At 53.6% G+C, this 139850-nt stretch overlaps 2 protein-coding genes and 1 long non-coding RNA gene across 7 annotated transcripts; 2 read left to right on the plus strand and 1 right to left on the minus strand.

Moving 5' to 3' along the window:
• The first annotated feature begins 14992 nt into the window (after window positions 1-14992).
• PALD1 (phosphatase domain containing paladin 1) lies at window positions 14993-90943 on the plus strand. Of its 4 annotated transcripts, none has more exons than XM_040485272.1 (20): window positions 14993-15060; window positions 52037-52250; window positions 54835-54937; window positions 56180-56359; window positions 57750-57914; window positions 58728-58888; window positions 59118-59193; window positions 59932-60083; window positions 60436-60535; window positions 60737-60841; window positions 63342-63437; window positions 63875-64003; window positions 64504-64620; window positions 64698-64853; window positions 65164-65346; window positions 66461-66601; window positions 66839-66910; window positions 68957-69097; window positions 87273-87428; window positions 89366-90943. In XM_040485272.1, the coding sequence occupies exons 2-20, from the start codon at window positions 52066-52068 to the stop codon at window positions 89516-89518; spliced, it is 2571 nt and encodes an 856-aa protein (XP_040341206.1). In that variant the 5' UTR covers window positions 14993-15060; window positions 52037-52065; the 3' UTR covers window positions 89519-90943. The 4 variants fall into 4 exon arrangements, with proteins under 4 accessions (XP_040341206.1, XP_040341205.1, XP_040341204.1 ...); XM_040485271.1 differs by lacking the exon at window positions 14993-15060 and adding an exon at window positions 15410-15470; XM_040485270.1 differs by lacking the exon at window positions 14993-15060 and adding an exon at window positions 15621-15880.
• Window positions 90944-94355: 3412 nt separating this feature from the next.
• LOC121037511 (uncharacterized) lies at window positions 94356-97480 on the plus strand. Its single transcript, XR_005793797.1, has 2 exons — window positions 94356-94956; window positions 97073-97480. It is a non-coding gene; the product is annotated as an uncharacterized LOC121037511 (long non-coding RNA).
• A 10929-nt stretch (window positions 97481-108409) lies between these two features.
• Window positions 108410-113480, minus strand: PRF1 (perforin 1). Of its 2 annotated transcripts, none has more exons than XM_040485275.1 (3): window positions 113349-113480; window positions 111459-112034; window positions 108410-110556 (listed from the first exon to the last, which is right to left on the minus strand). In XM_040485275.1, exons 2-3 carry the CDS (start codon window positions 111995-111997, stop codon window positions 109428-109430), a joined length of 1668 nt encoding a protein of 555 aa, XP_040341209.1. In that variant the 5' UTR covers window positions 111998-112034; window positions 113349-113480; the 3' UTR covers window positions 108410-109427. The 2 variants fall into 2 exon arrangements, with proteins under 2 accessions (XP_040341209.1, XP_040341208.1); XM_040485274.1 differs by lacking the exon at window positions 113349-113480 and adding an exon at window positions 113020-113121.
• Between the last annotated feature and the right edge of the window lie 26370 nt (window positions 113481-139850).

The raw sequence follows: 139850 nt of genomic DNA on the forward strand, positions 1-139850 counted from the left end.
AGAGCCCTTGTGTTTTCCTCATCAGAGGGAGGGGCGGGCATGACAGGGGTGGCTGTGAAACCAGGGTGAAACGGGGTGGAGCTGAAGAAAGAGGTTCTGGAAAGCCGCTGGGTCCCACAGCCCTGCCTACGTCGGCCCCTAATCCCATCAGCGCCCTGACACCCCATCTTCACAGCTGCCCCCCACCCCCTTCCAGATGCTTCATCTTCTCCTCACAGCCAACTTGTTGATGGGTGCTGCCTCCCCACAATCCCTGCCTCCCGGTCACTCCCTCACCCCCAAGAGTGCCTCCCCCCATCACCCCCACCCACCCACCGAGGAACCTGCCAAGCCTGGGCCGTGGGGCACGACAGTGTAGCCAAATTGGTTCTAGGTCATGATCTCACGGTTCGTGAGTTCGAGCCCCGCGTCAGTAGGACTCTGCTGTCAGTGCAGAGCCTGCTTGGGATCCTCTCTCTCTCTTTCTCTCTGCCCCTCCCCGGCGCATGTGCTCTCTCTCTCTCTCAAAATAAACTTAAAGAAATGACCTCCATAGAGAGGCCTCTCCCCACCACCCTGTCCAAAGATGACTCCCCCTGACACTCCCTCAGACCCTCCCGTATTTTTCCCTCAGAGCCGCTGAGGCTACATCTTGCCTCGGGGGGCTATTGGTTTATTTCTGCCTCCTCCCCCAGACTGTAAGTCCACCAGGGCTGGTGGGTTTACTGTCTGTGTTGTTCTGCATCTGTACACTTAGCACGATGTTGAGTTCACAGTGGGCGCCCAGGAAACACCCGTTGTGAGGGAGGGGAGGAGAGGCTGGCTGCTGAGGCTGTACCTCCACCGTCTGTCCAGCAGGTGGCGTCCCAGGACAGAACATCATCAGCCCTCGCATTCCAGGATGCTCCCTCAGGGCCCAGGGCCCCCCAGGGGGAGATGTAAAAGGCAGGTGTGGGAGCCAGCCTGCCCTCTGTCCTTCTTGGACACTTGTGGCTCTGCATCGTGGTTATTTTTACCCACATCTCCTGCAGGGGGCTGGTGGCAACTTAAGCCAGAGACCAGATCTAACCCATTTTTTTTGCCTTGATGACCATGCAGAGTTCGGTAAACCAATGACAAGTGGGAAAAGGAGGTGACTCGGTCTTGTGGAGAGGCTCTCCTCCCTATGGTTAACGTTAAGGCATTGGAGCCCAATTGCCTGGGTTCTAATCCTGGCTCTGTTGCTTACTAGCTGTGAGATTTGGGGCAAGCTCATTAACCAATCTGTGCCTCCTTTTCTGCAAAAGTGAGACTTGCACTTGCCACAGAGGGTCATTTTGAGACCAGAACGAGGAAATGCGTAGAAAGTATTTAGAATGGTACCCGGCGTGGAATCAATGCTCGGTGAATGACAGCTTTTATTATTTTTTTTTTGTTTAATTTTTTTTTTTTACATTTATTTATTTTTTGAGAGACAGAGAGAGAGAGACAGAGCGTGAGCAGGGGAGGGGCAGAGAGAGAGGGAGACACAGAATGTGAAGCAGGCTCCAGGCTCCGAGCTGTCAGCACAGAGCCCGATGCTTGGGTACGACATTGGGGTGGCCGCCCCCCGCCCACACACACATACACACACACAGGAAAAAATGCAGGAACAGCACTCAGCTCTTCCGGCCACAGTTCAGACAGGCCAAGGTGCCTCCCTTGCCAGGACAGGGGAGCCCAGCAGATGCCCTGTCACCTTCCCGGCACTGTGCCCCTTGCTCTCAGTGCCACCGGCTTGACAGGACAGGTTGCCGTGGCAGCGGGTGGTGGGCCTGCAGGGGCACACTGGCTGGCCTTGGTTGAGCTCTCTGGCTTTTTAGAAGGGGCTGGCTTCTTGCCAGAGCACAGGCCCTCCTGCCGCCCAGACATTCATTTAGCTGGCTTGGGCAGCCATGGCCACACCCAGAGCCCATCACGTTTCCCTGCCCTGGAAACTGGGAGGCTGAGCCAGCCGCTCACTCTGGGTGTTTCCCCGGCCCTGGGCGCGGGCCCCTTTTGCCCATCCCTCACACTCTATTAGAAATGTCTGGCACGGGCCTCCTTTCTCTTGTGCTCCATGGTGAGCCCCTCGAGAGTTCAGGTTGTGCCCGGCACATAAAGGCCTGTCTTACAGGTTTGCAGGATGACTGAAAAAACAAAAAATGAATTCCCTCTCAGCACCTTGAAGAGAGTAAAGTTGCAGGACGTAATCTGACCTGCTCTAGAGATGGCCTGTTCGTGCCACAAATATTTATTAAGTGACGACTGCTGTCTGCCAGCCATTGCTGTGGGTGGAGTTAAGATATGAATCCAGATGGGCATGTTTCTGCTCTCAGGGAGCCGACATCCTAGTAGGGTGGGGGAAACATACACAAACAAGCAAACCGAGAAAGGGAAGCATCCGATGGTGATGGGTGCCGTGCTGGGGACGATCCCAGGGTGCACGGCAGCAGGGAGGGAATGAGTGGCGGCTCCAGGTGGAGGCCTCAAGGAGGCCATGTTTGACCCAAGGCCTAAACAGAAGGAAGGAAGTTCTGGGGGAAGAGCATTCTAGAAAGAGGGACCAGCAAGTGCAAAGACCCTGAGGGGGATCTGCGTTGGCCCGTTTGAAGAACTAAAACAAGTTAGGCTGGAACTCAAGGGGGTGAACAAAAGAACACAATACAACAGATCTTACAGTCCCAAGCTGACGGGTTTTCACGGATGTGTACGTCCCTGTAACAGCGACCTAGATCAACACATAGAACATGCCCAGTGCCCCCAGAAAGCTCCCTCAGGTCCCGTCCCGGTCACCCCTCACCCAAAGGTGACTACTCCCTGACCTTGACCATCACAGGCTAGTTTTGCCTGTCCTAGGACTTCAGTTCAGTGGAGGAAATCTGCTATGTTCTCATCTCTACCTGGCTTCTCTCCCTCATGGGGCGTCCGGGATTCATCCAGGGTATTGCATGTATGGCTAGTTCATTCATTTTAGTTGCTGGGGAGCTTTCCATTCCGAGATGACACCACGATGTGTTTATCCACTCTCCTCTTGATGGATATTTGAGTTGTTCCCAGGACCTTCTTGGTAGAGGCTGGGTCTCCTAGCTTTCATTGGCCTGACAGGTGCCCCGTGCTCCGGGACTGCTACCAGGGAGGAGGAAGGGGAGAAGTGGCTTTGGGATTTTAGGGTCTTTGCCTCCCACACACTGGTCTTCCTGCTCAGAGCTTGGGGAGGCTTTTTGTGTGTGTGGGAGTGGGGTGTGTGTGATTTGTGATTATTTTCTTCATTCTGTGGGTTGTCTTTTTTTATTTTTATTTATTTTATTTTATTATTTTGTTTTTTGAGAGAGAGAAAGAGACAGAACATGAGTGGGGCAGGGGCAGGGAGACAGGGAGACACAGAATCTGAAGCAGGCTGCAGGCTGCAGGCTCCAGGTTCCAGGCTCCGAGCTGTCAGTACAGAGAGCCTGATGCGGGGCTCGAACCCACGAACTGTGAGATCATGACCTGAGCCGAAGTCAGACGCTTAGCCGTCTGAGCCACCCAGCCTCCTGGGTTGTCTTTTTTTTTAAGTTGTGGTAAAATATACATAATGTAAAATTGATCATTTTAACTAACCACTTTTAAGTATACAATATAGAGGCAGTAAGGTTATTCGCATCGCACAACCGTCACCGCCATCCATCTCCAGAACTTTCTCATTATCCTCAGGTGGAATTCTCTACCCATTAGACACTAACTTGCAGAGGCTTTCGGGATAGTGGTTTTCAGAGGGGCGGTGGGGGGTGGTCGTCCCCGAGTAACTTGGGGGAAGCCGAGAGGAAATGACAGAGCACAGGAGGAGGGGTTTCTGGGGAAACCAGGGCCCCCGAGTGGGACACTCAACATGCCCACCTCCAAGACCCTGCTGGGGCTTTCCTGACCCCCTGCGCTGGGCTCTTTATTTCCTTCCTGCCTCATCCTGGCTGCTCCCTCTCTGCCCCTACAGAACGGAGGACATTTTAACAGTTGCATTGTCTTCTGCCAATCGCAGGTCAGCAGTGCACCCCCACAGGCCAGGAGGTGGCTGGTGGGCCCAGAAGGAGACTTGTCTACAGGTCTCTAAATGTCAAATGTCAGCCAGGTGTGAAGTCAGAGCCAGGAGACCCGCTTCCTGGGAGGTAGGAAGCCTGCTGAGTCTTCTTGCCCCCCCCCCCCCCCCCCGGCTTAGAAAGGAGCCTCCCGGGGCCTCTGGAGGTACAATAACACTTAAGGTCTCTCCTGGTTCTGGAGGTTCCCACCGGCTTTTGAAGGCCCCAGGGGTGCTAAGCCGAAGACATCTGGGGCTGGGGGGCATGAGATGGGTATTTCTCAAATATTTGAAAGAAAGAGGTACTTAATGAAATGTGATCCCATTTGTGAATCTGGTGGTCCCAAGGTGGGGGGGGGGAGCAGGACCAGTGAGGACCGAGGGGAGTGGCTGGGAAGTGAGAGTCAGCTTCACGTTAGGAGAAAGAAGAAGGATGTCCTGCACCTGTCACAGTTCTGCAGGGAAGGCTCCCTAGGGAGCCAGCCCCCTGTCCCGGGGAGGATTGCAGCCAGGGAGCAGTTTGCTGGCTGGGCACAGAACTCTGGAGTCAGAGGGGGCTGGCGGCCATTGCGTGAGTTCTTCAGTGTCTCTGTGCCTCTGTTTCTTCCGAAAATAAGGATAGTAATGGGATATCCTTTTCAAGAGTAAAGGGGTTGTGGGTACGAAGTCTAACACAGTGCTGAGCGTGTAGAATGCACCCAATGAAGGGCCCGGATGTCCTGGGGAGCATTCCGAGGTGAGGTGAGGCGTTTGGTTACATCCTCACCAGCGGTCCTCCAGCCCTGATGTTCCATGGAAGGGGAACCAGGGGGCTCATTCTGACAGCGTTCAGAGTTACCTGGAGTTTGTCCCCTGCCACCAAATGCACAGTCTGTCCACCTACCCACCACAGACCCGCTGTGAGCAAAGGGCTTTGTGTTTACGTATAAGACAAGAATTATTTACTCCACTTTACAGATGAGGCCAGAGAGGTCCCTGGACTTGCCCAGTGTGGACGTGGTGAGGCAGGAGCTAGGTTAGGGGCTCGGGTCTCCGCAAGCCTGGTCAGGAGCCTGAACACCCAACCTGTCTGGTCATGGCCCCCATCAAGCCCGCCCCTTGGTTTTCTGCTTGGTTAGAGGCGCTTGCCAGGGTGAGGGGCACCCGGCAAGGTTTTTAAGGAAGCTTCCTTTCTTTAGGTCTCAAGCATGGATTTCCCTGTCTTTGTCCCAGGAGGAGCCCCTGCCCGGGAGCATGGCAGAGTCTGGCGTCAGGAGAGCCACCTCGGATGAGAGTCATCACCACCTGAGCCTCAATGCTTCGGGAGGTGGGAGTGGCACCTACCCTTCAGGTGGGTTGAGCGCAACCAACATGAGAAATTCGAGCAAGCCCTTTGTAACCCCAAAGGCATTTTACAGGCCTTGGCTCCAAACTTGGCCTATAGTAAGTACATCCAGACTTGATTTTCTTCCTTGTTTCCTCGGCCAGGATCACAGTGGAAGCACCGCTCTGCTGATCGCAGGCTTATACGCCGATTATGAAGTTCCTAGTCTATGCCATGCCTCGGGCTGGGACGCAGAGATGAACAGAGCTCACGCCCCTGCCCTCGGGGAGGTCCCTGCCCCGGGGTGGAGGGGGCAGGCAGGCCGTGGCCGGTGGGTCAGGCCACAGGTGCCAGCCTTGAGGTGTGCTGCTCGGAGCTCCCTTCCAGAGAACTCGCTGCAGGACGCAGTAAGCTGACTGCCCCCGGCCGCCACACCTTCAGGATCCACAGCCACATTCACACGGAGGCCACCGTCTCCCTGGGCCGCTCCCGGCCGGTGGCTGAGCCCAGCTGAGGCACCAGCGTGGGCCACGTTTGCCAGATGCAGGACCGCTTTCCTGGGCAGTCTTTGCTCTGGCCGTCCCTCGGCCTGGCCGCGATGCGCGGTGCGCTCGGGGCTTGTGCCGGGTCTTGGGCTCTTCCTCCCCGCCCTCCTTCCTGCGCCTCCTTTCATAGATGGCAGGCCTGCCCTGCGCTCTGAACACGCTCCCTCTTACTCCTGCCCCAGTCTTTCCCACGCTTTCCCCCCGGTGAGCTCTTGCATGGCTGACCTGGCCTTGCTGTCTGCTTTCCGGTGGGTCGTTTCTGACGCACAGTATAAAATGGCACATTCTCTTCTGGTAGCAGGCCACGGGGGACATCAGATGTCTCACTCCGTTGCTGGGTCGCGGGGGCCGCCAAGTGTTGTGGTGGGGAAAGGCGAGCTTTGAAGCCAGGCTGCCCGGTGAGAAGCCCACTCCGCCCCTTTCCCAGCAGTGTGCCCTGGCCAGCGTAGTTCACCTCCCCAAGCCTCAGTTTCCTCATCTGCTAAAGGAGGCTACTCCTGCCTCCTGGGACGGAGGCAAGCTTGCAGTGAGTTAATATACGTGCTGCCGAGGCGAAGCGAGTTAATGCACACGAACAGTGGCACAGGGTGAACGGTTAGTGTCTATCCTTCCTGGTGGGAGGGAAGACTGTGCGGAGGAGGGGGCAAGATGTCGTCTCTGAATCTGCTGCCTCTAGTTCCAGAAAGCACCGTGGATTTGGGGGGCCGTATGTGCTCCTCTGAGCCTCGGCCGGCACACTCGTAAGGGGAGTTGCCATCACCTGCTGCCCTGTCAGCTGCAGGTGGGAATGTTGCATCCGTGCTAATGGGTGGGGGAAGGCCAAAATCTTCATGCAAGGGCAGGCGACTAAGAGTTGGAAGGGACTATTGGAGCTGGAAGAGCGCCTCGGAGTTTATTGGCCCAGTGGTTCCCAAACACCAGACTCGACTGCGGCCTCAAAACCAGCCAGGGGGCTTTCCCAGTTGCCAGCCCTGGAAATCCTGGCTTAGGAGGACTGGAGGGGAGCCTAGGGGTCTGAGGTTGAATCTTTGTTGCTGGCGATTCCAACGCGCACACAGGCAGGCTGGGGAACAACTGTCCAGTCCTGGCCCAAGATTTACCCCTGACTGCCAGGGCAGTGAATGCCTGTGTCACATGGCCTGGGCCCCGGGGGGCGGTGGTGGTGATGGTGGAGGGGTGGCCTTCCAAGCCAGCTGAGCTACAGTGGCCTCCAGTTTCTGTGAATATGCACGGTGTGCTTTTATGCTTCTGGGTTTGTTTTGGAGAGGAACAGCCTCTAAGGAGCTGGCCTGTTTCCCTGTGGCTTTGAGCTGCCCATGCCCACTGCCGGGTGCCTCCAAGACAGCAAGGGGACAGTGGGGTGGTGTCTGTCCCTTCTGAGAGGCCAAGTTGTAGGCCATTATGGACACAGAAGGAGACTGGGGCAGGTAGTGAGTTCTTGGTCTCTGGGAGCAGTCAAGCAGAGGCAGGGACCACTGCCTTTGGGGATTTCATACAGGGAGTCTTTCCGCATCTGGCAGGGTGCACTGCTTCACCTCTCAGCCTTTGTTTCTTTAAACTGCATTTATTACATCCATTGTATTCTGACGCGGGTAGGGAGGAAACCGTGTGATATGGAGGGGTTGCTTTAAGATACGCCAACAAGAACACCAAAAGAAAAAAAGAGACAACAGTAGAGGAAGCAAAATCTTGATAGTTGTCTATCTGAATGATGGGTACATAAAATCGAGTATACTAGTCTCCATCTTTGTTCGTATAGAAAATGTTCAAAATAAAAATTAAAAATGACTTAACTATTAGACTATGTCATAGACGGGGCGCCGAGGTGGCTCAGTCTGTGAAGCGTGTGACTTCATTCAGCTCAGGTCACGATCTCATGGTTCGTGGGTTCGGACCCCACGTCAGGCTCTGCTCTGATAGCTCGGAGCCTGGAGCCTGCTTCAGATTCTGTGTCTCCCTGTCTCTCTGACCTCCCCGGCTCACACAGTGTCTCTCTCTCAAAAATAAATAAACATTTTAAAAATAAAAAAAAAAAAGAACACGTCATAGGTGCATGGGCTGAAAACGTCCGCTGTACCAAAGGCTAATGAGTGGAAGGTGAGTGGGTTTCCCATTCTGAGGCCCCAGTTCCCCTGCGAGGGCTAAGCTCTCTCCCTGGAATCTACCATAGCCTGTCAGAGACTGAGCATGCGTATACAAATCTATGAGGTCATTTAAAAAATTATTTTAAAATAGCGCACACACACACACACACATTCATACCCTTTTTGCAGCTCCTAAGTGCTAGAATATTAGACATTCTGTCCTACAGTTTCTTCTCCTGGCTCCCTCCCTCTCGCCTCCTCTCCTTCCTCCTTAACTCAGCCGCAGAGTTGAGGAAATAATTTTCCTGAACCCTCAGCACCTCATCATGATCGATGACGTAGGCAAAGCTTTTCTCTTGTGTGGTTCTCTTTGTTTTATTTTCCCTTTGTGTCATCCTTTTCCTCATAGGCACCCGTGGTAGAGTGTTGGATAGATGTTTTCGTGTAATGTACATATCCTCGCTTAGAGAGGCTACGGTATTTTTCTGTGCATAAGCGTTGTTACTTTCCATCGAGGGCGTTTTGCGGCCCGTTGAGCTCTGCTGATGAGTTTGCCCCGGAACGCTGCATTTTCCACGCTCGCTCCGCATTTCTGCGTGTCCCCCTGGATTGTTGGGTGGAACTGTTGTGCAGGATTCCGTGGTTGGAATCCCCGTGGCTTATCCATTCCTCTCGAGACAGGCCCTGGACCGTCACAGACAACACTGCCCTGACCGTCCGTGTCCACGTCCACGTCTGGACTTGGCTCCCAGCTCTCGAGATCCTTTCCCATCGGCCCACATACCTCTGCCTTGTGTTTTAAAACAGCTGCATGGTATTTTCCGCTTCCGGATGCTCCGTAGTTTATCTAGCCGATCCTCTCTCTGTCCACAGGCTTTTTGGTTGCTCCCAATCTTTCACCACTGCCAAGTGTGAATACCCTTGCACAGTTGTCAGTTGGCGCGTGTGTACAAATGTGGGTGAATTTCCCGGGAATGGAGTTGCTGTGGCAGAGTTTGTACATATTGTCCGACAGTGTGACAGTGCCCCTCTCCTGCCCCGCCACGGAAGCTGTCTTCTAGCCTGACGGTTCTTTGGGGCTCGGAGAGGGTGAGTGACGGGGCTGGGATGACACAGCTGGTGAGTGTTGACACTGAGACTGGAACCCCGGAGGCTGAGTCTCGGCTAGTGATCTTTCCAAGGCATTTATCTGGCTGGCTCCTGGGTGTCCCAAGCTGTCCCTGTGTGTCCCAAGGACCTTCCCTGTAAGTCTGGGGGCTTCAGCCCCTCCGGGAACATGTCTGGTAAGCAAGTGCTGCCCACTGGTCTGGTGAGGGGTCTGCCCAGGCGCTTGCCACATGAAGGCTTCGGGAAGATGCCGTGTCGGGCCTCTCAACCCCGCCCTGCCCCCACCTCTCAACCCCGCCCTGCCCCCACCTCCCCTGCAGCATCTTCATAAATGGTTCTGTCAGACTGAGGCATCCTTGGGAGCCTGAGTGGTGTTGCTTGGAGACAACTGGGCAACAGATCTGGGTTATTTAAAGGAGAGAGAGGGAGGGAGGGAAGGGGTGACAGCCTGTTTATTCAGGAATGCATGATCTCCCTGCTGCAGGGTTTGGCAGACCCCCTCTCAGCCTCCCCCTACCTCCTGCCTCATTATTCCCAGTGTGCAGGGCCTGGGATTCTTCAGTGAGACCCAGCAGAAGGCCACTTGGAGCTCCTTTCTGATAGCAGTGGGGGCAGGCGATTCTCTGTGTGTTCTAGGGAGGCACTATGCAGGTGCCGACTAGGGAAGGCGGAGGAGGGAGGAAGTGAAGGCAGACAGATGAGGTCTCAGAGGGAAACTTCTGATGATAACAGTAGCCACAAGGACTGTTATGTATTGGGCTTCCTCTCAGCTAAGTTTTGAGAGCTCTAAAAACCCCGTCAAGGGAGATGTGACTGTTCCCATTTTATACATGTAGAAACAGAGGCTCAGAGGTGCTCAGAGACTTGCCTGAGGTCGCACAGCTAACAAGTGGCAGAAATTGAATTCAAATTTGGGTTTGTCTGATGCCGAGGCCGGGGCAAATCACCTCACGCTGCCAGAGTTGGCAGGGCCCTTGCGGGGCCCCCGCTTTCATCCTGAGCTGAGCTGGGAGGTCATGCTGAGTCCCCCCATCCCCGCTCCCCCAGCATCCTGGTCCCACCTCCCCGTTGCAGGAAACACCTCACTCTGAAACGATCAAAGTACCTGTCTGCCTCTCCCTCGGTCTCTGAGCACCTAGGGTGGGGTAGGATCTTGCTTATCTCTGTGCCCTGAACCCAGGGTCAGGCATATCGTAGGTACTTAGAGAACATTGTCACATGGAGCTTGGATGCCGGAGCTCTGAGACAGGGGACAGCTCTCCTTGAGACAGGATCCTCACCTTCACCCTGACACCTCTGCAGGGACCAGAGCACAGGGACCTCCCCCCACCCAGCTTTCTCTGCCCCGGTTGGACAGATCTGGGTTCTTCAGCATCTGCCTGGGGCTGGATTTCAGATCTGCAGCCCCTCGCTGTCTTGCTGGGATCCAGCCCCTATGTTCTTGAGCCGGCGTGGTCTCATCAGCTGGGAGCCCTGTGAAGCACAGGGTCGGGTGGTGAAGGCTGCTGGGCGTGGGAGCATGGGGTATCTGGCCCTATGTGGTCTGGGCCACCCCCCTAGAAAGAAGTTAACTCTTCAGTGCCCTAGGTTTTAGAGAAAGCACAGCTCCAACTGGGCTGTGGTGAGTAGGGAGGTGGGGGCAGAATGGAGCGGGACAAGGCAGGCAGGCTGTGCAGAGGGACGAGTCAATACGCGCGTGAGTCCTGGGCTTGTGCCGTAGCTGGCGTTGACCCCTCAACCTCCTCTGAACCCCAGCGCGATGCTTTGGGGGACTTCTCGCGGCCCGCCTTCAAATTGGGCCATAGTTTTCCATCTCACAACGATGGTGAGAAAGGCCACTCTGTGCCAAGGTGGTGCTGTATACTTTGACTTCATCACCCTGCTTACGTCCAATAACCACCTGCTCAGGTAAGTGTCATCGTCACCCTTTTACAGATAAGGTACTAGAGGCTTTCAGAGGCCCCCATCATTTCTAAAATAGCCCTACCCGTACAGTCTTCGATACCGTTCTCTTGTATTATTTTCTCCATAGCATGAATCCCTCTGAAATGATCTTGCTTCTGGTTTTGTTTACTTGTTTATTGCACCCTTCACCCCCACCTTACTAAAATGTCAGCCCCACGAAGACAAGATCTCATCTGTCTCATTCCCTGCTCGTGGCCTAGAACGGGGCTTGGCATACAGAAGGGGCTCTGTAAATGTTTGTTGACTGACTGACTGACTGAATGAATGAATGAATGAATGGAATATTTGTTGAATGAATGAGCCAGGATTTCTTCTCCCTTTTCTCTTTTCTTCTGATGGAGAACCCTCTCTGTCGTCCTTGAGGAATGTTCTGGAAACAGAACCACCCTCCTCTCATATGTCCTAGGCAGCATTCAGTTAGGCACTGAGTGGCACCGGGGGAGGGAGGGGAGGTCCCCCTGCCCTCAGGGGCAGAATTTTCAAACTGTAGGTCACAGGTAAAATCAGTTTTGTGTACTGCAATCAGCAAGAACAGAAACAGGACAGAATGCACGAGAAAGTGTCATAATGCACCACACACAGGAGGCTATGCATTTTTTTGGTGAAACGCACACATTTTCAAGTCTCGGTAGAGCTGGTGGTCCCAGCGCAAAACACATTTCTTTCTTTGAGTATCGGTCAAAAAAGTCAGAACCCAGCGTATGAATTTCAGTCAGGAGAGATGTCATCGTTGAACCTAGACCCAAAAGAGGGTACAAGCAATAAAATGAATGACCTTGCTGATAACTACGATGCCAATTATTGAACATATATTCTGTGCCAGGTAGGGGTGCTCAGGTCCAGGGCCCTGCACAGAGGTGAGGGGCAAAGAGTCCTGAGCAGACAGAGATCCTGTCAGCAGGGAACGCTGCCTGGAGGAGGCAGGACTCAGTCTTGAAGAAGCCCTCTGCCCTGGCAGGTTCAGGGCTGGGTCAGAGCACGAGTACAGGTGACAATAATGGTAACGCCAATAGTTGACATCAGTGAGCTCTCGCTGAATGCCAGACACCCCTTCAATCCTCCAGACGTTCCTGGGAAGCAGGAGCCACTCCTAACATTTTACAAATGAGGAAAATGCGACTCCCAAAACGTGGGAACTTTTAGGTGGTAAAGCCGCTGAGGCTAGACCCAGGGCAAGCGTGCTCTGCCCCAAGCCCATGTCTGTAAGCCCTGGGTCGTGCTCAGAAGGGGCTTGAACGGATGAGGGGTGGGTGCTGGGTCCTGGAGAGGGGGCAGTGGGCCTGGAAGGCCAGGCAGCCACAGCAGGACCCCAGGCAGCCAGGCAGCGGGAAGGGGTCTGTGCTGGGTCTCAGCAGCAGATGCGTGATGCTGGAGGCTCAGAGATCGCCTGGCTCAGGGGGAGGGACCGCAGGCTCCAAGACGCCCAGCGATGCTGGTGGGCCCGTGTGAATCCCAGATCACGACCGTAACAGTGCCACGGGGAGCAAGGCGAGGTCGGCTCCCTGCCCTGACTCTGTCTATTCCCCGGGCCCGGCGTCCCGTGGCCTGCAGTGGGCTTGGCAGGGAGTGAGGAGCAGAGGAGAGCAGGAGGGTCTGTTTCTTGTCTTTCGTCAAGTCTCATCTCTGCTGGTTTGAACTCAGCTCCCCTACCTTCCGGCGAGTCATCTGTGCCTGTCAGGAAATAACTCTTGGCCTGAGTGTTCCCATGGGGGACCTGGGGCGTCCACAGCTTATGTTTCTGCGCAGGGACTGAACGTGGGAGTTCTCTTCCAAGAGCAGCGGCACCTCGCTCGCTTGGGCAGAGGGGGAGGCCACGGGCGGTTCTGGAAGTGTGAGTAGTGGCGTTCTTGGCTGTTCTTTGTAGCTTTGGGCTGTGGTAGGTTGGTTTGTGTGTGTGCTACACATATTGGCATGTGGACCCATGCTCACTTGTGTTGGACACTTGTGCAAATGCTTCTTCACATCTCTGCAAACGTGAGCTCACACGTGAGCAACACAAGCGTGTACGTATGCACGCACGAGTGCATACATTTGTACAGGGCCACCTACTGGGTCCTGCCATTCTCTAGTCGATGAAGTGATGTCTTGGGTGCTTGTGTGTGTGTGTGTGTGTGTGTGTGTGTGTGTGACGTGGGGTGGTGGCAGCGCTGGTGGGGGTGCTGGCAGAGTGGGCATAAGTCCAGAGCCCTCTAGTTTCTGAGGTCCTGTTCTGGGACCATCAATCCTTTCTCTGGGACTTTTGGGCTTTTGCTCTGAGCTTCCAGACCTCTCAGGAAGCTTCTGGAGAAGTTTGGGCCAAAAGAGTTGGCACAAGGGATTTTTCCCTTCTGCCTGGGGCTGGGGAGAGAACAGAACGCCTTCTCTTGGGCATACCTAGGGCTGCTCTGTGTCCTTTCCTCCTCCTTCAGTATTAAGCCCTTTCTCCCTCCCAGGCTTAGGATGGGGCAAATCTGGTCCTGAAGGCTTTCTTGTGGTTGGGGCCCCCCCCCCCCCCCCGCACCAGCCCCATGATCATCAGGGACTTGGCAGAGCCCCAGGAGCTGGGAGTGAGCTGGCGAGTCTGGGCGCTGTGGTCTGGATACAGTCTGTGGCCTGTCCCTGAAACACCTTCGAGCCCCCGACCCTTTACTTCTGGGGTCTACCAGCTGAGGCTCGAGGCTGTCTATTGCGGCTAGAAGGGCTTTGATTGCTGGCTCTCCTGGGGACACTTCTGCCCTGGGCTTTTCTGATTGATTCAACTAGAACACCTACTGTGTGCATGGTGAATACAAACGAATGAGTCCGGCACTGCGCTGGGGACCAAAGGACGGGTCAGAGCCAGAATTTTGTCGTCCAAGAGCTCAGTCTAGACCACTACAGCCCCCAGCACCTGTTGGACAGCCAGGGAGGAAGAGCAGTGTGTATGCACGTGTGCGTATTTGTGCGCCTGTGTGTATGTGTGCATGTTTCTGTGTGCGCTCACGCTAGTGCTGGACCCTTACTTAGTCCTGGCCTCAAGGGGGCGTTATCCAGGAAGGCAGCATCCTCAGGATGGCAGCAGGGGCATCAGTGGGGAATCTGGCAAGGAGTGGGTGAGTTAGGCGCCCCAGCACCCTGGCTTCTCAGCACCTCCTTGAAGGAGAGCAGGCCAGCTTATGGATGAAGAAGTTGGGGATCAGAGAGTTTATGTCATGTTTCCCAGACCACACGGCCAGTAGACTGTGAGCCAGTTTGAGCCTAGCTTTGCTGGACTGTGACGGCTGTCAGATGTGCATCTCTGGCCATGCCTGGACTTTCTCCGCCCTTCTCACACATCTCTGTTGGGGAAAAGGCAGGCCTGGAGCCGAGGGCAAATCTTCCCTGGGCCTCAGTTTCCTCATCCACTAAAATAGGGATAATAACAGTACTTAGCTCATAAAAATCATCCAGGTGAATGAAGCATTTGAAAGGTGCTGGAGACCTGGTAATAGAACCACAAACGACAACCATTTCTTTCGTTTTCATTTATTCCCAGGGCGAACTGGGGTGCTCTCTGTTCAGCCCAGCGCCCTCTTGCCTGATTTTGGAAAGAGGTGAAGACAGCGCTGCCTTCCTCCGGGGGAGACCTGGCTCCACCGACTCCGGCTCCAGCCCTGAGTGGGGGCGAGGCAGGTAGTGACAGGTGAGGAAGAAGGATTTCCCGTGGAGAGAGGGAGGAAGTGACTCACTAACCACAACAAAGCTAGTCTCCCGGAGAGGAAGCAGCGGCGGCGGGAGACTGAACGCACGTGGGGACCAGCGGGGGGCGTGCGAGCCACCGGCCCACGTGGGATGCTGGGGCGTCGGGATGGGAGCGGGGGCACCTAAGGGGCGGGGCTTGTGCGTGTCACTGCCGACAGTCCTGGAATAGGGGCAGAGGGACCCCTTCCCTTCCAACGTTTCTGCCCCACTCTTCCCTTTAAGCCTCTGGGAACTGAGGGGCGTCCAGGGCTTGGGAAAAAACCCACGACTGAGAGGACAGTCTGCTCTTTACGCCCGTTGACACTGCGGTGGCTGAGGCCCAGAGAGGTCAATCGTCTAGCTCAGGTTGCACAGCACTGTGGGGCATTTATTCAGGCTCCCTGATACTCATCTGGGTCTCACCGAGGCACAGCCTGGCTTTAAAAAGCAGAGAGGGGCGAGGGAAGCCCCGGCCTGCAGATCTCCCGGGGAGCTGGAGTTTGGGAGGGGGTGTGGCCCCGAAAGCCTTTGCTTCTTTCAGCCAGGGAGGCTGGATGGAGGCTTTGGGGATCTTCCAGAAGGAGCCGAACTAATGACAAGGGAAGAGGAACTGGCTTCACAGGCATTCTCCCCCGCCCCAAACTTTTCCTCCTAGCAGAGGGTGGGCGGGCAGAGGGAGGAAGCGGGGCCGGAGAAGGTGGGGCCAGCCGTTCCCTCTCCGCCCGGGAGCTGCGGATGCCAATCCGGACGCGGCTTGGGTGAGTGTGTCTTTAAATCCGAGCCCCCCGCCTCCTCGGCGGCTGGGGCGGGGGCTCAGGCTGGCTGGTGGTGGGGGGGCGGCAGGCACGTTGATTGGCGGCCTGGCCGGGTCCGCCCCTCGGTGTGGGGGGCGCGGGGCGCGCGGGGAACCGAGCTGCGCGCTGGCTCTGGGGCGCGCATCTCCCACCGCAGGCTAGCGCGGGCTGCAGTTCTCCTGGCCTCGCCTCTTGCGCCCGGCCTGCCCGCCTCCGGAGCCGCCTCTGCCCACGGATGGGCTGGGGAAGTTGGGAGGAGCGAGCCGGAGCCCGCGCCGGGCGCGCCCCGCCGCTGCCTGACTCGGCGCCCGCAGTCCGGGCGCAGCGCGCCAGCCGCAGGAGCGCGGATGCCCCCCGGAGCCGCGTGTTGGCAGGTACCGACGCGTCCGCACCCGGGGCTGGCGAGGGGAGGGCAGATCTGGAGTCCCTTGGGCAACCCCGGCCCGGGGGCTGCTCAGACCACCCACTCCCCATCCCCCGGGGAGCATGCCTCCTGGGCTCCCCGGAGGGGAGAGGTTCTGGGCTCCCATCCAAACCCGCACGGAATTAATGCCTGGGAGAGAAGCGGGACCTCAGTAAAGAGTGGGAGGTTACTGAGTCGTTTGCCGGGCGCTGGGCTATCTCCTCCCCCACGGTTTCCCTCGCACCAGGCTAAACGTGGGCTGGCAGCGCCTCCAGTCTTTGGGGCTAGGCCTGGGACACGGCGTCTGAGCCAGGCTCACTGTGCAGTCGGGAGGAGGGAAGCCGCCTCATGAGCTACTCATGGGGTCCCTGGGCTCATCTTTAAGGGGCTTGGGGCCCATGGAACTGGTTAGAATTAAGAGGTCACAGTGGGCTTTGCTTCTGAGCCCCTTTGGCCCTCTCCCTCTCTAGGCCTGGGTCTCCCAGGAGATAGATCACTTTTCATCTTCAGAGATTTTTCCTGAAGAGTCCGTGACTTGTAGGAAAGCAAAGTGGGGTGTGGGAGACCTGCTGCACCTGACTCTAAAGTAGCCAGGATGGCTGGAATGTGTTCTTACCTCTTGGGGAGTCAGAGACGGAAACAAGCTTCCTGGCTTCAAGAAGCTTCTGGGATTCTTTCCTCTCGCAACCGAAGGTCTAGGGACCAACTCTTTTCAGAGCAGCTAGACCCAGTGTCTGAGCACCTCTTAAATGCCACGCCCCGGGCTCTGCTGGGGAGGATGGGAGGGTGCTGTCCTCAGGTGGCTCAGCCGTATGGGGAATACAAGACAAACATACAGAAAAGTTTGCTGTTAAAGGCTTTCAATACCAGTCGCGGACTAATAATAATAGTTGAAAGCCAAGAGGCTACCCATGATTAATGGCTAAATGAGTGACACAGGCTGCGATCCTTGGGGGAGGAGCTGGAATCCAGTTCTCATGCAGTCATACGCATGTGTTCAAATCTGTTTAAAATGTTCCAGCACCATTCCCATCCCTCCTTGTTACTCTGCTCATAGTGAGGACCTCTCACCACCTCTGTGAACAGGGAGCAGCGGGGGGGGGGGGGGGGGTTCAGGAGATTCTCTTGCTTGTATGCACCCCCAGCCCCACTCTCGGACGGTCTTTCCCTGCTGGTAGCTTTCTGAAGAAACCCATTTGGTTTTTGGGGTCAGGCCGAGCATGGGACTCCCCCAGGTTCTTTGGGGCTTGTGAGGTTTGAGGTCTAGGTCCAACCTTGTAGGAGGTTCTGAGGCCAGCAGGGGGAAGTCCTCACTTCATTTCCAAAGAGCCTCTATTGCTGGGGGCTGGGGATGTTGTTGGAAGGCTAGAGGCCCTGAGCCCGAGTTTCCTGTGAGTCCCCTTGCTGGCCATCAAGTATTGAAGTTGGGGTGATGGAGGTGGGTGGGTAGGGCAGGACTGGCTTGATGTGGGTGGTACCGGGGCAGCCCTGACCTCACTCTGAGGTTCTGCTGTGTCTGGGGCTTTGCCCCCCTCCCCCATCATCTCTGGTAGCTTTCTGCTCTCTGGAACAATTGGTGGAGGTGGCATTGTGCTTGTGCCCATGGCCTTGGGCACCGTTGTGGGAGAGGGCGTTGCTGAGCTCCCCCCCACAGCCGTGGCTGGCATTGTGAGCACTTGTGCGAATACACCCACCCGCCTGCAAACAGTTGGCACACACAGAGTCACCCGGGCACAGGTGGGGGATACTGGCGTGGGCAGAGATGTGAGCGTGCTTGGGTTTACAGCTGCGTGGGCAGAGACAGAGAGCAACTGGATGCGGACATGCGTGAAGACCCGGGAAGGCAACGGAAGTGGGCAGGCAACCCAGGGGTATAGACGGGTGCAGGGCAGCAATGTGGACACGTGAACGTGGACCACACACAGGCCACCGACACCGTATGGGCGGATTACACCTTCACGGGGACTCGAACCTGCCCATACAAAAGGCAGATGTATAATGGGCAGGCCCATGGATGGTGGGCGTGGATGTGAGCTCACATGCGTGGACACGAGACATGGAGTCACGTGGAAGTGACTCGAGTACCTGGGCAGACGTGGAGCTGGCTGTGGGCTCCCGGGGGATATGGACACAGATACCTGCTAAGTCACCTGACGGCAAGGCCAGGACATGGACCCAGGTGGGTCTCAAGGTGCAGTCGAGGTGGGCACTGCTCAGTTATCCCTGTGACTCTGTGCGGCAGCGGGAAGTTGTCCTGTTTAGGGTGGTGGGCGTGCAGGTGATCTGTGGTGTGGTTTTGTCTCTAGACCCCCACTGGGGTTTGGAGCCCCCAAAGAGCTTGGTATTCTGTTTTACTCCGAGAGTCCTTTGACCTCCCCTCTCCCTAAGTTACAGGGCTGGGTACGTGCTGTAAGCACCAGCAGGGCCTCCTCGAACCTTTGAGTTTCATCTTCCTGTGGTTTCCAGAAGTTTCCTCAAGTGAGGCTGTGTCACCTGGGTAGAGGAGGAACCTGACTGGGGACTCTCCTTCTGAGCCCAAGCCTGAGGGTCTCTGGCAGGGAAGGGACCATTCTTTTTTTTTTTTTTTTTTTTTAATTAATTTATTTTCTTTTTTTAGTAACCTCTACACCCAACATGGGTTCGAACTCATGACCCAGAGATCAAGAGTCTCAGGTTCGTGGTGCCTGGGTGGCTTATTTGGCTAAGTGTCTGACTCTTGATTTCAGCTCAGGTCATGATTTCACAGTTCATGAGACCTGCTTAGAATTCTTTCCCTCTCTCTCTCTGCCCCTTTCCCGCTAGGGCTCTCCCTCTCTCTCAAAACACATAAATAAACTTAAAAGAAAAGTCTCAGACTACCGACTGAGCCAGCCAGGGAAGGATCATTCTTAGGGGAGAGAAAGAGTAGACACGCAGTGGGGTCCTTGGTGAGACCATTGCCCTCAGGTGTGGACTGCCCCTCCTCTAAACCCTGGGCCTGGACAGACAGGGAGGGGGGCCCCCACCTCTGGCTGTGGTCGCTTCCGCTCTGCCCAACCTGGAGATTGGGAGCCTGCTCAGAGTCTAGACGTAGCTTGACACTTAAGTTACGTTAAGTGACACGTAACTTACTGCGTGACCCTGCGCGAGTTACTTAATGTCTGAATTAACTTGCCTTTAGCATGAAACTCCTCATCTTTAAAATGGGGCCAGTAACCCCTAGCCCTTGAGAGCGTTTTAAAGGTTAAATGGGAGAAAATCAGTAGAAGGCGTGTAGCCCAGGGTATGGCACAGAGCGAGTGCCCGTCAGCGGAGCTTTGATCGCGAGCCTTCCCCTGCGGCCCGGGCCCCCCCCCCCCCCACCCCATAGAGCTGCTTCAGCAGGCCACGTGCCTGGGAAGGCTGGGCAGGCAGACACCTCTCATCTGAAAGCTGGAGGGCTTTGTCCTCACCCCTTGCCCACCAGCCACTCCTTAGCCCTGTGGGATCTCCACATGCAGGGTCAGGAAATAGCAGGCAGGGCGTATGGAAGCTTGGGTCTGCCGCCTGCCAGGCCTCTGGGAGGGGAGCCAGTGGTTTGCTAAGAATAGCCCCAAATCACGGCTCTGCCTCCCAGCAGGCAGCCGTGTGCCTCCCCAGTACGGGCCGAGCTGCAGGGCCTTGGATGTTTCTTACAACTGGCGCTCGGCACCCGGATGGGGCCGGGAGCAGCAGGCTCAGACTGGGAAGAGGTTCTGCTGCTGTCCCTGGGTCTTTGGCTGGGACCTGGGGAAAGAGAAGGCCTGGGAAGCACTGGCCATTAGAGTCTCTGAGTTCCTCTTCCACTCAGAGCCTGTCCTAGCAACTGCTCCCGGAGCATCTTCCTGCCCGCCAGTGGATCTGTAGTGATGGAGAACACCGGTTTGGAATTTCGGGTCCTGTTCTCACTAGCTGTGTGCCCCTGGGCAGCTCACTTACCTTCTCTGTGCTTGATTCCTTGTGTGGCAGGGTTAATGATAGTAACTCCCTTATAGGGATGTCGCAAAGATGAGAGGAAGATCTTTCATGGAGAGCCCTTGGGGTGGCATGTGGCTCATAGTAAGTGCTCAGTAAACATCAGGTGCCGCTGTTATTACCCTGATTACTACTTTCTCAGCAGAAGGAGAGATGTGTGAGGCCAGGGTGTTTGAGCAGTGCCTGATGGTCGGAAGGCAACAGGGTGCCTCTACATTGGGGTTCCTGGCCCTGGGTTCAGTGCGAGGTGCAGGGGACCAAAGGTGAGTGAGACCCTGTCCCTTCTGGGTGAGAGAGGCACATTCATATGTTGTATCATACCCGACTGGCACCTTCCCAGGTCTGTGCCATCTGTGGTGGGAGCTGGAGGCAGCCGGAGGGAGTGGCCTGCTAGGGGGTGGGGCAGTGCTTCAGGTGGGCTTTGAAGGATGGCCAAGAGTTTGCAAGGGTGAGGGAAGGCTTCAAGCAGAAAGAGCAGCCCGTGCAGAGGTGTGACCGCTTGGTGTGTTTAGGAACGTGGACAGATCCGTGCACATGGGGAGGGGACCCGCACTTCGCATCCTGGCCCGTCCAGAGAGTCCTTGCATGCTGGGACCTTCTGTCCTTCCCACTCTGGGCTCCGAGGCAGCCCTGGTTTCCCTGTTGGGACACAAGCCGGAGGCCTCTCACTTTCCTTTTACGAATCACGTCTGCTCTCCCCTCAGTCTCCAGAGACCCTGCTGCCTCTTATAAATGCCTGCCAGCCCTCCCTGGGGGCGCTCGGTTTTGAGCTGGGGCTCCAGACGGTTCCTGCTTCAGGCACATGCTTATTTTTGCTCTTAGTTAAGATACCCATAGGTTAATAGGTCTCCCTTCTTGGGAATGAACTGAGAGCCTTTGAAAACTCCTTAGCTTTTCCTACGGAGCGAATGTCTGTCTAATAGTGGAATTCTGGGACCTTGGGAGGTGTTTTGTATATTTCCTATAACCGACGTGTGAACTGGTGTTAGCTCCGAGGGGTGCCCCTTCTTGGCTGGGGTTCTCTGATGAGAAAGACACAGGGCATCTGGGGCTACCTACATGCCCAAGGCAGGGAGTAGGGAGCATCTGGGAACTGGGTGTCTCATGCTGACCCCAAGGACTCCCAGGGAACTAGGGCTTTTGGAAATTCCAGGAGGGAGGGTGTGGTGTTGGGAGGGCCGTGGGTCCATTGCGGTGCCTCCCGCCCTCGCCCATGAGGAACGGCCCCACTGCCAAGGGATGGTGTTGGCCCCATGCAGGAGAGAGGTGGGTGCCCTCAGATGACCTTGGCCTTGCCAGCCTCTGCAGCCTGCCAAGCCCCAGGGCCTGCCTGCCTGCAGGCTGCGTGGCTTCTGTCCAGCACTTCCCCAGAGTGTAAGACAGGGACGCTTGGATGTTTTGAAGATTGTTGGATGTTTAGAAAGCACAGAGGGGAGTTTCCCCTCCTCTTCTCTTTTCCTTTTCCTTTTCCTTTTCCTTTTCCTTTTCCGGGAACTGTAGACCCCATGAATAAGTTAACCCTCTTCTGCTGGTCCCAGGTGGCCGTTGGACATGTCCTCTTTGACTGCCACCCTGGAGTTACACTCCTTCCTCCTGGGGTCCCTGAAGCTGGTGCTGACCTCTTAATTCTCTGGGGCAGCCCTCCATCAGAGCCCCAGGGCCCAGCCAGGATGACCTCATCCAGCCTGGAACTAATGGGGGGACCTCTTCCCACCCACATCCTGGCCCAGCAGCTTTTCAGCCTTAGTATGATCATCTTCTCCGTGGGTGCTCACTCCCTGCCCCATTGGCAGCCCAGCTCACGGACTTTGGGGGTCTCAGGAGTTCCCAGGGGCTGCTCTGTTGGCTCACTCCAGGGCCTGTTGGGAAGTTCTGGTTTTCAGATGCCCCAGAGAGAAGGGCCCTCCCTGGAGATCGGGCCCCTTGAGGGAGGTGAGCAGATCTCTCCTCTACTGGGCCCCGAGCCATGCCTGAGGCATGGGTGGATAAACCCTAGACTGGCATTTCACCGCTGCATTTAAGCCCAGTTTCTCATCTGCAAAATGGGTGTAGTAATTTTTTCCCTCCCTACCTTTAAAAAAGTTTTTTTTAAAAATTGAGGTGACATTCACTAGACATAAAATTAGCCATTTTTTCTAATTTTTAAATGTTTATTTATTTTTGAGAGATAGAGAGCGATCGAACGAGCACAGGGAAGGGGCAGAGAGAGAGAGGGAGACACAGAATCTGAAGCAGGCTCCAGGCTCCGAGCTGTCAGCACAGAACCCGACACGGGGCTCGAACTCACGGACCGTGAGATCATGACCCGAGCCGAAGTCAGACACTCAACCGACTGAGCCACCCAGGCACCCCTAAAATTAATCATTTTCTTTTTTTTTTTTAATTTTTTTTTAATGTTTATTCATTTTAGAGACAGAGAGAGACAGAGCATGAATGGGGGAGGGTCAGAGAGAGGGAGATACAGAATCTGAAACAGGCTCCAGGCTCTGAGCTGTCAGCACAGAGCCGGACGTGGGGCTCGAACTCACGGACCGCAAGATCATGACCTGAGCCGAAGTTGGTCGCCCAACCGACTGAGCCACCCAGGCGCCCCAAAATTAATCATTTTCAAGTGTCCAGTTCAGTGGCCCGTACATTCACAATGTTGTTCAGCCATTGCCTCTGTCAAGTTCCAGAACGTACCCATCACCACAAAGGGAAACCCGGACCCACTGAGCAGCTGCTCTCCTTTGTTTTACGAGTGTGATGCGGTATGTGTACCATGAGATTCGTGCACTCTATAAACGCACAGCTGCATGAGTGTTGGTAACTGCCAGGAACGTACAGCTACCCCCTCGGTCAAGTCTGGCATCATTTTGCCACCGGGAAGGCCCCCATGCCCCACCTCCTCTCTTCACCAGGAAGAGGTAATGCCATCAGCGGTTTGCTGAATATCCCGGGTGTTTCTTCTGTGCCTCTGGGTGAATTTGTGTAGTTTTGATTTGGGCATGTAATTTGCCCTGGGGCCGTGACCCTGGGGCCTGCTTTTTCACTCAGCTATTGGCCTTGGGAGGGTCCCAGCACTGCCGTGGGAGCTCCTTGCACACCCCCTGGGAGCCCAGGGCCCAGAGACGGGAGCCTGGGCCATGCAAGTTGGTGTCCCTCTGCCCCTGGCTCCGAGCTGGGGCTCAGCCGGGCTTTGGGGAGACAGAGTGAGGGCTTCCTGAAGGTGGTCCATTCAGAGCGGGTTTCTGGAGGAGGGAGGCGTTGGAACACAAGAGATCAGACTGTCCTGGGGGTGGGTGAGTTGGTAGCTGGGCATCTGGGTGGACGTGCATTCCTGCTTCCGTCACCACCGCCTCCCAGCCGCGGGGGCTTCCTCTTCCTGCCTCCTGACACGTCGCTGGAAGGATTAGGCCCAAGGAGAGAATGATTTTTTGGGCGATCAAAGATGGACTCTGGAGGCCTCCCTTCTTGTCGCAGTGAAGATGCACCTTATTGAGGCAACAGGAACCCTGCCTTGGGTGTGGGGGTGGAAGGTGGGTGGAAGGTGGGGAGTCTGTGGCCTCCTGAGGAAGAGGGGCCTCCTGTGCTCAGATTTGCATGCTCCTGGCTCTACCTGATCCCAGCCAATTGGGTCACGGAGGCTCTGCATCTGTATTGTCATGCTTCTTTCCTTGACCATTGCCATCCTCGTATAAATGGGCCACACTCTGTGCATACTTACAAACATCGGTTGTTTTCATTGTTTTCAAGTTTTTCCTAGTTTAATAATTCAACATAGTGTCTCAGTACTGTTGTATGAAGTGAGTCCCGTGACATAGGAATCTTGAGTTGTGTTCCGATATGGGCTTGTCTTATGGTTTAGGATTTCATCTCAGCCTCCTTCTCTGAGCCCTTGGGGATGGTCTAGGGGGAGGGAGAGGGGAGTGAGCCTTGAAACTAACAACAGGTGGGTTTGCTGATTTCCCCTGTGATTTCTTCAGCTTCATGCTGCTGAAACCTGGGTAACATGTGGACCCTTCCCCCTTTTTAAAATCGCTTTTTGGGATATAATTCAGATGCCATACAATTTCACCAATTTAAAACATACGATGCAACTAACATGCCTGGGTGGCTCAGTCGGTTGAGTGTCCAACTTCGGCCCAGGTCATGATCTCAGGGTTCATGGGTTCAAGCCCCACGTCAGGCTCTGTGCTGACAGCTCAGAGCCTGGAGCCTGCTTCGGATTCTGTGTCTCCCTCTCTCTCTGCCTCTCCCCCACATGGGTGTGCACGATCTCTCTCTCAAAAATAAACAAACGTTTAAAAAATAAATAAAACATATGATTCAGTAGCTTTTAGTGGATTCACAGAGTCCTGCCTCTGTCACGACCGTCTAATTATAACATTTCATCAACCCTAAAAAGATACTCTGTACTTATTAGTCGTCACTGCCTATCCCCAGCCCACTAGTCTACTTTCTGTGTCTATAGAGTTGCTTACTCTGGACATTTCATATGGAATCATACAGTGTGTGTGTTTTTGTGGACTCCCTGTTAAAGGAAAAGAAAAGCCTCACTTGTTGATTTAAATGTTCTTATTAGAACATAACTAAAATGTGTCCAGATATAAAACTAGATAGGAATGACTCAGGCTTACTTAGTTTCTGTGTGACCGTGAAACAAATATGAAACACCAATAAAACCAGAAAGCCAACCCATTGCGAAGGAACAGTGTTAATTTATTGGAAGGACGTAAGCTGCACCTGCATTGCCAGTGTTGTGTTGACAGTAGAGAGCCGGGACTCTTCTGTTTTCCCTTGCTTCTGTCGCCTGAACTTGCTGTACAAAGTGGCATTAATGAGGTTGGCTGCTTAATTCTGATCACTCACTTTAGAGCCCAGACTGCCAGTGAGTAATCCCCAAATGTCTGTTTCAGTAGTGTATCGTTTTGTATCTGTTGGTCTTGGGAGGTCATGGAAGCTCTGCATCTGTGGAGCTTGTTTGAAGGGAAGGGTAGAATAGTGGTGTTCCTGGAATCTGCATATAGTAGCTCCTAAACCCACTTCTTGTGGGGATCAGGCGTTTGGCACTAACAGGTGGGTTTTGCTCAGTTCGCACAGATGCTGTTGACATGAACATGGTCCCGACTCCTAAGAGGCTGGGCCTCTGGGCACATCCAGGCTGCCATGGGCTATGTATGGGGTGGCTCAGTTCTCCACCCCACCCCCTCCTCTGTTTGAACCACCACCTTTGTTTGTCCCATGTGCAATGATGTCATTTGGCCTTCACAGAAAAGGAACTCGGTTGTAAACAAACTTCAGCAGACTTCAGCTCCAAATGGCATGGCAGTGCTTGCTTACGAGGTCGCTCAGATGACCCAGGGCATGCTCTCATTACTTTTTAAAAAAAAAATTGAGGTGAAATTCACATTACACAAAATTAAACATTGCAAACATTTTTTCTTTGTGTTTATTTATTTTTTTTATTTTAAAACAAATTTTTTTTTTAACGTTTATTTATTTTTGAGACAGAGAGAGACAGAGCATGAACGGGGGAGGGTCAGAGAGAGAGGGAGACACAGAATCAGAAGCAGGCTCCAGGCTCTGAGCCATCAGCCCAGAGCCCGACGCGGGCCTCGAACTCACGGACCGCGAGATCGTGACCTGAGCTGAAGTCGGCCGCCCAACCGACTGAGCCACCCAGGCGCCCCTCTTTGTGTTTATTTTTGAGAGAGAGAGAGAGAGAGACAGAGCAAGCGAGCATGTGCACAAGTTGGGGAGGGGCAGAGAGGGAGACACAGAATTGGAAGCAGGCTTCAGGCTCTGAGCCATCAGCACAGAGCTCCATGCGGGGCTCAAACTCACAAACTGCTAGATCCTGACCTGAGCCGATGTCGGACGCTTCTCCGATCGAGCCACCCAGGCGCCCCTTTTTGCTGAATAATAAAACCATTGTATGGACATACCACAGTTCCACATGTTTTAATCCGTGTATCAGTTCATGGACATTTGGGGTGTTTCCACCTTTTGCCTGCTGTGAATGGTGCTGCTGTGAACATGGGTCTACAAGTATTTGTTTGGATGCCTGTTTTTAGTTCTCTTGGGTATATTCCTAGGAATGGCATTTCTGGGTCATACGGTAATTAATTCTATGTTTAACTTTTTGGGTTTGATATTCGGCAATTAGATAGTGGTGATGGTTGCACAACATTGTGAAGGTACCAAATGCCACCGAATTTGTACTTTAAAAGGGTGACTTTTATGGCGTGTGAATTAAATCCCAACAAAAAAAGAGACCGAGCTCACAGATCCCAGAGCAGACATCTGTGGAGTCTGGATTGAGTCACGTTGTCAGCGCTGGAAAGCCCATGGTCCTGCGTTGCCTCCTGGGGTCCTGCAGACTTCCTGCGTGGTGGGGACGTCGGGTCCCAGCTCCATGGTCCCTGTTTGGGGTGGTAGGTAAGAGCGGTAGGAACCCAGTGGGCCAGCTGGCCGCCTGCCCTCCACCTTAGCTCATTCCGTGTCTTTTTGGCTTCTCACCGACAGGTATTCACAGCAGAACTCTGTTGCCTCGGTTTCCCCATCTGTGAAGTGGGCCTGTGAGCAGCCGGCCTTGGCCGTGGCCCAGGCTCTGTGGGCAGGGGAAGCCTGGAGACGTGCCGTGCTGACTTCCCCTCTGGATCCACTTTTTCCCTCTCTGTCTCTCGTATCGCTTTCCCCATGGGCCTCAGGACCAGCTCGTCTTTCTTGGCAGGTCTCCAGGGCCTGCTGGTTTCTTCTGAGGCTGCTGCGGGGGGCGCGAGACCGTGGCTCTCTTGTCTGCTGGGTCCTCACTGCACGCTTGCCTCCCCCCGTCTGTCTCATCTCGTTCTTCAGGCCAAACACCTGAGTCATCCATTCCTCTGTTTCTCCCACGCCTCCGCAGGCCCTGTCGGCCTCCCTCTCACAGCGGATCCAGGGTGAACCTTTCCCCTCACCTTCCCCACGCCGCTGGCCGAGCCTCCAGGGGCCCTGGCGGACTCCACACAGGTCCCTTTTCTTCCACCTTTGTTCCCCCCTCATTCCCCGACAGATTCTTCTAACGCAGCAGCCAGGGTGACCTTGTTAGGATGTGAAAGTCAGAGCAAGGCATTTCTCTGCCCAGGGGCTCTGGTGGTTCCCCATTTGCTCCCAGGGAGAGCCAGCGTCCTTAGTGTGGCCTCCAGGACATCCCCATCTAATACCCACCCCCTCACTCACTCTACACCACCCAAACTGCCTCATGGCTCCTCCAACCCACTGGGAACACCCCCACCTCAGGGCCTTTGCACAGGCTGTCACCTCCACCTGGGATGCTTTTCCTCCAGAGAGCCACATAGCTTCCCATCCTACTTCCTTCAGATCTTTACTCAAATGCGAAGCCTCCCTTAGATACCCCGTCCAAAATCTCATGTCTCACCCCCATAACCCTTTTCTTTCTTATCACTGTCACCTCTCTATACACTATATATTTTACTAATTTATATACCATGTTTCTGTGCCTCCAGCTAGCATGTGTAAGGCAGGTTTTTTGTTCTGTATTGTCAGCTCCTAGAACAAATTCTCCCTCCTAGGAGATGCCCCAGAAACATTTGGAGGATGTCTGCCTGAAGAGGGCACGAATTAGCCCATTTTATAGATGGGGGAACTGAGTCTCAGGTTGACCTGAATCTAGTCTCTTGACTCCCATCCAGTTCAGTGTTCTTTTGCCGAGCCATGGTTTCTACCTCCTTCTCCCTGTATCCCTGTTTCCAGGGAAAGCCATGCTAAACCGTGTGGGTTTGAGCCTTTAAAGCTGCTCTTAGGAAGTTCACCTTGTTAGTATGGTAATTATGGAACTGACAGGTGTATCTCCTGGCATTTGTGCAGAAATGATGGCAACCTCAGCCCCCATTTATGGAGGCTCACTCAGTGCTAGGCGCTGAGCTTCGCAGATTAGATGACTTTATTTCGATTTGAATCTCACAGTGTCTTGAGAGGAAGGAACTGTCATTGACCCCACTGTACAGACAAGGAGGCGGAACCATTTCATATGGGCAGAAGGGACAAAGATCGATAACTTCTTAAACCAGTGAAGATGTGGGGACACTGACCCCCTTTTTTAAAAAATTTTTTTAATGTTTATTTATTTTTAAGACAGAGAGAGACAGAGCATGAACAGGGGCGGAGCAGAGAGAGAGGGAGACACAGAATCTGAAGCAGGCTCCAGGCTCCAAGCCATCAGCCCAGAGCCCGACGCGGGGCTCGAACTCACGGACCGTGAGATCATGACCTGAGCCGAAGTTGGACGCTTAACCGACCGAGCCACCCAGGCGCCCCAACACTGGCCCTTTTAAGCAATGCTGGTTGCTGGGCAAAAGGCTGCCGCCTTTTGGAAGATGGTGGAATCGACTACAGCTTTTACACGCACATTTTTATCTAAGCAGCGTGAATTCGGGTAGCCTGTTCTTTTTTTTTTTTTTTTTTTTTAATTTTTTTTTCCAACGTTTATTTATTTTTGGGACAGAGAGAGACAGAGCATGAACGGGGGAGGGGCAGAGAGAGAGGGAGACACAGAATCGGAAACAGGCTCCAGGCTCTGAGCCATCAGCCCAGAGCCCGACGCGGGGCTCGAACTCACGGACTGTGAGATCGTGACCTGGCTGAAGTCGGCCGCTTAACCGACTGCGCCACCCAGGCGCCCCAAGGTAGCCTGTTCTAAAGACGCAAACTGTCAGAGTGTGAGTCTGCACACCGGGATTTTGTGGCCAGTGAGCTGGAGACCACATGGTCTCCTTTCAGTTCTGGGTTCTTCCCTCCCTCGGGGCATTTGCCCCTGCTGTGCCCTTTGCCTGGCATGCTTTCTCACGTGGCCCCAACCTTCCCCGTCCTCAGGTATCAGCGCAGACCTTCTGTGACTATGGCACCTAAAATACATCTTTTTCCCACCTCGCTCGTTGCCTGTCTGAGCTTCCCAGTCCCGCATCACAATGTACACGGTGTGTCGTGATTGTATTTCTTTGTTGTCTCCCTCCGTCTCTGTCTCCCTCTCTTTTCTCTCTCTTGTTGGAATGGATGTCTGTTCCATGAAGGGGCAGGACCGTGCTGGTTGGTTGACACGGGGGATACTTAGTGGCCATTAGCTGAAGGAGTGGTGCTACAATGAAATGGCGTGCCAGCATTAGACAGACAGGGTTGGGGTTCTGTGTATGAACTGGAGGGGCGTTTGTGTTGTCTACTTAAGGGGGAAGAAACCTTGTAGCTTACGAGGTGGGCTTAGAGGAGTATGGAAGGACGTAAACTTTTTCTTTATAAATCCATCTGTCTTGGACAGCAAGTACACATACTTATGGAATAAAAAAAGCCTGGCCAACAACAGGAGAAGAAATCAGAGAAGGAAAAAAAAAATGTACCCAATCAGAGGGAGCATCAGGATTGGAACCCCGGCCCTTCTGCCTCCCAGGACACATTCTTCCGCACCACCCAACCCTTTCCACACACAGACTCTCTGTATAGCCTCAGTACACTCTTCAGAGGAAGGCAGAGTGTGAGTTACTAGCTGTTTGTATTTCATTCTGTAAATCAAGATCTAATTTGCAGACAGGAAGTCAGAGCATAGTTTGATGGATTGTTACAGGTGTATCACCTGGGTGACCCCCTATCCAGACCAAGATGTGGAACATTTTCAGCACCCTGTAAGGTTCCCCGGGGCCTCTTCCTGGTCAGCGGCCCATCCCCACGCTCTCAAGTGTCCGTGCTTTGGAGTGCCCTCCCGAGGGTTAGTCTTGCTCGCTCTTGCACTTTGTGTAATGGAACCTGTGAATATGAACTGTCGTTATCTGGATTCTTCTGGCTTCTGTCTACGTGAACTCTGTGAGCTTCATCTGCAATGCCGCAGGCCTCGGCACGTTGTCCCTTTTCCTTGCTGTGTAGTATTCCCCCCGTATAGGCGTACCGCCACGTGCCGATTTTTCCCCAAGAGTGGGCTTCAGGCTTGTGTCCGGCTTTCTGTGACTGTGAAAAAGGCTGCTGAGCACCCCTGCCTGTCTCTTGGTGGACACACACACACACACACACACACACAACATTTACTTCTCTAGAATGTATGTATTCCCAGGGGTGCTTGCTGGGTGCTGGGATAGAAGGCTCATTTTACCAAGAAGGAAGCGAAGGAGACTTCAGAAGATCTGGAAGGGGGAAGGGACTTGCCCAAGGCGACACAGTGACCCAGGCCCTCTCACCCCTGTTCTTACCCACCTCCCGCCCCCAGGGTGCACCTGCTTCTCAACTCAGCCCTGTGGGTAGGGTTGTCCGGCAGGCGCCCGTGTGGGGGATGGGCCTCTGGAGGGTCATATTTCCAGGTCTCCTTACACTGGGCAAGCCCACGGAGTTCTTGCTCATGCTCCTCCCCCACATCCCTGGCCCTAGAGATGGTGGGCGGGCCACAGTTTGCCTTCCTTGGTGGCTGGGACCGATGCAGAACTATTCTTGTTTATTGGATGCTGGTGCCTGAGGCTGGCCAGCTGGCCGGGCACAGGCTGGGATTGGCATGTTTGGGCTACTCTGGCATTTTTGGCCTGGGAGTGTGTGCACGTGTGAGTGCATGTGCACACATGCACACGCGAGGTGTGAGTGTGGCCCTGCATCTCACACTCACCGTGCTCCTGCCTCGTGCAGACCCCATCTCGTACTGGGAGGAGCCTGGCGGAGCGGTTTGGGCTGATCGGTGCACCCCTGACTCGGGCCCAGGAGGAATGCGTGTGCCTCTTTCCTCAGCACCCACCACCTACGTCTCTGATGGCATGAGTTCCCTGGGAGGTGGTGCCTTTAGCTCTTTCCGTGCCTATCCCACCTCTTGACCCTGAACTATCCAAGGGCAGGCACGACAATTAACATGGGCATCCACAAAAGCAGTTTTTTGAATGAGCCCTTTTTAAAATTAAGATAAAAAAAAAATATATATATATATATATATACATCATAAAGTGTGCCCTTTTAACCTTTTTTTTTTTTTCTTTTTGAGAGAGAGTGTGCACAGGAGAAAGGCAGGGAGACAGAGAGAATTTCAAGCAGGTTCATGCTCAGCGGAGAGCCTGATGCAGGGCTTGATCCCACGACCCTGGGATCATGACCTGAGCCGAAATCAAGAGTCAGACGCTCAGCCTCCTGAACCTCCCAGGCGCCCCCACTTTTAACCATTTTTGATTGTACGGGTCGGTCGTGTTACGTACGTTCATGCTGTCGTGCACCCATCTCCACCGTGTCCAGAACTGTTTCCTTTTCTGAAACCAGACTTGGTGCCTGTGAAACGCTGACTCTCCACCACCTCCCCTCCCCTGACCTCTGGCAGCCATCCTACTACTTCATGCGGTATTTGCCCTTTTTTTCTGGCTTATTGGAACATTTAGCATAGTATTTTCAAGGTTCATCCATGTTGTAGCACGTGTCAGAATTTCATTCTTTTTTTTTCAGGCTATAATTGTTCTTTTGAGCTTTTTTTTTTTTTTTAATTTTTTTTTAACGTTTATTTATTTTGGAGACAGAGAGAGACACAGCATGAACGGGGGAGGGTCAAAGAGAGGGAGACACAGAATCCGAAACAGGCTCCAGGCTCTGAGCCATCAGCACAGAGTCCGACGCGGGGCTTGAACTCACGAACTGCGAGATCGTGACCTGAGCTGAAGTCGGACGCCTAACCGACTGAGCCACCCAGGCGCCCCTCTTTTGAGCTTATTTTAAAGTTACCTTAGATCCTCTGGGTTGAGGGAAGGTGTCAGCTTGATGGTGGGAGTGGGAACAAATAATATTTATTCGGGGCACCTGGGTGGCTCAGTTGATCGAGCGTCCGACTCTTGGTTTCGGCTCAGGTCATGCTCTCACGGTTCATGGGATCAAGCCCCACATCGGGGTCTGTGCTGATAGCGTTGAGCCTGCTTGAGATTCTGTCTCTCCCCCTCTCTCTGTCCCTCCCTGCTCCCTGTCTCTCAGGATAAATGAATAAATTAAAAAAAATAATATTTATTCACACTTACTAGGGGCTGGTCCTTCCCCCATGTTATCTCATGTAATCCCCACCACAGTATTATCCTCGGTTTACAGATGAGGGGATTAGGCTCAGAGAAGTTGAGTAAGTTGGCCAAGGTCACACAGCAGGTCTTAGGCCAGCCAGGATTGGAGGCCGGGTTGGCCTGCCGGCACAGCCCATGCTCCGCATTCCCGCCCCCAGGGCAGTGCCCAGGTCAGGCTCAGAGTCATTTCCTTGAATGCTTCTTGTCACCTCTCCACAGCGGAGTGTGGAGCTGATCGGTGCCAGCTGGTGCTCAGGAAGCAGTGGCAGCGGCCCCTCCTCCCTGGCCGGGTCCTCATGCCTGGGCCCCAGCTTCTGTTAAAACCGCCTCTGTGAAGCAGCCACCCTGGGCGAGGCAGGGGTCTGCGGGGATGTGGTCCTCAGTGCCCCCCCGGCAGAAGGCTGGCAGGGGCCGCCGGGTCCAGGGCGGCTGACGGCAGGATGTCGCTGTTGGCAGGACTTTCCCTGTACGAACAGCCAGCCACCAGGAGCTTCTGGATCCAGAGGATAGATAAACAGGAAGAGGGAGAAACTTAAAAATATTTTTCTTCCCCTGCTGTGCCCTGGTGTTTTCTCCCTGCCCTGCCCTCGGTCGCCAGAGGCTTAAAGTGGCCGAGTTCTTCCCCCGACCAGGAGCCGCCCAGAGGCCTGGAGAGCCAAGCAGGCGGGTTTCAGGTCTTAGGGTTTCAAGTTTTGTTTTGCCTGGTGGGCTGGGATGAGCCTGGGCGTTAGGGCCAGGCGGGCCCGAGTTTGAATCCTGACTCCGCTGTTCCTTTGCCGTGTGATCTAGGCCAGGCCACTGGCCCGGCCATGAGGCGGAATGGCGGTGATACGTGGCCAGCGGGAGAGTCTGGAGGGATAGCACAGCGGTGGGTATTTGTTTGGGCGCTGGCTGGCTGTGTGTGTGCAGGTGGGCGTGTACCACGAGCACTCTCTCTGTTAATCCTCACGGCCCTCAGAGCAGGCCTGGTTCTTGTCTTCATCTGACGGATGTTGGAGCACAGAGAGGTTGAGCATTTCTGTCGAGATCACACCGCTGGCGGTGGCGGAGCTGAGGCCGAAACACGGTCTGTGACCTCCGCGCCCTGCCGTGCTATGGTCTGGCGTCACGTACACAGCGAGGCACACGGTACCATGGGTATCGCGAATTTCTTTCCCTTCTCCTGTACAGAGAAACCCGGTGTAGTTGGGGATGCGGGGCGGTGGGGTGAGGCTTGCGGAGCTTTGGGCCCCAGTGGTCCCGGAGTCATATCTAGCCCTTGCTGAGGTGGCTCCCCGTGTGTTGCCTCTTCCAGGCAGCCCTCTTAGGTTGACGCAGGGCATCATCATGCAGCTCTACTGTTGCCCCGGTCTGGGCAGCACATCTCACCCCACAGAGCAACATCCTGACTCTCTGGCACAGTCCCCGGGTCCATTGAGGCTCACCCCAACCCCACCCCATCCTGTATTCTGGCCTCACAAGTACCTTGATACTTCTAGGAGACTGCACAGTGCCAGGCATTTCTTCCCCCATGCTGTTTCCTCCGTGCAGAATGCCCTTCTTGTCTGTCAAATGTTGCTCATCCTTTAAGGTCCAGCTCGGTGGTCTCCTCTTCCAGGAAGGCTCCCGTGAGTTCCTGACCCTGAATTAACATCTCCCTCCCCTGTGCAGCTCAGTGTAGTGGGAGAGGTCCTAGAGTCCCTGTCCTGTTGTCAATCTCTGTGAGCCTCAGTTTCCGTACCTGTGGACTGGGGATAAAAGGAGTGGGGGAGAGGAGAAAGCCAGGATTTTCTCATTCCGGCCTGTGTGGACTTGGCTAGAGCCCAGTGAGGAATGGCCCTCTTAGGGTTAAGTCCTTGCCATGTCAGGGACGGAAGCAAGGGCAACAGAGGGTGAAATGAAGTCACTTCCCTGCCTGGGGGTCTGCCATGTGCCTGGCCTTCTGCATAAATCCTGTTTCCTCCTTGGCCTCCATGTGCCCACCCACTCCTGGCTCCCATGACCCCGAAGGTCACCAGCAGGTGGGGCTCCCGATGGAATGTTGGCCTGTCATTCATCCGGCGAGGTCACTTCCTGTCTGGATCAGCCGTCCACCTTTCCTGCCATAGCCTTCCACGTAGAGGTTTCATGGGAGTGATGGGTGTGGGTTTCAAAGGAGGCTACCTGAGGTCAAGTCCAATGTCCAGCCTGCACTGTACTCTGGGGGGCATTTCCTTGGGGGGCTCTGTGGGCATCCCCCAGGGCTGTCCCTCAGGCTCCTGGGCCTCCAATTCTTCCTCTGTGGAACCTGGGGGGAGGGGCTGTGTGTCAGAGGAGCTCAGAGCCCTCACTGGGTCAGGCCAGGACATCCATGACCTTATTTAACCCTTTCTCCGCCACAGGGAAACAGACTCAGGAGGCGGCCCAGGCTTCTGGTGGGGGACAGTGCTAGGGTCCTCGCAGGTCTTTCTGACTCCGACATCCAAATGATTTCCACGGGAAGGTGTTGAGCTTCCCAGCAGTAGCAACTCAGGAGAACCCTCACTCCTGTGACCTTTTTCTGTGGGGTCCGGGGCTCTTCTTTTTTCTATCAATAGTATATGTTCATTCTAGAAAAATCAGAGAAAATAAACATAGGCAGGGAGATTAGGGGACCCATCCATGACTCCAGTGTCCAGGGATAACTCTGGTTCACCATTCATGTTTGGAGATTTATCCTTGCAGACGTTTTTCGTGTGTGTGTATGTGTGTGTATGTGTGTGTACCCTTTACACTGTATCTTTTTTTCCCTAACTAAACATACAGTAGATACTTTCCTATGTGAGTGAGTAAACTGTTACTTCTTGCATTTGAAACGTTTAAATTGGAGTTGACCATGCACAGAAAAGTACACACATCCCAAGTATACAGCTTGATGATTCTACAAAATGAGGGGCGCCTGGGTGGCGCAGTCGGTTAAGCGTCCGACTTCAGCCAGGTCACGATCTCGCGCTCCGTGAGTTCGAGCCCCGCATCAGGCTCTGGGCTGATGGCTCAGAGCCTGGAGCCTGTTTCCGATTCTGTGTCTCCCTCTCTCTCTGACCCTCCCCTGTTCATGCTCTGTCTCTCTCTGTCGCAAAAATAAAATAAACATTAAAAAAAATTAAAAAAAAAAACAACAAAATGAGGAGAGCCTCCCCCAGGTCAAGGAACGGAATTTTTCCAGCACCCGGACCCCTGCATCTCATCACCATCCCCTCCTTCCTGCCGCAGATGGGACACCTTGTCTGAGTTTTAGGGGAACGGAATCATATAGTATGTGTTTATGTTGGCTTTTTTTCACTCCACATTCTTTTAAGTGACATTCCTCAGACACTCTTTCCATTTTAATGACTGCATGATGACGTCCACGATACATTGGACTTTGACCACTGTTGATGTGAAAGATGTTTTGTCTTTGAGTAAGCAAAGCTATGTCGGACAGTTCTGTGGCCATATCTCTGATTGTTTCCTTTGAATCAGTTGATAGGAGATTTGCTGGATGTTCTGAAGGTATTTTAGAATTGTTGCCAGATTGGCCGCTAGGGGGCAATGCTAGTTTGCATCCCGCCAGGTGCTTGGGAGAGAGCGGACCCCAGGCCCCCATGCTGGCATTGGGTGTTTTCCTGCTGTTGTGCCTGTGTATACCATGATAGGCAATATGTGGCATTTCATGGCTTCCAGAGTTAAAATTACAAGTTAGGTTGAACATTTTTACCCTCACATTTACCGTCCATTTGTATCTCTCTTCTGTTGGGTTGTTGGGGTTTTCTGGGTTTTGGGTTTTTTTTCTGTTATGCCCTCGAGATGTACTTGTTTTCCTGTTTGAAAAAAGGTACATTGAATATGACAAATAATAGAAATATGTCAAAACTATCTTTATCTGGTTTGCCTTTTGCCTTTTCAGCTTTGTGGTTTTCCTGTGTTGGTTAAAAGCTGACCATTTTTAAAAGATTTTTATAAGTAATCTGTAGACCCATCGTGGGGCTCAAACTCATGACCCTGAGATCAAGAGTTGCAGGCTCAACCAGGTGCTCCTGCAAATCACTTTAATGTGCGGTTTAACAGCAGACACTTGGGTTCTCATATCTGCTCCCGCGTTTAACTGTTGTGATACGTTGCTTCGATTGAAGTATGTGAAGAAAATCCAGCTTCACACAGATAGGTGGTTGGAAAAGGAAGGAGCATTTTATTAGCCTCTGGGTATTTTCTTTTGACACTGCGTAACAATTCAGCATGTGATAGTTTCTTACAGGTCGGTTGAAATGCAGGATCTGCAAACATATTAAGGAATTTTTCGTATTTCATTGCATTAAAAGCCATGGGACTATCTTGCACTCTGAGTGGATCTTTTTCATTTTTTACTTTTTATGTTAATTTATTTTTGATAGAGAGAGACAGAGCATGAGCGGGAGAGGGGCAGAGGGAGGGGGAGACACAGAATCCGAAGCAGGCTCCAGGCTCTGAGCTGTCAGCACAGAGCTCGACGCGGGGCTCGAACTCACGAACCGTGAGATCATGACCTGAGCCGAAGTCGGACACTCAACTGACTGAGCCACCCAGGCACCCCTCTGAGTGGATCTTTGACACAGGTGTGGTTTTGTAACGTCACATAGGGGTCATTGGGAAAATATTGGTTCCCTGGGTTATACCTATCTTCCAAATTTAGACGTTTCGGCAATTTTCAGAAATTACATACGTTAACATCGTCCCCCATATCATCGCAAACTCTTTGTGTTTTGAGAGGCTGTCAGACTCACGGTGGCTGATGCAAGTTTTCCGAAACTCTGATGTTTCCCTTTAAGCTCAAACTTGATCATTGGCAACAAATGCCATCGGTTGCCTTCCTCGAAAGGACAGGCTTGCCTGGTTCATTTTTGAGAAAATGTCCGCCAGATGCCCAATTCAGAATAACCCAATTCTGGCGTCTGTCTGTCTGTCGGCTGGTTTTCTGTGCACAGAGAGGCTAGTTTGGCAGACAGCTCTGGTGGGCTCACAAGTGCCATCCCCCCAGACACCTGTCGTACCCCCACACAGCCCAGGTACGCACCGTCATCACACAGAATAGTAGCGAGAAGACGCGCACACAAGGCTGAACTTCAGTGAAATGAGCTCTTCTGCTTCATCCAGGACCTCCTTAGGTGACACTGGCATGTTCTGTCACCGTGAGTGACTCGGGCAGCCTAGTTCACGGCCAGTGTACTGCCTCTTGCTGAGTTTTACCTGCTGCCGTGGCTTTGCCTCCGTCACTACAGTGAGACAGCAGTGATACCTCGGAGCTGTCCTGAGAACAGCGTTGACCTTGTGGACTCCTGGAAGGTGTTAGGGCCCCCGGTCCTGCAGGGCGTGCCGTCGGAGCTGTGGACCAGATGGTAGGTGAACGGCCTCAGCGCAGTGCTTGGGCCCGTCTGGGGCTCCACGACATCGTGCCCGCTGCCACCATCATCCTCTCCCCGCTAACAGACCTGAGGCCGCACCTCAGGGGGTGGTGGTGGAGATGTTAAGCCATTTGGGGTTAGAATTTCGTCGTTTGTGATTTCAGATCCTGGTCAAGCTGCTAGTGTGTTTGGTCCTCAGGAGTGAGTCAAGAGCCCAGGGGACTTCTTAGGGACCCCGCTCTTCTTGTCCCTCGGGGAGGCAGGGGGAGTGTGAGTCAACGGGAGAGACCCGGGGGTCTCAGCCAGGCGATTCTCCTGCAAGGGTGGGGTCTGTTTCTCAGACAGGGGGCCCTCAGAGTCGTCCTCCCTGCTTCCTGGCCTGAAGGGGCCTCCACAGCCTCTCGCCTTCATGGCCCTTCCTCACGAACCTCCTCCCAGCCCCCACTTTCTTGGGGCAGTCGAAACGTGGCTGCATTTACAGAGTGCCTGTTGCGTTCTGGGCCCGGGGCTAAACCCACCTGTACCGTCTCATTTATGCGCACAGCGTGGGCACCCACAGAACCGACCTTTTGGTTGGGTGGTGTTGTTCCTGAAAAATCTGTCCGGTTTTGTTCATTTGGGTGGCTACGTTGTGCCAAGCCCTGAGATGCCATCAGAGGCCAGCCCCCGCCCTGGCCTGGGGGGCTTCCGGGTGGCAACAGCCATGCTGGGATGTGGTCTGGGGAAGGTGAAGGAGGCCTCCTGGTTCAGGGATGGGAGTCCGCGAGGCAGAGAGAGCCAGTGGGGCAGGAAGACGTGGAGTGCATGAACGCGAGGCCGGTGTGTGACCGGCAAACTTCATTTGCGGCTCAGCAAGGAAACTGACATCTGTGCCGTCACTGGAGGAAAGCTGACCGGGTTGGACCAATTGAGAGATGGGGCAGCCTTGTCCTGGATGGGTCATTTTAAGAATTTTCAAAGGCCACAGTTTCTGCCCTGCATAGACTCTAGAACACCCCACCCCATCCCCCTGGGCTGTAAGAGGCACCTCTGCGTTGTTCTTCTTTTTGTCATTATTGCTAATTATTTGCAAAGGCCCGTTGAGATGTCTGCTCCAGGGATTGAAAGAATTTCACTTTGGCTCGAGGTTAGAGAACAAGGGTGGGAGTTGGGGAGCCGTAGGCCGAAGGGGAGGCTGGGTGTGCTTGGGAGGAGTCATGAATTGCTACGTGGTTCCTCCTTGGGTCTAAACTGACGTCTTTCATGCTGACCTGTCTCCTCTGCTTGGCGTGTTCCCTTCTGGGGAGCCGGAGAGCTCTTCCTCAGCAGGGTCTTTCCTGGCCCTGGGTGGACGTGCTCCGTGAAGCAGATGGGCAGGGAGGTGCAGAAGAGAGGCGTAAGGAGACGCCTGGACCCGGCCCTGCTGTCGACTGTCCCTGTGACTGTGGGCAGTTGTCTGGTCTACTCTGGACCTCAGTTTTCTCTTCTATAAAATGAGAGGAACAGACTGGGACCTCAAAGGTACATCTGACTCTGAGATGCATGTTCGTGAACAAGGTGGATTTAAACTGTGTATCGTGTGTGTGTGTGTGTGTGTGTGTGTGTGTGTGTGTGTGTGTGTTGGGCAGGACAAGGTCCAGGGCAGGTAGGTGCTGGTAGGAGCCCCTGCCCTGGGTACAGACCTGAAAGTTTTATCCTCCCCTCCCCCGCCCCCAGCCCTCCCCTTGCCCCACCCTAGGGGACCCCTGTAGCAGGGTGACTTCCTTCATGTTTGTTCTCCAGCAAAGGCAGATGTTTCCTACAGCTGGCCACTCAGCCTCCTGCCCTATTTTTAGCTCCATTGTTACCCATCCAGGGCATCTGGCGGCCTGGGGGTGTATGACAGGCTGTGGCCCTGGAAGCGGTTCTCTTTTCTGGGTCCAGCATGTTCTCTGCCTTCTACTAGGTCCGTGGCTTAAGTTTCCTTCATCTAGTGGGAAAGCGAGGGTAGCGTCGGGAGAAATGGGAGAGGGTGGCTGGGTGGTGCATGAGAAAGAGCCCGGGCTATGGAACCAGAGGCCTGGTTCTGTTTTTATGTCATGCAGTAAACTCTCTGAGCCTCAGTTTTCCCGTCTGCTAAATGGCACAATTGCCTGTGCTTCTGCTTTTCTCGTAGGATTATTCTGAAGCTGAAATGGGACTGTGAATGTGGAATTTATTTAGGGGAATGATATTTGGGACCCACAACTATTGTGGGTTTAGCCCTGTGGCAGCCCTGGAGGAGCACTGGTCCAGAGTGGGGAGGTGAAGCGTGTCCTTACCAAACCCCAGGCCAGGGAGCTCGAGGCTAAGGTTGCTGGGGTGCAGGCTTGGAGAAAGAGGGGGCATTTCCACTGGACATTGACGGAGGGAGTGAGGGGGTGAGGGTGGGGGGGTGATGTCTCTGGTTGTGGGACCAGGGAGGACAGATGTAAGGGGGCAGGGAAGGGCTGGATGTGCCCTGGGAGGTCCGAGCAGGAAAGGGCTTTGAGCGTCTCCGGCCAGCCGCTCTGGAGCGGTCGCTGACGAGGAGAGGCCCCGTGCTGGCTCTGGAGGCAGGAGGGTGTCCATCTCTCTTCCTGAGCTGGCAGCCTGCCCAGGGGCTCAGCTCCTGGCTGTACTGCACACTGGGCTATATTGCACGTCGGACTTTCACAAAGGATCGGTTTTATACAAAGGGTTCAGCTGCTAACACTGAACTTGAGTTCAGTACTGGGTTGTACTGAACTTGAGACCTCTCGGAAAGCCCAAGCTGGAGAGGAACATCTACCAGTGCCTTTGCTGCTCTGTACTGTAGGCCATCTGGGACCGGGGGTTGCCTGGAACTCTGGGGATGTGCAGGGTAATAGGGGCGGTGAGGGTGGGAAGAGGGGTCTTGAATGCCAAGCAAGGGAGTATAGACCGGAAGCTGCAGAGGTAGAAGGATGGGGACAGACCCCAGAACTGGGTCCCGGATCTTCATGGCTCCTTGAAGAGATGCTTCAGGCCCCTGTGGCATTCCTGGAGGTCAGAAGTGGGGTTCCAGCCTCAGTTCCCACTGGCCCTTTGGGGCCCAGTCCCTGGAAGCAGCAAGGAGAGCGTCAGCAAGGCCCTGTGTGGGGTCTCAGGAATCTCTAGGTTTCTGCTGACCCTGATATGCTCAAATGCCCAACTTCTTGGAGCTGAGCAGGAGAGAATGTCCGGGCACTCTTTTTTTTTTTTTTTTTTTCAACGTTTATTTATTTTTGGGACAGAGAGAGACAGAGCATGAACGGGGGAGGGGCAGAGAGAGAGGGAGACACAGAATCGGAAACAGGCTCCAGGCTCCGAGCCATCAGCCCAGAGCCCGACGCGGGGCTCGAACTCACGGAGCGCGAGATCGTGACCTGGCTGAAGTCGGACGCTTAACCGACTGCGCCACCCAGGCGCCCCATGTCCGGGCACTCTTAACCCTGTTCTCCCCAGGGTCCTCCCCCCTAACAGTCCCAGGTGCATGGAACCTGGACGTGGATGGAGCTTCAGACTCTCAGGAACAGAATGACTGCCCTCCCAGAGCTGACTGGGCCTTCCCTGGAAATTTTTACATTCCCCTCCTCTTGCTCCCCATGAAAAATCCAATAGGCAGGGGCCCTCCCATCCAGATAATACCTTCTTATTTTCCGGGAGATCTGCTCCTCAGTAAGGCCCCGAGAGGGACACAGAGAGACTCCACGTGGGAGACACTTGCATTCTCTCTCTGCCTTTTTGGAGCAGTGGAGGCCAAGCGTCAGTGTAGAGCGTGGAACAAACAGTTAGTTGCTTAGAACTTTCTAAATCTCTGCAGCTGACTCGGGGAAGGTTGCTGCACCACACCGTGTAGCCATCAGCGGTGCCCTAATTGTCTCCTCAGCTGCCCCGCGGGCCTCGGTGGCCAGAGCTGGTATCTTCTATATCCCTTGAACCCCCATACCCCAGCATGGGTTGGGCTCACAGGCTCCCGGCGTCGCTCTGCCTGACTCTTACCAGCAGGGAAACTTGAGGTTCTCCTGCAAAAGGGGAAAGAAGTAAGTTCTGTCTTGTTGCCATGTGGCACGTGGTCATTGAGGGTCAAACCTAAAAATAATGGAGTGCATTAGTTAGGATTAGATTTGGCTGCGAGTAATAGGAAAAGCCAAATGACCGTAGTTTACACAAGATGGAAGTTTATTTCTAAGTCCTGTCCAAACCCAGAGCTTTGCGGCCCACGCCTGGGGTGGTGGTTCCACTCCATGGATTCCTTGGGGGACCTTGACCTCCGCCATTCCGAGGCGGTGGCTTCATGTGCTCGTGGTTCCAAGATGGCTGCGAAACATCAGTCATCACATCTGTGTTCCAGACAGCGGGATGGAGGAAGGGGGGGAAGGGGGCTCAGAGGCAAGGTTTTGGAACTTGCCATGGGACACTGCCCCTTATGTTCCATTAGCTAGGACTAGTCACGGGTAGCTGCAGGGGAGGCAGGGAGTGTCCCCCTGCCCCTCATCTGGTTTGTTTCATACACACGGTGGGGAGGGAGGGAGTGGAGGCATTGTGAGCATTTTGGTCAAACTTGAGGACGTTCACAGGCTGAGAAGCTGGTCCGGCACTTCAGGGACTGATGGTCTCTCCCAGGGAGATTTTCCCAGGGGGGAGTCCGTCCTGTCTTGGGACCAGAAAGCCACATGCCCCAGGGCCAGCAAGAGGGAGCAGAGAAGCCCTCTAGAGGTTAGGAGGCAGCCTGGTGGCAGTGGTCAGAGCAAGGGAGGTGGGCCAGGCTCTCCTGAGGGGGTCAGGGTCTGCCCAGGAAGTGTGGCCTGTGTCTGGGCTGCTGGGGCCTGAGCCAGAGGACAGACTCCCTCACTGGAGGTGGCCCGGAGGCCAGAGGACTCACAGACCTGGGGAAAATACAGAAGGGCTTCAGGTGCTGTGACACAGGGGGACAGGATGTTGCCCCAGGGAGCCCTCTTCCACCCCCTTGAGGACAGGAGGGCCCCAGGACTGCCTTCCTGACATGACACCCTGTGCTGGCACATTGCTGACATTTGCTACATTTGCTCGTGTGTATTCTCGTTCTCTCTCTCTCTCTCTCTCTGTCTCTCTCAACCATCCAAGAGTGACAGACATCAAGGTGCTTCCCCTCTAGACGCTTCTGCCTGGGTCTCCTAGGAACACAGTATCCACAGTATGATTAACTTCTTTATTCAACATACTATCCATATTCAGATTTTCCCCATTCTGGCCCCCAGAATGTTCCTTATAGCCTTTCCTCCCCTCCCCAGTCTGAGCCCCCACAGAGGCAGAGCTTTCTGTCAGGCAGAGCTGACCCGCATGGGGAGCTTCAGAAGTGGGGGGGGGGCTCCCCAGGCCTGGAGGCAGGCAAGTAGGGGTGCCGGAAAGAACCCTTTTCCTTCCTGAGGGTCCCACATTTCAGAAGCCTCAGGGGCCATGCTGGAGCATGTGGTGACAAGTGTGAAGGTCTTTGCTGGCTGCAGGGCAGGCAGGAGCCCCTCCTCTGCCTTCCACCTGTCAGGCGCCGACAGCTTCTCCCCCTCACAGAGGGCAGGGCTTCCCCCCCCCACCCCACCTGCGGCCTCTCCCAGCTTTGGCACCCCATCTGCAGTGGGACCTGTGCCCCTTGCTGGCCCCCACTTGCCACAGCTTCTCAGCTGGCTGCCCAGTCCCTCTGCCCACGCTGTCCACTCCCGGCTCCAAGCCCACCCCAGCGTGCTGTCTCTGGGTGTGACAGAGGTGACCTCTCCCTTCCAGAACTTGGGCCCTCAGAGGCTCCCTGCTGTTTGCAGGCGGAAGCCCAGAGCTCAAGGCCCACCCCACGGGGGCAGTCCACCCTCTGAACATTCCTCCACTCTCTGCTTTTAACTTTTAGATCTTGTTTTCCGTCTAGAAAAAAATAAAAGCAGTTTAAAAGTATACAGTTTAGCAGATAAAGGTCTCCTGTGATCCCCGACCACTGGTGGCTTTATTTTATGTTTTGCTCTCCTAGTTTTCAAGAGGAGGCTGAGGGAAGGAGGCTGTGGAGGGATAGGTTTGGGCGGCCCTCGGAGACGTGAATTGAGGGGCTGGGCCTTGCAGCAGAAGCCAGGCGACTCTGCCTCTACTAAGCAGTGGAGCCTCGGGAAATTCCTGTTGGTGGCCCTGCTTAGCTGCCTTTTCTGTAAAGTGGGGACACCTGGGTGGCTCAGCCAGTTAAGCGTCCGACTTTTGATTTGAGCTCAGGTCACGATCTCAACGGTTCATGAGCTCAAGCCCCGCATCGGGCTCCGTGCTGACAGCATGGAGCCTGCCTGGAATTCTCTCTCTCCCTCTCTCTTTGTCCCTCCCCTGCTCTCTCTCTCTCTCTCTCTCTCTCTCTCTCAAAATAAATAAATAGACTTAAAAAAATAAAGCGGGGGTCATAAACCCTATGTTGCTTCTTTTGAGGTTGTTGACAATAGCGAAGATAGAAAAACCACAGAGACACGAAAAATCCCACCAGGCTGTGCGAGGTGGAGTAATTTTCACGGGAACATAGGTGGTAATAGGCAGAGGGCAGTGGGGTGGGGTGGGGGACAAAGACACAGCCGAGGAGCATGGTGGGGGGAAAGGGGACGCCCTAGGTGAGGAGCTGTGACCTTTGTCCAACTTTGAAACTATTACAAATAACTATACTTAAAAAAAAAATTCCCGAAGTAATCATGCTCATTGTAGGAAATTGAGAAGCGAGGGATAAACCAGAGGAAAATGAATACCTCCCTGAGTGCCCCCACTCAGGAATATGCACCATGATGTCTAAGTAAACACCCTTCCTGTCATCTGTGCCCTCTTGTTGCTGAGTGCCACCCTTGTCCCCATCAACGACGGGCCAGGCAGGGCGGGGAATAAAATAGAGCTGACATGTTCTGTGATCCTGTGTGCAGCTCCTCCCTTGGGCCAGGCAGTTGACGGAGCCAGGAAGGACATGGGATGGCCCCTGCCGGGAACAGCATGCAGTGGAGGGGAATGGAGTGTTCCGTCTCGTGATGCTCATAGTGGGCTCTGGGTGTTGAGAGGTGGAGGTGGGTGTGTAGTCAGGGGGGGCTTCCTGGAGGAGCTGGGCTTTAACATCTAGGGTTGTGTGGAATGTGGGAGGGTGGGGGGGGGGAGAGGAGGGCCGTTCAGGTGAGAGGAGGATTGGGTGGGAGCGGCTTCTCTCTACACCCTCTTGTGGAGGACTGTGACCTGCTTCTTGGTGCCGGGTGCCCACTGCCCTGTGAGGCCCGGAAGCTGCAGGTGCCTTAGGCTGGTCATATGTTCATCTCATAAATACTTCCCGAGCATCTGTCGGGCGCCAGGCGCCGTCCTGGTGCTGGGGCCATGATGTGGATGAGTCAGGCACTGACCCTGCTCATCGAGGGAGGCTGAGGTGACACCCGTAACCCCGTCAATGAGGCAGTTAGGAAATAAAAGCGCTTGTGGATGGACAGAGGTTGTGCGGGCTGGTGTGGGCAGACAGCGTCACCAGGGGCTCGGAGAGGCCTCCCTGAAGAGGGACATCTGAGCCAAGACCTCAGGAAGAATGTTCCAAACAGAGGGGTGGTAGGTGTGCAGCATTCATGAGGAGGAGTGGGCCTGGGGCGGTGGAAGAAGGAGGGGGCTGTGGCCAGTGGCTGGAGCACGGAGGTGAGGACACAGGGTGAGTGAGGTCAGAGGGTGGGGCCTCCTCACCAGGGGATGGGTCCGGATGTTGCAGTGTGCCTGGAGGAGATAACATGACCCGATTTAGGTTTTTTTTTTTTTTTTTAATGTTTATTTTTGAGAGAGAGAGAGAGAGAGAGAGAGAGCGCGCGCGCATGCGAGTGCGCATGAGCCAGGGAGGGGCGGGGAGAGAATCCCAAGCAGGCTTCATGCTGTCAGCACAGAGCCTGATGCAGGGCTCGCTCTCACAAACCATGAGATCATGACCTGAGCCGAAATCAAGAGTTGGGCGCTGAACCAACTGAGCCCCCCAGGTGCCCTGATCCTTCTGGCTGCCACATGGAGAATGGATTGTGGGGGCACAGGGAAGGGGACACTGGCTGGGGGCTGCTCTGCTTGGCCCGCTGAGCAGCTGGCGTCCTGGACCTGGTGACGGCAGAGGTTGGAGGAAGCTGGAGGAGGGCCAAACCATTCTTCTATGGGGACAGTTCCAGAGTGGGCAGAGGACTTGCCCGAGGCCACAGAGCAGGGCTGTCCTGATTCTTGATTACAGCTGGAGGACGCCTCCATAAGCGGCCCACCAGACAGAGGGAAATGGGGAGTTATGTCTGTGCTAACTGTGCGTTACCAGGGAGGACACCCCAGCCCCGCTGGAGGACTGCTGAGCCCAGGTGTTCCTCCAGACCTTTCCTTTTATAGGCTGTGTCTGGGTGAGGCCCCGTCAGGGAGGTTCACGTCCAGCGGTGGCAGGGAAGGGACGTGGAGAAGTGGGAGAGAGAAGTGCCTTGAGGATGGGGCCCTGGGGGAGCCCCCGCTGCATGTCTGGCTGGCTAGGTGTTGCTTCCGGCATACTTGCCAATTTCATCCTCCTACCACCCAACCCTGGAGGCCCAGGAAGGGTCCTCCTGTCCCGCGTTAATAACAGGGGAAACTGACACGCAGAGAAGTGAAGCCACGCCCCCAGAGGCGCTAAGGAGTGGGGCCCGTGCTTCACAGAGTCAGAACCACTGTGTCCCCAGCGGGGTGCCAGGCCATTGGAGAGTCACTTACAGCTTCCATGAGCCTCCACTTTTCTCTCTGTAAGTGGGAACGCTGACACTGACTTCCCAGGCGTCCTCGTGCCTGTAGTAGAATTATTTTTACCTGCAGCAGGTGTGGGGCTCAACTCTGACGACCCCGAGCTGGCCGAGGGGTGCCCTCCGGCCCGCAGAGCACTGAGACCCAGCAGCACGGTCCAGTAGAAGCGTAACGTGGGCCACCTGCGTCATTCTCAAGAGTTAAGAATGTGAAAAGAAGCAGGGGCCCCTTGGGTGGCTCAGTTGGTGAAGTGGCCGACTCTTGATTTCAGCTCAGGTCATGATCTTAGGTCGTGAGTTCAAGTTCCACGTTGGGCTCAGCGCTGGACATGGAGCCTACTGGAAAAAAAAAAAAGAATGTGAAAAGAAATAGATGGACTTAATTAAAAAAATTTTTTTAACGTTTTTATTTATTTATTTATTTATTTTTTTTTTTTTTTCAACGTTTATTTATTTTGGGGACAGAGAGAGACAGAGCATGAATGGGGGAGGGGCAGAGAGAGAGGGAGACACAGAATCGGAAACAGGCTCCAGGCTCTGAGCCATCAGCCCAGAGCCTGACGCAGGGCTCGAACTCACGGAGCGCGAGATCGTGACCTGGCTGAAGTCGGACGCTTAACCGACTGCGCCACCCAGGCGCCCCTACTTATTTTTGACACAGAGAGAGACAGAGCATGAACGGGGGAGGTTCAGAGAGAGGGAGACAGAATCCGAAACAGGCTCCAGGCTCTGAGCTGTCAGCACAGAGCCCGATGCGGGGCTCGAACTCACGGACCGCGAAATCATGACCTGAGCCGAAGTTGGACACTTAACCGACTGAGCCACCCAGGCGCCCTGCCCATTTTTTTTAAAGATTTTATTTTTCTGGGTGCCCCACTGGCTTAGTAGAGCATGTGACTCTTGATCTCAGGGTTGTGAGTTCAAGCCCCACATTGGGCATGGAGCCTACTTAAAAAAAAAAGTTTTATTTTCAAGTAATCTCTACAGCCAACGTGGGGTTTGAACGTACAATCTGGAGATCAAGAGACACATGCTCCACCGACCGAGCTAATCAGGTGCCCCATCTTTTGCCCATTTTTAATTGGATTTCTTGTGAATTTGGTAGCAAGTTGTAAGAGTTAGCCCCTCTTTTTTGGGAGGGGCCTCAGGGTTAAATGAGATATTCTATGTCAAGTGCTTTGCTCCAGGAGATCGACCCCTTGGCCCTCTTGGGGCCTCCTCTCTACAGTCAGGGTCACTAGAGGCTAGCTTAGGGGTCTGTTTAGATCTGCATCCCCCCCCCCCCACAAGGCAGGCACAGGCATCACACACTCCTGACCACACACCCTGATTTGACTAGCATAATTACACGTTTGTACACTATCTACTCAATGTTATCTCCCTATGCTCACAGCGGTCTTCCCCTTTGCTTCAGTCTAGAGTCAGTGTGGCCCAGTCAGGGAGCCCTGGAGTGGGGAGGCAGGAGCTCTGGGTTTTAATTCTGTCCTTGTGAGTTGGAGGACATCACTTTCCCACTCTGGGTCTCCGTTTCCTCGTGAGTAGACAGAGAGGGTTGGACTTGTTGACCTCCAGGGGTGTAGCCGGCTCTGAATCTGCTTTTAGGGGTCCGTGGTGACAGTCATTTGTGTTGGCTCCTGTAGGCACATCTTTTCCTAAAGTGGGACTTGAGATTTTGCAAGGGGGTCTGAGGTCCATCCCGGTGGGCAGGGAGGGCAGGGGAAAGGACAGGGCCAGGTGGTGGCTGGGGTCCATAGCTCACATGCAGCTTTCCGCTTCGGTCCCAAGAGCTAAACTGTGCTTTGGAAAAGCCCGCGGGGTTTGCCAAGCCTAAAGGTCACGGCTGCTGCACCAGGATGGGGCAAAAAAGGGGGGGGGGGGGCTTGTGAGCTTTGGATTAGAGATGGGGAAACTGAGACCAGAATAGTGGCAATCCAGTTCTACCAAAAACTGGATGAAAAGAAACAGACTTGGACTCACGGGGTGTGTCCTTGGGAATCCGCTCTTGAACCTCTCGCCTGTCCTCCCTACTCCAGGATCCAGAGTGGTCATCTGCAGCACCCCCTTGGCTTGAATACCACCATTGGCGAGAAGCTCATCACTCCGCAGGCTGGGCACTTACGCTGTAGCATCAGGCGGGTAGTTGACGAGCCAGAGCTCATATTCCAGCTCCTAAAGTTGAATTCTTCCTGGGGAACAAGGTCACCTCTCTGCCAAGGGTTCCGGACATTGTTTCTTTTTTCTCGAGAATGACTGGGTGTGGAGGCCGGAGGGTGCATGTCTGTGTGGGGGACTTTCTCAAACGCCGTGATAGCCGTAGCCCAGATGTTTCCGTGGCTTCTTTAGCTGGCGGCTGAGGGCTTCTGTGGGAGCAGTGGGTCCCAGAGTCCTCACTCCCTCCGTGGGAAACCATGCATCCCTCCACCTCTCTGGGTAGGCTGTGTCTGGGGTGCTCTGGCAGAGCATGGAGTGGATGAGTGGGGGTCGTACAGATCCAGGAGGGAGGGAGGGGGCAGTGTGGGCAAGCTCCTGCTCTCAGGGTGAGCTGTGAAGAGGCAGGGAGGCAAAGCAATGAGGAGCCCTTCCCAACGCCACCGCTCACCAAGGGTCAGCCGTCCTCCTTTGAAAATGGACAGTGAGGCTGGACCTTACAGGGTTGTTGGGTGGTTGGTGCTTCGTAGATGCTTCGACATGTTAACAAACAGGAGTAAAGGAGAAGGTGAAAGAGTTCCTGTGTTTGGTGGGAAATACTCTTCCCTCAAATTATGGTTTTCTTCCTTTTTTTCCCTTCCTTCCTCCCTCCCCCTCCCTCCCTTCCTCCCTCCCTCTCTCCCCCTTTCTTTCTTTCTTTCTCTCTCTCTCTCTCTCTCTCTCTCTTTCTTTCTTTCTTTCTCCAAGAATCCCTAGCAATCTGGCAAAAACTCACGGACCCCCTTTTCAGACTGTTTGCAAGTGCACAAAATATATGGGATGACAGAGGGAAGTAAGTTGCATTCAGAGAGCTATCAAAATACAAAAAAAACAAATTGGTGATGTAATGATACAGGTTGTTAGTTGTTATCGTATTAACTAGATCACCCAGTAGGTACATTAAGGTTAAATTTTATTTATTTACTTTTTTAGAGAGAGAGTGAGAAAGCACCAGAGGGGCAAAGGCAGAGGGAGAGAGAGAATCTCTGAGCGTGGAACCTGACACAGGGCTCGATCCCACGACCCTGGGATCATGACCTGAGCTGAAACCAAGAGTCGGACGCTTAACCGACTGAGCCACTCAGGGGCCCCACTGATGTGTCTTTAAAAAATAAAATTTGGGGGCACCTGGGTGGCCGTGTGATGCAACCTGCCTGTGAGCTCTTTGGCTCCCGTGTCCTGACCTCTGCAGCACGATGGGGACGGCCTTCACGTCGATCGAAGGAAGTGCTGGGCTAGTGGAATTCTTAAGAAACCATCCAGGCTCATGGACCACTTCTTTCAGTTTCCCTCACACACCCCACCTTCCCCATTCTCCCCCCAAGCAGAAGTTTGAGCACCCGGGACCCCAGCAACTCCCCCTCCCCCTGTGCTCACTGCCACAGTAGGGGTGGGACCACCGGGACTGCCTGTCTTGGGAGCCAGATCCACGTGAATCTGGAAGAGCCTTTGGGGCCATCCCCTCCCTCACTGTCATTTTACAGATGGGGACGTGGGGAAGTTGCCCGGGGCCCCTCAGCACGTGGCCAGTAGGATGAGGCCCCTGTGCTAGTTAGCAAGCCGCGCTCCAGGCAGGGTGGGGAGGTTTCAGGGGAAGAGTGTAGAGCGGGAAGCCTGGGGATCCCGGGGCTTCACCCTCCTCTAGACTGTTTGGAAGCAGGTCAACTTTCAAAGGATATTGTCCTTCCTCCACCTGGGAGCCTACAGCTGTGCACATATGTCCTTCTAGGGCCCCAGCTGGGGCCTGGCGTCGTCCGTGGAGCCCGTGAAAAACAGGGGTGGCTGGGGCTGGAGCCGTGGGAGTGGCGCAGGGTAGGAGGGGTGGGGGGGGGGCCAGCCACAGCTCAGCACGAAGGGAGCCGGGCCTGGCCGTGGCCGGGCAGCCGTGATCAGCTGCGGCCTCCTGTAGGCCCTTCCCGTGTCCCGTCGCCCATGTTGTTGTTGGAGGAGGCTGTTCCTATTTGTGCCTCCTTGGCCCAGACTGCCCGGCGGGGTCTGGGGAACTTGGGTGAGCTGTGTTGGGGGCCTGCCACAGCAGGTGAAGTGGAGAGAAGTTTCTGGCTCTGGGGCCCACTCGTGCAATCTGAGCAGCCTGTGTTTCTGTTTAGGAACGGAGGCTCATCCCCTCCATTTTTGACAGGGGGGAGGGGGAGGGGGGGCAGGGAAGGAGACAGAGACAGGGAGGGAGGGAAAAATTGGACCCTGTATGATGGGACTCTCATAAACACAAGGTGTGCGTGTTAACAAGGCTGTCACATGGCTGCTGGGAGTTTTCAAAGATGACAAGGCTGGGCCGGAGGGAGAGAAGCAACCCTTTCCCGACAGGAGAGGGACAGGGACAGGGACAGGTGGTGGTTTGGGAGGGTTGGAGGAGGGGTGGATGAGTCTAGTCATTCTGTCTAGGTGGTTCTGGGGAGGGGCAGCCTGAGTACTCCCCCAGGGCCGGGGGGAGAGAAGGCACAGTGAGTTCAGCCTCCAGACTGACCCGCTGACCCCTGACTGCCATCCCCTTCCTGAGGTGCTACTCCCGGTTTTGAGACGGCGGGCAGGGGGGTTGCACCCTCCTGTCCTGATCCTAGACCATCAGGTCCACCACGGCCAAGGGCTGCTGGACCCTCGGAGCTCTGCGAGCCTGTCTCCCACGCCTTCCCTTTGGGCCACGTAGAATTCCCGGCCCCTTGCCTGTCCAGCAGCACTGTGGCTCTCCGACCGGGGCCAGGCCCTCTCATGCCCTCTAGCAGCCCCTCACTGGTCCCCAGCCGCTTCCCCAGCCATTCTCTCACTTGTGTTAAGTGGGCCTTAACTTTATTACCCAGTGTTCGGAGGAGAAAAAACAAAAGAAGACACAAATTAGCCATAATTGCATCACTTGGTGATAACTCCAAATAACATCTTGATGGATATCTCCCAGATTCTTCTGCTGATACGCCTTCATGAATTAAAATGGGATGGCAGCCAGTCCTTGCCTTGCAGCCCTGTTTCCTAGATGTCTTTCCAAAGCCATCATGATGATGTTTTTAGTGGCCACTTAGCCTTCCGCCTTAGAGATGTCCCGTACTTTACCCAACAAAACCCCTGTTGGCTGGAGGTTGTTTCCTGTGTCTTTTGCCAACCAACACTTCTGGGAGCGACCCATCTTCGAAGCCTGGTTTTTGCATACGTCCTTCAGTATTTCTCTGGGAGAGAGCCCCACCAGGGGAGTCACTGCGTCTAGCAGGTGTCCAGCCTGCTTCATGCAGGGCCGAAGCCTTGGCCGTTGATGGTGGTATTGATGACCGTGATGTCAAGTTCAAGGGCCTGGTGCTCTCACTAAACCCTTGATCTGCTGAAAGCTCATGTTGTCCGGATGTCCCCAGCCTCATTCTGTGATATTCATGCCTAGAGTGTCCTCCTGAACCCTGTTCCCATCCACACCCTTCAAATCCAAGCCTGACTTCCCTCTGTACCTGCTGGCCCCCCCCCCGCCCGCCGCCCCCCCCCCCCCCCACCAGTCTTCCCACTTCCCCGTGTCTGGAGGGCCTGGCCCAGTCACTCAGAGCCCTAGGTCCTGACCTGGTGTGGAGGGTTATCCCCTTCCTAACAGTCATGTTTTTTCCAGAGGAGTGTAACTGTAAGGGGTCAGGGGCCGTGTGTTTATCTTGTTATGTCCGTCACCCTCCCAAAGCAGCAGCAGAGGGCCAGGCACATAGTAGGCACTCGGCAAACGCGTGGAAGGCAGCACACCTGCCCTCCGTCTCCAGCTACAGGGAGAGCTGGCCCTCGCTGGGCCTCAGACTTGGCGTCTATGCAGGGGAGGTACAGGTGGGCCAGGTCCCCTCCTGCTGTGGATTTCCCCACCCCTTCCTCCACCACGTGCCCTCTCATCCCACAGGTGTTGGGGCCTGAGGCTTCCAGCAGACTATGGGTACAACGGCCAGCACAGCCCAGCAGACGGTTTCGGCGGGTGCCCCCCTCGAGGGCCTCCAGGGCGGTGGCCCGATGGACGGTCAGCACTCACCCAGTGTCCACTCCTTCCAGACCACAGGCTTGCACAACAGTAAAGCCAAGTCCATCATCCCCAACAAAGTGGCCCCCGTCGTGATCACGTGAGTGGCGGGGGGGGGGGGGGGGGGGGAGAGTGGCCGTGTCCCCAGAAGACATGCCTGGAGGGGTGGTGGCATGTAACGCCTAGTCTACAGACTGCCCTCACAGATGAAGACACTGAGACCCAGAGAGGTTGCGCAGTCGGTCTGGAGTCACACGGCAAGCGAGTGGCTGGGCGGGTCTCTGTCGAGTGTCTCTTGGCTCGTGTTACTTCTCCTGTCCACAGGGCTTAGAAGCATGGTGAGGGAGGAATGGCTGTGGGGGTGGGGTGGGGACACCCTTTTGAAAATCATTTGTGGCTGAACATTTTCAAAGGGAGTTGATGTACTTAGACGCATAGAATTTAGACTTTTATTTTTCCGCAGCTCGTAATTACGGTTCAAAACTGAGGTTAATACCAGGTGGTTAAAGGGCTATGGCTTGAAAGGCTGGGAGCTGTTGGTCAACTCTCTTAATTAGGTCCTTCAGGCACAGTCCCGGAAGAGGCTGAGGGTTTGTTCCGGCACTACATTTTGAGACCTCTGGATATACTGCATGCATCCAGAGGAAGAGGGCCAAGAAGGGGGCTCTGCAACCCTGCCTGCCCTGTGGGGTCACTGAAGGAGGGGGTGCTGTGAACCAGAGGCCCGGGGGCAGAAGAGGCATTGGGTCTGTCTCCCGGTGACTCGGGGAGCCTTATCTTTAATGGACTCTGCCTCTGGGCCCCTCCAGGATGCGGGAAGTAGGACATGATGAGCTGAGGGTGAATTCTGTTCCACACACAGAAGCTGGGCAGAGACCCAGCAGATGGGACTTTCTGTGTAAGGAAACCCGAGGGGTGGGAATGATAAATCCGGCCTGCTGGCTTTGGGGCCTGACAGGAAGATTGTCATCATCCATTGCTGTGCTCATGATTAGGGGAAAAGAAGAGATGTTGCATACAAGAGACTCGACGTGTATTCTCTCTGTCAGAGGTGACACATCTAGGTTTGGCCCTTGAGGGGCGGTATAGGAGACACACATCCTGGGCCTTGCTCTGTGCCCTTGGGCAAAGCATGTTCCCTCTCTGGGTCTCATTTTTCCTATCAGATTATGTGGGTTTTGACGTACAGAATATTTAACCAAGTGGTATGGCTCAGGAAGGTCACGGGCCTGCTGTACAAATCTGCCACAGTGGGACTATGCATGCCTCCTGGAGCCAGCGTGAGCACAGCACCCCTTGGGTTGTAGTGTGTTTGGGTGCAAGGGACCTTAGAGATCATCCGGCACAGGGCCTGGTGAACTGTGTCCTGTGGGCCAAATCGCACCTCGCATCCGTTTTTGTGAATAAAGTTTTATTGGAACACTGCCGTTCCTATTCATTTATATACTATCTATGGATGCTTAACACTTCAGGAGCAGAGCTGAGTTGTTGCAACAGACACTGTGTGGCTCACAAGCCAAAATTATTTACTACCCAGTTCTCGATACAGAAGGTTTGCCGGCTCCTGATCTAACACGTTTCCGATCAGATGTGAAAACTGGATCTAAATACCCCAAACCGAGCTTCTGGGGGTAGAGGATTTGCCCAGCACGCGGTGAGACGAGGCAGAGCTGGGAGCGGGATCCCCGGTCTCTTGACTTCTCGTCGAGTGCTCCCCTGCCCCAATCATTCCTCCGCCCTGCCTTTCCTAGGTGCAGTTCCTTCGTAGAGAGCAGACGCCGGGGCCCGAGTGCCGGGAGGCCGTCTCACTGTCATAATCAGCACGGAAGCGTGTTGTGTCTTGAGGGCACAGACCCACCCTGGCTTAGCATCTGCAGAAATCTGGTTTTGTACCCCTGGGTTTTGTTTGAAATGGCCCTGTGCGGAGGTAGTGGGGCTACTAGTAAGAATTATTGTATCAATAGGCGCTTACTGTGCCCAAGGCCCTTGGCTGAGCACTTCCCACACAGCAGTGCACTGAATTCTCACAGCAGCCCTAGGAGCTGAGAATTACTGGAAACGGAGCCACAGAGAGAGAGAGTGAGGAACTCCAAAGCCAAGAAATGACCGCGTGGTGGAGTTGGGTTCGTGCCCAGGTCACGGAAACCCAAAGCCAGGGTCCTGAGCCACCTCACCGCGCTGCGGGCTTGTTCTCAGAGACGGTGGGGGCGCCAAGTAACCCTCGAATTGGAGACCTTAAACAAGGCCTTTCTCTCTGCACCAGAGTCCGGGAGGTGCGCCAGGCTGGAATGGCCACTTTGTGATCAGCTAGGCTTCTCCTCTGTCGGTGCCCCGCCACCATCAGTATCTGCTTCTCACCATCTCTTCTGGACGCTAGCGTGGAGGCACCCACCTTCCCTTTAAGGGAGTGACCCAGAAGTTGCCCTCAGCACTTCTCCTCATAGCCTATTGGCCAAAACTAAATCACATGACCAGCCTAGCTGCAAGGGACGCTGGGAAATGTAGTCCTCAGCCGGATGGCCAATCACAGTTCCAGGCTTCTGTACTGGGGACACCAGGCCGCCTCTGCCACAAACTTGTAGCTGCCTGGGCTACAGGGGTGGCCTTGTTGAGGGGTCTGGTGAGGGTGGAGGGTACCCTGATCGTCAAGGTTTTCTGACTTGGGCTCCATTCCGCCCTGGCAGGTACAACTGCAGGGAGGAGTTCCAGATCCACGACGAGCTACTCAAGGCCCATTACACGCTGGGCCGGCTCTCAGAGGCCACCCCTGAGCACTACCTGGTGCAGGTGAGGTCAGCCCTGCCCTTCCCTCCCCCGGCGGCCTTTCCCACCCCCATCCTGTCCTCCTTCCTCATAGGTTCCCTCACTCCTCCTTCCCCCCCACCCCACCCCCTCACCTCCCACCGACCCCGGCCCCTTCTCTGCTTCATGTCCTTACCCCACCCTCCGGAGTCCTCACCCACTTCCTCTCACCCTCTGGTGTCTGGGGTCACTGCTCTTCTCTTCTGCCAGGTCCCTGCCTGGCCCTCGCCTGCCCGCACCCCTCCCTCGGAGCAGCCGGAAGAATAGGTACCGGGCCTCACACTGCTCCCCTCGGCCTGGGGATCTCCATCCCGTTCTCGAAGCTCCAGAACTTCTATTACTTAGCTATTTTCCCCCTCCAATATCCCCTAGAAAGCGAGGTCCCCAAGGACAGACGACTTTTCATTTTTCTGGTTTACTGCTGTAGCCCCCAGCCCCAGAACGGTACTTGGTTCTAGCGATGTAGGTGCTCAATAAATAGTGAATGAGTAATCATGCCGATTAGGCTATATTTGTTGAAAGAGTAGCTGGGATTTTCTGGCATTTGGAAGAACTGGTTCCGTTTCTGATCGGTCAGGCAATGTCCTGTGGGTCATACTGAAGGCAGGGGCCTGGACAGGTGATGCCAGAGTTCATTTGTGCCCAGGAACGAACCGTCCTGGCTTCTCTTGCCCTCCCCACCTTCTACTCAGCAGTCATTGCATCCATTCACTCCAGCTGGGGAGGGGAGAGACCTGGGCAGCCTCAGAACTTCAGGACCTTAGGAAGGAGCTAGTTTAGTCTTCCTCTCGCTGATTCCTGGGGCCCCAGCTGTGACTCCCTGCTTGGGCCCCTTCTCCATGCCCTTCCACTGGCTGAGGGAGACATAGGCCTTCCTCCTGGAGAGCTTCGGATGCCACCCTAGAGTCAGACTCCGTTTCCTGCCGCAAGATGCCTCTCCCTGCTTGCTTTCCTCAAGGCCTGGCTTCGATGCTGCCTCCTACATGAAGCCTTCCCTGATTCTCCATCAGGAGGAGCTGTCTTTCCCTTTCCCATGCTAGATGAGATCCTTCCTGGGATCACAGATGGTCACATATTTTGTTTGTCTTTTCCGGAAGTCTGCAGACAACTTGAAGACCATGTCCCCTGCCCCATCTCCCTGCTCTTCATCCTCTGGGGCCTGGGACAGGGCTGTAGAAGATGTCCCTGAGCCATCTGAGTGACCCCTCGTGTCTCTCCCCCTGCCAGGGTCGCTACTTCCTGGTGCGGGATGTTGTTGAGAAGATGGATGTTCTGGGCACCGTGCAGAGCTGTGGGGCCCCCAACTTCCGGCAGGTGCGGGGTGGGCTCACCGTGTTCGGCATGGGGCAACCTACCCTCTCCGGATTCAGGCGGGTCCTCCAGAAACTCCAGGAGGATGGACACAGGGTAAGTATGACTGCTTCCCAGGCAGGGTCTAGCCCCCCAAGTCTGGCAAAGGGACTCCTTTGCAACTTCAGAGGTTCTGGAGGGGCCCGGCCACATGATGGTGGCTGGTGACCCAGACCAGGCTCTGCCAGGCCTTGAATGCCATGATGGTCACCGTGATCAGCATGGTTGGGAAATTCTGGGTGAATATTTATTGCCCTGTAATGTGTGGACATGGGAGCCCTGAGGTCAGAAGCCCCTTACACACCCCACTTCGAGAACCTTGGAGAAGTGAGAGGGTGACAGGGTGACAATAGGGTCCAGGTCATAACAAGAGTCACACCCACGTCAACCCTATGAAGGTGGGGTGGTTGCTCCCATTTCACAGAGGGGAAAACCGAGGCCCAGAGAGGATAAATGACACAGCTTATGAGTGGTGTCCCCAAGACCCGAACTAGACATCTGGACTCGAAATGGCAGCTTTTTTTTTTTTTTCAACGTTTATTATTTTTTTTGGGACAGAGAGAGACAGAGCATGAACGGGAGGGGCAGAGAGAGAGGGAAACACAGAATCGGAAACAGGCTCCAGGCTCTGAGCCATCAGCCCAGAGCCTGACGCGGGGCTCGAACTCACGGACCGTGAGATCGTGACCTGGCTGAAGTCGGACGCTTAACCGACTGCGCCACCCAGGCGCCCCTCGAAATGGCAGCTTTTAATGATTCCTCTTTCCTGCCTGATGCCGAGGTGGGGTTTTGAGTGTCTGCAGGACAGAGGCTGAGGGTCCACTGTGATTTCAGGCTCAGTGTGGGCAGCCCGAGTCTGATTTGACCTGGGATAGCTGGAGAGTCCTCGAGTGAGCCAGAGTGGGGTGGGGTGTGAGCCCCGTGCAGCTCGCGTCTTCCCAGCTTGATGGCAAGGCCCACGGGGAAGGGTCTGGCTGCTTACCTCCCTCCGTGTGTGAGGTGTTCAGTGAATGACTGCACGGGGGACGGGGAGACATCCATTTTTTTCGCCTGGTGTGTACCGAGCCTTTGGCTTCTCCAGGGCTTTGCGCCAGGAGCTGGGGGGATGTGGAAATGACCAGGATACCATTCGCTTGTAAGGAACCTGTAGCCATGAAGGGAGACATACGCACTGATAATGCTAGTACGAAGCAGGAATTAACACCATGGCTTCGGACAAAGGGCTGTTGACCCCGAGGAGAGGGAGAGGCGTCGGGAGCAGGTGGCCTTTGGACTGAGCTTTGTTTGGGGGGGGGGGGGCCGGGCCTCATGTCACAGGGAGAGGGTGGGGTGACGGGCGCTTGAGGAGGGGGGCACAGCCTGCACAAAGGCACAGGGGTGAGGCAGCGGGTCGGGTGCCCGTGCTGGGTAGTGGCGACGGCTTCCTTCCTCCTTCGGCTCCTGGCAGGAGTGCGTCATCTTCTGCGTGCGGGAGGAGCCCGTGCTGTTCCTGCGTGCTGGTGAGGACTTCGTGCCCTACACACCTCGAGACAAGCAGAATCTTCGTGAGAACCTGCAGGGCCTTGGACCTGGAATCCAGGCAGAGAGCCTGGAGCTGGCCATCCGGAAGGAGGTGAGGGTCAGTGGCTCGGAGGAGGCCCTCCCCCCCGGTAGGCCGCAGGCAGCTGAGCTGGAACGCTGACCCCCAGCCCAGCTTTGCTGTCCCCCACTTTCTCCCTTGCTTGGGCGAGCAGCTGTCTGCAGGGCCAGCTCCCAGGAAGCCAGAGGAAGGGCTGGCTGTTCCCGGCTCTGTTTGCCTGGGCCCCTTTCCCGCCCCGCACACCTCCTCCACACTCAGCACCCTCATTTAGCCGAGGAGTGCCAACGCTGAGGTTCAGCCCTCTGTGAGCTGTGAGGCCCGGGTGAGTGTCTCCTCTCCACGGGCCTCTGTGTGATTCTGAGGGGCCTCTGTTCTCCTCCGTCACGACACAGAGGCCCGTCAAGGTTCCTGAGGCTGTCGACACACCCACCGCAGAGGTGTGGAAGTGGAGTGTTCGGTCACAGTGCCCCAGATGGGCGGGAACCTGGTTGTCCCCCGTCTCCCTGTGAGGCCTCGTGTCCTCTAGCGCCCAGCTGACTGCGCGCCCCCTGTCCTTCAGCGTGATGGCTTAGCTGATTCCTGCAGCCCACTGGGAAGGGCACTTCCTCCCTGGTCCCGGTGGGGGCCACGTCACCTTCGTGTAGTGGCCACCCTCAGGCCACTGGCCGCCCCCATCCCGTCAGGACTCCCAGAGCACAGAGCACCTGTGGCCAGCTAGTTCCCGCCAGGGGAGGAGCAGCCGATCCGGGGCCTCCATGTGGTCTACTCACTCTACGGCTCGGCCAGGAAGGCCGGGAGGGGCCTGGAGGTCAGTCATGGCCCTCTGGCCCCCACTCCTCCATCTAGATCCATGACTTTGCCCAGCTGAGTGAGAACACGTACCACGTGTACCACAATATTGAGGATCTGCTGGGGGAGCCCCATGCTGTGGCCATCCGGGGTGAGGACGATGTGCACGTGACCGAGGAGGTGTTCAAGCGACCTCTCTTCCTGCAGCCCACCTACAGGTACTGAGGGCCGGTGCCGCCTGGGGTCACCAGATGACTCGGGGCCACACGGGAGGGCGGTGTGCTGGGCATGGGTGTTCTCTGGCCGTGCTCTCCAGCTGTGGCCTCAGTTTCACCGTCTGCAGGTTGGGCGGGATTCCCTACACCTCTCTCTCCCACAAGAATGCGGGGGCGGGGGGATGCCCAGGGTGGGTGGCCTGCCTGATGGGTTTCCCCCCTCACCTGGCAGGTACCACCGCCTGCCCCTGCCAGAGCAGGGGGCCCCCCTGGAAGCCCAGTTTGATGCCTTTGTGAGCGTCCTTCGGGTAAGTCAGTGTAGGAGGGGGTGGTGGGAGCATGGAGTAGGGACAGGTCCCTGGAGAGCAGGTCTGTGTCTAGGCCCTGTCTCCATGGAGATGCTCAGGGCGAGTGTGGCCTCTGGCTTTCCTCAGAGGAAGGCTCCCTTCTGTGTTGTGCAGGAGGTCAAGTGTGTGTGTGTGTGTGTGTGTGTGTGTGTGTGTGTGTGTGTGTATCTCTGTGTGGGGTGTGTGTGGGAGTGTATCTTCTCTAAGGCCAGCCAAGCATTGATGGTCTGAGGGACTGGGCTCTGGGCAGGCTCAACTGCTAACTTGCTGTGTGAGCTTGGACGAAATCACCTGACCTCTCTAGACATCAAGTTACCGTAGCTAAAGAATTCTTATCTGTAGGCTTCTGAGCTGATGTTTCCTGAGTACTGGTGGTGTTTCTTCTCCAGCCCTTTCGGGAGGCCACCTTATTTAATTTGCATCTCATGGGGTGGGGGGTTTGTTAGATACAGGCCTGGCCCCCTGGGCAGTCTCACTTCCAGGACCAGCTCGCAGGGCCGCGCTCCCCAGGGGCAGGTGGGAACAGCTCGGACTTTGAAGTTTAGTAAAAGAGGCTGAGCCACCTGCCTGTCTGGGCCCCCCCTTGCCCAAGACTGTGGGGCAGGGGTGGGCTGATGTCACGACCCCCTCCCCTGACTTGGGCCCCAGCAGAAGGGGTTTTCAGGTCCCCCTGTTGCCGACGGTCATGGTCTTTCCCAGGAGACCCCCAGCCTGCTGCCGCTCCGAGATGCCCACGGGCCTCCCCCTGCTCTCCTCTTCAGCTGCCAGACAGGCGTGGGCAGGACCAACCTGGGAATGACCCTGGGTACCCTCATCCTGTTTCACCACAGCCGGGCTGCCTCGAGGCCGGAGTGAGTGTCCCAAGGGGCTGCAGGGATGAGTGGAGGAGGGGACAGGCTGCCAGAATGCTGGGGACACGTCAAGGACCCAGGGCCAGAGCTGGAGATGGGGCGTGTGGGCTTCGTTTCCTGGGTTGCCGCAGACTTGCTGAGTCACGTGAAAAAAGTCGCTTGACCTTTCTGGGCCTCAGTTTCCCCAGTAGGGAAAATACTCCTTGCTTCCTTCAACCTGAATGGGGAGGAAGACTTGGAGCCTGTAGCCCGGTGCCCCTCAGCGGCCACGTGAATGGAAGCGTGTCAAGAGGAGGACAGGAGTCGAAGCCTTTGGGAGCACTGACCGTGCTACTGACCCCTTCCTTGTCAGGGCTGTCCCCCTGCAGACCAAGCCACTGCCCATGGAGCAGCTCCAGGTGATCCAGAGCTTTCTCCACATGGTGCCTCAGGGCAGGAAGATGGTGGACGAGGTGAGTGAGGGGGCTGGCGGCCGGCCAGGGCGGTGGAGGGGCCTTCACTGCTCCCCTGCTGGGCTCTCTTCCTCCCCTGACACCTCCCCCTTCTAGGCAAACCGGTCTTTCCCTTTTTCTTCCCGTCTGTCTCCGCCATCTCCCCCGCCCCGCTCCCTCCCTGTTGCCCTCCCCTCCTCTCTGCCCGGGTCGGGGCGCCAGGTGGACAGAGCCATCACCGCCTGTGCAGAGATGCATAACCTGAAGGAGGCCATCTTGGAAAACCAGAGGAAGCTGGAAAGTGTCCGGCCGGCCGGCCCAGCCCAGGTGAGGCACAGAGAGGGTCTGCTTTTGCCTGAGTCCTGCAACCTCATTTTGGTAGGACTGTTGACTGGTTTCTTGCCGACGGACTTTTCCTGGTCGCTTCTTCTCCCAGAGAGGAGAGGTGTTGATAGAGGAGCTGGGCCTGCAGGAAGGACGGACAAGGAAGAGTGGAAGTTTACTTTCCCTGGCCAGGTCTCCTCGCTGCAGAATAAACAGGATGGAGGAAGCGGCTGCTGGCGGGGGTGCCTGGGGCCTCTTGGGCCCAGAGACTTCCCAGACTGCTCATGGCTCCCCCTGCAAATCGGTCCCTCGCTGTGTCTTTGGGGAGGCCAGGGTTTGGCCCAGGGCGCTGCTTCTGGAAGAGCGACGGGCCCTGGGCTGTCTCCGCGGCCCCGTCCCTACGCTCTGGGGAGAGGGGGTTGCCCTGACAGTGTTTGCGCACAGCGCGTGGAAGGAATCTAAGGCCTGCAGAGACTGTTCCTTAACACTTAAAAAAAACGTATCTCTTCAAAGCAATAGTATAGTACAGAAAATTAAGAAATTAGAGAAGGAAAAGAGGCACCCGTCATCCCTGTGCGGCTTTGGGGCTGGCTTCCTTCAATGTGCTTTGTGATGATCTTGTGTGGGGGCCCGGGGGACGGTTTGTGTCCTGCTCATTGCCTTTCCCTTCACTCTCTCATGCATCCCTGGTCATTGTCCTCGAGATGTTTGCTGGCTGTGTCACTTAAGCCCATTGGGTGGCTCAACCATTGTTGGCCGGGGGTGAGCAAGGGCACGGGCTGTGGCCTGACCACCTGGGTTCTGGTCCCGGCCGTGCCACCTACAGGTGTGTGGGCGTGGGCAACCTGCTTAACTGCTCTGTGCCTCAGTTTCCCCACTCGTAAAACGGGGCCACTAATCATAGCCACCCCATAGGGTTGTTGTGAGGACCCACCAAAGTAAGAGCCATGAAGCACTTAGCAGGGAGCCTGGCACAGAGCAGATGTCCCTGGCATGTCACCTGCCGTGGTTTACTAATCGGCCCCTCCTGTGAGACAGTTGAGTTGCTCATCAGTGCAAATTCTTTTTTTCAACTTTTTTTTTTTTTTTTAATTTTTGGGACAGAGAGAGACAGAGCATGAACGGGGGAGGGGCAGAGAGAGAGGGAGACACAGAATCGGAAACAGGCTCCAGGCTCCGAGCCATCAGCCCAGAGCCCGACGCGGGGCTCGAACTCACGGACCGCGAGATCGTGACCTGGCTGAAGTCGGACGCTTAACCGACTGCGCCACCCAGGCGCCCCATCAGTGCAAATTCTTTTGCATCAAGATAACTTCATGAAAATGAAGCTGTTCTGTATTTAGGTTTTTCTCCCTTAGTCTAGATCAGAGGTTGGCAAATGACGACCCATAGGCCAAATGCAACCTGCCACCTTGATTTTGTAGATAAGTTTTATTTTGTTGCGTATTTTTTTCGAGAGAGCATGAGGGAGCACAAGCAGGGGAGGGGTAGAGGGAAGGAGAGACTCTCAAGCATGCTCAGTGTGGAGCCCAACATGGGGCTCGATCCCACGACCCTGGGAGCATGACCTCAGCCGAAATCAGGAGTCGGACGCCCAACTGACTGAGCCATCCAGGCGCCCCTGTTAAATACGTTTTATTGGAACATGGTCTTGCCCGTTCATTTCAGGACCATCTGTGGCACAGCTGGAAGAGAGACCCTACAATATTTACTGGCCTTTTATAGAAATAGAAGTTTGCCGACCTCTGGCCTAGATTGCCAAAGATGGGATTAAATGTAATCCAAGGGCATGACCTTTCTCTCGGGCCTCCATGAATCTCGCTTGCCCTCCAGAAGGTGGTACTGACCCAGCAGGAGAACCCTGAGATTGGAGGGTGAAGAGAGGGACCTGGGATTCTCTCTGACAGCTCCCTACCCAGAGCATGCTGGGCTGGGCTTAGGACATTTGTTTGGGGACCCAGCTCTCCCTGCCCACAGCTGTGTGACTGAGCAAGTCACTTCATTTCTCAGAACCTCTGTAAAGTAAGGATAATGATAATGGCCCCCTTGGAGCACTGTTGTGAGGGTCTTTCTGTTTTCTTGTGGGGAAGGTCACGGTTCTTAACGGAGGGCCTCTGGTTACAGAAGGGTGTTTTTATCTACTTGTTTCTTCAACACGATCGTGCACGGCCCCTGCAATAGGGGTGGCCTTGGTGCGAATGGGAGTGGATCCCAGCCTATTTCTGGGCGCAGAACCTGTGGGGGAGGCTCCCTGCTCCGATAGCGGTAGTCCTGGTGGAGTCACCAGCGGCTTCCCCGGGGCCACAGATGAATCCCAGCAAGTGGGATAAGGTTAGACGCTTGGAAGAACTTCCAGCCTGGCAGAACTGTGTCATAAAGGGAGGGGAGATTGTGTCCTGGGGATTTCAGAGGCTTAACGTCTGCCCTTCTGGGGGTGGGAACGGGGTGGCCCCAGGAGCCCCCTCTTTACCACCGGCCCTTCTTCCCCATCACCTCCTCTCAGGGAAGCAGCAGCCAGCATGGTGTCCGGCAGAGGGCGCTGCAGAGCCTGGAGCGATACTTCTACCTGGTCCTGTTTAACTACTATCTCCATGAGCAGGTGGGGCTGGGGAATGAGTGGACCCACAACCCCTTCTCCTGGGGTCCCTCCAGGCCTCTCCACCGCGGTGACTGGCATGGGGTCGCCAAGGACCCCGATGGAGCGGGGGAGGAGCATGGGGACGTGTGCGCTGGTCGCAGAGGAAGGTGGGTGTGGGGAGGCAAGGAGAGACCAGATAGAGTGGTGGTCCTAGAGCAGGTCAGGCAAAGAGCGGGCCCACCTCTCTGCCCTGGGTTCGTGTCTGTACCCTGAGGCAGGGTATCAGAGCCTGGAAGGATCTTGCTTTGGACCTCCTGGTCGTCTCTCTCCAGCCTCTCTCCCCTGCCCTGGACCATGATGGATGTCTCTTGGGGGCTCCCCCACCACAGGGCAGGCTGGGAGAGTTTGGGGTGGCCTCGTGCCCCTTAACTCCCATCTCTCTCCGCCTTGGGCTGCAGTACCCGCTGGCCTTTGCCCTCAGTTTCAGCCGCTGGCTCTGTGCCCATCCTGAGCTGTACCGCCTGCCTGTGACCCTGAGCTCAGCGGGGCCTGTCGTCCCTGGGGACCTCCTCACTAAGGGCTCTCTGGTGAGTGTGGCCGGCTGTCCGGGGACGTAGAAATGGGTGTGGGCTGGCCACGGGGCCGGTGCGCCCTCGACTCCTGAGGGGTTGGGTTGGTTATACATTGGTCCCCTTCACAGGAGGCAAAGGGGTGATGGCCTTTGGGGTGGCAGAGTCCTCCTATGGGTGACGTGGGTTGATTTCAGGCCCCAAGAAGCATCTGCCGCTTTGGCCATTGCTGTGGTACCCTCTCCTCCTCCGCAAACCCAGGTGCTTGGGACAGGGCGTCAGGAAACCTGGTTCTGATGTCTTTGCCACCGGCCTCTCATCTTTGAGCCTCACCTTCCTCATCCGGAGGGTGGCCAGTATCGCTCTGCTCCTTGCCAGGGTGGTGACGAAGTTCCAAGTGTGCAAAAGTGCTTTGTAAACCGTAAAGTGCTGCTCCCAGCCCGCCTCTGCCCGCCTTGGGCCAGGCCCTGAGTCTCAAGGCAGCTGCTGCGGTCACAGGCTTGCTGCTCTCCCCACAGGGGGTGGACGACCTCATCTCCCCAGACGCACTCAGCACCGTCAGAGAGATGGACGTGGCCAACTTCCGGCGGGTGCCCCGCATGCCTATCTATGGCACAGCCCAGCCCAGCGCCAAGGTGGGCACCCCAGGGGCCCCAGGGGGCTCGGGGGAGAGGGTGGAGCCCTTTCACTGATGGCCCTCCTGTCCCCCCAGGCCCTGGGGAGTATCCTGGCCTACCTGACCGATGCCAAGCGGAAGCTGAAGCATGTCGTGTGGGTCAACCTGAGGGAGGAGGCCGTGTTGGAGTGTGACGGGCACACCCACAGCCTGCGGTGGCCTGGACCCCCCATGGCCCCTGACCAGCTTGAGGTGAGGCCGTCCTGCCTTCTGCACGGCCCTACCTCGGACCCTCCCCCGGCAGGGTCTTCAGAAGGTTCCATGCTCCTCTTGTAAGATGGAGAAACTGAGGCCCCAGGAAGAGCAGACTCAGGGAGGGGCTGATTTAGGACTCCCATTTCGGCCATCTCTCCCCGCCTCTGGGTCTGGCTCTCACCCCTGAGGCTCAGGGCAGGGCTGCTCCCCAAAGCCGGGACTGGTCCTGGCCATGGCAGGCTTTGGCCTTCCGGGGTGGCCTGGAGGCTGCCTCGGTGGCCTGACCCTCTGTCCCACCCTCCCCTAGCACCTGGAGATCCAGCTGAAGGCCCACCTGAGTACGCCTCTCCCAGGCACGGGGGGGCCACCGGCCCGCAGGTTCCAGACGTGCCTCACCACACGGGAGGTCTTCGCCCAGCACCGTGGGGCCTACCCCGGCCTCACTTACCACCGCATCCCCGTGCCAGACTTCTGCGCCCCCTGCGAGGAGGTGAGGGGGCTGCGCAGGCCGGACCTCTGTGGGGCAGAGGCGGCCCTCTCCCGCCTCCCCTCCGGCCTGGGCCTCGGCTGTGGGCACAGCTCTCCTGGGGGCCTGAGAGCTCGTTCAGCCTTCAGATTTGGCCCAGGTGGTTTATTCACAGCTTCGCGTCTGCATGTGCTTGTATGTGCGTGTGTGCTTATTATGTGTTGCAGGTGTTTGTGGCGAATGTGCGTCTGTTGGGGAGGCGTGTTTGGAGCGGGTGTGGGTGTCACTGTGGAGTGTGTGTATGTGTGTGGTGGGTGTGTTCGTGTGGAATCTGCGACGTTCTTCTGGTCTTTACCGGGGGATACGTGGAGAACGTGCCTTTGGGGAACCGCGTGTTGTTGTGTGGGTACGGGGTTTGTGGAAGAGGGAGCTGCGGAGTGCTGGCGTATGACCAGGGTTGTGTGGGCGTGGTCTCCGTAGGGTTGTGTCTTTGCAGGTGTCTGTGTGGTTTGTGTCTTTAAGGTACGGGGGATGCATCTGGGGGGGGGTGTGCCCACCACTTCCGGCATGTGGGTCGCTGTGCGATGTGTTTGGTGTTTGGTGATGTGTCCGTGCGGAGTGTGTTCTGTGCCGGGGGTGTGTGGGGACTTCTGACGTGTACCCTGTAGTAGGTGGTAGCTGGGGCTTGGATTCCCTGCCTCTGTGGGTCTGGTGGCCCGTAGTTTGTCGCCCCCTGGTGGACATGTGCTGCAGTGCTCTGCTGAGGTCAGACCCCTGCCCTCGGGCTGGGTCGCGGGGTTGGGCCCTTCCCAGGGAGGCAATAGGGCCAGGGCCTGGGAACACAGCTCATGGGAGTGGCATACACGTTTTGTGTCCTGGCAGTGTGTGTGTGTGTGTGTCTGCTCGCATGTCTGGTCGTGGCGCCTGGGGTAGGGGTGACGGTACACAGGGGTGTGGCCATTTACGTGCACGTGGTGAGTTGAGTGGTGAGCGCACAGGTTGTGAGCCTGACCCAGAACCTGGCACGGGGTATCCCAGGACAGCTGCTGGGATTTGCCGTTTGGGGGGGGGGGTGGGCCATGTTGGGAGCCTGCGGCCTCGAGCACCTGCCGACTTAGCCCCTGGTCTCCCCACCCAGGATTTCGACCGACTGCTCGAGGCCCTGCGGGCTGCCCTCGCCAAGGACGCGGGCACCGGCTTCGTGTTCAGCTGCCTCAGCGGCCAGGGCCGGACCACGACCGCCATGGTGGTGGCTGTGCTCGCCTTCTGGCACATCCAAGTATGCGTGGCCTGTCACGTGTGGATGGGGCAGGGTGGGGCTTGGTCCAGGGACGCTGGCTGCGGCAGGAGGGTGTGGGGGGCAGAGACGGGGCCTGGAGCGGTCCTGGAGCCTCTCCCATCAGTCTTGGGCAGAGGGCACGTGGGGCTGGCAGCACCCCCGGCAAGGGACTCCCCGCAGCGGGAGGGCGTGGCCTGGACAGAGGTGCTCCCTGTACTAGCAGCTGTCCTCCCTCAGGGCTTCCCCGAGGTGGGCGAGGAGGAGCTTGTGAGTGTGCCCGATGCCAAGTTCACCAAGGGCGAGTTTGAGGTGAGCATGCCCCAAGGGGCCCCCGGGGGACGCCTGGGTGAGGGGAGAGGGCACGTCTCACTGGCAGGTCAGGGGATCCTCAGAGCTCCTCTTCATGACGTCACCTTCTTCCACCTCATCATCTCCGTGCTCCCCTGCTCCCATTTCACAGTGAGCAAACCAAAGCACAGGGCTTGGCTCCGGGCCCTGGCCAATGGCGATTGGAGAAGAGCGGGGTCAGTCTAGCCTGGCCCTGCTGCTGGGCTGCTCCGCCCTGGGTGGGGGGGGGGCCTGGCCACCATCTTGTCTGGGTGACACCGACGCTCCCTGACAGGCACTTGGGACCCAGCTGTGGCTGGTGACCTCGATGCGGGGTCAGGGCCTGTCCTGCCCCACCCCCGTTTCAATCCAGGGCACTGAATGCATAGCCACTAACATTTCTAATTTAGTCAGCCCTGTATTGTACGCTTGCCACGTGTCATCAATTCAGACACCCTGCAAGTAGGTGGCTGTGTCCCTGCCCTACAGACGGGGAACGTGGAGCTCAGAGCTGGCATGTGGCTCTCTGGCATCGGTGCTGTGGTCGGCTCCCGCCTGGTTGGCTGGCCTCCTCACATTGCTCTTGCCTTGCTGTCCCTGCTTCCCTGTCACCCTGGCCTCAAACTTGTCAAGCTCCCTCAGCTTCTTGGCCTTTGCATATGCTGTTCCCTCTCCGGAAACTCCTCTTTTCCTTCCCCTCGCTGATGTGCTGATTCTTAGATTTTTGTGTTTTTTTAATTGTGGTAAAATATATGTATGATGTAATTTACCATTTTAACCAGCCTTAAAGCGTACATTCGCGTTGTCGTGCACGTTCGCATTGTCGTGCAACCATCGAGTACCTTCGCATTGTCGTGCAACCACCGAGTACCTTCGCATTGTTGCGCAACCATTACCATCATCCGCCTCCAAGACTCTTTCTTCATCGAAAACTGACCGTCCCCACAAAACAGTAACTCCCCATTCCTCCCTCCCCTCAGCCCCTGGTGACCACTGTTCTACTTTCTGTCTCTATGGATTTGGCTGTTCTAGGTACCTCAGATAAGTAGGATGATAGAGAATTTCTCCTTTTGTGTTTGGTTTATTTCACTTAGCACAGCATGGTGTTCTTGAGGTTCCGTCATGTTGAGTATCTATTAGAATTTCACTTTTTTTAAGGCTGGGTAGCATTCTGTTGTATATACAGACCACATTCTGTTTATCAATTTATCTGTCGGTGGACACAGGTTATTTTCACCTTCTGGCTATTGTGAATGATGCTGCTCTAAACAGGGGAGTACAAATATCCATTCAAATATCTGCTTGCACTTTTAGAAGTAGAATTTCTGGATCATATGGCAGCCTGCTTAATTTTTGAACAACTTCCGTGCTGTGTTCCGTGGCAGTGGCACCATGTTACACTTCCACCAGCAAAGCACCAGGGTTTTCGTTTCCCCAACACCTGTTGTTTTTTGTTCTGATAGCAGCCATCCTGGTGGGTGTGAGGTGGCATCTCACTGTGGTTTTGAGTTGTGTTTCCCTAATGATGAGGGATGCTGAGCATCTTTCCATGTGCTTACGGGCCACCTGCGTGTCTTCTATGGAGAAGTGCCTGTTCAAGTGCTTTGCCCATTTTGGATTTGGTTTTTTTGTTGTTGCATTATGGGAATTTTTAAACGTATTCTGGATATCAATCCCTTATCCGATATGTGATTTGTGAATATTTCCTTTGCTTCTGTTGGTTGCCCTTTGACACTGTTGATAGTGTCCTTGCTTTTGTTGCCTTTGCTTCTGATGTCATATCTAACAAATCATTGCCCAATGCAACATCATGAAGCTTTTGTCTGTAGTTTCTTCTAAGAGTCTCATGGTTTTAGCTCTTTGTTTAGCTCTTTGATCCGTTTTGAGTTAAACTTGCATGTGAATATCCAGTTTTCCCAGCACTGTTTCTTGGAAATGGACCTTCAGGTGGCCCTTAGTGTGGGGTGAGCCTGGGGCTGGGGGCCCCACCTACCCTCCTTGGTTTTCTTGGTGCTCCTCTGGCCCCAGGTGGTGATGAAGGTGGTGCAGCTGCTGCCCGCTGGGCACCAGGTGAAGAAGGAGGTAGATGCAGCCCTGGACACAGTCAGTGAGACCATGACGCCCATGCACTACCACCTGCGGGAAATCATCATCTGCACCTACCGCCAGGTGAGCCTCGCCCGGACCCAGGTGTCCTTCCCCATGTGCACGGCCCGGGTTGTGTTTGACTGGGTGTGAGGTGGCTAGGGATCCTGGGGGACCCTCCTCAGTTCTTAGTTATTTCTTCGCCTTTTGCAAGTAATCTGTGAAATGGAAACACCTCCGCCCCAACTCATCCTGGCTTGACTTTGGAGTGCTTGATGTCCAGCACCGGCGATATTCAGAGTAACCGCTGCTGCAGCCCTGGGACCAGTCACGGTGTGGCCGGTCAGAGCAAACACCCTGTCCTAGACCCCTGTGGTACTGGGTGTTAACCCTTCCGTTCCTGGGTTATGAGGGGCACCGAGGGTCTCGGGCAAGAGTCAGGTTGGTAGATGGGGCCACTCCAAGGTCTTGGCAGGTGGCCACGGAACCACCTGCAGGGAAGCCGTTCAGTGTTTTAGCAGCTGATGCTGCCCGGCTGCCCACCCAGGACCCGTGTATGTCTGTGCTGCCCGGGGCTGGCCCCAGATTGACCTGCTCAGTTAAAAATTCTGTTTGTGGGGCGCCTGGGTGGCGCAGTCGGTTAAGCGTCCGACTTCAGCCAGGTCACGATCTCGCGGTCCGTGAGTTCAAGCCCCGCATCGGGCTCTGGGCTGATGGCTCAGAGCCTGGAGCCTGCTTCCGATTCTGTGTCTCCCTCTCTCTCTGCCCCTCCCCCGTTCATGCTCTGTCTCTCTCTGTCCCAAAAAAAAATTTAAAAAAAAAAATAAATAAATAAAAATAAAAATTCTGTTTGAATAACTCTTTAAGTTATAAGAATTAAAAGGTGGGGGCTCCTGGGTGGCTCAGTCGGTTGAGCGTCCGACTTTGCCTCAGGTCACGATCTTACGATTCGTGAGTTCCAGCCCCGCATCGGTCTCTGTGCTGACGGCTCAGAGCCTGGTGTCTGCTTTGGATTCTGTGTCTCCCTCTCTGCCCCTCCCTCACTCATGCTTTCTCTCTCTCTGCCTCTCAAAAATGAATAAATGTTGAAAATTTAAAAAAAAAATTAAAAGGTTGGGGTGCCTGGGCAGGTCAGTTCAGTTAAGCGTCTGACTTTTGATTTTGGCTCTGGTCATGATCTCACAGTCATGAGATCAAGCCCCCAGTGGGGCTCCCCACTGGGCATGGAGCCTGCTTAAGGATTCTCTCTCTCTCTATCTCTCTCTCTCTGTCTCTCTCCCTCTCTCCCCCTCCCTCCCTTTCTCCCTCACCCCCTCTCTTGCCCCTCCTTTGTACATGCATGTGTGTGCACGCTCTCTCTCTCTCTCAAAAAAAAATAAAAAGTCTCCACGAAAGTATAAATTTTATGAAAAATCCAGGATTTCAGCCTAATATTTAGAAAAAACTGTGTCTTTCAATTAGTTGTCTGCAGGGCTCTGTCATATACAGCCCTCCTGGCCCAGTCATAGGACTTGACATTACCTTTTGGTAACCAGGCTCACCCGCCCCCATTCCAGAGGCCAGGATGCTGCTGACCTCCGCTGGGGGAGGATGAGGATCCCTGAATCCCATGCAGGGCTTGCTGGTGGTGGGGTTAGTTGTAGTGAGAAGTGGTGGGTGGGAGCAGAAGGAAGATATTGAGTCATTCCCCAGTGTGGCCACCAGGTGGCCATAGTGAGCTGGGCCTGGGCCAAACTCAAAGGGCCTGAAGAGCAGGTCTTCATCTAGTCTTTTTCATCCCTGCTGCACATAGTTTCACATGGGAGCTTTAAAACTTACCCATGCCTGAGTTGCATCCCTAGAGAGCCTGATTTAGTAGGTCTTCTTGGGGGGCCAGGGAGTGGGTCCTTTTTTATAAGTTCCCTAGATGCTTGCAATGCGTAGTCAAGGTTGAGAACCACATAGTCTAGGCAGAAGTCCCCAACTTTAGTGAGTTTCAGGATTACCGGGAGGGCCTGTTTAAAATGCATGCTGCTGAGCTCCCGTGCTGAGTTTCCTATTTCGTAGGTCTGGATGTCTGGCAAACTCTCAGATGACGCTGATTCTCCTGGTCAGGAGGTGGGGGGAGGCGGTGAGGCATACGGAGGGATCTGCTATAATACTGTCTCAGCCTCTTGCTGTCTTTTTTTTTTTTTTTAATTTTTTTTAACGTTTATTTATTTTTGAGACAGAGAGAGAGCGTGAACAGGGGAGGGGCAGAGAGAGAGAGGGAGACACAGAATCCAAAACAGGCTCCAGGCTCTGAGCTGTCAGCACAGAGCCCGACGCAGGGCTCGAACTCACGGACCACGAGATCATGACCTGAGCTGAAGTCGGATGCTTAACCGACCGAGCCACCCAGGCACCCCTCTTGCTGTCTTTTTAATAAAAACTTTATTGAGCTAAAATTCACATACCATACAAACCAGTTATTTACAATGGGCAGTTCAGTAGCTATTACGACGTTCGCAGAGCTGTGTAGCCACCACCACAGCCAGATTTAGGACATTTTCATTACCCTAAAAAGCAACTTCATACCCCAGTTCCCCACCCCCACCCCCACCCCAGCCCTAGGCAACCGTGAATCTACTTTCTGCCTCTGTGGATTTGCCTCTTCTGGACGTTTCATAAAAGAGGGATCGTACAGGGCGCCTGGGTGGCTCAGTCGGTTGAGCGTCCGGCTGCGGCTCAGGTCATGATCTCACAGTCTGTGAGTTGGAGCCCTGCGTCGGGCTCTGGGCTGACAGCTCAGAGCCTGGAGCCTGCTTCTGATTCTGTGTCTCCCTCTCTCTCTGCCCCTCCCCTGCTCATGCTCTGTCTCTCTCTGTCTCAAAAATAAATAAAAAAACATTAAAAAAATTAAAAAAAAAAAAAGAGGGATCGTACAATACGTGTTCCTTTGTGACACGCTTCTTTCACGGAGCATCATGTTTTCAAGTCTCAGCCATGTTGTCGCATGGATCACCATTTCATTTCTTTCTGTGACTAATATTCCATCGTGTGGATACATCACCTTTTGTGAATCCATTCATCCAGTCGATAGACGTTCAGGTTGTTTCCCCCTTTTGGCTATTAGGAATACGATGCTGCTTAGACGTTGATGTACAAGGTTTTGTATGAAGACCCTTGCACTTCTCTTGGCTATATATACCTGGGAGTAGCGCTGCTGGGTCATGTGCTAATTCCCTGGTTAATTTTTTGAGGACCTGGCAGACCATTTTCCAAAGCGGCTGTACCATTTAACATTTCTCCTAGCGATGCGTGGAGGTTCCCGTTTTTCCACATCTGGCTAATTATGGTGGTGGTGGTGATTTTTGTTTTCATTTGTAGCCTGCCTTCTGGTGTGAAGTGGTATTTCATGATGGTTTTGGTTTGCATTTCCTTTGTGACTAATAACGTTGAGCATCTTTTCATGAACGTATTATCCATTTGTCTATCTTCTTTTTTTTTTTAAATTGTTTAATGTTTATTTTAGAGCGAGATTGAGAGACAGAGCATGAGTGGCGGGGAGGGCAGAGAGAGAGGGAGCCGAAGGGTCTGAAGCGGGCTTGGCACTGACAGCAGGGAGCCGGGTGCGGGGTTCGAACCCACGAGCCATGAGATCATGACCGGAGCTGAAGTCAGATGCTTAACTGAGTGAGCCACCCAGGCGCCCCCATTTATCTGTCTTCCTTAGAGAACTGTCTCTTCAGATCCTTTGCCCATTTAAACATTTTTTTTTTTTTGTCTTTATTGTTGACTTGCAGGAGGTCTTTATTATAGATACCAGTCTCTTATCAGGTATATGATTTGCAAAATTTTTCTCCAGTGGCTGCGATTAAAATTCTTTAGTCTGTCTTCACTTTCTTGATGGTGTCCTTTGATGCATGGAAATTTTACATTTTGACTTATCTATTCTTTCGTTGTTGCTGTGTGCTTTTGGTGTCATGTCTAATCATGAGGATTTACTTCTAAGAGGCAAATAGTTTCTTCTAAGAGTTGTATAGTTATAACTCTTACATTTAGTCTTTGATCCCTCCTGAGTTGATTTTTATATATGGCATGAGATAGAGGTCTAGTTTCATTCTTTTGCATGTAGATAATCCAGTTGTCCTCGTACGTGTGTTGAAAAGACAATCCTTTCCCCACTGAATGGCTTTGACACCCCTAAAGAAATCCACTGACTTTTGAAAATGTGGGGGCTTATTTCTGAACTTTCAATCCTATTCCATTGATCCATTTGTCTGTTCTGTGCCAGCACAACCCTGTCTTAATTACCATAGTATTGCAGTGAATTTTGAAATTAGGAAATGGGTTCTCCAACTCTGAATTTCTTTTTCAGATTTTTTTTTTTTTTTGGCTATTCTTGATCCTTTGCATTTCGAATTTTAGGATTACAGCTGAGATTTTGATGGGGATTGCGTTGAACATGTAGGTGACTTTGGGAAGTATTGCCATCTTAACAATAATTACTCTTTTGCCTCATGAACATGAGATGTCTTTCCATTTATTTAGGTCTTCTTTACTTTTTTACGTGATGTGTTATAGTTTCCAGACTGTAAGTTTTATACTTCTTATGTTAAGTTTTATTCATAAGTAGTTTATTGCTTTTGTTCTATTGTAGAATTGATTTCTCAATTTCATTTTTAGTTTGTTCATTGTTATTATATAGAAATACAGTTGATATTTGTATATATATTTTTTAGTATTATTTTTTAAATGTTTATTTATTTTGAGAGACAGAGAGTACGAGTGGGGGATGGACAGGGGGAGAGAGAATCCCAAGTAGGCTCCATGCTGTCAGCACAGAGCCCGACATGGGGCTCGATCCCACAAGCCCTGAGATCATTACCTGAACCAAAATCAAGAGTCAGATGCCTAACCGACTGAGCCACCCAGGCGCCCTGATATTCGAATATTGATTTATCTTACAACCTTGCTAACCTAATTCATTAGTTTTAATACCTTTTTAGTGAATTCTTAGAATTTTCTATTTATAAGATCATGCCATTTACAAATAGAGATAGTTTTACTTCCTTTCTTGTTTTAAAGTTTATTTATTGGGGCACTTGGGTGGCTTAGTCGGTTGAGTGTCCGATTTCGGCTCAGGTCATGTTCTCACAGTTTGTGGGCTCAAGCCCCCCATCAGGCTTTATGCTGACAGCTCAGAGACTGAAGCCTGCTTCGGATTCTGTGTCTCCTTCTTTCTCTGCCCCTCTCCTGCTCATGCTCTCTCTCTCTCAAAAATAAATAAATGTAAAAAAAGAATAATAGTAAAAAATAAAGTTTATTTATTTTAAGAGAGAGAGAGAGAACATGAGCATAGGGGAGGGGCAGAGAGCGAGGGAGAAAGAGAATCCCAAGTAGGCTCTGTGCTGTCAGCCTGGAGCCCGACTTGGGGTTCAAACCCACGAACAATGAGATCGTGACCTGAGCGGATATCAAGAGTGGGACGCTCAACCGACTGAGCCACCCAGGCACCCCTACATCTTCCTTTGTAATTTGGATGGCTTTTATTTAATTTTCTTGCTCAATTGCCTTGGTAGGTCCTCCAGTAGAATGTTAAATAAAAGTAGCTAGAGCAGACATCCCTGTTCTGTTCTTGGCCTTAGGGGGCAAGCTTGCAGCCTTTCACATTAAGTATGATGTTAGCTATGACCTTTTTGTAGATATTCTTGTCATCTTGAGAAAGTTCCCTTCCATTCTCAGTTTATCAGGGTTTTTTTTTTTTTTTTCATGAGGAGGCGTTTTAATATTATCAGATGCCTTTTCCATGTCTGTTGAGATGATTATATGGTTTTTGCTCTTTATTCTATTGACGTGGTATATTACTTTAATTGGATTTTGGATGTTAAACCAGCCTTGCATTCCTGGGTTAAATCCGACTTGGTCATGATGTGTATCTTTTTACGTTGCTAGATTTGGTTTGTTGAAGATTTTTGCATCAGATTTGTAAGAGATACTGGTTCGTAGTTTTCTTTTTCCTTTGATGTCTTTGTTTGGTTTGGGAGTAGGGTGATGCTGGCCTCATGGAATGTCACTGTCTCACTTTTGCAGAGGAGATTGACACCTAGACCGGAGAGAGGCCATCATAAGAGCATTAGTCAGCTCGGGCGGCCACAACAAAATACCACAGACCACATGGCCTAAGCAACAGAAACTTATTTTCTCACAATGTGAATGCTGGAAAGCCCAGGATGAAGGTTCTGACCGATGTGGTTTCTAGTGAGTGCTCTCATCCTGCATGCATATGGCCGCCTTCTCATCATGTCCCCTTATAGCCTTTCCCTGGTGCCTGTATGTGGACAGATAGCAGGGAGGGAGAGAGAAAGGCATGGGCCTTCTGGTACCTTTTCTTATAAGGACACTAACCTTAGAGGTCCCAGGACTGCAGGAAGAGCTAAAAGCAACCTTAATCCCAGTGGTGGGGATTTCACAGGCCAGTTTTAAAAAGGGAAGGACCTTTCTAAGGTTGCCAGTGTATAACCTTGTTAAACGTATCCGTTTTCAAGAAAAGGAAGGAAGGAAAGAAAGAAACAAAAAGTTTAAAAACCTAACTACCATCAAATGTGGTTGGCATTTCATAAAAGAAAGGATGTTTTAGTACCAGAAAAGTAGAATGGACTTTATCTCAGAGTGGAGAACATTCCTTGAGCAGGTTTGCATTTCTAAATTCCTGTGGACTCATGAAACCGGTTATGGACCCCGATTTGGGAATCACAGCTTTTGGCAACCGGGCCTCTATGTCCTTTAGTCAGAAAGGCAGAACACCTCCTTCAAGGTCACCCTGCGCTTGACCTGGCCGGACCCGGAGCACGTGCCCTGCCTGAGGTCAGGCTGGCGTGAGCTGCTCCAGCTGCCTCCAGATTAGAAGGGGCCTCTGGCCCGCTCCGTGCATGCGTGTGGACTCTGGAATGGAGTTCATTAAGGAAGTGGGTTAGATTGTTCTGGGCTGACTGGCAGAAGGAATGTGGATGTGGGAATGGGAGGGGCCTGGGTGCCGACAGCCTCTCTGACCGCCTGCGTCCCCACCTGCCAGGCTGCATCAGTACTGCTTCCTGGCAGGGCTTGGCTGGGCACAGGAAGCGTTCAGCTAATGGGGGGGCTCTGAGGACCCCTGCAGGGCCGGAGCATCCTGTGATGTTCCTGGAGCTTCCAAGTCCCCATAGAGACCCTCAGATTTTAGTGCTAAAGGACTTACAGAGCGTCCGTCTCCTCTGTTTGCAGATGAGCTAGAGAGTGGGTTGTCTAGGGTCCCCTGTGAGTTGGTAGCAGAGCGGGGATAAGACACAAAAATTCTCACTCCTAGCCCCAAGCCCCTCCCCTGACCACGTCACCTTTCACCTGAGGGTCTCGGTCCCTGTTGTCCTTGGTGGGCTGCAGGCCTCACTACTTGAAGCTCCAGAAAGGCAGCTGCTTCCTCTACCCTTTCCCTCCCGTGGACTGACTCCTCTAGAAATGGGCAGGTGCATCTCACCCTTGGTACCTGGCTGTTTATTTAAATTTATTTTTAATGTTTATTTTTGAGAGAGAGAGAGAGAGAGAGAGAGAGAGAGAGAATGAGCGGGGGAGGGGGAGGGAGAGAGGGAGACACAGAATCCAAAGCGGGTTCCAGGCTCTGATCTGTCAGCACACAGCCAGACAAGGGCCACGAACCGTGAGATCATGACCTGAGCCAAAGTCAGACACTTAACCGACTGAGCCACCCAGGCGCTCAGCCACCCAGGCGCCCCAAGTACCTGGCTGCTTATTTAACACAGCAGGCCCTGGGGCACCTGGGTGGCTCAGTCGGTTGAATGTCCGACTTCAGCTCAGGTCATGATCTCACACTCTGTGAGTTCAAGCCCCGCGTCAGGCTCTGTGCTGACAGCTCAGAGCCTGGAGCCTGCTTCAGATTCTGTGTCTCCCTCTCTCTCTGCCCCTCCCCTGCTCATGCTCTGTCTCTCTCTGTCTCAAAAATAAATAAAAACATTAAAAAAAAATTTTAAAAATAAACACAGCAGGCAGGAGGGCTGTTTGTAGCTTGTTATTTTAAAGACAATGTTAGACCATAGTTTCAGCTCACGGACACTTTATCTTGTTTGCTGAAGAGTCTTACATCGTCATCATATTTCATGTTCACAGAGTCTGTAGAGTGGAAGCACCCAGTGTCACCCGCCGTCCCCGTAGAGGTGGACTGTCACATCGCCCCCCGTTGTGCTCTGGGTGGGTGATGCCACATTGAACGTCGTAGTGTGTGTTGCTCTTCAATCGGTGCAGATAATTTCTGTAGGCTGATGCTTAGAAGTAAGTAAGATTGGTGACGGAGTCGGAAGGTCAGACCTCATTTTTCTTTTAATTATTTTGGAGAATTTCAAACAAAATTTCAAAACTGGGAGAGTGATTTCATGAACCCTTGTGTGCCCACCTCCCAGCTTCAGGAATTACCAGTCAGGGCTAGTCTTAGTTCACCTAAGGTTCCTCCCCAGCCCTCTCCCTGCCCCCCCCCCCCCAGATTATTTTGAAACAAGTCCCAGACCTCCTGTTACTTCCTCTGCCAGTATTTCAGCAGGTACCTTAAGGGGGGGGGGGGGGGGGGGCTTTTTTTTTTTTTATTTTTTTTAATCTTTATTTTTGAGAGAGAGAGAGAGACAGAGTGTGAGCAGGGGAGGAACAGAGAGGGAGACACAGAATCCAAAGCAGGCTCCAGGCCCCGAGCTGTCAGCACAGAGCCTGACGCGGGGCTCGAACTCACGAACTGTGAGATCGTGACCTGAGCCGAAGTCAGACGTTACACTGACTGAGCCACCCAGGCGCCCCAGTGGGGAGGGATCTTTTAAAAAAAGGTCATTATCATACTTAAAATGACAGTAGTTTCTTACGATCTAATACCTGGTGAGCCTTTAGATGTTCTCACCTGGTCCCACAGAGTCTGTTGGCCTTGGATCAGGATCCAAACAAGCGCCACAGCTCACATGTGGCCGATGTGGCCCGTGGAATCTAGAACCGCCCTGCCCGCTCTTCTTCCCCTGAAGTGTGTCTGCTGAGGTAACAGCCTTGCTCACCGGGCATCCCCCAGTCTGGACCCTGCTTGTTGCACCCCCAGGTTTAGCTGGGCCATGTCATGTCGCAGCTCCTGTGCCCCCTGTGTCGCCGGGTAGAGCCAGAGGCTCGATCAGATTTGGCTTGGTTTTGGCCAGCAGAGTCACAGGGGTGCTGTGTGCCGCCACGTGGGCTCAGAAGGCCCCGTGGTCTCTTCTGTGACCTGGCAGCTGCAGCTGCTCGTCCCCTGCGCTCTTTACTTCATTGAGGGTTTGCAAAATAGTGATATGCTGGCTCTCTCGTTCCCTCTCCACGAATTAACTGCAGTACTTACGGAAAGATACTTGGCCGGGGTGCAGGGGAGGCAGGAAGGCAGGCCCTGAGCTTGGGTTTTCACTTGATTTGCTCCTGTTCAAAGGAGGTTTGGGAGGGGCTTCTCTAAAGCCAAGGGGAAGGCTGTTGGGGTTGGTGAGCCCTAAGGTCCCTCCAGAGTCGGATAGACCTGCGGTCGGTGATGAGGGTCTGGGTGACCTGGGTGGGCCGGGAGAAGAAAGATGGAGGGGCTCCTGGGGGGAGGCTGGGAGTTGTTAGAGGCCAGTGCTGGGGGCCAGGGGACCCAGCCCCCATGTGTCCCCACTGGGAACCTGTGTGGGAGGCACCCCCAGCAGCGGGGGTACTCCTGGCTCAGTCCTTACTCTGTACCTGTGCCTGATGAAGGGCAGACCGTAACAGTGCCTCCATTTTGTATCTGAGGAAGGGAGGCACTGGGCTTGCCCAAGAACCCACAGCTGGTGGGTGGCAGGAGGAGAGAGAGGCCCCAGACCGACTCTCAGGTCACATCCACTCCGGGTGCCCCACGGCTTCCCAAGTCGGAGGCAGTTACACTTCCCTCCCACCTCAAGCCCTGCTGTGGGGGAAGAGAACAACTAGAATCCAGGATCCTTGCCCTTGTATTCCTAGCCTCAGAAGGCCGGAGGGTAGGAGCGAATCCCAGCCTCGGGTCACAGGTATAGGAGTGGGGTGGGGGGGGTGGGACCAAAGCTGCATACACATTTTCCATGGAGACAGGCCTTGCCTGGTGTACTAACAGTCTGGGCCGCCCTCTCTGCCTGGGCCCGATTTGGGCTGCCTGGCCTCTGTGGGTTGCAGCTCAGTGATGCCTCCCCCATTCTCTAGAGCGTCAGTGACAGTGGGTCAGCGCCTGATCAACCCTATGCGTGTGAGGGGGCCAGAATGCTCAGGGCATTTAGAAAACCACCTCGAAAGGAAAAAAAGAGAAACCTCTTTGAACTAAGCCACTCCTTGAGGTTTCGATAGAGGTGAGAAGGCTGGGCCCCAGGCTGAGAGAATCCAAGATGGCCACCAGCCCACAGTGGTGACACCATCTGGTGAATTAGTTGTTTCCTGCTGGGCCTGGAAAGGGAAAATATTTGTGACAGAAACCAAGGTCAGGGCTCCTGGAGGAAGTCCTGCTAGAATCATTAATGCCAGGGGGCCTTTTCCTTAGCCTTGGCTGGTGACGTTAATTCTTAGTGTTCTGTATTTAACACAGTCTAATGTGTCTCCCTTCTGTCCCTTCAGAAAGAGTTTGAAGAAAAGCTGAGATAAAAGCCCCGCAAAGAGAAAGAAAATGTCCTTTGGTCTCAAGTTGAGATTTATTTTATGAAGACTGTAGTGCTTTAACTTTGAGCAGTGCTTTTCGAGTTTTCTCAGAACTTACTTTTTTGTCTCCTTTGGTCCTCAGAGCCGCTGGTAAGGAGATGATAGTGGGATTTACAAGGCCCATTTTACCGAGGAAGGCACTGAGGCCTAATGACTCTGTGACGAGCTTGAGGCAGGACCAGAACCTATCTCCCAACTCCTCTGCCTGTGTTCCTTTCCTTCTGGACGACCATGACCCAGGAGGCAGTTTTATTGTGGTGGAAGAAGGAGGGGTCGGCAGGGACGTCCCCAGGCCCTACTGCAAGGACGTCCCCAGGCCCTACTGCATGCGCCGGCCCGGGTTGGTGCAGAGTTGCCAAGAGGTCAGAGACTGAGCTCAGTGTCCCCAAAGTCGAAGGTTATTATCTCACGAGAAATATAGAGTGAGACAGTTTTGGCTCTGAGCCCCAGGTGGGGTCTCTCTCAGTCTCTCCAAGACTCTGGCTTGGCCAAAGCTGTTCCCTGGAGACCTCATTCCAGTAGGTAATGTGTCTCCGGGGCCAGGGCCATGCGATCGGAGCCACCCTGGAATGCCGTGTGCTGTCACATAAAATACGATGGAGGGAAAGGGTTGCCTCCTAAGGCTCTTTCACACTCAGCCCAAAATTGAGCCAGTGGGTCATCCAGCGGCTGCCAGAATGGGGAGAGGGTGTGTGTGTGTGTGCCACGTGCGTGTGCACATGCGTGCACGTGTGTAGGGCCCGCGTTCTCAGTAGCTGAGACCTCTCTCGCTTTCCCTTCCTCCTCGCCGTGTGGCTGAGCTGGAGCAATTTGCACCCTGCAGGGGCGTTTCCCGGTTTATGCAGCAGCAGGCATCCACAGAGCCGGAGCCGTGTGCCAGGCGTGTTTCTAAGTGCGCACCCGAGGCTTGGAACTCGCAGTGGTTTGGGAGGGGTGCACACCTCGGCCGCGCCCACTCCGCGTGCACGAGCCGCTGCCTCCGTGCGCACGGCTGTCGTTGTCAGGGTCGTGGTTGTCACTGGGGCCGCCTCTTTCTGCTGCTTGTCTCTCTTCTGCCGTGCAGGGTCTCGGCTCTGAAACTCTGACCGCAGGCCCTGCCTGGCCCACCTCGGGCTCTGGAGACGCCAGTCTAGTGAGCAGATAGATGGGCAGGAGGTTGAGTAAGTCCTTGTACGATGAAACAGGAAAACTCGGCCCTGCCTTCCTTATGCCTTCTTGTTCTTTGTCCACACTGCCCGTCTGCCAGGAGAGGGCAGTCTTCTCTAGCGACCTGAGGAGCCCTGGGTGTGGGTCGGAAGCCCTGAGCTCTAGCCTGGCCTCTGCCAGCAGCTCCCTGCACGACCTTTGCCACATTGCTTTGGCCTGCCCGGGCCTCTCCTGTGCCATCTGTCACCTGGGGTCACTATTGCTTCCCCTACCTGCCTTGAAGGGTGGTGGTGAGCACCAGCCGGGGTACTAGGTGAGGTGGGAGCGGGTGTGCAGGGGGTGGTGGGCAGCGGGGCTGGGACACCTGGCCAGCCCACTAGGTTATGTGCAGGGCAGTGGGCTCCTGAGGGCGGGGACCATGCTTGGCACTGAAGTGCAGAGCCCGGCTAGGGGTGAACAACCTTTGGTGAATGAATGACACACACAGAAGCCCATGGTGCCAGGTTTAGTCCCTTCCTGCTCTGAAAGTACTGAACAGGAGGTGTTCTTTGGAAAACCGGTTCCTTGTCTATGGGCCGAGGGCCGTTCTCTCCCTTCTTGGGAGTTACAGAAAGCTTGAGGACAGTTTGCAGGGACTCGTAGAAAGCCCCTGGAAGCAGCTGGCACCGATTGCTTGAGGGCCCCTGTCCGACAAGGAGTGGGCGGTGTGTTGAACTTTGAGAATGATGGGGTCGGAGCTCTGGGACCTTGCCCTGCGGAGACGAACCAACTTTGAGGGCTGTCTGTCCAGCCCGGACTCTGCCATGCCCGCCTGCCCAGCCCAGAACCCTGCTTCACCTGGACAGCAGAGGCCACGGGGCCATGCTCGTTCCAACTGAGTGGGTCGGGGGGACGGCAGCAGGGATACTCGAGTAACAGGGGTGTTGTCTGGCCCGGATCGACTCAGGCCCCGAGCCTGGCCCCACTTGTTCCCCCTGTTTCTCTTTTTGGGCTCCGTTTGCCCGGCAGCCTATGCTGTGCCCAGCTCTCCAGGTGACCCTGACATGTCAGTTCACCTCTTTGGCCTTGATCTCCCCTTCCGGAAAGCAGAGGGGCCGATCTAGGTAACCCCAGGCGGTCTGTGATTTGGGGCTTAATAAAAAGGGAAGATAGACCCGTTAGTCACTGACTTGGCAGACGTTTATCGCATACCTTCCAAGTGCCGGGCACTGTGCTAGTCCTGGGCATACCTCAGAACGGGGACGCTCCTACCCTCGGGGGACCCACGCTCTCTGAGGGAGACACGTGGGGAACAGCATATGAGTCAAAGTCACGTTGTGTCGGGTAGCGATACGTCTGTGGGCGTAGGGGGTTGCAGTCTTAACATCCGATCTGGGTTAGGAAAGGGCTTGATGAAGAAGGTGGCATTTGCACAAAGATCGGAGGGGGTAAATGGGAGAGCCATGCTGACATCCAGACAGAGGGATATGGCAAGTGCAAAGGCCCTGAGGTGGGGGCTTCCTGGTGTGTTGGAGGGGCAAGGAGGAGGAGCAGGGAGGGGCAAGAGAGGAGGTCAGCGGCCACGCGGACAGGGGGAAGGCTGGATGGGGCCTGGTCTGGGATCGATCATCCAGGGACGATCACACAGACGTTGGTTTCTCCACTGAGTGCCAGTGGGGGCCTGTGCAGTGGGTTGAGCAGAGGAGCCGACTTAAGATTCTAGCAGGATCACTCTGGCGCTGTGTTGAGAATAGGTCTCAGAAGTGGGAGGGAGGGTGGCCAGGGAGGCCAGACAGGTGCTTGACTTGAGGTGGTGAGAGGTGAGCTTCATCTGGGAGTGTTTGAAGTGGAGTCAATGAGATGCCCTGACTAGCTGGATGTAGGGCCGAGAAAGGGTGAAGGTAGGGAGAAATGCCAGGCTTTGGGCTGAGCAGCAGGAAGGTTGAGCATTAAGACGGGCAGACACGCGGGCGGGCAGATTTGGGGAGACCTCAGGAGGTTCGCCTGGGACATGCTCTGTGAGTTTGAGAAGCCAGATCGATACCCCCCTGGAGCCCACAAGCAGGGGTAGCACGGCAGAGTCCGGATTCCCGGGGGTGGAGGTGCACATGTGGGGTCCCCAGTGTCCTGCCTGGAATCCCGATTCCAGATGGCACTGGAAGTGTGCTCACCCACCAACCCCTTGCCTGCTTCACGCCTAGTCTGAGCCCTGACACTGACATTCAGGGTGGTGGGGAGGAGGGAAGGTGGGAGCCTGCTTAGAGTCCGGTGCCTGCCCCCAGGCTTGTCTTCCAGACCGATCGTTCCTTGGGGAGCAGAGGAGGCCGAGAAGGGGCTGGAGCACTCAGAGCAGGCTTCAGGAGAGCCAGGGCTCGGCCAGGGCCTGAAGGGACGAGTGGAGCAGGGCCAGGCCTGGTGGAGGAGAAGGGCTTTCCAGGCAGGAGCAAGGCCGGGGGGTAAAGGTAGAGAGGCAAGAGTGAGACAGGGTGTGGTTGAGCTCGACTGTGGCGAAAGGGCCCAGGGTGGTCAGAGAGCTGAGCTGGGTGTTTGCAATGCCTGTCCCAGACGGGAACACTGGCGTCTGGCCCGGCCTCATCTGCAAAACGGGACGTTCCTCTTCTTTCACGGGGTTGCTAGGAGGGCAAGTTAGGATCTAACAGTGAGCTCTGGGTGTGATGTGCTCAGTCTGGCATGTGGTATGTAGTCGGCCCCAGACGCACCTGGGGAGGCACATCAGCCCGGCCTCCGTGGGCCTCTTCCTTGTGGCCCAGCAAAGAGCAGAGCTTCAGGAGAACCACTGCCTGCCACGCTGGGCCCACGCTGAGGCTGGCCGACCTCAGGCTGGAGAGAGCCGAAATGCCCAGCACCCCGGCCACCTTTCCGAGGCCTCTTCTATTTTAGGGCTCAGGCCCAGTGGATGAGGGAGCCTTGTCCAGCTCCACCACAGCTAATGACAGCCTGGCCGGCCGGGCCATTTAAAAATGGTGCCACTATTTTTATCGACAGGAGGTGGCTGGCCTCTCCTCCTCCCCAGATGGTGCCAACATGGGGTGATTTTAAGGAAACCAGGGCCTTGATGGGAAGATGGGTCATTGTCCCAAATCATAGCCTGCGATCATGCAGGAATAGCCCATGGCACCTCGTGGGGGGGGGGGGTGTCAGTGTCACCTTTACTTGTGGTCCGAATTTAGAGATAATTCTACCCTACTTACCAGTAGGGCTCAGAAGGACACTCAACCTCTCCACCCTGAATATTCCTCAGACTCTGTCCCCTCTGGTGTCTCTGGGAGCAGCAGGCCTCTGTCCCCATGGGAGCGGGGGGCTTGGAGAGGATAGGGCTTGTGTGGCTCTGCCCCCGGGCCAACCCGTGGGCCAACCCAGAGCTGAGGGCTTCTCATGCCTGTAGGATGTGTCGTTAGAGCTCTCTAGCTGAAAGCAGTTTAAAATGGTTCTTGCTTGGTGGATCTGGGGGTGACTTCCTCTCCTTTCTAAGAAAATGTCGAGTAGGCTCCAGGGATGGAGATTGGGAAGGGATGGGGTGATGAGTGCCCAGTGCGGTGTAGCACGGAGTAACCACTTAGGGGTCGGCGGATGGTGGTGTATTGGCCATACTTTGTATCTAGGTAGAAACTTCTTTTAATTTTTTGTCCACTTCCTGATTTCTTTTTTTTTTTTAAATGTTTATTTTTGAAAGAGAGACACAGAGCACGGGTGGGGGAGGGGCAGAGAGCAAGGGAGACACAGGATCCGAAGCAGGCTCCAGGCTCCGAGCTGTCAGCACAGAGCCCGACGTGGGGCTCGAACTCATCAACGGTGAGATCAGACCTGAGCTGAAGTCGGACGCTTAACCGACTGAGCCATCCAGGGGCCCCTCCGCGTCCTAATTGCTAAGCAAAACTGCACTTTTTTTTGAGCCCCTGGTTGGTTGGTCCTGAAAACAAGGCACCTGTCTTTCTCTGCTCCATTCATCTTCCTGCAGCAGCCACGGGGCCATTTCCACCCTCACATCCGCCAGAAGCCTTCAGTGGCCCCTTTGTCCATAGCATCAGGGCCTGGAGTGGCTTCCACACCCAATTCTGGGCCCCAGCCTTCCCTGTTGCCCCCTTCCCTGTCAGTCTCCCTTGGACACACCTCACTCTCTGACCCCTTTCCTCCCCCTCTCAGGGCACCTTCCTGCCCTGCTTTTTCCCAACCCACCTCTAATATCACCACCTTTTTTTTTAAAGTGTATTTATTTATTTTGAGAGGGACAGAGAGTGAGTGGGGGAGGGGTGGAGAGAGAGAGTGGGACAGACGATCTGAAGCAGGCTCCAGACTCTTGAGATGTCTGTCAGCAGTGAGCCTGACGTGAGGCTCAAACTCATAAACTGAGATAATGACCTGGGCTAAAGTTGGACCCTAACCGACTGAGCCACCCAGGCACCTTTTTTGATGCCCGTCCTGGTCCAGCCCCCTGCCCTGCCTTGGTCCCCTGACCCGGTTGCTCTGGGTGCTCTGCAGTTGTCCTCTGCCCCCCACCCAGACTGTGAGTGTCACTGCAGGCAGGGCCTACGCACGCTTCCTCTTCCTGTTGTAGCGCTCTCTCCTGCTCCATAGATCACCGTGGCTCTTCATGGTTTACAGGGGCACCTTACGTGCTCTAGCAATCCCACCTCCAGAATCATGGGGGCTGACAGGTGAAATGGCAGAACTGGGACCAGAGCCCCATCATGTCTCCCAGGGAGTCAGAGCAGTGGTCGTGGGCCCTCCCTGCTCTGGGGTCCCATCCACTGCCCACCCTCCACTCCTGCCCCATCCCTGGGGACCCAGAGCTCCCTCCGGATGGTGTGGGTGGGCTGGCTGTGCAAGTTTCCGTAACCACTTGCTCCATCCCAGGAAGGCTGTTACCTGAGGCAGAAATGGGGGGTAGGGGAGCTCAGGCCCTGCAAACGGTCCCCCTCCAGCTCCTGGTTCTTGGGGCTGTAGGTCATGTCATGTCTGGGGCCTTCCTGCGGCGGCCCGGAGGAGACACACTGGGCTGAGCTGTGTCCCCGCGAGAAGGCTTTCAGCCATGGCCCGGCTGTTGGGAGGCTGCCCTTCCTGGTTCCCGGAGGCCCTGGGCTGGCTGTGCCCCCTCCCGCAGATGTTTCTGGCACCCGAGGGAACAGCCTCTGAACTACATCTTCTTCCTGGAGCACAGAGAGCTGCTCTGGGCCCTGGGTGGGGGCCTGGAGGGTGTGGGGTGAGAAGGGGCGGGGGGTGAGATGAGGTGCCGTGTTCCCTCTCCGGAGCTCAGCCTCCAGGCTGGGCTGCATGTCTGTGGCAGGTCAGAGGAACAACTCAGACCTGGTGACAGGGACACTGTCCAGCGGGGGAGCTGACTCTGTATGTCTTGGGGTGCCCACTGATGCCCATGCCAAGAAAGCCTCAAGAGGACCCCATTTAAATCCCCTTCCTCCTAAGCATTAGCCTCTTATGAGTCTTCTGTTAATAGGTCACTCCTACCCCCAAACCTTCAGTGGCTCCCCCCATGCTAAAGCCATGGTGCTATACCCTGGCCACAGAGAATCACCCGGGGAGCTTCTTGGAACCCTGATGTGTAGGCCCGCAGGCCCCCATCTGATCGGTGTGGGCTGGGGCCCCAGGCATCTGCATGCCAGGGTGGGAACTGGGCTGGAGTAGAGGGTAGGCTTCCACACTTGGCTGCCAGTCCAGCTCCCCTTCCTGTCCCCTCACACCCTCGTTCCAGCCAGGCCAGCCCCTTCCAGTCCCCACCTGCCGGGCACCGGCCTCACCTCTGCACCGCCCCACAGGCTGCTCGCTCTCTCCACCCACACAGCCCAGCCAAATCCCACGCTCTCTGGGAAGCCTATCTTTAATCATGTGGCTGTCCTTTCTCTCCCCAGCATGTCACCTGGTGCTGTTCTCCTAGAAGCTGCCCAAGGTGGCTCGTTAAACAGATTGATGTCCCTCCGCCCAGTGCACACACAGCTCTTTCTCCCCTCAGCCACCGGATCTCTTGTTTATCCCCGGCCCTGGTGGCCTTTCTGGGATCTGTCCCAGCCTTGCGGAGGGTAGGGCCAGGGCCGAGGGCTATATTGACTCCCTTCTGCCCCCGGTCCTGAGCCACTTGAGGAATGGGCGAGGAAGTCAGCGAGGGACCGGTTGGGGTCAGAGGCCAAGAGGGGGGTCCCCCTCCCAGACAGCGATACACTCACCTGCCCGTGAGCAGCTGGAGGGCCACGGAGCCTGGGCCACGGGGGTGTGGAGGTGTGGGGGGTGGGTGAGGCCGTGCTGCATCCACAGTCGGAGCCCTGACGGCTTAGCCTTGCCATCTGTTGGCCTCTCCTGTAACTGGGGTGGTGCCCTTGGCCTTGCTGTCTGAACCCCTTCCTCCTGTCCTGGTGCTGGTGCCGAGGGCAGCCGGGGTGTGAGCATGTGGTGTGTCTGACTCCCACCCCGTGCCGTCTTCCAGGCCAAAGCGGCCAAATCGGAGCCGGAGGCCCGGAGGCTGCAGCTTCGGAGCCTACAGTACCTGGAGCGCTACGTTTACCTGGTGCTCCTCAACGCCTACCTCCACCTGGAGAAGGCCGACTCCTGGCAGAGGCCCTTCAGCGCCTGGATGCGGGAGGTGAGATGCGGGGGGGTGGGCATGGGGCTGAGGCCACCCCTCAGGCACCCGTACTTGGCGGGCAGTCGGGAAAAGCTGGATGAGTGAGTGCTGGAGGAGGGGGAGGGTGAGCAGGCGTGTGGGGGCCCTCGGTGCGTCCCCGAGGCTGACATTCCCCGGTGCTCCATGCCCATTGTTGCGTTCACCCCTCACCTGTGCCCTGCGAGGGGCAAGATGGTGGTGTGGCCCCTGCCGCCTTCCAGCTGTGACCTCGGACAAGCTGAGCCCTCTAACCAGCAGTCCTCAGCAGTAAGATGCATCTTGTTACTGTCCGTGCCACCTCAGGACGTTGTGGGGGGGCGGGGTCCGTGAGACATACCCGGTGCCACCTTCTGGGCCCTGGGTAAGCGGGGCTGCCTTACGTGGCCACTCTTACTCTCCCATTGTACAGAGGAGGAGACTGAGCACAGAGTAAGTACTGCGTTCACGGTCAGCACTAGGGCCAGTCGGTTCGCTGCAAAGCCCACCGTGTCTGGCCTGAGACACTGCCCTCTCGTTCAGTCTCCGCCGTCCCTCTCTCTGCTTGGCCTCCCGGTTCTTCTAGTTCTTCCTCCGGCTTGGCTGGTTTTGGGGACAGAGCTGCTGCCTTGGCACCTCTAGGTCAGGAGAGAGGCCTCCTCCCCGCGCTGGGCAGAGCAGCCTGTAATTACCCCTCCGCCCGGACGCCGGTCTCTCCTGACCTTGCCGGCCTGTCCTGACGGTTCTAATCCGGACTCGGGGCTGGAGTTAGCTCCCCTGGGGCAGGCGGGGCGGAGAGTGGGAGCCGGTGACCCCGCCAGAGTGGGTGTAGGAAGGGCACGGGGGCTTAGGTAGGAGTGCGGGTGAGGTCAGAGCTGCGGGAACAGAGGCAGAGGGACCATGGCAGTGGCTGCTGGCTGCTGGGTAGTTGGGCTGAAGGCAAGCCTTCAGGGTGGTTCTTGGGCAGATGCGTGTTGAGTCAGGAGCCCTGATGGGGGGTGGATCACACCAAGTCCACGTCAGGGCCATCCTCCTGAGCAGGACTGGGCTCGGCTTCCTCTTTGGACCCCTGGGTGGGACGGATGGAGGTAGTGGGGGACTTCAGACACCTCTGCTTGGGCTCCGCTTGGAGAGTAGAAATTGGGGGAACCAGGGGCTGGGCAGGAACTTGATCCCCTCCCCAGCTGAACCTAGGTGGCTCGTGTTGGGGGCGTATCAAGGAAGGAGAGAACTGGTCCAGTCCAGCGTGTGGGCTCCAGCCTCTGGGGCCCTCAGTCCCTCCATCGTGGGGATGAGTGGAGCGTGGCGGGGGGAGGGTTGCCTGGGGACCGTTGGTCTGAGTGGAGCCTGAATCCTCCCCATCTCCAAGGATGGTGGAGAGAGAAGGGGGCTGGTTGTTGAGTGGGTTGAGTCTAGTGCCGGGCCCTGGGCTGCTGGGCCCAGGGCTGCATGGGGAATGTACAGGGAGCCCCCAGCCCGCCCTCCTGCACTGAGGCCTGCGGTGGACCTGCCTGGTTCACAGCCCGAACACACAGCCACAGGGCTGTCGCTGGCTCCTGTCTCCCTGCTGCCTTCTGTGCCCCTGAGCATCTCAGTGGGAACATCAGGGCATCACAGGCACAGGGGCACTTGGCTTCCTGTGCGGCTGTCCATTTCCTTACTACCTGCTGGGTGCTCTCTGTGCTCTGTAGCCTTCCATCATGGTCCTGGGAGGTGGAGCCTGTTGTCCCTGTTATAAGGGAACTGAAACTCAGAGCGGCCGTTGGCGGTCAAAACACAAACTTGCTCGGGTCGCTGAGCTTGGGGAAGGCAGCGCTGGGCCCCAGGCTCACCTGTGTGTTTTGGAGCCCAGCGCAGGGAGGAAGGTGTGGTGATGTGGTGGGTGGGGGGGTGACCCGTCTCCCTGGGAACTCCACCCCCATCTCTGCTGTCTTCCCCAGGTGGCATCAAAGGCCGGAGTCTATGAGATCCTCAATCAGCTGGGCTTCCCCGAGCTGGAGAACGTGCAGGACCAGCCCTTCTCCGGGCTGCGCTGCCGGTGGCAGGAGCAGAGCCACGGCCTTGAGCCCGCCGCTGCTGGAGACTTCCTGTAGGAGGCGCTCCCCTGCCCCTGTGTGCCCCCTCCCACCGGCGTGCTCCAGGTGCTCCTCACTGGGAGCCGTCCTGAGGAACCCATTCCCCAGCTTCCCGCAGAGACTGGAGTGGGGTTGGGACCCTTTTTTAAGAAGAGGTTTTGATAGGACAATTAGTGCACAGGTATACTTGTAAACCACAGGCGCACGGGCCCGGCGTGTGCCTTGCAGACCGAAGATGGCTTCCAAGGAGCTCAGTCCCCAAGTAGCCACCAAACGAAGCCACGCTCCACTTGCACGCATGCGCTTTCCTCTCCCGCTTCCGAGCGGTCCTCACAGCCTCAGGTGCAGAGTCCGGTTCCTTCTCTTGCTTTCTCTTGCCGCCCTCCTGCTCGGCTTCTCCCCTTTTGCTGCCTGAGCACTGCCCTGGGGCCCCTGGCTCCCCAGGGAGTGGACAGGGCTCTTGGTGGACTGGTCACTTTAATGGCAGCCTCACCCAGTTCCCTGGCCTCTCGTGCCCCTTCTCCTTCCTTCCCCTTGTCCGTCTCCTGGGGATGGCAGGACTGTGAGGGTCTCCAAGGAGCTGGAAGGGAGGGGTCCTCTCGGGAGGAAAGAGCTTCTAGAAGGTGGATGCGGCCCCGGGAAGAGGCCTGCTCCGTTTCCCGGGCGCCAGGGCGGGAAGGGCTGAGGAAGCCAAGCTCCCAGCAGTGGGTCCTTCTGTGCTTCTTCCCTGCCCTGGTGGCCTAGATGGCTCCAGTCCCCATCTGCTGCAGCAGGAGCCCCGAGGACTGCTGGGTGACCCTGAGGGAATGGTGAAGAGGGCTAAGGAGGGTGTGAGGGCTCACCTGGGTTGCAGGCCATACGAGCTGAGGACCCCCCTGAGCTTCCCTCCAGAGGGAACAGAAGGGGCTGGTGAGCAGGAGGCTGTCCCGACAGTGGGAAGGCCGCTGGGAGGGGCGGGAGGGCACGGCCCTGTGGAGTTGAGTCTGGCTCTTCCTCTGGGGACCGTTCTCCGCTGAAGCCCAGGGGCCGGGCGGCCTGAAGGCTGCCTATGCGGCCCTTCCTGGTTGGGTGCGTGCGCTTCTGTGGAAAATCAGGCGGATGTGTCTCTGTTCCCATCTCCCTAGCATTGGAAGGAATTGGGCCATCTCGGCTGAAATCTGCGAAACTACTGTATGTCCATTCCCTCCCTTTTCAGATCTGTCAGGTTTGTTGATTTTTGCATATATTAGAGAGTTTTGATTTCTTTGCAGACAAGGTCTAGAGGAGGGGTCAGAGCTCAGGCTGAACCGAGAGGGATCCTTTGTGTTTTCACGGTTGGCCCTGACTTTCAGCTATGCTGGGACCACTGGCCGGTCACTGCGCCTCTCTGCCTCAGTTTCCCCATTTGTAAAATGGGAGAATAATACTTGCCTACCTACCTCACAGGGGTGTTGTGAGGACTCATTTGTGACTTTTTTTTTTTTTGTACAGAGCTTTTGAGCATTAAAAAAATGGCTAAATGTGAAATGTGCCCCGCCTGCTGATGTCTGTAGTGTGGGGCAGATGTTACAGACGTGATACAGCTGTGGTGGGTGGGCAAGGTGAGTTGAAAGCACCAGCCCTTAGTGCTCCCAATTCTTGGAGAAGGTAAGTTTTTCCTGACATCCCTCTCCTTCCTTCACATCCTTCATGCGTTACCGTCTCACTCAGGATGCCCAGGGCTGTCCAGCAGCATAATAGGCTAATTCATACTCAGAGGTGAAGGACTGTTGTGTTCAGAGACATGGAGCAAAATGGAATCTCAACGGTTATGATGGAGGGTGGACCTCAGCCTCTACTCCCTCCTCTCACCCCCGCAGGCTTTCCTTGGCCCCTTCAGGCCCCCAAATGCTCAGACACAATTGCATTGATTAGTGTGTGAAGAGGCAGTGAGGAGAGTGAGGTGAAGAGCAGACCCCAGGCTTTCTCCCCACACTCTCCCAGGGTTAGGGGAATGAAAGACCTCTGGGTTCTAGTTCTGAGGTCAGCTGGGGGGTGGTCAGGATGGAACCCAGAGCCCCATGTGCTGGGGTAGGTGATTTTCCCAGTCTGGGAGGGAAGGCCTCCTGGGGTTACCTCCCCGCACAGCAGAGTCCAAGGATGCCCCATGTGGCTTCTGAACGTGAGTATGGAGACATGCACACCAGTGTGTGTGTGTGGTGTGTGTGTGTGTGTGTGTGTGTGTGTGCGCCTGGTCGGGGAGGGGCGCTTCTTTGCCTGGGGTACGAGGGTCTGCGTGGAGGGATACGCAGGAGTGGATGGTGTTCACGGGAGTGTCCCCCCGGGTACCCTGTCCTCCCACTGCACCCTGAGGGCCTGGCTCCCACACCCTTGCACTGTGTCCTTTCCCAAAGGCTTCCGGGGCTCCCGGGGGGCCTGCCACACCGGTTTGTCCCTGTGCCCAGACCAGACGGCCTTAGGTGGGACCCTGCCTAGCTTGGGGGTGTACCTGTGGGGGCCGATGAGCACACGCGGGCTTCCATACATAAGGGTGGGTGTATAATTTGGAGATACCTGAAAGTGGGCTGTGGGCGGTGATTCGACAGGTACAAATTGGTGTGTGGACAGGGACAGCCCACCTTCCGGAGCCTGTGGCATTTCAGGGAAGAGGGTGAACGAGTCATGCGCACTGGGTATGGCGAGAACGGATGTGGCACGGGGTGCTGGTAGACAGGAGCTGTGAGGTGGAGTACAAGGTCAGAGTTCAGCCTGGGGCCCGGACTTCCACCGCTCTCTTCTGACAGAGCTTCTAGAATGAGGAAACAACCGAGGTCGTGGAGCCTGCGGGCATACTATGCCTGGAGTCAAGCCACCTCATCCCAGGACCCCACGGCACCAGTGATCTGAGCTCCTCCTGACCCTGTTTACCCTCCCGGCCTTGAGCAGACACTAGGAATGGGCCATATTCTGTGCAAGAGGGGCCCCCAGAGGGCCTTTGGTTTCCCTCCTCATCCCAAGAACCAGTTTAGGATGAACTGGAAGAATGGAGTGCCCGCCCAGAAGTTGCTGACAGGTCTTCCCTGCCGTGTCCAGTAGGGGACCCCCAGCTGCTTCTGCAGAATCAGCACTGTCGTATCTTTATATCGGTTTTACCTCACAAAAGGCTGTTTGCCTTTTTTTTTTTTAATGTGTATTTTTGAGAGAGAGGGAAAGAGCACGAGCGAGGGAGGGGCAGAGAGACAGGAAGAGAGTGAATCCCAAGCAGGCTTTGTGTTGTCCGCACAGAGCCCGACGTGGGGCTCGATCTCACAAACCGTGAGGTGATGACCTGAGCTGAGGTCGAGAGTCCGACGCTTAGCCGACTGAGCCACCCAGACGCCCCAAGGCGGTTCATTTTTTACTCACCTAGGTAAAGCATGATCAGCTGCTAGTTGTGAAAATTCGAGCAGTATCTTTGTTCCCCCAGCCCCCACTCCCTCTCCCACCCTCTGGCTCTGGAAGACACCCGTGTCCCTAGAGCGGCCCATGCTGGTTGGGCCTTTCTCCTGGCTGCACTGTCCCTGGCTGTGGCATTCCCCGAATACCATGAGACACACCCCTTTCTCTGCTCAGGCAGCAGGAGCGGTTTGGGCATCCATACCCTGGCAGTTGGATTGTGGACCACTTGTGTCTCTGAGTCTCCATTTCCTCAACTGTGAATGGGATGCTTATTTGGAGGGTGAGATCAAAGTTAATGTAGGGTACGAGACCCGGAACAAAGGAGCCCGGCTGAGGTGCCACCAAAGAAGTGATGTGGACACAGGAGGCTCCTTAAAAGTCAGGGACGCTGGAGCCAGGAGGCAGGTAATGCCAGGGAGTCAGGGGCCGGTGGCAGCCTCCAGCTCTCCGTCCGGGTCTCCTTCCCTCCTAGAGGAGCCGGGACGAGGGGACAAAGGCACTCCTCGGTGTCCCATGCAGCTGTTCTCTGGGAAAGCCATGCTGACTTCTAAGTGACCAGAGCGGGTGTGGGGCAGCCTGGTGGGAGGGGTGGTGGGTGCAGGCCAGGGAGAGGCCTTGGGAAGGGCTGACGTGGGGGTGTCCTGGACGAGGCCGGCCCTGGGGGATCCCTGGCTGAGCTAGTGGACAGCGTTTCTGTACGTTTGCTCACTTGGATTAGGGCAGGCCAGCCGGCTTCTAGAAAGTTTCCCTGCCTTTGGGTGGCCCGGGACCAAGCAGGGTTGGGTCAGGAAGCTCCAGGGGCCTCTAGAGCTGGGCACCTTCTGCCCATTGTGGTGCTTCTCCAACTGGCAGCCTTCCCAGGGCTCTTCCCGATGCTCGGCCCAGGAGCGCCTCAGGCCACACGGCCGCGTGGGGCCCTTCCTTCCTGTTCTTTCACAACTGTCAGACCCGCATCGTGGGCCCATCCGAAGGCCCTCCCTGCCTTCTTCCCCTCCCCCTTTATCCTTCACAGGGAGTTCCCCAATAAATCTCTCCTACATCTCATCCCTTCTTGGCGTCTGTCACTCTGAGGACCTGATGACGCACCCTCACTTTTGTCTTGGTGCCCCCCCCCCCGCCCCCGCGAGAGCAACTGCTTTGTCCCCTGTTTCTGGTGACGGTCAGCTTTCTCTTGGCTCTGGAAAAATGACTGCCTGTCTCCAACTTCATCTGTTCCATTTCCAGCCGGACTCCATTGTCTGTCTCTTGTACTGCTCTCCCGTCTCGCGTGAGGAGCCACGGGTCCTGTTGACGGGGGGCCGGGAAATCATGGCTCAGTCTTTGAGGGTAGAGGGGTGGAGGAGAAAGAAGTTGGTACCCCTAAATCTGCATAGGGCGGTGCAAACTTCTGGTTATTTTCTAAATAAGAGGGCTGCCCATTTCAAAGTTTTTGGATACGCCCCCTCCAGTGTGTCCCCTGGAAATGTCCTACCTGCATTCCCAAGGAGCAGGTGACGAGACTACTGTTCCCGCTCTCGTCAGCACTTCCCGTTGCATTTTTTAAAAGTTCTCGCCAGTTTGGTAGCTCAAAATACAGCATCTCATACTGGCTTAATTTTATATTCCTTTTAAGTTGATAGTACGCGTGAACTGTAGTTCATGGATATTGGACACTTACGTTCTCCCTTCCGAATGGTCCGTGTCTTTCGCCGACTTTTCCTTTGCGGTGTTGGTCTCTTGTAAAGATGGTGACCCTTCATTTCCCATATATGCTGCATTATTTCCAGCTCTCAAATATCATCAGACGCACACGTTCCCTTAGAGGGAACGTCCTCTCCATTCTGCTGTGGCCTCCGTCTACACTGCAGCCAGTCCGTCCTCAGCTCAATAACCTTTGCTTATTTTATTCTGTCCTGTAGGAGAGCACTTACTTTGTCAGGCATTGTAGTTGGCTTTGTTGACGGTCATCATCCCATTCAGCGCTCCAGCAATACCACAAGGTGGTGGTATGACCCGCATTTTATGGATCGGGATACGGAGGCCGGAGGGCATCTGATTCCAGGCCCTTGCTTATTTCACAGGTGGGTGTTGGAGCCAGCAATACCAGAATCCTCTTTGGTACTGGCATCCCCTTTGACATGGTCAGTGATTGGAATCCTTCTGGAAGGGTGCCCTAGCTCTCTTCGGTTGGGTGGTGGAGGGGTTGAGGGGGACAGAATGATTTCTTTGAAAGCCCTCCCTTAAGGTCTTGTGGTTCTCGGACTTTATGCTGTTCAAACCCCCACGTACTTTCAAGAGGTTCCCCTCAACACCCACAAGAAGGCTTATTTCCTGTGAGTCATGGTGACAGATTTTCTAAGACACGGGCCTTTTAAGTGTCATCTCGTACCCCCCTTAGCTTATTCTTTCCTTTTCCTACCCTCTGCTCACGTCACCCATGCACAAGGCCTAGGTGACAGCATGTTTACGCTATCTCAAAGTAGCTGTCATTCTCTCTTTGAACTAAATGAGGCCACCTTCTGGGCTGAATTAAACACCCAACGGCTCATGACGGCACCCGCTTCCCCCTTTCCACTCTGACAGTTGAGGTCACCGACCTTTTTTAACTTTTGCCGATTGGATAAGGGAAAAAAACAGTCTTATTTTTATCTTAAAACGACTTTTTCAATTACTAGTGAGATGGAACATCTTTTCACATGTTTATCGGCCCTTTGGGTTTATTCTCTTATGTGTTTATTTTCGTACTAGGTTGTCTTTCTTAAATTAATATGAAAAAATATGCATAAATGTTTAGTATAATCTGTTTAATTCCTGGATAGATAGGTGGATAGATATACAACAAATTCTTTTACCCAGTCGGTCTGGGCTTGCCATTATTTATTTTTGAAATTTTTAAAAATCTAGCTTTCTACCTCTTTTATTTTTAGTATTTTTTATTTGAGAGAGAGAGAGAATGTGAGTGGGGGAGAGGGGCAGGGGGGAGAGAGAGCATCTTAAGCAGGCTCCACACTCAGCACACAGCCCGACGTGGGGCTCGATCCCACCACCCTGGGATCATGACCTGAGCCAAAATCAAGAGTCGGAGGCTCAACCCGCGGAGCCACCCAGGCTCCCCGGAGCTTGTAGCCATTTTAGAGGGTACTTTGTCACAGGGAAGCTGTACGTTATGGTGCAGTCAGATTTAGGCACCTTGTATCTTGCCCGGGTTCCGGCTGCCATCTCCCCATCCCATCCCATCCCATCCCATCCCATCCCATCCCATCCCATCGGCCTTCTGTCTTTCAGGGATGCGTAGCAATTTCTGACCTCTTCTTACCCTAGCGCTGGCATAGAATTTTCCAAGAGATACACTTCTTATGATATTTAAGGACTTTGGATAAAGGGAAATCAGGGCGTATCTTTAATTTTAATATTTAATTACAAATAGTATATACCATGTGCCTGACGCTGTGGCATTCAGGGCCCGGGCGGAGAATGAATGGCGGCCTTAGCTTGGATTGTGATGAGGATTGAATGCGAGGACCATACACAGGGATGTGGGCAGGGTTAAGGGGACCGGCTAGGAGTGGGGAGGTACCCAGGAACTACGCGGGGGCAGGTGGTAACCGGCCCTGGACCTGAGTGGGGCGAGGGGCAGCGCAGCAGCACCCGAACCTGCTACAGACATCCTCAGGGGGCCCTGGGGACCATCCAACAGGAGCTGAGTTGGGGGGGAGCAACCACAGCTAGAGCAACTCCACTGAGCACAGGGCCGCTGGGGGTGGGGTAAAGGCCCAACTTCTCTCTTCTCCCATCTGCTCACCTGTCAGTGTGTCCCTTTGACTGGCAAAGGTCCCAGCAACATGGTCTGTGGGGTCAGCCTCCAGAGATGGGGAGCGGCGGGGAGAGAGGAACAGAAAATAACCAGCACAGCTTTCTTCCAAGCCCCGCGTGGACGTCACCCCTCCGGTAGCTCCAGGACAGCCCAAGGAAGTAATATTTTTTTGCTATTGGAACTCCCTACTAGAAACTCCTTCGCTTCTGGAATATGGTCCCTGAGGGACCTCGCACTTCCCCTCAGTTGACCTCTTCACTGAGCAGTTGGGAGATCTGAGACTTGAAGGGCAATCCCTCGGCCAAGGTGACGCAGGGAGTCAAGGGCAGAGCCAGCACACCGACTCCCTGCCCGGTGCTCTTTCTTTTCCCCTTCCTTTCTAGATCCACCAGAGCATTTAGATTGATGCCAATCACTAACCCAGAGCCTGGAGACCCAAAGACACTGCCTTTCCTAAGAACCTCCCTGAGTCTGTGGGTGCCTATCCAGACCCTCGCTTAAGGAGCCTTCCTGCTTTCTTCACGGAGAGTTCCAGGGCTTCAGAGGCTTGAAGCTGCGTGTAAAAGTGTGTTTATACCGTTTTCTTGGGAGAGGATCCAGAGGTGACATCAGGCTCTCAAACACAAAAACGGTGAAACCCAAAAAGTGGGGGGGGGGGGCTCCATTTTGTGTTCTCTCCAGTGGTTCCCCAACTTTTTTTCTTACCTCAGAGGCATATAGAATTCTCAAAAGAATATGAGGATGTAAAATTCTGCAAAGTAAGCCCATTAAAAAGAAACTAACCACTATCACAACATTCTCATATCATAAAAGGACATTTTAACCACCTCCCCAACCAAATCAAGGACAAATTCTTGGGAGGGGGGTAGTGACAGGCCTTGAAGTAGATAAAGGGGCTGTAACACACTGTCCTCCTGGTCCCTTGTTGTGCTCTTTTGTCCTTGACGGAAAGTGGCAGTGTGGCTCTGCCTTTGGAAAGCTCCCTCAGCACCTTCTGCACAGAGAGGCAGCTGCTTAGAGCCTGTGTCCTGGAAGCTGCAGACAGATCTCCCGAAAGGCACCTGCTGGAGCTGGCGGGGCATGCGCCCTGTGGGGTTCCCGGGTGGTGTTTCCTGGGCTTTCCAGGTGGGGATGAACACGGGTGTGTTTATGAGTTTCACAAAGGGAGGTCACGTGCTTGTCCGTTGGGCTCAATTTTCCCTCAAGCGTTTTGGGAGAGGCCCTGAGAGGCTGGAACAACTTGCTGTCCCCAACCCCTTTGGAAGGGAGACCCTGGTGGGGGAGGGGGGCCGTGGAGGCCACGAGAGCGCATATGTGGGGGCCATGCACGAGGACCCCACTCCCTCCTGGTTGCCTGCGTCCCTCCCTCCCTCCCGCACTAGGCTACTGCATTCCAGACAGGCCCTCGTCCCTCCCGCCTTGGATGCCATCAGGTCAGCGTCAGTGCACTGGCTGGTGTTCTCTCCGCCCCCTCCCCAGGCCCCTTCTCTCCTTGGCTGAGGACAGGCAGGAGGACCTGGCTTCATACAGAGATTTTTCCAGGGAAGGTTCGCTGAGAAGGAAAGTTGGCTCCCCCACCAGGAGCGGGTCTCCTGAGAGCAGTGAGCTGTGGACCTGGGTCCTTATGTCTCCAGGAGTGATTCCTGAGCCAACAGGTACTGTTGGGCAGCCGATACGTGCCTGACAAACTGCTTCAACCGTTCCAACCTCAGTTTCCCGTTTTCTAAATGGAGATAATGCTCCCCTGACCCTTGATGCCCTCTCTGAGCTCTGGCAGGATTCCCCAACTGTCTGCACAATCGGAGGCAGGACAGGCATCGGCGCATGAGCGGGACCCCTTTGCGATGCTGCTGCACCCAGTGTGTCTGCAGGTGCTCCCGCATTAGGTCCCACGGAAGCACGCATGTGATCTGAAACCCTGATTTAGCTGCTAGCGTGTCAGGGTAACCGGGCACTTGGAGGAGAAGCTGGTCGCTCAAGGTCACTTAGCAAGTAAGGACGTAGCAGCCCACCCACGCGTCTGTTCTGGGAGGGCTTCGGCAATGCTGTTCAACCCCCATGGTACGAAGAAGGGCCCTTTTGCCCAGTTTTGTCGATACGACAAAGACAATAAGCAAATACTTTTTAGAAACAGTCGAGGGAGACATAATTAGGGAAGAAACGACCGGAATGTCTATATCACTGAGCCTTCGCAAGGAAATCCCTAATATTATTTTCAGATATGCTACAATGATAGTTGAGAATAAGCTACTGTATGACCTGGCTGGGGCCCCTGCAGCACCTGCTTTGAGTACCAGGCTAGAGGCACAGGACTCACTCATAGTTTATAAGCTAATTTGCACAGTTTGCTTCATAAGCACATCTGTACAGTTTAAATGGTTTCCAAAGGACTTGAAAGCAGTTTGGGTTCTTAACAAAGTGACGGAATTCCCTGCCATCTCATCTGCCCTGGGAACTGGTTCTGCAGACCGTAGTTTTGTTTTGTTTTTGAAATCACGAACAGATGTTGATGTTTAGACTGCCGGCTCCAGTTAAACACAGGCTTTTCTGCTTCTCCTCTGCCCAGCTTGCCCTGTCAGGGGTGGGAAGGGGGGGCTCTTGCCGGGCTGGAGTCCTGTCCCCTGGGCCCCCTCCCTTGAGCTGCCTCCAGCGAGGCAGGGAGTCTCCTGGGAGGGGGAGGGACAGCCTGTGGGAAGGAAGAGAGTGGGGTCAGCATGCCCAGGACGATGCCCCACTCAGAGAGAGGCTCGGCCCACGCACACTCCCTGCTTTTCCTTCAGTCTCCCTAGAATTCCCTATCCAGCCTTCCTTACCCTCTTCTGCTCCAGAGGATGGCCAAGGGAGCTGAGGGTATGGCTTGGTGAGTGCCCCAGGGAGGGGAACCACGTATGCCCCTCGTTCTAGCCCCCAGAGAGCCATACGCAGCCTGTGGGAATCATTCCCAAATGCCAAGGAGAGCAGAGGGGGCGGCCAGGGTAGGCTGAGAACCTAGCATTGCCAGGTGGACCAGGGCAGAGGGAGTGAGGAGCCGGAGGGAGAGGGGAACCCCCGATGAGCCCTCTGCCCTGGCTGGAAGGAAAGGAGAAATTTAGGGCGGTGGGCACCGCTTCGGGTCTGCGGTAGCCGAGGGGTCGATGCCGAGGGAAGACAGACAGGGAGGGGGCGCTGGGGGCAGGAGCAGGACATGTACTCTGGACCATTGGCAGCACAGTCCCTGGTTCGGATCCCACCTTTCCCGGCACTGGGCAACGAGGAACACTGGACAAGTCATAACACCTTCCTTAGCCTCAGTTTCCTCATCTGTGAAGTGGGGCTCTTGGGAAAGTGAAATGAAACAATACATATTTGCACAGGGCCTGTCCCATAGCAGGCACCTAAGAAATGGCAGATAAAGGCAAAAGCACCCCCCCCACCCCCGGAATGCCATCCTCACCTTGACGTTTATTATGAGCTGGTGCCTCTTACGCACCTATGCCTGAGGCCAGAGGCACCTTGGCTGGCTCTGGCGGGAAGTCCCTTTCTCCAAATACATCGGCTCCCCATGCCTCCGTGGGGCAGTGGGGCGGGGGGCCTGTCTGTCTCCAGGGGGAGCCCCAGAAGGTGAGGATGGAGGAACTCACAGCTCCCCACGGCCCAGCCTCAGCATTCCTTGCCTGCTTTGTCAGGAGCCTTGCTCCCTCGCCTGCCCCTGGCTCATAGTCCTTTAGGGGCAGAAATAGACATCAACATTCATTCGTTCACTCACCAGTGTTTATTGAGCACCTGCGATATGCCCCCCGCCTGTGATAGGGCTCTGGAGCCTGTTAGGATAAGACAGAAAGACAGCATGCTAGGCAAGAGAATCCCGCAGCCCAGGAACAGGTGCCCGCCCATTCAGTTTTGTGCCCCTGCCCCTGCCAGGCGGGGCCCAGCGCTCTGCAGGGGGAAGGCGGAGTGGCGGGCAGGGCTGGGCTCTTGGCACCTGGGAATGCTTGGGGTTGCCATGGCCCTGCCATGAGTGTAAGGATGGCCTCCCCGGGGCTGGCCAGCCGAGCTGGATCTGTGTTCGAGTTCTGGTTTGAACACAGCAAGGTCAAGGCAGAGGCTAGCTAAGGGGCTAGTGGCAGGCTATGGAAACAGCCCGGGGGGTTGTCAAAAAGTTAGACGTGGACCAACCACGTGACCCGGCATTTCTGCTCCTTGGCATGTATCAAAAGTAGCGAAAGCAGGGACTCAAAACAGATACTTGCGCCCCGATGTTCGTAGCAGCGTTATTCGCGATAGTGGAAACGACCCAAGTGGCCAGGGACAGAAGACTGGATGAACAACGTGATGCATACGTACTATGGAATATTATCCGGCCATAAAAGGAATGAAGTCCTGACACGTGCTCTAAGGTGGACGGGTCTTGGGAACATTCTGCTTAGCGACAGGAGCCAGACACAGAAGACAGACGTAGTACGATCCCATTCATGTGAGGTTCCTAAAGTAGGCAGATTGGAGACACGGGATAGGGTAGGCGTTACAGGAGGCTGGAGGAGGGGGAGTTATGGTTTGATGGGTACAGAGTTTCTGTTGGAGATGATGAAAAAGGTCCAAGCATAAGTCGAGGGGAGGCTCACACGACGTTGCGGGTGTAAGGTTAACGCGGGTGTTGGGGGTTAACGCCACCGAACGGTGCACTTACAAATGGCTAAAGTGACAGATATCATGGGGAGCCTGGGTGGCTCAGTTGGTTGAGCGTTCAGCTTTGGCTCAGGTCACGATTTCATGGTTTGTGGGTTCGAGCCCTGTCATCGGGCTCTCTGCTCTGAGCACCGGAGGCTGCTTCGGATTCCCTGTGCCCCCTCTCTTTCTGCCTCACTCCCATTCATGCTCTCTCTCTCAAAAATAAACATTAAGAAAAAGTGATGAATACGATGCTATATATATTTTATGACATTTAAAAAAAATTTTTTTTAACGTTTATTTATTTTTAGGACAGAGAGAGACAGAGCATGAACGGGGGAGGGGCAGAGAGAGAGAGAGGGAGACACAGAATCGGAAGCAGGCTCCAGGCTCCGAGCCATCAGCCCAGAGCCCGACGCGGGGCTCGAACTCACGGACCGCAAGATCGTGACCTGAGCTGAAGTCGGATGCTTAACCGACTGAGCCACCCAGGTGCCCCTATTTTATGACATTTTAAACAAGCGAGTGGCATACAGAGGTGTGTCCCCCGAGAGCAGCCCCCGAAAGTGGGTCCTCTTCGGCCCCTCCGACGCATGAAGATGCTTGTTGAGACTGTTCTGAACACACTCTCGACCTTTCGGGAGTCAGACCATGGCGCAAGTGGAGCAGGTGCGGAACAGGGTGAGGGGAAGGCCCTGGGCTCTCTGGGATCCGTCGTTTCTAAAATGGGGATTCATGCGTCCACCTCACAGGTTGCTGGACAGATTAAATCACTAATATGTGTCTGCTCCTTAAAACCCCACAGTAAGTGCTCAAGAACGTTACTTATTAACGTTTCATTTGTGGTGTTGGTGAGGGAAAAAGAATGGAAGCGAAGAGGCAAGGAAAGGCAGGGAGGTCTCAGTTACCCCATCCTGGAAGATGGCTCTACCAAACAAAATCACGTGAAGTCCCCCCCATTGCTGTGGGAGAAGCATAGGCGTGGATGGCCACGATGCCCCTGCTGGGTCACCTTCTCTGCCAGTGAGTGGCAGGACCTTGGGCAAAGGTCCCCAGTCCTAGAGGTGCTGATTCCTGCGAATGTGGACGGGACGAAAGGGGGACAAAGATGATCTTGGGGAGGAGAGGGGGGAGGTCAGCCTCGTCGCGGGATGGTTGAGTCCCACGGGGAGTTTGGGCTTCCCAGGGGCAAAGCCGGTGTCCTGCCAGCGAGCTGACGTCACTGCCCTTTTCAGAGGAAGCTGGGAACCAGCTGTTGTGCAGATTAACTGTGAGCCCAGATGTGCAGTGGGAGCCCCGCAGTAAACAGATTCCAGCGCAGCCCGCAAAATAACAGCAGCTGTTCTGGGGCTGGCCGGCTGGGTCTCTGGAAAGAGGAAGGCAAGCCAGGCAGGGCTTCTTCCAAGCATGGGGAAGGTGGTGCTCAAGGGGTGTGCCCAGGGGCATTCGGGGTGTTGGGCCCACCCGGCCATGCCCACCGAGGTCCGGGGCCAGCGCCCCCCCCCCCCCCCCCATCCAATCTGGAAAGTGGTGCCGAAACCAGTGTTCTGGCCCCTGTTTTACAGCCGGGGACCCCGGGATCTGGAGGGGGGTGGTTTGTGTGATCACGGTGTACTACAGAGAAGGGATTGAGGTTGGGGCTCAGGCTCGGCTCAAATTCAAGGTTCATGTGACAGGTTTCTGGCTAGCCTGGGGTCAATGCGTGGCTGAGATCATTTCATTTTGTGGCCTGGCTTGGCTGCTCTCGGGGGTCCTATCCGTAATGGGGGTTGATCTCTCTTTGTGTGTGACGCTAATCCCACCCACCCTGTGAGACTCTCAGCTCGCCAAGCCCCCTCTCCCAATCCCGAACGGTGCCAAGCCAGGCAGGTGCCCGGTCTGGCCCCTGCCTGTGTGTGGCTGTGGCAACCTCGGCTGGAAAAGGCCTCATCAGGCAGCAGGGTGGCGGGGAGGGGGGGGGGGCGTGGAGAGGGATCCCATGAGCAGGTTAAAGGGGCGGGTCTGCCCTTCTGGGGTCACAACCTGCCTCGGCCGAGTGGGCACCAGCTGTGCCCGGAGATAGAACTGCCCGGCCGGAGCCGGCTCAGGTGTCCCTGGGGCCGCTGAGAAGTGAGAGGCCTGGGTGCGTACAGGGAAGGGCTACCCATCAACTTACTTCCAGGCTCTCGTTTGTGTTGTCACTATCAGAGAGGGGGCGGCTGGGCCACCGGGCGGTGTGTGGTCCTTTAGTGGCAGCCTCACAGAGGGAAGGGTAAGGGCAGCCACTGCCGGCACTGGAACCAGCCTAGGGGTTGGTCCTTCTGCCCGACCGAGCCGCAGACAGAGGTTTTAGACACCCAGAAACCCTGATCCGCTACTAGGACTGGAGGCGATACATGTGTGATGCGAGGGCTCACAGTGTAGAGCAGCTACCTCTAGAGGTGATGAGCCTCTTGCCTCTGGGAGAGTTCAAGCACAGGCCGGAAGACTGGCGGGTTTCATTTGCTTATTCGTTCATTTATGCCGCTGATCATCCATCCAGTATTTTCCAGGCATCAAACTTATGCCAGGTGCTGGACGGGTTGATTCAACTGTGACTAAGATAGAAATGGCCGTTGCCCTTACAGTGGGCCGTGACCTAGACCTGGAAGCCAGGGAAGGCTTCCTGGAGGAAACTACCTTTTTTTTTTTTTTTTTTTTTTTTTTTTAGTTAATTTATTTTTGAGAGAGAAAGCATGGAAGGGGCAGAGAGAGACAGAGAAAGAGAGGGAAAATCCCAGCAGGCTCTGCACCGTCACTGTGGAGCTCGATGGCGGGCTCAAACCCACGAACCATGAGATCCTGACCTGAGCCAAAGTTGTATGCTTAACCGACTGAGCCCTCCAGATGTACCAGAAACTACCTTTGAAACTGAACCCTGAAGGCTGAGAAGGACCTAGGGTAGAGACGAGTTCCAGAAAGAGGAGGCAGCATGTGGGAAGGGCTAGAGAGAGCATGGCCAGCAGAGGAAGCAGTAAGCTCAGTGATACAGGGCGAGGGCAGAGTTGAGAGCGAGGTCAGCATGTGGGACTTGTTAGCGAGTCTGGGCCCCACAAAGAGCGAGTGAAGAGTTTTAAAGATATTTTCTTTTTAGATTTTTTTAAGTTTATTTATTTATTTTCGAGTGAGAGGGAGAGAGCGAGAGCAGGGGAGGGACAGAGAGAGAGGGAGACGGAATCCCAAGCAGGCTCTGCACCATCAGCACAAAGCCCGACGTGGGGCTCGAACTCACAGACCTGTGAGATCATGACCTGAGCCGAGCCCAAGAGCCGGACAGACGCTCAACCGACTGAGCTACCCAGGTCCCCCATGAAGAGTTTTAAGCAAAGCGATGATGTAATCAGATGTGTGTCTCAGCTCGTTTCTCCAGAGGCACACCTTGAGACAGGGATTCCCAGGCAGGTAGTTTATATGGAGAGGTGATTCCAGAAAATACCCAGTAGGAGAAGGAGGAATTGAGACCGGGAAGGAGGCCAGCCGTAGGTGGTGAGGCAAGTCGCCGCTGTGGCCATGGCAGCTTAACCCTGCTGGGGATCCCTGGGAGTCGGCGTAGAACATGTCCCCCCAACCGGCCGTGAGGGAGCTGGACCATTTATACGCCACCTGCTTCCCATCGGCCGTTGGGTGAAGGCTGTTCTGGGACGGGTGGTGCTTGGACACGGGCCCCGAGCACCTCTGGCTTCTCCAGGGGGCAGGTGCAGTGGGCCCCGCACAGGCCCTCCGGCAGAGCCGTGGGCCACGGGAACGTGGGCTGGGTGCCTGCTCCAGGGCGGCTGTGGCGGGGCGGGGGGTGGGGGTTGGCCCCGAGGAGCGGACAGGAGCCCAGCGATCAGTGAAGAGGCTGCAGGAAGACACGTCCAGAAGATGTTGCTGTCCCGGAGAGGCTGTGGTGATGAGCACCAGGGGACAAAGGTCAGCGTGAGGAAATGCCCGGTCTTGGTGGCAGATGTGGCAGGATCAACACTGGGGAGAGGATGTGCAGCCTCTCAGAACTGTAAGGGCCCTGCACCTCGCCCAGGGCCCTCCCCGCCACCCTCCCCCCCCCCCCCCCCCCCCCACTGCCTGTTCTCCAGCAGGTCCCCGTGGGCTCACACACGCCAGACCCTGACTCAGCCTCCAGGGCAGCAGGGCCACACCTCAGGGACCACGCAGGTGTCTGCAGGGAGATGAAGTGCTGTAAAGGAATCATTTAAAAAAAAAAAAAACAAGCAAAAACTGGGCCGTGCTCAGCGCCAGCCTCAGGGCCTAAGAGGGGGCATGAGAGAAAAGCAATGCAGCTGAGCCCACCCCCAGCTGGATGCCAGCCTGCTCCCCCTACCGTCCTTCATGTCCACATCTGTCTCCCCCATCAGACAGGCCGGAAGAGGCCAGACGCTGTGCATGGCTGGTGGACGGGACCCGATTTCCAGACGGTGCTCCGTAACCCTGTCTATAACCATCTGTGAAACGATGGGGCCTGTGGACGGTCCCAGCCCTTCGGTGCTCCATGCCCTTGGGAAGGGGGAGGGAGGTGCTGGGGACAATTGAGCAGTGCTTCTAAGGCCGGGCCAGCAGAATGGGGCGGGCGGGAGGCTGGGAAAGGGGATGGGGGGGTTGGAGTAGCCAGGGGAGAAGACAGGATGCCGTGTCATCAACCAGGGTTTTTGTTGGCCAAAAAGAGATGCTGGGTCTGGGTGAAATTAGTAGAAAAGGAATTTAGCTCTAACCAATGACCGATGGGAGGTGGTGTCCTGATGTCCACCTCCCTCCACCCCGAGCTGGGATGACCCTGAGGTGTGTGTTCATTGGCCACTTGCTGAATGTGGGCCGCCCTCCCCTCCCCCCACCCCCCTACCCCGGCCAGGCTTCCTGAGATTGCCTGTCACATAAATCACCTAGTTGCAAATCCTAGGCTCACTTCTGCTTCTGCCAGGACCCCACATGGGGGGGGCGGGTGCATCCCACAAGTCCCGTCATGTTGTCCTTTCCTAGCTGCAGAGGACGAAGGGGAAGCAAGAATCAGGCATTTTCAGCCGCAGGGAGTGGGAGTGGCTCGCTTCTCTTCTCGGCGATCAAATCCCACAGACCGGGTGGCTTACAAGCAGGAGAAATCTACGTCTCACGGTTCCGGAGTCTGGAAGTCTCAGCTCAAGGTGCTGGCGGATTCGGTTGGGCCCGTTTTCTGTTTGTAGAGAGCACGTTCTCATGTGCCCTCAGACGGTAGAAGGGCCTGGGGATCTTGGGGCCTCTTTGGCAGGGGCTCTATTTCCACTCATGTAAGCCCCACCCCCCCATCACCTCAGGGACTATGATTTCAGCATAGTTGAGGGGACACAAACATTTAGACCATAGCAGAAGCCGATGGCAAATTCAAATTATAATAATTTCCGGAAGGTCTGTTCATAAAGGGCCCGTTTACAAAGGTGTGGGGAGCTGTGGAGAAGCACAAGCCTAGTGTGACAACTCAGGATTAGTCCGGTGGGGGTCTAAAGGATGAGAGAGGGTGCGGTTGCTGGAACCCAGAAAGAGGGGGACAGGCAGAGGCCTCCTGGGGAGGAGGAGTGACCCGGCTAGCCCATGGCCGCCTCACGGGGGAGGGGAGCAAACGCACTCTCCGTGCCCGCATCTCCTGCCCACTGACAGACGGTGCAGACAGATCGGCGTCCCGGGCCAGAGCAGGGTGACGGGCGTGGGGACAGAACCTCAGAAGGACAAACGGAAGCTATCTGGCATGGCACAGAATCTCCGGAACAAACAAGTGGCCTCAGGTGTGACAGTCTCCCATTGTCTGCGTGGGGATAGAGGTGAACAATGTCATACTGGGTCTTGAATTAGGGCTGAGGGTGCCAGAGCTGCCCCTCAACATCGGGCCGTTCCTTGTCCTTGGTCATCTGACACCTTTTCACCAGTCTCTCCAAAGCTGTGCGTGCCCGGGACCCAGAGCCCCGGCTCTGCCAGGAACTTCCGTAACCACGGTTCCGTCCCTCCCTCTGGGTCTCAGCTTCCCTATGTGCAAAACCAGGAGGGTTAGCAAGATAACCTCTCAGTACCCTTTATGTGGCACCGACCTTCTAGAAAGGCTTGTGGCCCCCTGCCAAAGCATCCTAAGATGGGAGTCAAATGAAGAGTGTCCTTTTGGGGAAACCCAGGCCCAGGGAGCAAAGGGATTGCTGGAGGTCAGTGATCATGTGGGCACGTAAACAAGGCTCCCCTCTTTGGTTGGGGCTGTCCCCTGGGCCGGGCCTGCCCTGCCCCAGCTCTCCCAAGGGGTACGGCCCACACCCGTGTTTATTTTCAATTAGTGCAGCAGCCAGCATGTCGTTTCAAGATTTTTCTGGTGCTCTTGTTTGTGTGTGTGTGGCTGTGAACGGAAAGGTGTAAAAATGTTGGCTTCCACCAGGCTTTTAGAGGCAGCCAGTCCCTCCTGCCCTACTCGGGGATCCAGGGTGAGAGTGATATCACTGCTGAGCTTTTGAGAGTACAGGTCCACCCAAACCTCAAAGGGCTTCATTTGTAGGGAGTTTCAAAGAGAGTCAGGAGGCCGTGCCAGCAAATCTGAGCCCCTCTGACAGCCGCCCCGCATAGCCAAATCCTGCTAATTCTGGGAGGCAGGGATCTTGCCACCCACCCCCGAGGGCCCGAGTTCTATAAGGCCTGTGTCCCAGGCGCCCGAAACAAAGACCACTTCATTCGAGGGTGCAACCGGAGACTCTGGGGCTTACCGGACGCCAAGGCCAGGAAGCCTCGGCCACCACCTTGTTGGAACCACTGCCTTCTCCCCTCGAACTGAGCGACAGGCGAGAGAGAGCCCTCCGCCTTTCAAATGGGTTCTGTTGAAATTACAGTTTTCAAACCGACGGCTCTGGGTCAATCATGGCCCGCACACACGTTCTCTTTGGCTTGGGCCATGTTTGGCCCTGTAGGTTTATTTTTATTTTTATTGCTTCTTTATTTTTGAAGGAGACAGAGAGAGAGAGAGACAGAGCACTAGCACGAGCAGGGGAGGAGCAGAGAGAGAGGGAGACACAGAACCCGAAGCAGGCTCCGTGCTCCGTGCTGTCGGCGCAGAACCCGACGCGGGGCTCGAACTCACGGACTGCGAGATCATGACCTGAGCCGAAGTCGGACACTCAACCGACTGAGCCACGCGGGCGCCCCTGGGTTTATTTTTACAAAGGGAGATGCATTGCCAACAATCAAAGAAGTGAAGTTGGGGTTTCTGGTTGCTTTCAGAAACTGGAGGACCTGCCAGACCCGGACTCACGTTCCTGCACAGGGATGCTTGGCGGGCACACAGCCTCCGGCCCCCTCTAGATAAAGCGTTTGCTCTTCAGCTCCACCTGGTCCTCGCCATTTCCTGATGCCTCCCGGCCGGGACCTGAGTGTCTGTTGCCTCTGATCACTGAGCTTGTGCTGCTGTTTCTTGAATTAAGAGTTATGAGGGAAGCAAACTCTTTGGGGTCCCCCCCCCATTTCCAACCAAAGTGGAAACCTGCCCCAGGGCGAGCTGCCTGTCCTAGAGGATTGCTGATGTGGAAGTTGGTCTCCAGGACCACGTTCGGGCCCCATCCTCCCCTCTGCCACAACCGTCACCGTCGTGGTCAACGTCACGTCATGTTTCTTAGTCCTCTGTCAGGCTGTGCACGCATGAGGCAGGTCCGGACGGCCCTTGATTTGCCGGAGGGGCAAAGCTTGGTGCGTAAAGACGACAGACCAAGGAGAGCAGCTGGGGCGGGCAGGGTCAGACCCGACTCGATGAAGGACTCGGCCGCCAGCAAGGGCTGCGAAAGGAAGCCGTGCAATGATACCACGTAGCCTGGGAGGAAGAGTCTCCTAGCCAGCTCCTGGCCTAAGCGGTGGCCTGGCGCCGGCTCATTTCCAGGGCTCGAGAAAATCAGGAGGCTAAGGCAGTTTGGACAGCAGTCTCAGGGCCGGCCAGTGAATTCAGCCACTTCACTGGGGGACAGCGGGGCGGGGGGGGGGGGGACGTAAGCCTCAGTTTTCCATCTAATGGGTATATGAGCATTGGTCCTGGCTCCCTCTGTGAGAACCCCTTCAGGCCAGGCCCACGTGTCCTCTCGAGGCTGGCTCTTCTCACCACACCGGCCCACTCCGGTTTCCGGGAAGCTCCCCCAGAAGACCGTGGGGGGCATACTCCAGGCAGGTGGCCCCCTTCAGGTGAGGCAAGCACTTGGCATGGTAGGAGAATCTCAGGTGACCGTGGGACAGGCCACACGTCACCTCGTGCAAGCCAGACCGTGGGTTCTGGTCACAGGTGCCGAGGAGGTCATCGTCCCAGCCGTGGTCTTGGTCCCAGACCTGCACCCTCAGGGGCCCCCCCGTGGACAGGATCACGTCCCTGAAGTCCAGCCGCGTCATCCACTTGGGGTTGTTATCGTTCCACACTGTGCTCACTCTCAGCTCCTGGCCTCCAAAGAAGACCTTCAGGTAGGCGTCCGTCCTAGTGAAAGAGTCTCCCCACAGGCCTGACGCCTGGAAGTTCATGACCTCCAAGTGGGCCAGGCCCCTCTGCCGGGGACAGCAGTCCTGGTTGGTGACCGCTGAGCCGTGGCAGACACACTGGCATGGGTTGTGGGGGCTCTTCTTCTGCCCCAGGGGGCAAGGCCTGCTACAGTCCTTCCAGCGGGCCCTGTCCATCACGTACTTGCTCACGGCCTGTCGCAGGGCCTCCCGCCGCGGGTCCTGGCTCTCCAGGAGCACATGCAGAGGCTCCAGGGTGTAGTCCACCAGGCTGGGTCTGTCCAGCAGCGAGGCCACCCAGGCTGAGAACTGCTCGGGCCCGGCCTGGTCCCCAAACAGCAGGTCACTTACGGAGGTGTGGTGGCCACCAACTATTTCGGAAAAGCGCTCCTGATAGGCCTGGTGGAAGGAGGTGGTTATCTTGTGGTTCTTCTTCTTCTCCTCACAGGCCTTGAATTCCGATGAAGAGTCGGCATGGCCACTTATGCTGACCTGGGCCTCGACGGCCAGGCAGTCCTCCACCTCTTTGGCCCCGAGCCCGTCCAGGGCCAGCTCACAGGTGCGCAGGGCGGTGAGGGCCGAGACCCGGCCGCCCAGCTCCATGGACCGGATGAAGTGGGTGCCGTAGTTGGAGATGAGCCGGAGGTAGTCGGCCTCGGTGGAGGTGTTGAAGTCAGGGGGCAGGTCTCTGACGACCCTCTGGAAGTTGGGGTGGAGTGGGGGAGAGTGTACCAGGTGAGAGCTAAAGGGAGAGAGAAACATCAGATGGCCAGCGGTGGTTAGTTTCCCCCTCGGCCATCCCTCAAGGTTGCCCAAGGTCACGTGGAACTAATAGAGAGCTGGAACCCAGGCGGCCTGGCTCCAAGCCCGAGCTCCGAACCAGTGAGCTGGCGGGGAAGCCCATCCTGTCTGTTGTCCCTTGGTAACCTAGGTATGCTGTATAGTTATTTCTGCGTGTCCTTTCCAAAATAAGGTTTTCTTCTTTCCTTCTTATTTTCTGGTTATAAAAGTGACGATGCTGCACCGATGATGACCCTCTAGCTTTGGAAACTAGTCCTGTGGCCTTTGTCCATCTGTCCCCTGGATTGGGTGCCTGACTACTCTGGCCACACGGGAAGATGGCACCCTGTCTCACTGTGAGAGGAATCAGGGTGGTTGGCTCGGGGCCTCCACGGAGACCATGCATTTCTGGGGTGTGGGACCTACGTCCCTGAGGGCTGGGGTTGTGACCGCTGTTGTTTGGTGCCGTGGCCCGAATTCCCAGCACAGAGCCCGACACATGACAGCCACAAATTGTGGCTGAACGTGCGAATGAGGCCCAGCGGTGGGAAGTCTCCTGCCAGGTCTCCTGCCCACAGGACAGAGGGGACTCAGTAGATCTGAATGGCACTGTGTTGGACGTCTTAGCATGGCCTTGCTTGCTTCTTCTCCGCCTGTTCTCTCCCAGGGCTCTTCCTGTTCAGGGTCACCGGGGAGGAGGCCCGAGGGCACCGTACCAGCCAGTGTGCAGGTTCCTCCTGCTGGAAGCAGCCTCCGAGTTCCCCCCGCCACCATTCCGGGGCTCCCAGACCACTCTGAGTTTCCCACACCTTTTCCGAAGCCCCTTCTCACCACCCCCCAGCCCCCACCCCCCGCGGCTCTCACCTGTAGAAGCGACATTCCACCAAGTCAGTGCTGAAGCTGTACTGGTCGTGGAAGGTCTTCTGGGCCGCGAAGTTGGCCATGTGGGAGTGTGAGCCAGCCACGGTCACATGCATGTTGGCGCTGGGTTTGGGAGACACGTCCAGCCCCACCCGCCAGTCGTTGCGGATGTTGCTGGCTGCTTCCCTGGCCACGGCCTCGGTGGAACTGGCCTTGGCCCTGACCACTTGGCGCTGGCAGCCTGAGCCCTGGGCGCGCCAGTCAGTCAGTGCCAGAGGGAGGCGCTGAAGGGCGCCCCGCTTCAGGACGTTGTGGCAGAGAGTGCAGGTGCCGTCGGGCCGCAGGAAGCTCTCTGTGTCCACCGGGAAGGAGCCCGAACGCCTGAGACTGGTCACGTCCACGCCCTCCCCAGCCAGCATTGAGCCGGGCACAAACCGACGGTTGCGGCGGCACTCGGAGCGGGCGGCCGTGTGGCAGGGGGCTGGGGCGGGGTGGGGCAGCAGCAGGAGGAGGAGGCCCGGGAGGAGCACACAGGCACCCATGGAGCTTCGGAGACGGGGGCGTCTGGGCTTCAGGAAGCTGTGGGCAGAGGTACGGAGGGTGAACTGTCAGGCTGTATGGGATGGAGAGGGAACGCGCTATCTCCGAAGTGACTGAGTGTCCGAGCCGCGATGACCTTTGCAGACCTGGCCCATCCCCCGCGTGTACGGATGGGCCCAGGATGGGAAGTGACGCGCCCGAGGTCACACAGCCAGGAGGAGCCCCTTGCTAGGGTTTCATTATTTAAGGCCTAACGGGGGATCCAGATTGATGGCTTTGTCCCCAGGCCCACAGATGCTGCTTGTGGGGACGGGGCTCTGCACACAGAGGAGGGGACAGAGAGTAGATATAGCAAACTTGGGGAGGGACCTGGGACCCTAAAGAAGCCCGGATTCTGGAGAAGGGTCACGTGGGCCCCAGAGCAAGCATGCTTTTCCCGCCCCACCTCTCCCACTCTCTGTCCGTCTGTCTCTCTCCCACGAGGCCCTTAATGGGATTGGATAAGAAAAAACGCACTGCCCTTACTCTCCTCACCTTCCCTTTGCGGTCCACTCTCCAGCCTCATGGGAGAGCTGCGGCCTGAATTCGGATGTGCCTATGCCCTCGCATCCCGTGTGGGGAGGCCCGGCAAGTCCCCTCTCCAGACCTCCTGGCGTCCACACCTCCTTTGGCATCGCCTTGCCCTGTGGCACTCAGGCAGTGTATGTGAGCTACCTATGTGTTGCCTCCTCTCAGACAACCATAAGCTAGACGCTTCTTCCCTGTTTTGAGGTGGCTCGGGAGCCTCACGTGGACCTGTTTGTAATCCGGGGTCTCCAGGCCCTACCCCTATCCAAACTGGACGCCTCAGAGGCCTGTCCCTTCCAGCACCTGCCAGGGACCCCAGCTCCTCTAAAACATGGGGACTCACCCACAGGAGTCACTGGGGTGGTGGGGTTCCGGCCCCAGAGAGATAAATGGGTGAAGGGCAATCTTTCAAAGGCCCTCGGGCCATCCCACTTAGGAGGCCTGTACGGTTTGTAACCTTAATCCACGGAGCTCCGTCTCCATCCTGGTCCTCCTCGTATTCTCTCCCAGGGAGCCTCTTTCCAGCTTTCTGAGCGGCTCTCCCCGACAGCATTGGACGGGGCCTTACGGACGATGCCTTGTAACCTCTCCGTTTCCTATATGAGGAAACTGAGGCCCAGAGTGGGCGTGAGGACGCTCGGCGAGTCAGTGACAGAGCATAGTCTCGCGGGTCCCGGCACTTCCTGCTCCATCAGGCTCCTCCCCGGACAGAGTGGCCTCACTCCCGCGCCTCTCCATCCCCATCCGGGGGCTCCCAGCCTCCCTGCCACCCACCTTCCTCCCTACCTGGAGTCCTGTGTTGAGACGCTCCCCCACAGACACTGTCTCCCCGACGAGAGGCTCCTGAAATGGTGGTGTCAGCCCCCGGGGAGGCTCACCACACAGCTCATCACCCAAGCCACTGTTCACATCACTTCTGCTTCCTGCCCCGCCCCTCCAGCTGTGGTCACGGGTCCCCTCTGCTCTCCCCTCCCACCAGCACCCACCTTGTGCTCATGTCCTCATCCGGCCTTTCTGACAACCCTCAGGAAATGAAGCCGCGACGGCCAGTGTCTCATCCAACAAGTGGAGTTGCCGGGGGCGTGGGGGGCCTGGGCAAATAGGTGAGGCTTGGTGTGGCGCTAACACAAGGACTTTGAACTTCAGCTCTGGGTTGCTGAGCAGGCCGGCAGGGCCCATTCCCCTGCTTCTGATCTACGGCATCACATAAGACACGTAAGGGGCGGTACAAGGTAGGAGCTCACCGCCGAGGCTTAGGAGCCCACGGCCTGGGCCTGGGCCAGCTCAGTTATGCTCTCGCCGTGTGGCCTGGCAAGCTACTTTGGCCTCTCTGTGCCTCAGCTAGAAAGGGAGATCCTTGTAATGCAGACCCTACGGGTTGTGAACAACAGGGGGTTACTGTGGGTGAAGTTCTTAGAACCGTGCCTGGCCCTGAGCAAGGGTGACCATTCCCTCCTCCCCAAACAGGGGGGTGTGAAATAACCCCCCTGGCCCACTTCCTAGCCACACCTGCATTCCAGCCCAGCCCCGGGCTCTGAACCCCAAACACTACTCCAGGAGACGGTTTCCTGTTCCCCCCTTTTGTGAGGCGAACTGGTGGCCACACCTGTCCCCAGCCCCTCCCCAGCCTTGGCCTGAGGTCGCAGCCACAGGGTGGGGGGTGGGCCAAGGGGGAGGGAGATGTGGGTGGGGCCAGAGGCTTGGGGTCTTCTTCATCCTTTGTCCTACCTGAGGTCAGGGTGAGGTGAGGTTTCCATGGGTCGAGTGACTCACAGGGCAATTTCTGGGGGCCAAAATCACACTGGTCTGAGGTGAAGACAGCTGGGTAAGTGGGGGACTGTTCTCAAGAATTCATCTTCCAACCGTGTACGTGACAGGAACAGATAGCCGCAGGCCCCAGACCACGTGTGACACCGTGGGGTTCATCCCTTGAGTTTGTTGTGGGCCCCCCTCCCCCCCCCCCCCCGCCGCCGAATGCCTTGCTTTTACGGGAACAGGGGCTCACGCTGCCTTCTCGGAACTCGGCCCTGTCTCCTCCCCTCCGTGCCCCCCTCCAGAAATGGCGGCCTCCTGACCCCCTTCTCTCTGTGCCTTGTTTCAGAACAAGGGCATAAACAGGAGCCAGGTAGTTGTTTGCATGACCGCATGAAGACATATATTACGATCTTTGGAACTTTTGAGAGACTGTTATCCGGTAAGTGCTATTGTGAATTAATATTTCTGGAGTGGTATTCAGAGAAATGTACGCCATTTTTATAAATGTAAAAGGAATCATGATTAAAATAGATTGACCCTTCTCGAAATCACATATTCAGAGCGAAATTAAATTTAAACACGGGGGGACAAGGCCCTCCATGTTGAATAATACCGATACTATCGCAGGAATAAAATTATGTGTCAGCCTTTAAGGAACGGATCGGGACACGATCCATCGGGAAGATAAAAAAATGAAAAAGTATTTAGAATCTAGTCTGGTTCAAAACATATCTGTTGAATGCCCCCATATTATTGGTGCTGTCTCTTCACATAAAAATAACGTGCAAATAACTTAAAAAAAAAAAGGGGGTCAGGCTGCTGAGGCTGTGAGTTTAGTCCTGTAGGAAGAGACAGGTGAGGTAGAGGGAACAGATTCTAGTCTCAGCTTCGCAAGAAACTTGCCGCGTGACTCTTGCTGGTAGTTTTAACCCCTTTCCAGGTTAGTTTGCTCATCTACAAAATCAATGGGAGGACTCTGGGATTTCTAAGAATCCTTAGATTCTTGATGACACGAGGTGCATTTAGCACCTTTCAAGTGGCATGTGAAGTCGCTACTCTCCACGAGATCCTGGTGGGGTCGGTCCATCAAAAGAGCAAGGATGTCGTGGAGGTCTACCGTGACCGTTTGGGCCTCTGTGACGGACGGCAGTTCTCTCCAGATGACGCTTAGAATAAAAAGGGACTAAACACACTTTTGCGTCTGATGCCTGTCTTTTTTTTCTTTCAACGTTTTGTTTTTTTTTTTTTATTTTTGGGACAGAGAGAGACAGAGCATGAACGGGGGAGGGGCAGAGAGAGAGGGAGACACAGAATCGGAGACAGGCTCCAGGCTCCGAGCCATCAGCCCAGAGCCCGACGCGGGGCTCGAACTCCCGGACCGCGAGATCGTGACCTGGCTGAAGTCAGACGCTTAACCGACTGCGCCACCCAGGCGCCCCTGATGCCTAAGTCTTAATAAGAGCACAGTTTGTTCAATTGCCAGACTCCATCTATACGGTTTATATTAAAAAATGTAATTCATGGGGCACCCGGCTGGCTCAGTCGGTTGAGCGTCCAGCTCTTGATTTCGGCTCAGGTCATGATCCCAGACCCAGGGGATTGAGCCCCCCTGTTGGGCTCCATGCTGAGTGTGGAGCCTGCTTAGGATTCTCTCTCTCCCTCTCTCTCTGTCTCTGCCCCTCTCCCCACTTGCACACTCTCTTCTTCTTAAATAAAAAATAAATAAATACACTTAAAAAAAATAAATAAATGAAGTGTTCCAAACAGCAACATCCACAGAGACAGAAAGTAGACTCGTGAGTGAGGAAATGAACAGAGACCACTAATGGGCACAGGGTTTCCTTTTTGGAGTGATGAAAATTGATCATGGCGGTGGGCGCACAACTCTGAATATGCTCAAAACCACTGAATTGTACACTTCATTTATTCTTTTTGGCAGCTTATTTATTTATTTTGAGAGAGACAGAGGCAGCGCAAGTAGGGGAAGGGCAGAGAGAGAGGGAGAGAGAGAGAATCCCAAGCAGGCTTCACGCTGTCAGCTCAGAGCCCGACGCGGGGCTTGAACTCACAAAACCGTGAGATCACGACCTAAGCCGAAACCAAGAGTCGGATGCTCAACCGACTGAGCCACCCAGTACAGTACCTGACCTGTACACTTTAAATGCTTGAGTTGTATGTGAATAATACATATGTATGTATATGTATATCTATATATTATTTGAATTGGGCTATCTGTCTTTTTGTTGTTGACTTCTAATAGTTCTTTATATATTTTGGATCGAGACCCTTTTCAGATATATGATTTGCAAACATTTTCTATTCACTCCCTTCAGAGTGTCCTTGGAAGCACAAATCTTTCTAACTTTAACGAAGTCCAACATTTCTGTTTGTCCTTTTGTTGCTTATATTTTCAATGTCATACCTAAGAAGTCTTTGCCTAACCCAAGGTCATGGAGATACACTCCTATACTGTCTCCTAAGAGTCTTACAGTTTTAACTCTTACATTTAGGTCTATGATCCACTTAGAATTTATTTTTGTGTTTGGAAAATGGTCCGACTTCATTCTTTTGCGTGTTGGTATGATTTGGGGGTACATTTTCCTAGGGCTACAAAATATTTACCTTTGACAGAAAAGCTCCATGGATAGTCTACACAGAATGCACGAGGAAGCTCCTGACCCTGACTGCGTCCACTTACATAAACTCTACCTACTCCATGCTCTACGCATATGAACCATAATCAGAGAGGTCCTTCGACAACACCAGTGTTTATACTGTAATTATCGTGCCTATTTTAAAGATACCAAATGCAGTCCCAGTGGCATTCTGTTCCTCCTGTGATTATTCTCGGTTTCCTCTTCTTCCTGGGTTCTTCTTCCTCACCAGCCTGATGTGTTGCTATGGTTATGTCGGTTTTCCCCTCAGCCTCACGAAATGACCGGAGGGGTCTTTCCTCTGCTTCCATTCTGTGGAAGAGTCTCCAGAGATTGGCACCCAATGTTTGTACTTGGGCAGATTTTTAATACTGAGTCCGTATCTTCAGCAGTTATAGCTCTGTTTGAGTTTTCTGGCTTTTTTTTTTTTTTTTTCTGGTATCAGTTTTGGCAAGTTACATTTTTCTAGGAAAATGTCCCATCTGTCTGAAATTTCACCATTGTGGCCATGACATTATTTATAGTTGTCTCTCACACTCCTAGAAAAAAATGTCTTTCTGAATCAGTAGTCATGCCCCCTATTTGATCACAATTTTTTTTTTATCATTGTTTCTCTCTCTCTGTTTTTAGATGAGTCTGGCTAAAAGTTTTTCTGTTTTTTATTAATTTTTTTCAAAGAACTTGCCCTTGGCTTCATTGATCCTCTCTATTGTATAATTATTTCCCATTTGATCAGTTTCATTCTTACCTTTTCATTTCTCTCCTTTTCCCAGTATTCTTTGGGCTCCTTCTGTAGGAGGAGAAAACTATAATTAGTTTTCTTTTACTAACTTCTTGAACTGAATCCTTAGCTTAGTTTTCTTTTCTTTTCTTTTTTAATGTAAACACTTAAGGCTCTACATTTCCCCCCAAAATCTTTTATACTGCCTCTCGATAGTTTTGGCGGGAAGTATTTTCGTTATTGCCTGGCTTCTTAATATTTTCCAAATTTCCTTATGATTTTTCTTTACCTTGTAAGTTATTTAAAAGTATGCTCTCTACATTTTCAAGAAAATGGTTTTTTTTTAATGCTTATTTATTTTTGAGAGAGAAAGCACAAGCAGGGGAGGGGCAGAGAGAGGGAGACACAGAATCCGAAGTAGGCTCCAGACTCCGAGCTGTCAGCACAGAGCCCCATGCGGGGCTCGAACTCACAGACTGTGAGATCATGACCTGAGCCAAAGTCGGATGCTCGACCGACTGAGCCACCCAGGCGCCCCAAGAAAATGGGGTTTTAAGTACTATCACTTGATTAGTGATTTCTGATCCAGTTGCACTGTAGCCAGACATGTCTGTCTGTATGACAGCCATTCTTTGATGCTGGCTGAGATTTTCTCCGTGGTTTAATAACTGTTTTTCGTAAATGTTCTTGCATGCTTGAGAAAAATACCTGTTTGCTGATTTTTTGACGCAGGGTACTATGTTCAAATCTATGGTCTCTTCATATAGTAATTACTGGGAGAATCAGGTTAAAATATCCCATTGTGAAGACAGATTGTTCAAGAAAGACCTGTAGATTTCACCTTGCAGCGAGAGTTCTGTCAACTTGGGCTTTCTATGTTTTGAGGCTATCTTATTAACCAAGCTTGGTATTGCTTTGTCTTCCTGGTGAATTAAGCCCTTTAAACTTTTTAAATCCCAAATTATGCTTTTCCCTGGGATATCAGTTTTGTCTGATGTTAACAGAGCTATCCCAACTTTTTTTTTTTTTTTTAGTATAATTATTTTTAGTTTTGGTAAAATACACATAACATGAAATTTACCATCTTAGCAATTTTTAAGTATGCCAACCTTCTTTTGATTAGTACTCACATGCATGTCTCCTATCTTACTCTTAAATTCCTTTTGTTTTCGTGTTTTAGCTGGGTCTCTGTTAAACGTAATTAGTTGGCTTTTGTGATGTCATCCAGTCTGAGTAACCGGCAGTGTAATTCTGCATTAAGTCCATTTACAATTACTGTTCCATGAGTTTGTTTCTATCACCGTTATGTTTGTTCGCTGTCCTGCCTTTCCATGCTCTCTCCCCTCTTTTCCTGCCTTCTTTGAGACTGACTGAACGTTTAAAAAGTTACATTCTTTTCTCTCTAGTGGTTTACTCTTAGAGCCTTTCTGATTCTCTCGTGGTTGCCCCTAAAAAATGCTAACACGCATTCCTAGCGAGGTCTTAAGTTTCCTGTTTTTCTTTCCAGGGATTTCAGGATCTTCGAACGCTGTTAACTAGGGGCACCTGGGTGGCTCAGGCAGCAAAGCATCCGACTTTGGCTCTGGTCGTGATCTCATGGCTCATAAGTTCGAGCGCCAAGTCAGGCTCTGTGCTGACTGCTCAGAGCCTGGAGCCTGCTTCAGATTCTGTGTCTCCCCTCTCTCCTTGCCCCTCCCCTGCTTGCACTCTGTTTCTCTCTCTCTCTTTCAGAAATAAACACCCCCCCCCCCCCCAAAAAAAAGAATGCTATTTACTAAAATCACCTTTTCTCATTCTCAGGGTTATTTTTGTCTGGTATTTTTGCTCAGTGTTACTTTTCCTGCACCGGCTGAGTCGTGGGTACTCTTACTTGCGTGATACAGTCAACATTTGTTTACATTTACTCACACGCTGATCAATTTCTTTGCCTGTTAGTTGCTCAGCTCCGAGTTTCCCTTGAAGATAAGTTTCTTTTTCTTAAAGTAAACCCACGAGAAGAGCCTTCGGTGGCTGTCTCTGGCAGCCCATGCTCTCAGTTTCCGTGTGCCTGAAACATCTCTATTCTGCTCTTTGTTTTGAATCATAATTTTAGCAAGTTGGCACTTCGAAGGCCCCGCTGGTTGACACCTCTCAACGCTTTGACATCACTTCGCTGTTCCTGGCTTTCATTGTTGCTGTTGTGTAACTGTTATTCCTATATAGAGAATTTATTTTGCCGGGGGGGCTGGCGGAGGAGGAACTGGGTCGAAGATATTTTCTTTTTTGATTTTCTGAAGTTTTACCACAAAGTCTATATCTCGATAGGAATTTCTTTCTAATTGAAGCTGTCTGGGATTTGTTCTTCTTGAATCTGAGGGTTCACATCTGTCGTTGAAAAATCTCACTGCTGCCCCGTTCCAGCCTACCTGCACAGCTACAACCTTTTTTCCTCTTCCTATTTCTTTCTTGGTTTCTTTGGTGTCTTCTCAGAGTTTTCTTCCCAACACAAATATAAATAAATACTAGTATGAATGTCTTATTTTCTTCCCTCCTCACATCAAAGGAAGCACATTACACATCTTGCTTTGTGCCATTATTTTGTTTTAAAATAGTATACTTTGGAGATCTTTCCTTATTTGCATTAGAGAGCTTCCTCATTCTTTTATTTATTTTTAATTTAATTAAATTTAATTAAAAATTTTTTTGAGCATTTATTTATTTTTGGGAGAGAGGGAGAGAGAGCGAGAGAGCGGGGGGAGGGGCAGAGAGAGAGGCAGAGAGACCGAGAATCCCAAGCAGGCTCCACACTGTCAGCACAGAGCCCGACATGGGACTTGAACCCACGAACCCTGGGATCGTGATTTGAGCCAACACTAAGAGCCAGACACTCAACCGACTGAGCCACCCAGGCACCCTTAATTTTATTTTTTTAAGCTTATTTCTTTTTTAGCAATGTCTTCACCCAGTGTGGGTCTCAAACTCAAGACCCCAAGATCAAGAGTTGCATGCTCTTCTGACCGAGTGCCGGGTGCCCCTCCTCATTCTTTTATTTTTTAAAATGGTTGCACAATATTTCATTATATAGATGAAACATAATTTGTTTGACCAGCCTCCCATTGAGAGACATTTGAATTATTTATAGTCTTTTGCTCTTACAAACAATGTTGCAATTGAATAACCCATTCATTTGCTGGATCAGAACATAACGTGTATTTAATTTTGTTATCTGGAAGAGTGTCTATATATATATGTTTACACACACGAACATTGTCCATAGGGTTGGCACCAGTATTCACTCTATCAGCAACGCATGAGTGGCTTGATTTTCTCTCAGTCTTACCTTTAGAACGTGTGGTCTTCCAGATTTTTCTTCCATTAATTTTTACTTTCAGTGATGTATTCTTTTTAATGTTTTATTTATTTTTTTTGAGAGAGAAAAACAGAACACGAGCAGGAGAGGGGCAGAGAGAGAGGGAGACACACAGAGAGAGGGAGACAGGCTCCAGGCTCTGAGCTGTCAGCACAAAGCCTGACGCGGGGCTCGAGCTCACAAACCGTGAGATCGTGACCTGAACCGAAGTGGGCCGCTTAACTGACTGAGCCACCTAGGTGCCCCGTCAGTGATTTACTTTTTCTTTATAAGATCTCTGTTTCATTCTGTTCCAAATTTGTGATTATGTTTTCATTCTGTTCCACATTCTGTGATTATGTTCTTTAAAAAGTTTTCTTTCTTTTGTAATTTATTTAAAAAACATTTTGTAAATCTTTTTAATGTTTATTTATTTTTTGAGAGACAGAGCACAAGTGGGAAAGGGGCAGCAAGAGAGGGAGACACACAGAGAGAGGGAGACAGGCTCCAGGCTCTGAGCCATCAGCCCAGAGCCTGACGCGGGGCTCGAACTCCCGGACCGTGAGATCGTGACCTGGCTGAAGTCGGACGCTTAACCGACTGCGCCACCCAGGCGCCCCTTGAAAAACTTTTAAAACATTCAAGCATACTTATTTGAACTTTTACATCTAGGCATGCCAATATACAAAGACTTTGGTGCATCTGTTTCTTTATCTTGTTACGTCAGTGGAATCTCCCCTCTTGGTGACTTGTATTCCTGGGTATGCACTTTAGACCGTGATCATGCTTGGCTGCAACTTTTCTGTGGGAATCCTGCCTGGGTGAAGAATAGTGTCTCAAAGCAAGCTTGCACTTGCTTTTGTGAGGCACCTGTCAGTGTACTACCCTTCTATTTATGTTTATTTGTTGACTTGGCATATTTCCCCCTACCAGTGGTATAAATTTGAACCACACATGTAGGGAAGGTAGGTCTGTGGTTATCATGCTTTAGGAGAGACTCTGTCCTTTTACTCAAAACAAACGTCTTTCTTGATTCCTTTTCCTAGCAAATAGATCCTTTTTCTAGTCTACACTTTCATTGACATTATTAGCTCACGGAGAATGTATTTTAATTCTATGTGGGATGATCTCAGCTTCCATCCCCCCCGCCCCCCCCCCCCCCAAGATATCATTGCCTTTGATGCCTGTGGTCATTGTAACTTGGGATCTGGTTTTCCTGGATCAGCACATATCTCCGGGCATCCACGGTTGATCTGCCTGGTCTTTTCTCTAGTCACTTCTTTGGTTTTTGACTCCTTGGGATTTCTCTTACTTATCTTCAGTTTCATCCATGCTTTGTGATACATGTCATGATATTCAACTCAGCCTTTCTAGGTGTTTTTGCAGCAGTGTAGATTTTCAGAATAACTATTCTGTATCATTGATTCAATAAATATTCCATTCAACAAACATTAAATGAAACAAATATTGGTTGATTGCCTACTATGTGCTAGACTAATCCATTCTATTCTATTTCATTCCAAAAGACTCAAAAGACTGTAAAGTGTACCAACCGCAGTTAATTCACCCATCATTAGGCGAAGGGGAAATTTTTTCCTGCTTTAAGAAAGAAGTCTAAATCCATGGTGGATGATGGCTGTGACCAGGCTTGGGGTGGCTACATACCGACAACATTTTTATATGAGATTCACCCATACTAAGAGGGCGTTGGTAATTACCCTTGGTTTGCCGTTTATCCCATCATATTAATCTCTATTGATTAATAAGACAGGAATCTAGATGGCTAATGTACATATCACGGAAATGAGTAGTAGAACTCGAGTCTCTTGCTTTTTTGAAATGGATGAAAATAATGAGGGCTGCTGTAAGGATAGCCTACTATAGAAATTTCCCAGAAGGCTGGTACTTATAGAAACTGGAAAGACAGCAGCCTCCTCACTCTTTCTGTCTGTTCTTTCTTATTTATTTATTTATTTGAGACAGAGTGAGACGGAGCATGAATGGGGGAGGGTCAGAGAGACAGGGAGACACAGAATCCGTAACAGGTTCCAGGCTCCGAGCTGTCGGCACAGAGCCCGACACGGGGCTCGAACTCACAGACCGTGAGATCATGACCTGAGCTGAAGTCGGACGCTCAACCAACTGAGCCACCCAGGTGCCCTGTTCTTTCTCTTTTAGACTACATAGTCCACATCTCCTTTTCTTCTTCTGCTTTATTCTTCACTCTTCATCAGACTGCTTTTTGGCCCGCTCATCTGCTTCAATGGTCCCATGATGCCTGTTGAAAGATGGCTGCCCACCCTTCCCAACTGGCTCCCCTGGCTTACCCTCTTGATTTTGTATAGCACAGCCTATAGCAAAGAACTTCACATACATTATTTCATCTATGCCTGACAATGGTGTGACATAAGCAGAATGTTGTTATCCGTGATTAATTTTTTAGTGAAAAAACAGAGAACCAGCAAGGAGAGGTACTTGCCCAACATTACTCAGCCAACAAGTGGCAGAGCAGGGACCAAGCCCTGGTTTTCTGGCTCAAGGCCAGTGCTTTCTTAAGAGCCCAGCTCACATACAGCTGCCTAGTAAATCCACATCCAAGTGAAATTCCAACGTCTGGAAAAATTGGATTTCTAACTCATCAGTGACCTTTCAATTTTCTGATATTTCTATTAAAGAACAGTAGGTCTGGGATTTCTCTGTGAGAGCGGTGGCCTCAGATTATAGAGCTTTAGAAAATTGGTGTGGGTTTTGTGAATGTTCTGAGGGCTGGGCCTGGCCATGTCTGGGAGTTTTGCGATGAGTTATTGGTGGCCAAGGGCTTGTGAAAACATAAACATCTCACTGAGCTCAAACCTGAATGGAAAAAAGAAAAAAAGAAGTTCTGAGTAAGAGTCTGACTAATGACTCTTTGGAAGGAATTGAGCAGTGTCTGAGACTTTTCCATTTGCCTTTCGGCTAGAAAAGTTTCTTCCTAAAATCCCACAGCCCCGTGCATTTAACCCACACAACGTACTATGCACACCCATCTATTGTAGCTCATCGAGGAAGTCTTTGCTGAACCCCTACTATGTGCCGGGTACTGCTAAGAACTGATGATTACAGAGAGAGTTACAAAGGCATGCAAGCCAGGGCTCCATCCTTGATGGAGACTACAATCCAGAGATGTAGCACCACGTTCAAACTCGACCAGACTGCCTGGTCAAAATTCCTGCTTTATCACAACCAACAATCAACCTTGGGATAAGTATCTAGTCTCTTTCCACCTCAGTGTCCATCTATGTAAAAGAAGGCCAATAAGTGTATCTACCCAACTGGGCCTTTAATCAGAGTTTTATTGTGGAGATTAAGAGGTAATATATGTAAAGGGCTTGGCATAGAATTAAAAAATCTAAATAAAAGTTATGCCACTGGTGTAAAATCTCAGAGGAGGTTTGGGATGTATGGCTTAAAAATGGGGAGCTGCGGTGGTCCAGAGTGTTGGTTGGGTCCAGTTAACCCACTGATATAACCAGAATAGGATGCTCTTAAAGGATTGGCGAGTGGCAGAGACTGTGCAGAGGTTTTTCAGGGAAAGGAGTAGCAGGCGCAGAGGTACGGAGGCAAGAAAGAGAGACTCACATCAAGGAAATAGCTTATGTTTACGGATAGGACTAGTATGTATGGTAAAAGGGGGTAGGCATTAATAATAAGCATCATAAGTATCCCATGTGTAATACTATCTGCCAGACACCTTGGGAAATACTTTGTAATTATGATGTAAATTAATCCTCCCAAGAGCACATGACATCTCCCCATGAAATGGTGAAGCTCAGCAGCCAAACTAGGACAAAGCCCTACACTGAGGGGAAATGGCCAGAAGTAAATAATAGGACAATGAGGAGCCAAGTAGAGAGAAGATCCACATAAAGATAAAGTAGGGGATCCTGGCTTCTGTGAATGCCTGCACGCATCACACACACGCACACACACACACACACACACACACACACACACACACATAGTGGGGGAGAGTAACAGAGGAAGCAGTTCTTAAACTTCTCTGAAGCTAATTTCAAAAACATTTTTCAGTACAACAGAAGATGGAGCCCTAGAGTCATGAATCTTGGCCAAGAAATCTTCACCTACTCATCCCACTCAGTAGAACAGGGAAGCCTGCCTCAAACATGGGCAATCGAAGGGTGCCTGGGTGGCTCAGTCGGTTAAGCAACTGACTTCGGCTCAGGTCATGATCTCGGGGTTCACAAGTTCCAGCCCCGCCTCAGGCTCTGTGCTGACAGCTTGGAGTCTGGAACCTGCTTTGGATTCTGTGTCACCCTTTCTCTTCTGCCCCTGTCCTGCTCTCACTCTGTCTCTCAAAAAATGAATAAACGTTAAAAAAAAACAAAAACGGGCAATAGAATAAGATTGCAGAGAAGGAATCCAGTTCCATTCAGGTGTCTTATAAGAAAAGAGACTAATGAGCATAACAGGCTATCAGACCATGAAGTTCTCTAGAAAGACTTTGCCCACAATACAGATGCAAATTTTAATTTAATATTTGAAAATGAGCTAAAAGAATTTTTTAAAATGACTGAAGCTATGAAACTAAAGCATAACTCAGGATCATAAAAATGTATAAATGAGGAGATTGGACAAAAGGAAGACTTGAAAAGAGCTTACATAGAGTTAAGAAAAATGGTTTTTCTTTTCTACAAAGAAAAACCATTTCAGAAATGAAAAAAAAAAATAGAACGAATACAAGAGTGAACAAATAACACAAATAATACCATAAGAGAAATAGATGAAAAGGAAGGAAATTAAAAAGAAATATAAATAAACTGGAGCATGAAAAAGAAAAGATATGAGAGAAAGTGATAGGTATGGAAGACAGAGAAGATCCAACCTCCATGTAAAAGAGAACCTAAAGAAGAAAACTCAAGCAGTGGGACAGAGTAGACACACAATCAGGTGAACAACTTTAGCCTCCCTCTCTCTGTAACTAAGTAGACAACAATAAAATCAGTAGTGATATAGAAGATTTGAACAACACAACTGATAGGCTTGCCCCCACTGACCTGTATAGTACACTGCATCCATGTGCTAAAGAAATACAATTTCCTTTGTTGTTGTTGTATAAAACATTGTCTTTATATAGAAATCAACTGATTTATTCAGGGTCATTGTCTCCATTGTGATGCCTTCCTGAGAGATTTTTAAGAAAATCTGGATTATAAGGATGCCTGGGTGGCTCAGTCGGTTAAGCATACAACTTTGGCTCAGGTCATAATCTCACAGTTTGTGGGTTTGAGCCCCATGTCAGGCTCTGTGCTGACAGCTCAGAGCCTGGAGCCTGCTTCGGATTCGGTGTCTCCCTCTCTGTCTGCCCCTCGCCTGCTCATGCTGTCTCTCTCTGTCTCTCAAAAATAAATAAATGTAAAAAAAAAATAAACAAAAGAGATACATACCATAGAAGTCATTCTTTTAAAGTGTAAAATTTAGTACATGCACAATATTGTGCGACCATCACCACCGTCTAGTGTCAGAACGTTTTCATTACCCCAAAAAGAAACCTCATATCCATTAGCAGTCACTCCCTATTTTGTCTTCCCCTCCATGTGCCTGTCCCTAATCTACTTTCTCTCTCTATGGATTTACCTATTCTGGACATGTAAAGGGAATCAGATGACAAGTATATGAGGTCTTGTGTGTTCGGGTGCATTCTTTCAGCATAAGGCTTTCAAAGTCTGTCCATGTTGTAGCATTTAACAACACTTTATTCTTTGTGTCTAAAAATATTCTCTTCCATTGTCTGGTTATACCACATTTTGTTTAATTATCGGTTGATGGATTGTTTCCACTTTTTGATTGTTATGAACAATGGCACTATCGGCATTCCTGTACCAGTTTTTGCCGGGACCTATGTTTCCATTTCTCTTGGATAAATGCATAGGTGTGGAATTGCTGGGTCATAGGTTAACTCTAAGCTCAACTTTTTGAGGAATCGTCAAACCGTTTTCCGAAGTAGCCGCACTGCGTACTATGTTACGTTCCCACTAGTAGTGTATGAGGATTCCAATTTCTCTGCGACCTAGCTAACACTTGTGGTTATTTGTCGTTTGGATTATACCATCCCAGTGCACGGGAAGGAGCATCTCATCGTGCCTCTGATTTGCATTTTCCTAAGGACTAACAATGTTGAACTTCTTTTCATGCATCTGTTGGTCACTGTGTGTATCTTCTTTGGAGAAATGTCTATTCAAATACTTTGCCCATTTTAAGAGTAAGTTATTTTTCTTATTGCTGAGTTGTAAAAGTTGTTTATATATTCTGGATACTAGACCCTTTTCAGATACATGGAAAGGATTTGATACAATTCTAACACCCATTCGTGATAAAAACTCTTTAATACTCTAAGAATGGATGAGAACTACAGCTAACATCATAGTGGTGATATTGTAAAAGATTTTCCTTGGAAAATGAGAACAAGACAAGTGTACTTCCTGTCACCAAGTTTATTCAACATTATATTGGAAGTTGTAGTCGGTACATTAAGCAAGAAAGAGAAATAAAGACATATGATTGGAAAGAAAGAAATACAACTTTTTGAAGATGACATATGAAAAGAATCTAATAATAAACCATTGAATTAACAATAAATTAACAATGTCCCTGGATTCCAAGCCAATGTATCAGCAGTGATTATAAAATAAAAAAAAAATTTTTAATGTTTATTTATTTTTGAAGGAGAGAGAGACAGAGTGCGAGCAGGGAAGGGGCAGAGAGAGCGGGAGACACAGAATATGAAGCAGGCTTCAGGATCTGAGCTGTCAGCACAGAGCCCAACGCAGGGACGCGGGGCTCAAACCCACGAGCTGTGAGACCATGACCTGAGCCGAAGTCAGATGCTTAACTGACTGAGACGCCCAGGCACCTCAGATTATAAAATAGACTTTACAGAATGATTCAATTTATCATAACATCATAATACGTCAAATTCCTAGAAAAAATTTTAACAAAGAATGATTGCTATACAAAAACCTACAAAACAGTACTGAGACCGATAATGTAATAGTGCAGTGGAGATAAATAATATACCACGTTTATGAATTAGAAGAGTCAAGATTGTAGAAAAGTCATCGCTCCCCACTTTGATCCATAGATATAGTGCAATTCTACAAAAGCCTGTTTTAATATGGAAATGTATAGGCCAATGCTAAAAATTATACGGAGAGGCACGTAGGTGGCTCAGTCGGTTAGGCATCCAGCTCTTGATTTCTGCTCAGGTCATGATCTCACGGTCGTGAGATGGAGTCCTGGTCAGGCTCCTCACTGGATGTGGAATCTGCTTAAGATTCTCTCTCTCCCTGCCCCTCCCCCCTCAAAAAATATTAAAATTTATATGGAAATGCGAAAGGCCAAGGATAGTCAAGAATACACAGATGCAAAACAAAGCCGGAATGGAGAACTTTTACCACCAAATATAAAGTCTTATTGTAAAGCTGTAGTAATTGAGTCAGTATGGTGTTGGCATGCATATGGAAAAATAGGCCAGTGGACAGAATAGGGTCCAGAAACAGACACACATATATGGTTACCAGATTCCCAAGAAATGTGCCACTGAAATGCAATGAAAGAATGTTTTTTTCAATAAATAGTATATGAAATTTGGATATCCATATAGGAAAAAACATGCATGTTGAACCTTACTATACCTTGGGTAGAGATAAATTCTGGATGGATATAGAACCAAATGAAAAAATTAATAACGCTTCTAAAAGATAACAGACGAGATTATCTTTAAGACCTTGGTGAGGTAAAGATTTATTAAGTAGGATTTCAAAAGGGATTACTAAAGGAAAAATGGATAAATTAGATTTTATGAAAATAAAGAACTTTTGTCCATGAAAAGATATGAAGAGCGAGGAGACTAAGCCACAGAGCAGGAGAAATCATTTTTAATAGAAATGTCCAACAAAGGATTAAAATCCAGGATATAAATAAACTCCCACAAATCTGTAAGAAAAATGCAGACAACCCAAGGTCAAACCATTCAGACAACTATTTAGTAGTATCTTTAAACTTTTTTTAACATTTTATTTATTTTTGAGAGATAGGGACAGACACAGAGTGAGTGGGGGAGGGACAGAGAGAGACGGAGTCAGAATCCAAAGCAGGGTCCAGACTCTGAGCTGCCAGCACAGAGTCTGATGCGGGGCTCGAACCCACGAATCATGAGATCATGACCTGAGCTGAAGTCGGAGGCTTAACCGACTGAGCCACCCAGGGGCCCCTATTTAGCAGTATCTTTTTAAAAATGAACATACGTGTATCCTATGATCAGGCAATCCCGATCCTGGGTGTAGAACCCCCAGAAATGATTGCTATGGCCAACAGATACTGTGCATAAGAATGATCATAGCAGTGCTATTTATAACAGCCCAAATGGAAACCACTCAAATGTCCATTTATAATAAGATGGGGGAATAAACGGTCGTGTATGCATGCAGTGAAATTCTACACAGCAACAAAAATTAGCACATAACCAATACAGGAAACAATTATGTAAAATATCGAGTGAAGGAAACCAGACACAACAGAATATAAACTGTATGATCCCATGTATATGAAGTTCAAAATAGGGAACACTAATCTATGGTGACAGGGGTCGAAATGGTGGTCATTTTGTGAAGGATTAGGGATGGGGAGGCTACATGGAGGGGCTTCTAGGGAGCTCATGATGCTTTATTTCTTGTTCTGGGAAGTAGCTACATGAGTTAGGTGTATATATTTTTTGTATTTCTTGAGCACTTTTCAGTATATATGTTACACTTCAATAAAGAAGCTTACTTTCTTTAAAGAGATCTTATGGGGTGCCTGGGTGGCTCAGTCGGTAAGGCATCTGACTGTTGATCTTGGCTCAGGTTATGATCTCAGGTCTATGAGTTCAAGCCCCGCATTGGGTTCTGTGCTGACAGCACGGAGCCTGCTTGCAATTCTCTTTCCCTCTCTCTCTGCCCCTTCTCAGCTCGTTCTCTCTCTCTCTCTCTCTCTCATTCTCTCAAAAAATAAATACACTTAAAAAAAATAAAAAGATCTTATATTTTCGAGACATACGAACTATTTATAATTTGCTTCAATATAATCCAGTACGGATGGAGTGTGTGTGTGTATAGGGGAGTGGGGAATGTATAAATGAAGGAGGTTAGCCACAAGTCAATTATTAAAGTTGGTTTATGGGTGCATGAAAGTTTATTATCCTCTTTGCTTTCGTATATATTTGAAAATTTTCATCCCCAAAGTGAAAAGATAAGAGCAAAGAGCCCCAAACCACAGGGTTTATGGAGGGACATGGTGGAGATGAAATTTGCATATTCATCCACCTTGGAGAGGAAGGGAAGTCACTAGAATTGTCCTTTGCAGAAGGATCCAGAATCCCACTGGAAGAATATGCTTCAAGGATGGGAATTAAGTCCCTGGCACACAGTTGGCTGGAGAGTTATATATAAAAGGGATTGAGGAGGGGTGCCTGGGTGGCTCAGTTGGTTAAGCTCAGGTCAGGACCTGAAGGTTCAATTCGGTTTGCGAGTTTGAGCTCCCCGCTGACGCTGACGGTGCTTTAGAGCCTGCTTTGGATTCTTTGTTTCCCTCTCTGCCTCTCGCTTGCACTTTCTCTCTCTCAAAAATAAATAAACGTAAAAGCAAACAGATAGATAGATAGATAGATAGATAGATAAATGGCGTTGAAAATCAATCCCGTCCCAGTAAGACAGTTAGTGAATTGCCCAAGAGTCAGAAAACTCTCAGAGGACAAGACCTTCAGCTACTAGGAGTCAGTCTTGCTTTAATTCCACCCGCAAGCCTCTCTTGGGACTGCGCTCGCCCCCTGCAGTCAGCTCACCAGCCTGTGTACCCAGAGGCTGACGATTCTCAGATCTTTTGTCTCCCAGGAACGCCAGGCCTGGGTGCTCACTGCACGCCAGGTGTGGGCTCCCTTGGTTGAGTCCCAGAAACTTCAAACTCACCTCGTTCCAAACGAGCTCTTCCCTTTCCCTTCCAAACTTCCCTTCTCCATTTCAGGGGATGCTTCGGGAAGAACCAGTGGGATCATCCTTATTTGCCCCTCCTCCTCCTCCTAGCCTCTTCCCCATCAACTGCTAGGAACTGCCTAGCATATTCACCCAACTTCTTCTTGGATAGCCCCCCACCCCCTTTCCAAACTCTCCCACCCCGTCCAACATTCGTCCGTGCCTCTAGAGGGTACGGGCTCACTGGGGCAACGGCGCTGGCAGTGAGGGGAGGTACATATAGTAGACTTTGGGGGATTAAAGCCCCAATTGAAAAATACTGTGTTGAGATCTGTTGGGGGTGGACACTTCCATAAGCATTTAATCTGCCCTCGTCAGCCATCCAGCAGGCCTCACCCCTGTGCCTGACAACCTCCACCAAGTTTGTGTTGAAGTTATACCGCTCCTGGCACATCTTCTGGCCTTGAAGGTGGCTGCCTTGGCGTGGGGGCCAGCCCCAGCTACAGTCACGTTGACCCCTGGACCCCGGGCCACGTCCAGCCTGACCTGCCAATCATTGTGGATGCTATCAGTCAAATCCCGGGGCCACTTCTTTGGGAAAGATGGAGTAGTGGAGCTTGGCTGGGGCTGAGGACGGCTCCTCTGAGGGCACTCGGGGGCCCTCAGGAAGGGAATAGGCACCATTCTGAAGCCAGGGGGTCACAAGTACAGGACCAACCATTCCAGTGTGCCCAGGGCAGGGCCTGTCAGTGCCCAAATCGGAGAAGCCTGGGCAAACCAGGATGAGCTGGTTACCCCAGCCATGCACCCAGCCAGTGCTTCGTCTGATCTGTGAGAAGTAGGTCCGAGGCCTTCTAGACGCCGCAGAGTCACCTGGCTCTGGCCCCACTGTGGCCCCAGCACCCACGGGACCTTGGGACCTCCGACAGATGGCTGTGGTCATCTTCACCCCCTTTCTCGTGCTGCTGGGGGACCCCAGAGGGCTGAGCGCAGCTGGCGGCCGCCACGTCCTTACCCCTCTGCGGCACTGTGTGCTTGCTCTGCTTCCAGGCCTTTCTGATGGCCAGCACCCTCTCACCCGCACACGTTTATACAGTGTGCAGAGAGCTTTTCTGCCTCCCCACAAGCTCATCTGCTGGCTTCTCAGTTCCTTACTTCTGGAGCACAGACCCTACCAACCCCCCCCCCAGATCTGGGTGTGTCTTTTACAGTCTTCATTCAGAATAATAAGGCTAAATGCAGTCAGAGTTAACAGCTGACATCTGTTGAGTCCTCACCACGTGCCAGGCACTCTGCCAAGCATCTAGGAATCCTCACCGCAGTCCCATAAGCCAGCTCTGCGGTTTTCCTATTTTACGGATGGGGAAACTGAGGCTCAAGGGGGTTAAGAAACGTTCCGCCCGTCACAGAGCTGGTAAGTGGCAAGCCAGCGTCACCGACTTTCCTGAAGCCCTTCTGGATTCTGCATTTGACAGGGACAAACCACGGACGGCGTGTGGAATCCCCTTGGCAAGGTAGCTACAGCCTAAGGTGGAGGGCGCCAGGCTGCGGAGGTTGGAGAGAAGTGGCGGAAAGAAGGAGGCGGGGTGGGTGGAGAGGGCAGATCCAGTTGGAATGGGCGTCCTGGGAAGGAGGTCGGGCAACCTGGGTTGGAATACCAGAGCTTATGTTCCCTGGCAGTGTCGCCTTGCACGGTCCGTCACCACCAGAGCAGTCGCTGGGACATTAGTGGTCACCATTCACAGTGCTGCCACTGGGTGATAGCTTAGCACTTCCCGTAGATGGTTGGATTAATCTCTACAAGAGCCCTCGTGAGTAGGTACCTTTATTCTTTTGCATAGAAGGAAAGCGAGGCACTTGACAGGTGCCGTGACTTGCACCAGGTCACCAAGGCGGTTGGTCTGCATCAGCACTGGGCGTGAACCTGGGCCAGTCTTATTCCAGGGCCCAAGGCCCTACCCTCTGGGCTAACTTTGTGGAGCCCTCAGGTTCCTACTAGCTGGATGAGATCTGGATTCTCCCGGCGACTTCTCTTTGGCTGGGATCAGGGAAGTAATGTGCATCGAGCAGGGAAAGGAGTCCCAAGGGTGGGGGTCCTTTGGGGGTGGACACAAACAGGTCATCTAAGTTAGAGGCTGGACTCTCAGGACCCCCCTTATCAGTTTGATGTGGTTCTGGAAGTGCCTGCCCCTTTTGCGGCCTCCTGCCCTCTCTTGGGCCCCAGGTACCTGGCTCCCCCACCAGCCTGCACCTGGATTGTCTCAGACCCTGCTTCCCAATGATCTAGTCCAAGGCAGGGCTCGGCCAAGGGTAAGAAAGGACGTAGCTCCCCACTGCCCTTGCACTTATGGAGACAGATGCCCATTTTCTGCTCAGCTCAGAGGCTTACGTCACCTCCACAGTATCTGCTGGGAGATGATTCCAATGGGTCCCCGTCTGTCTCCTGAATAGCTTTGGTTCTGGGCTATATTTTTGAGGACTTTTGCATAACAAATGGCCCCGGAAGATAATGATCTTGCCTTTCTTCTTGCCTGTTTGCTAGCAGCCTCTTTAGAAGACCGGCATTGCCTAGACTCAAGGCTCCTCAGCTGTGGCACAAACCCATTGTGGTCACAGCACCCACCAGGGCCCGCCTCCGGCTTGGCCCCGTGGGACTTGGGGGCGAGGGAACAGGAAGCTCACGCTGCCCGCTGCGCCATGAACAACAAAGTCCTTGGTCTCTGACCCAGGCGGTTAGCATCTTCCTCTGGAAAAGTGGATTAGCCTCCAAGGAGGGTAACATCTCAGACCTTTACAGCTCTTTATAGTTGCAGTTGTGAGGGTGGGTGCTCCAGAGACATGGCTTTCTGGAAGAGAGAAGAACAAGGGCCCCGTGGGGGGTAGAAGACCCCAGGGATGCTGCCGCCCAAGTGGTGGTGGAGGGTTGAGGAGTAACGGTCCCTCACCATCCTTCCTATTACTGAGGCAACGGGGCTGGAGGTAGAAGGGAAACAAGGTGCCTGAATGTCACTTCGGCTGTTGCTCAGGGCAGGTGGGAGGAGGCACGGCCAAGGAGTCCCCAAGCTGACAGCTGACCACTCTGGGCATTTCCAGTCGAGCCCAGACCCCTACAGGGCAGCTCGACACCCAAACACAGGATGGGCAGCGGCTACTAACATTTCTTCAGGTGACTGATAAACCCATGTGGCCCCAGAGCTAAGCTGCGGCCTGTGTTTGGCTTTCTGGGCCATTTGTCCTTGGATAGAGGTGCTCCTTCTAGAAGCCACCCCCCAGGGCCTTCTGCCTCCTCCTGGTGCTCACAGCTCAGTAGTGAGCAGTGAGGTCACTGGGTGTGGCTGCCTCCAGGGAGGACTCATCTCTCAGCTGCCCTGCTCTCTGGGCCACGGGGCCGGGAGAGGTACGTGGACCTATTTGGAACATTCGGTGGAGGTCAGTCGCGGCCAAGTGGGAGGAAGCTTCCTCCCGGCCGGCCAGCTGGAGGGGACTCGGGAAAGCACACAGCTTGTAACGTGCAATCTGCGGCCCTCTTATAGCTCATTCCGGATTTGGATCTTCACCGTGTGCTTTAATTCTCTGTGCACTTTGCTTTCTCCGTGACCTGGTCTTCCTGGTCTCCGTGACCAGGCTCAACGCCACTGGCCCTAAGTAGCTCTTTGGTGTCTGGGAGGGATTTCTGACCCGGTTCCCACCCCACAAACCTCCCAACTTCTCAGCGCTGACTCGGCTAATTGATCTGGAGGTCTTGCCAAAAAGCAGATCTCGGAAGCCTGTGGAGCATAAATGTGGGGCAGGTGTAGGGCCCCAACTGCCTGGAGTTATAAAAAGAACAGAAGTGCCTGTGGTGGATGAGTGACTAATGGTGACCGCAAGGGTGTCACCATCAGCTGTTGGGTGACATGATGTGTATCAAGCCTCAGTTAGTTCCCAAGGCCTGAGTATCCCTGGAGACCTATATCCTTTTTCACCTCCCGGTCTTCATGGTGAGAGGTTCAGACTCTTGCAAGAATGATTTAGCCCTTAGGAGAGCGACGCTCACCCAGGGTAGAGGGCGGAGGGAAGGGACCTCAGTGCTATCCAGTACAACGCACTTTTATTGAGCACCTACTGTGTGCCAGGTCTTAATGAGACAACACCTGAGTCTTGCCCTTAAGACAATTTATAAGAAGGGGCACCTGGGTAGCTCAGTTGGTTAAGCCTCTAACTTCGGCTCAGGCCGTGATCTCGTAGTTCATGAGTTCGAGCCCCGCGTCTGGCTCTGCACTGTCAGTTGCAGAGCCTGCTTGGGATCCCTCTTTACTCTTCCTTTCTCTCTGCCCCTCCCCCACTCATGCTTTTTCTCTGCCTCTCAAAATAAATAAATAAACTTAAAAAAAAAAAAAGAAAAAAAGAAAGTGTATAAGAAATGCTTCCATAAGAAATATGTGTCGGGGCACCTGGGTGGCTCGGTCGCTTAGGCGGCCGGCTTTGGCTCAGGTCATGATGTCATGGTTCATGAGTTCGAGCCCCGCGTTGGGCTCCGGGCTGACAGCTCGGAGCCTGGAGCCTGCTTCAGAATCTGTGCTTTCTCTCTCTGTGTCCCCTCCCCAGCTCATACTCTGTCTCTGTCTCTCAAAAAATGAGTAAACATTAAAAAAAAAAAAAAAAAGTAACATGTGTCATAATGGGTCCAGGGAGGAAGTGCCTGCTGACAGAGAGTCTGAAGGAGGAGGCATAGCTTGCCAGGTGGAGGCATGGGAAAAGGCACCCAGCCTCAGGAAACAGGGTGTGCAAAGGCCTGGGGGCTGAGTCATGGGTGGTGGGGGCTCAGAGGCACCGCAGAGGTGATCTCATCCCCACGCTCACGGTACGGGGCAGGAAGGGGACTGCCCAGAGCTCCCCAGCCTGTCAGCAGCAGAGCCTTGACTGGGACCCTGCCCTCCCGGCATCCCAGCTGAGGTTTTTCTCTCGCTGGGCAAATGTTAGACGTCATACAAGCCACCACCTTCACCATTGGAATCACCAGCAGGCATACATTCAGGTCACCCGAGGAGCTGACGTTTCTCCGGGGCCCGGGCAATGCTTCCCCCAGTACCTCGTACAGAGTGCTCAATAAAGGCCTGTGCCTCTTTTGGAGAACACAGCTGACAACTGTCGACTCCTGACGATTCTGAAGGTGGGGCTTGTGAAAAGCTCAGCCTGTGTGCCCCCCCCCACACCCCGCCCCTGTTTGAAAGAGGGTGGGTCGTCCTGGAAATGAGCAAATGTAGGTTCAGCTCCCACCCACCTGACCTTTGAGTGGCAGAGGGTGAGGACTCTTAGTCACTCAGGGCATTCCGTTTTCAGGGCTAAGAAGGAAGCAAAATGCCAGTAACATTACGCCTCCTCTGCCCTGGCTCCCCAAAGGGCTTCCAGATATATGGCTGGCATTGTGTTTAGCCATCATTGACGGGAGATTGGTATTTCTAGTCTCATTTTCCACATTTAGAAACCAGCTCCAAGAGGGGCCATAGCCCAGCGCAACCTATTGGAGCAAAGGTGGTTTTGGGTGAAGAGAGAAAAGGCACTACCTCCGAGGCATCATTTCAGAGACTCCTTTCCATCGTTAGGAGGCTACCCTGTTACGTATCCCATTACACAGAAAATATATGGACCTAGAAGAATATCCCGCCTTTCTGAAATATGTCAAATACATATTAAGATATATGTCTGGGGGCGCCTGGGTGGCTCAGTCGGTTAAGCATCTGACTTCGGCTCAGGTCATGATCTCAGGGTTCGTGGGTTCGAGCCCCACACGGGGCTCTCTTCTGTCAGCGCAGAACTCGCTTTGGATCCTCTGTCTCCCTCTCACAGACCCTCCCCTGCAGCCTAAACAAAGCATCTGGCTTACACCCAGAAGACTTCATATCAAACTGACCATCCTGACGTGCACATGGGTGTGCACCCTCTCTCTCAAAAATAAACATGAAAAAGATATACGTCTATATTTTATATTGATACATAATTTAATAACTATATAACAATATATAAATAAAATTATATATTAAATATCGAATAAATTGTGCATTTAAAAATCATATCATTACATAATTTACAGTATATAATATATAAAACATAAATTATACATTAAAACAGATTATATGATATGAAATACAATATAAAGATATACATTAAAAATATATAGTTGATATATCTTGAAAAGACAAAACACTATTACAAGCACCCCTCGCACTATATCTTGACCCTTTCACCCCCTGGGCTCGAAATAGCCCAGTGCGCCACCATGGGTGACTCATGCCTCAGCGGGAGCGAGGGACTTGAGAGCAGATTTTACATCTCACTCGCTTTTTCAATCCTAATGCTGCTCCCGCCCCCTCATAGAAGCCTCCAGGGGCTGTGAGAGCCTTCTGGATGGGCCAGATCCCTTAACACAGCTTTTCGGCCCCTTTGAGGTTGGATCCCGCACCACCCTCCCCGCAAGCCCCTGGGTACCCCCTCCAGGAAATGTTTTCCAACTGCACAAATGTAGGTGTGGCACGCCTTCTCTGTGCCCTCGTGGCACCTGTGCCTCCCTCCCAGCTTGGGAGCACCCTCAGTAGATGAGGAGCTCAGAACCCACAGACCGGTCTGCCATGGTCACCTCTGGGTCCCTGGTGTCCAGCACAGAGCTGGGACAGGGGGTGTGCTTGTTAGATGCTGGCCACGAGCTAGAAGACGGAGCGGGGAGGATCTGGGTCGGGGGCTGGGAGGGCATCTCGCGAGCAGCCATGTGCTTCCGAGGAGGGCCTCGGGCCTGGTCAGGGATTGGCTGTGAGGGATTCTGGGTATCAAGACTCAAAGGCAAAGTGGGTGATAGGCATTGAGGAGGGCACTCGTTGGCATGAGCACTGGCTGTTGTAGGTAAGCAATGAATCCTGGGAATCTACCCCCGAAACCAAGAGCACACTGTATACAATGTACATTAGCTAACTTGACAATAAATCGTATTAAAAAAAAAAAAGACTTGAAGGTAAATGCTGTGGGGGGGCTGGGGGGGGGTTGCTCTGGAAACCTCTACCTTGCTCCTCAAAAGGGGCACCAGCAAACGCAGGATTCTGTGGGACAAATGTCCTCATTTCTTCAAACCAAAAACTGGAGAGGAAAAAAAAAAGATAGGGGAATTATTTAGATGAGGGGTCAACGAACTTTTTCTGTAAAGGCCAAGTAATAAATATTTTAGTCTTTGTGGCTCATCCTGGCTCTGTAGAAACGACTCCACTGTGCCTTTGTAGCATGAAATGAAGCCAAGAATATGTAAACAAGTGAAGGTGGCAGGCTGTGTTTATAAAAACAGGCCGTGGGCTGGGTTTGGCCCCACGTGCAGGTTGCCCACCCATGGATTTGACTAAAGGAGTCTTCTGAGACCCGTCAGCCAAACACATTGTGTGAACTTATTTTGGACCCGGATTTGAACAATCCGTGCCTTCAAAACAAAACGAAAGAAGACAAGAATTTTTGTGGAGGAATTTAAGCAATGATCGGATATAAGATGACTTTAAGAAGTTGAGGTTAATTTTGTTAGATGTGACTGAGGCACTATGTTTTTTGTTGTTGATGTTTTGTTTTTGTTTTTAAAGACGAGTAAGTCTTTCTTAGCTACTGATACTAAACAGGAGGTGATGTCTGAGATTCGCTTTAAAATTTTTTTAATGTTTTATTTTATTTTTGAGAGAGAGAGAGAGAGAGAGAGAGAGACAGAGCATGAGCAGGGGAGGGCCAGAGAGAGAGGGAGACACAGAATCCAAAGCAGGCTCCAGGCTCTGAGCTGTCAGCACAGAGCCCTATGTGGGGCTTGAACTCATGAACCTCGAGATCATGACCTGAGCCGAAGTTGGACGCTTAACCAACTGAGCCACCCAGGTACTCCTGAGATTTGCTTTAAAATAACCCAGGATGTTGGGAATGCAAGCTGGTGCAGCCACTCTGGAAAACAGTATGGAGGTTCCTCAAAAAACTAAAAATAGAACTACCCTACAACCCAGCAATGGCACTACTAGGCATTTATCCACGGGATATAGGTGTGCTGTTTCGAAGGGACACATGCACCCCCATGTTTATAGCAGCACTATCGACAATAGCCAAAGTATGGAAAGAGCCCAAATGTCCATCGACGGATGAATGGATAAGGAAGATGCGGTATATATATAGAATGGAGTATTATTCAGCAATCAAAAGAATGAAACCTTGCCATTTGCAGCTACGTGGATGGAACTGGAGGGTATTATGCCAAGTGAAATTAGTCAGTCAGAGAAAGACAAAAATCATATGACTTCACTCATATGAGGACTTTAAGAGACAAAACAGATGAACATAAGGGAAGAGAAACAAAAAGAATATAAAAACAGGGAGAGGGACAAAACAGAAGAGACTCATACATATGGAGAACAAACTGAGGGTTGCTGGAGGGGTGTGGAAGGGGGGATGGGCTAAATGGGGGAGGGGCATTAAGGAATCTACTCCTGAAATCATTGTTTCACTGTATGCTAACTAATTTGGATGTAAAGTTTAAAAAATCCCACCAGGATGTGTGGTGGGAAGGGGGTAACAATGAAACAAGACGAGTCTTGTGCTAATAATGATCGAAGCTGAGTTGTGGGTAAATGTGAGCCAGAGGGGGATTTGGGGGTAGCTTCATGCTACTGTCTTCTTTCCTGTTATGTTTGAACATTTGCATAATAACAATTCTTGAAAGAGGGGACAAGAAAGAACTCCCTTTTCCGTTGCCTCTGGTCACCATTGCAGTTGGTGAATATACGCATTTGGCTGGCGCTGATGCAGCCGTTTTGTGACTAAGAGGGGACAAGACTGAGG

This window comes from Herpailurus yagouaroundi, unplaced genomic scaffold (assembly GCF_014898765.1).
Source record: "Herpailurus yagouaroundi ecotype Mexico unplaced genomic scaffold, PumYag 163, whole genome shotgun sequence".
NCBI classification, from domain to species: domain Eukaryota; kingdom Metazoa; phylum Chordata; class Mammalia; order Carnivora; family Felidae; genus Herpailurus; species Herpailurus yagouaroundi.

Bases quoted from the DNA above. Each gene is read 5' to 3' on its own strand.
- PALD1 (XM_040485272.1), top strand. From the start codon at position 52,066: ATGGGTACAACGGCCAGCACAGCCCAGCAGACGGTTTCGGCGGGTGCC. The intron at 59,194-59,931 runs GTAAGTCAGTGT...GGTCTTTCCCAG, and splicing joins CCTTTGTGAGCGTCCTTCGG to GAGACCCCCAGCCTGCTGCC. The intron at 66,911-68,956 runs GTGAGCATGCCC...CTCTGGCCCCAG, and splicing joins TCACCAAGGGCGAGTTTGAG to GTGGTGATGAAGGTGGTGCA.
- PRF1 (XM_040485274.1), bottom strand. From the start codon at position 113,045: ATGGAGACGGAGCTCCGTGGATTAAG. The intron at 112,035-113,019 runs GTTACAAACCGT...CTCTGCCCACAG, and splicing joins ACGGAGCTCCGTGGATTAAG to CTTCCTGAAGCCCAGACGCC. The intron at 110,557-111,458 runs GTGAGAGCCGCG...CTCTCCCTTTAG, and splicing joins GTGGAATGTCGCTTCTACAG to CTCTCACCTGGTACACTCTC.